The 144,179-nt window shown below is 44.7% G+C and overlaps 2 protein-coding genes and 1 non-coding gene across 4 annotated transcripts; 2 read left to right on the forward strand and 1 right to left on the reverse strand.

Annotated features, from left to right (window-relative positions):
• Positions 1-14,458: 14,458 nt before the first annotated feature.
• On the forward strand, positions 14,459-35,538 carry LOC121534179 (sodium/potassium-transporting ATPase subunit beta-233). The gene is made up of 6 exons (XM_041840719.2): positions 14,459-14,746; positions 18,450-18,578; positions 27,795-27,950; positions 29,399-29,589; positions 31,426-31,509; positions 33,439-35,538. Exons 1-6 carry the CDS (start codon positions 14,653-14,655, stop codon positions 33,697-33,699), a joined length of 915 nt encoding a protein of 304 aa, XP_041696653.2. The 5' UTR covers positions 14,459-14,652; the 3' UTR covers positions 33,700-35,538.
• trnae-uuc lies at positions 17,432-17,503 on the forward strand. The gene has a single exon. It is a non-coding gene; the product is annotated as a tRNA-Glu (tRNA).
• Positions 35,064-100,446, reverse strand: LOC121534180 (nucleoside diphosphate kinase 7-like). Of its 2 annotated transcripts, none has more exons than XM_041840720.2 (5): positions 100,310-100,446; positions 99,680-99,887; positions 98,235-98,340; positions 73,576-73,642; positions 35,064-35,651 (listed from the first exon to the last, which is right to left on the reverse strand). In XM_041840720.2, exons 2-5 carry the CDS (start codon positions 99,869-99,871, stop codon positions 35,570-35,572), a joined length of 447 nt encoding a protein of 148 aa, XP_041696654.2. In that variant the 5' UTR covers positions 99,872-99,887; positions 100,310-100,446; the 3' UTR covers positions 35,064-35,569. The 2 variants fall into 2 exon arrangements, with proteins under 2 accessions (XP_041696654.2, XP_041696655.2); XM_041840721.2 differs by having other exon boundaries at positions 73,576-73,676.
• Positions 100,447-144,179: the final 43,733 nt, after the last annotated feature.

Raw genomic sequence — 144,179 nt, forward strand, 5'->3', positions numbered from 1 at the left:
CTGACACTGCCTGGCATATACAGTGAGGGAAAAAAGTATTTGATCCCCTGCTGATTTTGTACGTTTGCCCACTGACAAAGAAATGATCAGTCTATAATTGTAATGGTAGGTTTATTTGAACAGTGAGAGACAGAATAACAACAAAAAAATCCAGAAAAACGCATGTAAAAAATGTTATAAATTGATTTGCATTTTAATGAGGGAAATAAGTATTTGACCCCTCTCAATCAGAAAGATTTCTGGCTCCCAGGTGTCTTTTATACAGGTAACGAGCTGAGATTAGGAGCACACTCTTAAAGGGAGTGCTCCTAATCTCAGCTTGTTACCTGTATAAAAGACACCAGTCCACAGAAGCAATCAATCAATCAGATTCCAATCTCTCCACCATGGCCAAGACCAAGGAGCTCTCCAAGGATGTCAGGGACAAGATTGTAGACCTACACAAGGCTGGAATGGGCTACAAGACCATCGCCAAGCAGCTTGGTGAGAAGGTGACAACAGTTGGTGCGATTATTCGCAAATGGAAGAAACACAAAAGAACTGTCAATCTCCCTCGGCCTGGGGCTCCATGCAAGATCTCACCTCGTGGAGTTGCAATGATCATGAGAACTGTGAGGAATCAGCCCAGAACTACACGGGAGGATCTTGTCAATGATCTCAAGGCAGCTGGGACCATAGTCACCAAGAAAACAATTGGTAACACACTACGCCGTGAAGAACTGAAATCCTGCAGCGCCCGCAAGGTCCCCCTGCTCAAGAAAGCACATATACATGCCCGTCTGAAGTTTGCCAATGAACATCGGAATGATTCAGAGGAGAACTGGGTGAAAGTGTTGTGGTCAGATGAGACCAAAATCGAGCTCTTTGGCATCAACTCATCTCGCCATGTTTGGTGGAGGAGGAATGCTGCCTATGACCCCAAGAACACCATCCCCACCGTCAAACATGGAGGTGGAAACATTATGCTTTGGGGGTGTTTTTCTGCTAAGGGGACAGGACAACTTCACTGCATCAAAGGGACGATGGATGGGGCCATGTACAGTCAAATCTTGGGTGAGAACCTCCTTCCCTCAGCCAGGGCATTGAAAATGGGTCGTGGATGGGTATTCCAGCATGACAATGACCCAAAACACACGGCCAATTCAACAAAGGAGTGGCTCAACAAGAAGCACATTAAGGTCCTGGAGTGGCCTAGTCAGTCTCCAGACCTTAATCCCATAGAAAATCTGTGGAGGGATCTGAAGGTTTGAGTTGCCAAACGTCAGCCTCGAAACCTTAATGACTTGGAGAAGATCTGCAAAGAGGAGTGGGACAAAATCCCTCCTGAGATGTGTGCAAACCTGGTGGCCAACTACAGGAAACATCTGACCTCTGTGATTGCCAACAAGGGTTTTGCCACCAAGTACTAAGTCATGTTTTGCAGAGGGGTCAAATACTTATTTCCCTCATTAAAATGCAAATCAATTTATAACATTTCTGACATGTGTTTTTCTGGATTTTTTTGTTGTTATTCTGTCTCTCACTGTTCAAATAAACCTACCATTAAAATCATAGACTGATCATTTCTTTGTCAGTGGGCAAACATACAAAATCAGCAGGGGATCAAATACTTTTTTCCCTCACTGTAGGTCCTGGATGACAGGGAGCTCAGCCCCAGTGATGTACTGGTCATATGCACTACCCTATGTAGTGCCTTGCAGTAGGATGCCGAGCAGTTGCCAAACCAAGCGGTGATGCAGCCAGTCAAGATGCTCTCAATGATGTACCTGCATATATTGTTTTGTTATTATTTATTTTAATTGTATTTTTACCCCTTTTTCTCCCCAATTTTGTGATATCCAATTGGTAGTCCCATCGCTGCAACTCCCGTACGGACTCGGGAGAGGCGAAGGTTGAGAGCCAATGCGTCCTCCGAAACATGACCCTGCCAAGCCACACTGCTTCTTGACACACGGCTCGCTTAACCCGGAAACCAGCCGCACTAGAATAACACAATTGTCACTGGCCTTGAAAGGTTTCACGACTCTGTTACACATGAAGCTGTGAATAAGCTATAGGCCTATAGGATGTGGTTCTAATGTACTGGATAACCTACTATAGGATGTGGTTCTAATGTACTGGATAACCTACTATAGGATGTGGTTCTAATGTACTGGATAACCTACTATAGGATGTGGTTCTAATGTACTAGATAACCTACTATAGGATGTGGTTCTAATGTACTAGATAACCTACTATAGGATGTGGTTCTAATGTACTGGATAACCTACTATAGGATGTGGTTCTAATGTACTGGATAACCTACTATAGGATGTGGTTCTAATGTACTGAATAACCTACTATAGGATGTGGTTCTAATGTACTGGATAACCTACTATAGGATGTGGTTCTAATGTACTGGATAACCTACTATAGGATGTGGTTCTAATGTACTGGATAACCTACTATAGGATGTGGTTCTAATGTACTGAATAACCTACTATAGGATGTGGTTCAAATGTACTGGATAACCTACTATAGGATGTGGTTCTAATGTACTGGATAACCTACTATAGGATGTGGTTCTAATGTACTGGATAACCTACTATAGGATGTGGTTCTAATGTACTGGATAACCTACTATAGGATGTGGTTCTGATGTACTGGATAACCTACTATATGATGTGGTTCTAATGTACTGGATAACCTACTATATGATGTGGTTCTAATGTACTGGATAACCTACTATAGGATGTGGTTCTAATGTACTGGATAACCTACTATAGGATGTGGTTCTAATGTACTGAATAACCTACTATAGGATGTGGTTCTAATGTACTGGATAACCTACTATAGGATGTGGTTCTAATGTACTGGATAACCTACTATAGGATGTGGTTCTAATGTACTGGATAACCTACTATAGGATGTGGTTCTAATGTACTGGATAACCTACTATAGGATGTGGTTCTAATGTACTGGATAACCTACTATATGATGTGGTTCTAATGTACTGGATAACCTACTATATGATGTGGTTCTAATGTACTGGATAACCTACTATAGGATGTGGTTCTAATGTACTAGATAACCTACTATAGGATGTGGCTCTAATGTACTGGATAACCTACAATAGGATGTGGTTCTAATGTACTGGATAACCTACTATAGGATGTGGTTCTAATGTACTGGATAACCTACTATAGGATGTGGCTCTAATGTACTGGATAACCTACTTTAGGATGTGGCTCTAATGTACTGGATAACCTACTATAGGATGTGGTTCTAATGTACTGGATAACCTACTATAGGATGTGGTTCTAATGTACTGGATAACCTACTATAGGATGTGGTTATAATGTACTGGATAACCTACTATAGGATGTGGCTCTAATGTACTGGATAACCTACTATAGGATGTGGTTCTAATGTACTGGATAACCTACTATAGGATGTGGTTCTAATGTACTGGATAACCTACTATAGGATGTGGTTATAATGTACTGGATAACCTACTATAGGATGTGGCTCTAATGTACTGGATAACCTACTATAGGATGTGGCTCTAATGTACTGGATAACCTACTTTAGGATGTGGCTCTAATGTACTGGATAACCTACTATAGGATGTGGTTCTAATGTACTGGATAACCTACTATAGGATGTGGTTCTAATGTACTGGATAACCTACTATAGGATGTGGTTCTAATGTACTGGATAACCTACTATAGGATGTGGTTCTAATGTACTAGATAACCTACTATAGGATGTGGATCTAATGTACTGGATAACCTACTATAGGATGTGGTTCTAATGTACTGGATAACCTACTATAGGATGTGGTTCTAATGTACTGGATAACCTACTTTAGGATGTGGCTCTAATGTACTGGATAACCTACTATAGGATGTGGCTCTAATGTACTGGATAACCTACTTTAGGATGTGGCTCTAATGTACTGGATAACCTACTATAGGATGTGGTTCTAATGTACTGGATAACCTACTATAGGATGTGGTTCTAATGTACTGGATAACCTACTATAGGATGTGGTTCTAATGTACTGGATAACCTACTATAGGATGTGGTTCTAATGTACTGGATAACCTACTATAGGATGTGGTTCTAATGTACTGGATAACCTACTATAGGATGTGGTTCTAATGTACTGGATAACCTACTATATGATGTGGTTCTAATGTACTGGATAACCTACTATATGATGTGGTTCTAATGTACTGGATAACCTACTATAGGATGTGGTTCTAATGTACTAGATAACCTACTATAGGATGTGTCTCTAATGTACTGGATAACCTACAATAGGATGTGGTTCTAATGTACTGGATAACCTACTATAGGATGTGGTTCTAATGTACTGGATAACCTACTATAGGATGTGGCTCTAATGTACTGGATAACCTACTTTAGGATGTGGCTCTAATGTACTGGATAACCTACTATAGGATGTGGTTCTAATGTACTGGATAACCTACTATAGGATGTGGTTCTATTGTACTGGATAACCTACTATAGGATGTGGTTATAATGTACTGGATAACCTACTATAGGATGTGGCTCTAATGTACTGGATAACCTACTATAGGATGTGGTTCTAATGTACTGGATAACCTACTATAGGATGTGGTTCTAATGTACTGGATAACCTACTATAGGATGTGGTTATAATGTACTGGATAACCTACTATAGGATGTGGCTCTAATGTACTGGATAACCTACTATAGGATGTGGCTCTAATGTACTGGATAACCTACTTTAGGATGTGGCTCTAATGTACTGGATAACCTACTATAGGATGTGGTTCTAATGTACTGGATAACCTACTATAGGATGTGGTTCTAATGTACTGGATAACCTACTATAGGATGTGGTTATAATGTACTGGATAACCTACTATAGGATGTGGTTCTAATGTACTGGATAACCTACTTTAGGATGTGGTTCTAATGTACTAGATAACCTACTATATGATGTGGTTCTAATGTACTAGATAACCTACTATAGGATGTGGTTCTAATGTACTGGATAACCTACTATAGGATGTGGTTCTAATGTACTAGATAACCTACTATAGGATTTGGTTCTAATGTACTGGATAACCTACTATAGGATGTGGCTCTAATGTACTGGATAACCTACTATAGGATGTGGTTCTAATGTACTGGATAACCTACTATAGGATTTGGTTCTAATGTACTGGATAACCTACTATAGGATGTGGCTCTAATGTACTGGATAACCTACTATAGGATGTGGCTCTAATGTACTGGATAACCTAGGAGTGGTTCTAATGTACTGGATAACCTACTTTAGGATGTGGTTCTAATGTACTGGATAACCTACTATAGGATGTGGTTCTAATGTACTGGATAACCTACTATAGGATGTGGCTCTAATGTACTGGATAACCTACTATAGGATGTGGTTCTAATGTACTGGATAACCTACTATAGGATTTGGTTCTAATGTACTGGATAACCTACTATAGGATGTGGCTCTAATGTACTGGATAACCTACTATATGATGTGGTTCTAATGTACTGGATAACCTACTATAGGATGTGGTTCTAATGTACTAGATAACCTACTATAGGATGTGGCTCTAATGTACTGGATAACCTACAATAGGATGTGGTTCTAATGTACTGGATAACCTACTATAGGATGTGGTTCTAATGTACTGGATAACCTACTATAGGATGTGGCTCTAATGTACTGGATAACCTACTATAGGATGTGGCTCTAATGTACTGGATAACCTACTATAGGATGTGGTTCTAATGTACTGGATAACCTACTATAGGATGTGGTTCTAATGTACTGGATAACCTACTATATGATGTGGTTATAATGTACTGGATAACCTACTATAGGATGTGGCTCTAATGTACTGGATAACCTACTATAGGATGTGGTTCTAATGTACTGGATAACCTACTATAGGATGTGGTTCTAATGTACTGGATAACCTACTATAGGATGTGGTTATAATGTACTGGATAACCTACTATAGGATGTGGCTCTAATGTACTGGATAACCTACTATAGGATGTGGCTCTAATGTACTGGATAACCTACTTTAGGATGTGGCTCTAATGTACTGGATAACCTACTATAGGATGTGGTTCTAATGTACTGGATAACCTACTATAGGATGTGGTTCTAATGTACTGGATAACCTACTATAGGATGTGGTTCTAATGTACTGGATAACCTACTTTAGGATGTGGTTCTAATGTACTAGATAACCTACTATATGATGTGGTTCTAATGTACTAGATAACCTACTATAGGATGTGGTTCTAATGTACTGGATAACCTACTATAGGATGTGGTTCTAATGTACTAGATAACCTACTATAGGATTTGGTTCTAATGTACTGGATAACCTACTATAGGATGTGGCTCTAATGTACTGGATAACCTACTATAGGATGTGGTTCTAATGTACTGGATAACCTACTATAGGATTTGGTTCTAATGTACTGGATAACCTACTATAGGATGTGGCTCTAATGTACTGGATAACCTACTATAGGATGTGGCTCTAATGTACTGGATAACCTACTATAGGATGTGGCTCTAATGTACTGGATAACCTACTATAGGATGTGGCTCTAATGTACTGGATAACCTACTTTAGGATGTGGTTCTAATGTACTGGATAACCTACTATAGGATGTGGCTCTAATGTACTGGATAACCTACTTTAGGATGTGGTTCTAATGTACTGGATAACCTACTATAGGATGTGGTTCTAATGTACTGGATAACCTACTATAGGATGTGGTTCTAATGTACTGGATAACCTACTATAGGATGTGGTTCTAATGTACTGGATAACCTACTATAGGATGTGGTTCTAATGTACTGGATAACCTACTATAGCAGGGGTGTCAAACTCATTTTAGCTCAGGGACCACATGGAGGAAAATCTATTCCCAAGTGGGCCGGACCGGAAAAATCATGGTATATATAACTTAAAAACAACAACTTCAGATTGTTTTCTTTGTTTTAATACGATCAACATACAACATAAAGCTGGAGCCTGAGGACAGTGTGTCCAAAATAGTACAAGCACAACATCACTATTAATCATAAAACACGTCAAGTTTATTTGAAAATTCTAAAGAAAAAGAACACACAAACACACAATGCCTCAGTGATTAACAGAACTGTTTCACAGATCACAGAACTATATCAGGGTGTCATTTCTCAGGCAGAAATGTAGATAAAAATAATGAAATCCTGTTCCCCAAACAAGTGCAAGAACCACAGAGTCAAGAATAGGTTAAATATACAAATAAAATAAAATCAATTAAAAACAATAGCACATCAACATAAAAACATATAAACATAAATCTGAAAGCGTTGCTCAAACTCCCGTAACAGTCCCGTTATTTTATCTTTGAACCGCTTCATGTCTGCCACATGTGTGGTCGCGCACACATTTTTCAGACAGGGGAAGTGAGCTGCATCACCACCGGCAAGTTGCGTCTCCCACACTGACAGCTTCAACTTGAAAGAACGTATGCTGTCATAATACTGCGTGACAACTTTGTTGCGCCCTTGCAGCTGTTTGTTCAAGTTATTCAGGTGCTCTGTAACATCCACCATAAATGCAAGGTCCGGCATCCATTCTGCGGAATGAAATTCTAACACTGGTTTGCCCTTTTCTTCCATGAACTGTTCAATTTCTTCTCGTAAATCAAAGAAACGCCTCAGCACAGCACCTCGGCTTAACCATCTTACCTCAGTGTGGTATGGCAGGCCATAGATGTGGTCTTTCTCTCTGAGAAGGCTGTCAAACTGACGGTGATTCAGGCTTCTGGATCGGATTAAATTAACAGTTTGGATGACCACCTTCATGACGTTATCCATCTTTAATGACTTGCAACACAAAGCCTCCTGGTGCAAAAATACAGTGAAAAGTCAAAAATCACGTCCTCCATTTGCAGATTGCACTTTCTCTCTGAACTTTGTCACAACGCCTGCTTTTTTCCTGATCATTGAGGGCGCACCATCTGTAGCCAGGCTGACAGCGCGGGACCAGTCCACTCCGACCCTGTCCAGCGCGCCGACGAGTGCGGTAAAAATATCAGCTGCTGTCGTTGTATCTGTCATCGGCACCAACTCCACGAACTCCTCGGTGACGGTCAATGTGTCATCAACTCCGCGGATGAAAAAATGGCCAGTTGTGCAACATCTGTAATGTCCGTGCTTTCATCAATTGCAACCGAAAACGCAATAAATGACTTTACTTTTTGCTTCAACTGGCTGTCCAAATCCACCGAAAGATCGGAAATCCGGTCTGCAACTGTGTTTCTTGTCAGGCTGATATTTGCAAAAGCCTGCCGCTTTTCAGGGCACACAATCTCCGCTGCCTTCATCATGCATGTTTTTACAAATTCACCCTCACTAAATGGTTTTGAAGCCACTGCGATTTCATTAGCAATGAGGTAGCTAGCTTTCACTGCAGCGTCACTGATGTCTCGGCTGTGAGTAAACACAGACTGCTGTTTCTTCAGACCCGCCAACAGTTCATTCACCTTCTCTCATCTCCGCTGTCCTTGAAAGTTGTCATATTTGTCGGCATGAAGACTCACATAGTGGCGACGAAGGTTATATTCTTTCAGCACTGCAACATGCTCTGAACACACCAAACATACAGCTTTCCCATTCCGTGATTCCGTGATTAAATAGGATGACCATTTTTCTTGGAACACTCTGCACTCTGCTTCCACTTTTCTCTTTTTTGACAGAGACATATTGGGGCAATGAGGGTGCCAAAGCACATAATGTTAAAAGTAGAAGCCGTAATAAATATCGCGGGCAAAACAAAGTAGCTCATTGGCTGCACGTGCTTGACCTACTTGCTCTGCCCCGGTATAAACAGTTTGCTTGCTTAACACAATTGCTATTGCGCCATCCAGCAATTGGAACAGCAGTTTATTTTATTGAAAAATTGCAGCGCATTTTTATACTTTACAATTATTATTATTATTATTATAATAAAATTTTTTTTATCATCTCGCGGGCCAGATTAAACCCGTTTGCGGGCCTGATCCGGCCCGCGGGCCGTACGTTTGACACCCCTGTACTATAGGATGTGGTTCTAATGTACTGGATAACCTACTTGTTTCATGCCAGTGATCAGTCATCAGAAATTATTTTTCATAATGGCCATGGCAGTTGTAATGCCCTGTTCGAATGGGGTGATATATTAAGCAATATTGTACAGGCTGAAGGACAATTGATTGGTTACATATATAGTGTTTAGCATAGGCCACAAGTGAAAAACCCTTTACCCATTATGTCTAAAACGTTGCTCCATGCCTTAATGATATATCCCTAGAGGCTGAGTTTCTACTAAGCTAACATATGGAATTGTTTTAAGATGGTCATACCAAGGGTCATTTAGCTATTTGATTTGGAATTTTAGAACCTCTGTAGGTATCAAGAAAATACACTGCTCAAAAAAATAAAGGGAACACTTAAACAACACAATGTAACTCCAAGTCAATCACACTTCTGTGAAATCAAACTGTCCACTTAGGAAGCAACACTGATTGACAATAAATGTCACATGCTGTTGTGCAAATGGAATAGACAACAGGTGGAAATTATAGGCAATTAGCAAGACACCCCCAATAAAGGACTGGTTCTGCAGGTGGTGACCACAGACCACTTCTCAGTTCCTATGCTTCCTGGCTGATGTTTTGGTCACTTTTGAATGCTGGCGGTGCTTTCACTCTAGTGGTAGCATGAGACGGAGTCTACAACCCACACAAGTGGCTCAGGTAGTGCAGCTCATCCAGGATGGCACATCAATGCGAGCTGTGGCAAGAAGGTTTGCTGTGTCTGTCAGCATAGTGTCCAGAGCATGGAGGCGCTACCAGGAGACAGGCCAGTACATCAGGAGACGTGGAGGAGGCCGTAGGAGGGCAACAACCCAGCAGCAGGACCGCTACCTCTGCCTTTGTGCAAGGAGGAGCAGGGGGAGCACTGCCAGAGCCCTGCAAAATGACCTCCAGCAGGCCACAAATGTGCATGTGTCTGCTCAAACGGTCAGAAACAGACTCCATGAGGGTGGTATGAGGGCCCGACGTCCACAGGTGGGGGTTGTGTTTACAGCCCAACACTGTGCAGGACGTTTGGCATTTGCCAGAGAACACCAAGATTGGCAAATTCGCCACTGGCGCCCTGTGCTCTTCACAGATGAAAGCAGGTTCACACTGAGCACATGTGACAGACGTGACAGAGTCTGGAGACGCCATGGAGAACGTTCTGCTGCCTGCAACATCCTCCAGCATGACCGGTTTGGCGGTGGGTCAGTCATGGTGTGGGGTGGCATTTCTTTGGGGGGCCGCACAGCCCTCCATGTGCTCGCCAGAGGTAGCCTGACTGCCATTAGGTACCGAGATGAGATCCTTAGACCCCTTGTGAGACCATATACTGGTGCGGTTGGCCCTGGGTTCCTCCTAATGCAAGACAATGCTAGACCTCATGTGGCTGGAGTGTGTCAGCAGTTCCTGCAAGAGGAAGGCATTGATGCTATGGACTGGCCCGCCCGTTCCCCAGACCTGAATCCAATTGAGCACATCTGGGACATCATGTCTCGCTCCATCCACCAACGCCACGTTGCACCACAGACTGTCCAGGAGTTGGCGGATGCTTTAGTCCAGGTCTGGGAGGAGATTCCTCAGGAGACCATCCGCCACCTCATCAGGAGCATGCCCAGGCGTTGTAGGGAGGTCATACAGGCACGTGGAGGCCACACACACTACTGAGCCTCATTTTGACTTGTTTTAAGGACATTACATCAAAGTTGGATCAGCCTGTAGTGTGGTTTTCCACTTTAATTTTGAGGGTGACTCCAAATCCAGACCTCCATGGGTTGATACATTTGATTTCCATTGATCATTTTTGTGTGATTTTGTTGTCAGCACAATCAACTATGTAAAGAAAAAAGTATTTAATAAGATTATTTCATTCATTCAGATCTAGGATGTGTTATTTTAGTGTTCCCTTTATTTTTTTGAGCAGTTTATATTAATTTTTTTTGATGAAACATTGAATTTGGCCATTGAAATTAACCCATAGAAGCACATTGAATAACAGATTCATACATGGAAAAACAGATAGTCCAAAAAAAAATATCAAAAGGAAGTGTCTGTCCTACCCTATACAGGGGGGGAAAGTATTTAGTCAGCCACCAATGGTCCAAGTTCTCCCACTTAAAAAGATGAGAGAGGCCTGTAATTTTCATCATAGGTACACGTCAACTATGACAGACAAATTGAGGAAAGAAAATCCAGAAAATCACATTGTAGGATTTTTAATGAATTTATTTGCAAATTATGGTGGAAAATAAGTATTTGGTCACCTACAAACAAGCAAGATTTCTGGCTCTCACAGACCTGTAACTTCTTCTTTAAGAGGCTCCTCTGTCCTCCACTCGTTACCTGTATTAATGGCACCTGTTTGAACTTGTTATCAGTATAAAATCATAAACTTGTTATCAGTATGTCTCCTGAGTGGCGCAGTGGTCTAAGGCACTGCATCGCAGTGCTAACTGTGCCACTAGTGATCCTGGTTCGAATCCAGGCTCTGTCGCAGCCGGCCGCGACCGGGAGACTCATGAGCGGCGCACAATTGGCCCAGTGTCGTCCAGGGTAGGGGAATCTGCAATAGGTAAGCAGCTTGGTTTGAAGAAATCAACTGTGGGAGCAATTATTAGGAAATGGAAGACATACAAGACCACTGATAATCTCCCTCGATCTGGGGCTCCACGCAAGATCTCACCCCGTGGGGTCAAAATGATCACAAGAACAGTGAGCAAAAATCTAGTGAATGACCTGCAGAGAGCTGGGACCAAAGTAACAAAGCCTACCATCAGTAACACACTACGCCGCCAGGGACTCAAATCCTGCAGTGCCAGACGTGTCCCCCTGCTTAAGCCAGTACATGTCCAGGCCCATCTGAAGTTTGCTAGAGTGCATTTGGATGATCCAGAAGATGATTGGGAGAATGTCATATGGTCAGATGAAACCAAAATAGAACTTTTTTGGTAAAAACTCAACTCGTCGTGTTTGGAGGACAAAGAATGCTGAGTTGCATCCAAAGAACACCATACCTACTGTGAAGCATGGGGGTGGAAACATCATGCTTTGGGGCTGTTTTTTCTGCAAAGGGACCAGGACGACTGATCCGTGTAAAGGAAAAAAATGAATGGGGCCATGTATCGTGAGATTTTGAGTGAAAACCTCCTTCCATCAGCAAGGGCATTGAAGATGAAACGTGGCTGGGTCTTTCAGCATGACAATGATCCCAAACACACCGCCCGGGCAACGAAGGAGTGGCTTCGTAAGAAGCATTTCAAGGTCCTGGAGTGGCCTAGCCAGTCTCCAGATCTCAACCCCATAGAAAATCTTTGGAGGGAGTTGAAAGTCTGTGTTGCCCAGCGACAGCCCCAAAACATCACTGCTCTAGAGGAGATCTGCATGGAGGAATGGGCCAAAATACCAGCAACAGTGTGTGAAAACCTTGTGAAGACTTACAGAAAACGTTTGACTTGTGTCATTGCCAACAAAGGATATACAACAAAGTATTGAGAAACTTTTGTTATTGACCAAATACTTATTTTCCACCATAATTTGCAAATAAATTCATTAAAAATCCTACAATGTGATTTTCTCGATTATTTTTTCTCATTTTGTCTGTCATAGTTGACGTGTACCTATGATGAAAATTACAGGCCTCTCTCATCTTTTTAAGTGGGAGAACTTGCACAATTGGTGGCTGACTAAATACTTTTTTCCCCCACTGTATATACAAAAGTATGTGGACACCCCTTCAAATTACTGGATTCGGCTATTTCAGCCACACCCGCTGCTGACAGGTGGATAAAATTGAGCACACAGCCATGGAATTTCCATAGACAGACATTGGTAGTAGAATGTGTAGCACTTTGTGACATCTGCTGATGTAAAAAGGGGCTTTATATATAAATACATTTGATTGATTGAATGGCCTTACTGAAGAGCTCAGTGACTTTCAACGTGGCACCCGTCATAGGATGCCAACAAGTCCGTTCGTCAAATTTCTGCCCTGCTAGAGCGGCTGTAAGTAGCTGTAACTGTAAGTGCTGTTATTGTGAAGTGGAAACGTCTAGGAGCAACAACGGCTCAGCCGCGAAGTGGTAGGCCACACATGCTCACAGAACGGGACCGCCGACTGCTGAAGCACGTAGCGCGTAGAAATCATCTGTCCTCGGTTGCAACACTCCCTACCGAGTTCCAAACTGCCTCTGGAGCTTAATGAAATGGGTTTCCATGGCCAAGCCTAAGATCACCACGCACACACTGGGAGACAAATTCACCTTTCAGCAGGACAATAATCTAAAACACAAGGCCAAATATACACTGGAGTTGGTTACCAAGGCGACATTGACTGTTTGTGAGGGGAGTAGTTACAGTTTTGACTTAAATCGGCTTGAAAATATTTGGCAAGACTTGAAAAGGGCTGAATAGCAATGAACAACCAACTTAACAGAGCTTGGAGAATTCTTTAAATAATGGGCAAATATTGTTCAATCCAGTTGTACCTAGAAAGACTCACAGCTATAATCGCTGCCAAAGGTGATTCTAACATGTATTGACTGAGGGGTGTGAATACTGTATTTCATTTTCAATACATTTGCTAACATTTCTAAACACATGTTTTCACTTTGTTATTTTTGAGTATTGTGTATAGATAGATGGGTGATATTTTTTTTTAAACAAATATTTAATCCATTTTGAATTAAGGCTGTAACACAACAACATTTTGAATAAGTCGAGGGGTATGAATACTTTCTGAAAGCACTATGTCAGCCCATTTCCCAGGATTTCTAAAGCCATTCCTGACCAGTGCTCTGACCAGGAGACACTCCATGGGGTGCCCAGAGAATTTCCTGACCAGGAGACACTGCATAGAGCCCAGAGTTTTTCCACAAAGCTATGCCACAGTTACTTAATTTAGCTAAATAAATAAGTTATTACCTTATTATATAAGACCTTACCGTTTTGAATCTTTCTCTCATATGTCGTGACCTGTTCAATAATAAGGGTAGGGGCTGCCATATCTTTATGAACAGCTTTGTTGAGAATTAACCCAAGAAAAAAGTACCAAAGTACAAAGTTAACTCCTGAAATAAAAGCACTTTTAACACGTGATGCCAAAATAGAACTCCAAGAATGATCATAGAATGCTGCGGTGCTTTTGACATCGACATAGAATCAGAATTGTATTGTAGTTTTAGAATTCTACCATTTGTGTACTCACGATTTCGTTTTGAACCGCCTGCCTACCGTATTTTCATGGGGCAGTGGGCATAGCGGTCGCCCCCCCTGCATACGATTCTTACGCAAAAGGATGACTGTTTGTGATTTGCCAGAGTTAGCCCTCCCCGCCTTCTCTTTGTAGGTAACTTATTACAAGAGTTTGCGGGCGGAGTCGGTTACGGTGAGAGATCAATTGTGTGGGGTACAATAGGGAGAGCCGGGTACGACGCTGTCCTTTACTATTCTGTACAGGGGACAGTTTGGGAATCTGGTACCTAAGCCCATTAGAGCACATTAATTGAAAAGGGAAATTAAAAAGCAAAAAATATGTCGGCAAATAAAGATGGAGACGGAGGATGGAAGAGCTTTCTGTGGAATTCGGAGAGGAAGGAATTTCTAGGACGCACGGGTGGCAGTTGGTGTAAGTACATAAATCCGTAATAAGCTACTTTTGGGGGGATATTAACTCGAGGATAAGAATGGTAAGAGCCTGTTGTTTCCAGAAGTCCGTGTATCCCTCTGAATATTGTCAAGGCACGGAGGGCTCCAGACTCGTTCCCCATTTCCTGATCGGCGAAATACAGCACCAGTTAGATTTGACTTGTAGCATGTGTCGTGACTTTCACTTTCAACGGAAAAGCACACGAAAAACACATTCAATTCATTAACTGTGAAATAGACTATAAACAACTCATCTGTAAAATAACCTTACTAACCTATCGATGGGATAATATTACAATAAACGTAACGAAAATCCGGACCGTCTAAAGGGCGTTTTCATATTTTCAAAGTTTTCGGGCCAGTGAACGTTAATTATGTCCCTATTCGTTATTAGACTAAACCGGATCGATCATGTATACATTAGTGAAAGCAAGAGGCTCTCTCTGTGTCATTTGCCAAAGAGGTCATTTTGAAGGACATAGCTAGCTAATTGACATTCTATGGTGGGATTCCGGAGTGTTGGATTGCAACTAACATGGGCTTGTCTTGCCAAAATGGCATACTTGTTTCTGGTGTCACATAGTTAGCCTAGATTGGATCAAATTTATAAAGTTGATAAATATGAATTGCTTTCTTTCTCTGAACAAAATAATGTGCCAAATGACAGAGGAACATCCATAATCTCGGTAATGAGCTGTTTAATCCCAATACTAAATGTTTCATAGGCATCCCAGTTCAAGGTTAGTCAAGGTGATCAGTCCTTTTAGCCTGAAACTGCTCTCATTGTTTTGAACCGAGAGAATCTAATGTAAATGTAGCCAACTATGAGCATTGATTTACCAATAAGCGATTTATCTTCTCTCCCGGGAGCTTGTAACGTCGTAACGCAGTGGCATCGAGGTTACACCGTTTGCTTTTCGCTCGGCATTGGAGCCGGAGACCTGTTGCGGTTGGTAGTTATCAACATTTGGTTTTATCTCTACATAGGAAGAGGAAGCTCACGACTCACATCCTCCGTCTCTACGGCCCGGTAGAAACCGTTTTTCTTTTAGCAGGCAGCTACTGCTAACAATTTGTTGCTTAGCTAATTCAATTCCTCGAGTTCACATAGGCTACCGTTTGGCGATTATTACAACTCTGTACCGGTACCCCCTGTATATAGCCTCGCTACTGTTATTTTACTGCTGCTCTTTAATTATTTTTTATTTTTTACTCATCTATTTTTTACTTAACACTTATTTTTCTTAAAACTGCATTGTTGGTTAAGGGCTTGTAATTTGCATTTCACGGTAAGGTCTACACCTGTTGTATTCAGCGCATGTGACGAATAACATTTGATTTGATTTCTCCCATATTTTTATTTTATTTTAGCACAAGTAGTTTCAGTAGTTATCTACACCTCTACATGGCTAAACAGTTATTAACTACTGAAAACATGACCTAGATTTTGAATTTAGTTCAACTAACACCAAACGACTGCAAAATGTAGTTGAATTACTAGTTGAACTACATGTAGTTCACTACTACCCAACACCGGTTGTTTTGACCCAAGGTTAATGGCAGAAGGGTTGATTTACTATAGGCCAGGGGGTCACCTTCACAAGCAGGGAGAGAAAGTAACTTCTCTGGCCACACCTTTCTCTGCTTGTCTGTCCGCCTAGCCACATGGCCCACACCTGTCTCTGCCTGCCTGCTTGTTTAGCCACGCCTGTCTCTGCCTGCAGGCTGTGGTGGTGGTGGTGGTGGTGGGGGAGGGGAGGTGTGAGTTTGGGGATGTTTGTGGGCTAAATGAGGCTGACAGAGGAAAGGGACTGGTGACCGTCGACAATGACCCCGACTGATCCATCCTGCTAGACTGGAAGTGTTGTTGCCTGTATGTATAGTTAGAGTAGAGAAGTGTAGTTAGAGTTAACTCCTGAGTGGCGCAGTGGTCTAAGGCGCTGCATCGCAGTGCTAACTGTGCCATTAGAGATCCTGGTTCAAATCCAGGCTCTGTCGTAGCCGGCCGCGACCGGGAGACCCATGGGGCGGCGCACAATTGGCCCAGCGTCGTCCAGGGTAAGGGAGGGAATGGCCGGCAGGGATGTAGCTCAGTTGATAGAGCATGGCGTTTGCAACGCCAGGGTTGTGGGTTTGTTTCCCACGGGGGGCCAGTATAAAAAAAATATGTATTCACTAACTGTAAGTCGCTCTGGATAAGAGCGTCTGCTAAATGACTAAAATGTAAATTTAGAGGAGAAGTGTAGAGTTAGAGGAGAGAAGTGGAGAGTTAGAGTAGAGAAGTGTAGCTTTAGAGTAGAGTAGAGAAGTGTAGAGGTAGAGTTTAGAGTTAGAGTAGAGAAGTGTAGAAGAAAAGACAAGTAGTGAAGTATGCTTTAGTAGTATATGTGTGGGGAAGTGTGCTTTAGTAGGGTAGTCAAGTCTGGTGCGGCACGTCGCCTAGCGGTTAAGATGGTTTGGGCAGTAACCGAAAGGTTTCTGGTTCGAATCTCTGAGCTGACTAGGTGAAAAATCTGTCAATGTGCCCTTGAGCAAGGAAGTTAACCCTAATTGCTCATGTAAGTCACTCTGGGTAAGAGTGTCTGCTAAATGACTAACATGTAAATAAAATGTAAATGGTCTAGTAGTGTAGTGTGTTCTGGTAGGGTAGTATGTTACACTAGCTTCCCATATGGTCTAGTGGTTAGGATACCTGGTTTTCACCCAGGTGGCCCGGGTTCAACTCCTGGTATGGGAACTCACATCTTGTGGTCCTCTGTAGCTCAATTGGTAGAGCATGGCGCTTGTAACGCAAGGGTAGTGGGTTCAATCCCCGGGACCACCCATACGTAGAAATATATGCACACATGACTGTAAGTTGCTTTGGATAAAAGTGTCTGCTAAATGGCATATTATTATATAGTAGGGTAGTGTATTCTAGTAGGGTATTCTAGTAGGGTAGGGTAGTGTATTCTAGTAGGGTAGGGTAGGGTATTCTAGTAGGGTAGGGTATTCTAGTAGGGTAGGGTAGTCTAATGAATGTGCTTCAACAGGTTCTGTTTCTGCCCTGGCATTAACAGCAGAGGAAGGATTAAATACACGGTGGAGGGTGCACTAAAGGTGACAGTCAGTTCAGAGAAAGTAAAACCGTAGAGAGGTTTAGTTCCAGGAAGATTAACGCTCTTATGTCTCATCTTACAGGGATTTAGACTGTTTTTTTGCAATTAAATAAATAAATAATTGAATTATTTCTCGTATTGGATCATAAGCATTTGTAATGACAGCATAAATTTTGTTTAGATAAGCAGACGTTTGGTTTGTTTTTTAGCCATTTGGAAAGTGATTTTGTTAGACATGTCCATTAGTTACTGAGCTGGGAGGCAAAGGAGGACACACTGAATTAGATTTAACAGATATCCCTCTAACCCTATAATAATGCAAAATCTATGGTTAAAGGACATAACATCAAACTTCCTTTTCTGTATTTTGTTGGTTATTTGAATTATAGCTAGCTAGCCCTGGTAGGATGAATCTATATGATGATGATGGGGAACGCTGGAGTATTATTGTCAGTCACCTCAAGGTCCACTTCACCCAGTCATAGAGATCTGCTAATAAACTATATGCATATCAGTACACCATCTACTACTAATATAAAGCATATGTCCATTTGTAATGAAACCCTTCTCTCTTTCTCTCCCCAGTTAAAATCTTGTTGTTCTACCTGATCTTCTATGGATGCTTGGCTGGGATTTTCATTGGGACCATCCAGGCCCTGCTGCTAACCCTTAGTAACTATAAACCCACCTACCAGGACAGAGTCGCCCCACCAGGTAAAGACTGCTCCACTCCCCTTATACTGCTTTACGCTGCTTTACGCTGCTTTACGTTACGTTATACTGCGTTATAATGCTTTATGTTGCTCTATACTGCTTTATACTGCCTTATGCTGCTTTATGTTACATTATACTGCTTTATACTGCTTTAAGTTACTTTATACTGCTCTATACTGCGTTACGCTGCTTTATACTGCTTTAGGCTGCTTTATACTGCTTTAGGCAATATCCTTTTGTCATTTTGTTAAGTGGGAATTCCATCAGAAGCTACTAAAGTGTCAAGGTATGAGGTGGCAGTGATTGAGGAATTAAATAAAAGTGGGTCTCCAGTCTCCAGATGTCCTCTTTTATTCTCTATTGTTCCTCAATCGGGGGGGAGGCCGATGACATCACGGATTCCCATCGGACCAACTCCTTGAAGTTTGCAGTTGTCTAAAAACACTATTTAGCTGAAAACATTTATTTATTTTTTTACCCTTTAGTATGTGTACTTTCATGTATTTATACATGGGATATCACTTTTCAACAGTACATGTAAAAAATAATCGCTGGAGGAAGTCTTTCAATCTTCAAGTCATAACACTGTTTGCTATATTGAGTTAGCTCAGTGGAACAGATTTAAACCAATTGTAATTAAAGGATTATAGCTGTGTAGTAAATGGGTTTTACAGAGAACATTTCTACTAGTGTACATAAATGGAACTAGAACAATGATTGAAACATATATGCCTAGCAAGTAGCTAAAGTTAATAATAATCATCTTGAAGGCCTAGATAACCTCATATCATTAAGAGCATATTTGAATAGGCTTTTATCAGGATCAACCATAATGCTTTGGGCTTCAGTTAAGGGCTTCTATCATGTTGTTATTTTGGCTCGGTCGGTGAAGCATTGTGGCTACTGGGCCGCTTTATGTGGTTGACTGTTTATTTCCAAGGTTTCTGTCAAAACCTGCTCTTGAACGCCTCCTCCTCCCCACTGAAGGTCCCTCTGACCTCCGACAGCTTCAGACATTTTGTCCTTCACTCTTCCTCCTCCCCTCTTCCTCCTCCACTCTTCCTCCTCCCTGCCTGCCTGTCTGTCAGCTTCCCTCCGCAGGCTTCAGCTCTGGGAAACACAGCACTTCACTATTTTTACTGGGACTCAACTGCCTGTCTGTTCATGAATACATCTTTGGGAATTAATTTTAACATCGTGTGCAGGGCGGCTCATATGAGCCTGGAAATGGCAGTGGTGTTTTATTTTATTTCATAAGGTGGAGTCAGAGAATCAACCCTGTAAGCGTGTTTGGAGAAACCCTTTCTGTAATCTTTTGAAGGCACGTTTAAAGAGACGCAACAGTGCAGCCTGTTGTATTATAAGTTACAGCTGCTGTTGCTTCCTTAATATGACTGGGAGTACATTTTTAATATCTCTCTCTCTCTCGCTTTCTCTCTCTCTCTCTCTCAGCCCTGCCTCCTGAGCCAAGGCCCATTTGCACAGCACACACTGTTGCCCAGGTGGTATTTTTAGCAGCCATTTTAAAGACTGGCACCATCACATGGGCCTGTTTGCCCTGTTGGCCATTTAGTTGTGGAGTGTCATGAGCTGAAGTGAGTTTCCATTGGTGGCCAGATAAAGGAAGGAGAAAGTCCCACCTCTCATTCTGAGGCTAAAAGTTTCCATTGTGACTGAAGAGCACGTGAGGCTGACGGGTGGGGGGAGGGGCAGGGAGACTTTCACGAGCCGGGGCTGGAAGTAAAACAGCTATATTGAACATTTGACTCCCCATAACATGTGCTAGGAAAAATATTTTGAGTAGCATTAAGCTTTAAGACGTGAACGGTTGGTTTTCATTGAGATCTTATGCAATAGACACTGGATGAGGATTCATATTTGGATGTTGAAGAAAGAGCGTGGCGTTTCCTCTCTCGTCTCCTCCTCCCCTCTCTCTCTCTGTCTCTCTCTCTCTCTCTGTCTCTCTCTCTCTGCTCTCTCTCTCTCTCTCTCTCTCTCTCTCTCTGTCTGTCTGTCTGTCTCTCTCTCTCTCTCTCTCTCTCTCTCTCTCTGGCTGTGTTTTTGTTCTACCGTAAGTTATTTTTAGTGCTACATTGACATTGATTACTGCATTGTTGGGTTTGGGTTTGCAAGAAAGGCATTTCACTGTACTTGCGCACGTGACTTTAAAACTTGAAACTTGCCACACCTAGCTGGGACCCTGTGTGTGCACCAGGGCTGTATGTCTGTGGAAAGTTACTGCCACGGTTTACCCAGAACCCAGCTGAAGAGCGCTATTATCATTTTATGAACCCTAACCCTAACAAAAATGCATTAATGGGTAACCATCATTTATAGCAAAACATCTTTTTTTTTTTTTATTTTTTTTTTATTTAGTGTCAAAGAAAGTCACTTAATTCAGGATTATATATGCCTATGTTGGTATATATACAGATATTTTTTGGGTGTTGGTAGATATATTTTATATATATTATATATGTTGAAAAAAATAAAAGGAACCCACTTTCATTTTCCAGATTATACCCCCCCCCCCCATTCATTTAGTTGGACTGTGAAGCTAAAACGTTTAATTTGGCTCTATACTCCAGCATTTTGGATTTGAGATCAAATGTTTTATATGAAGCGACACTGCAGGATGCCACCTTTTTATTTTCATATGAATCTGTTTCATCATTTAGAAATGAAAGCACTTTATGTATCTGGTCCCCCCAGGTTAAGGCCATTGCACCAATAACCGAAAGGTCGCAGGTTTGAATCCCAGAGCTGGCAAGGTAGAAAAATCTGCTGTTCTGCCCTTGAGCAAGGTAGTTAACAACAACTGCTCACCGGACGCCGATGACGTGGATTAAAGCAGCCCCCCGCACCTCTCTGATTCGGAGGGGTTGGGTAACTGACTAGGTATCCCCTTACCACTTATAGTGTATAACATATAGTCCAAAGTTAAATATTGGTCCTATATTCCTGGCAGGCAATGGCTTTATCAAGCACAAGAGAAGCATTAATTGTGTACATATCTACCTCAAATACCTCATAACTCTGCACATTGATCTGGTATTGGTACTCCCTGTATATAGCTCCACATTGATCTGGTACTGGTACTTCCTGTATATAGCTCCACATTGATCTGGTACTGGTACTCCCTGTATATACCTCCACATTGATCTGGTACTGGTACTCCCTGTATATAGCTCCACATTGATCTGGTACTGGTACTTCCTGTATATAGCTCCACATTGATCTGGTACTGGTACTCCCTGTATATAGCTCCACATTGATCTGGTACTGGTACTCCCTGTATATAGCTCCACATTGATCTGGTACTGGTACTCCCTGTATATAGCTCCACATTGATCTGGTACTGGTACTTCCTGTATATAGCTCCACATTCATCTGGTACTGGTACTCCCTGTATATAGCTCCACATTGATCTGGTACTGGTACTTCCTGTATATAGCTCCACATTGATCTGGTACTGGTACTCCCTGTATATAGCTCCACATTGATCTGGTACTGGTACTCCCTGTATATAGCTCCACATTGATCTGGTACTGGTACTTCCTGTATATAGCTCCACATTGATCTGGTACTGGTACTTCCTGTATAGAGCTCCACATTGATCTGGTACTTCCTGTATATAGCTCCACATTGATCTGGTACTGGTACTTCCTGTATATAGCTCCACATTGATCTGGTACTGGTACTCCCTGTATATAGCTCCACATTGATCTGGTACTGATACTCCCTGTATATAGCTCCACATTGATCTGGTACTTCCTGTATATAGCTCCACATTGATCTGGTACTTCCTGTATATAGCTCCACATTGATCTGGTACTGGTACTCCCTGTATATAGCTCCACATTGATCTGGTACTCCCTGTATATAGCTCCACATTGATCTGGTACTGGTACTTCCTGTATATAGCTCCACATTGATCTGGTACTGGTACTCCCTGTATATAGCTCCACATTGATCTGGTACTGGTACTCCTGTATATAGCTCCACATTGATCTGGTATTGGTACTCCCTGTATATAGCTCCACATTGATCTGGTACTGGTACTCCCTGTATATAGCTCCACATTGATCTGGTACTGGTACTCCCTGTATATAGCTCCACATTGATCTGGTACTGGTACTCCCTGTATATAGCTCCACATTGATCTGGTACTGGTACTCCCTGTATATAGCTCCACATTGATCTGGTACTGGTACTCCCTGTATATAGCTCCATTCTTGTTTATTTTAATTTATTCCTGTTTTGTTACTATTTTTACTCTGCGTCGTTGGGAAGGGCTCGTAAGCAAAGCATTTCACAGGAAAGTCTAACCAGTTATATTCTGCGCATTTCACAGGAAAGTCTAACCAGTTGTATTCTGCGCATTTCACAGGAAAGTCTAACCAGTTGTATTCTGCGCATTTCACAGTGAAGTCTAACCAGTTGTATTCTGCGCATTTCACACTAAAGTCTAACCAGTTGTATTCTGCGCATGTCACAAATAACAATTTGATCTGATTTGATTACAAAGTTGTTGAATGCATGTGCAGTTTGTTTTGGTTGTGTTTCAGATCATTTTGTGGCCAATAGAAATTAATGTTAAAATAATGTTTAGTGTCATTTTGGAGTCATTTTTTAAAATTGTAAATAAGAATAGAATATGTTTCTGAACACTTCTACATTCATGTGGATGCTACCATGGTTACAGATAATCATAAATGAATCGTGAATAATGATGAGTGAGAATGTTACAGAGGCATAAATATCATACCCCCCCCTCCCCTGTTATTGGTAATGGTGAGAGCATGTTTTGGTGGCATGATATCTGTAACCAGGTTTCCATCCAATCTTTGTATGCGAGTAAAGTACATGTCGGATATAAAATGTCAAAATGTTTTTTCTATCTTCCAAATGTCGACAAAACAAATATGCTAGACAAGGTGGGATATTTCTGTGTCGGTAAAATTTATTTTGCTTGAAATGCCGGTGGAAACGCTTTTATGCGCAAATTTCAATATAATAACCATCATATCCGAAATATACTTGGAGTCACGCAATGACATGTGGCCCCTCCCACTAGGACTCAGGAAAGCATCAGTTTATTAGGCTACATATTAAATAAGTTATGAAGAACTTCACAGGGTGGCGAAAGTGCACGGTGATGAGCTTGATGCTCATTTTCAATAAATATCGAGGGTCTTATTCTGGTGACATGATGTTCGATGCTTGGCTGCCGTTTGACAAATAAAAATAATCTCTCTTTTGTCCATAATAATCTCATCATGTAGGCTGTACCCGCACCGTATCTGCCAGCGGTTGGCTACAGCGCAGTAGGCTGACCCTAACCCCGCACCGTATCTGCCAGCGGTTGGCTACAGCGCAGTAGGCTAACCCTAACCCCACACCGTATCTGCCAGCGGTTGGCTACAGCGCAGTAGGCTAACCCTAACCCCGCACCGTATCTGCCAGCGGTTGGCTACAGCGCAGTAGGCTAACCCTAACCCCACACCGTATCTGCCAGCGGTTGGCTACAGCGCAGTAGGCTAACCCTAACCCCACACCGTATCTGCCAGCGGTTGGCTACAGCGCAGTAGGCTAACCCTAACCCCACACCGTATCTGCCAGCGGTTGGCTACAGCGCAGTAGGCTAACCCTAACCCCACACCGTATCTGCCAGCGGTTGGCTACAGCGCAGTAGGCTAACCCTAACCCCACACCGTATCTGCCAGCGGTTGGCTACAGCGCATGTGCCTATACCAGAGAGGGCACATTCGCTATATAAAAATAAAAAAAACGGTGACATAAAGTGCTTTTATTTCTAAACGGTAAAACAGATATGTATGAAAATACCCTAAAATAAAAGGTGACATTTTGTGCTGTCGTTTCAGATTTTTAAAAATGTGATCTCAAATCCAAAATGCTGGCGTAAGAGCCAAATTAAAGGTTTTAGCTTCACTGTCAAAATAAATACATAGTGGAGTGTATGACCCTATTTAATACCGTCTCAACCTGGCAGTACTTCCTCTATGACCCTATTTAATACCGTCTCCACCTGGCAGTACTTCCTCTATAACCCTATTTAAAACCCTCTCAACCTGGCAGTACTTCCTATTTAAAACCCTCTCGACCTGGCAGTACTTCCTCTACAACCCTATTTAAAACCCTCTCAACCTGGCAGTACTTCCTATTTAAAACCCTCTCGACCTGGCAGTAATTCCTCTATAACCCTATTTAAAACCCTCTCAACCTGGCAGTACTTCCTGTATAACCCTAATTACAACCCTCTCAACCTGGCAGTACTTCCTATTTAAAACACTCTCGACCTGGCAGTACTTCCTCTATAACCCTATTTAAAACCCTCTCAACCTGGCAGTACTTCCTCTATGACCCTATTTAATACCCTTTCGACCTGGCAGTACTTCCTCTATAACCCTATTTAATACCGTCTCCACCTGGCAGTACTTCCTCTATAACCCTATTTAAAACCCTCTCCACCTGGCAGTACTTCCTCTATGACCCTATTTAATACCCTCTCGACCCGGCAGTACTTCCTCTATGACCCTATTTAATACCCTCTCGACCCGGCAGTACTTCCTCTATGACCCTATTTAAAACCCTCTCGACCCGGCAGTACTTCCTCTATGACCCTATTTAATACCGTCTCCACCTGGCAGTACTTCCTCTATAACCCTATTTAAAACCCTCTCCACCTGGCAGTACTTCCTCTATGACCCTATTTAAAACCCTCTCAACCTGGCAGTACTTCCTCTATGACCCTATTTAATACCCTCTCGACCTGGCAGTACTTCCTCTATAACCCTATTTAAAACCCTCTCAACCTGGCAGTACTTCCTCTATAACCCTAATTAAAACCCTCTCAACCTGGCAGTACTTCCTATTTAAAACCCTCTCGACCTGGCAGTACTTCCTCTATAACCCTATTTAAAACCCTCTCAACCTGGCAGTACTTCCTCTATGACCCTATTTAATACCCTTTCGACCTGACAGTACTTCCTCTATAACCCTATTTAATACAGTCTCCACCTGGCAGTACTTCCTCTATAACCCTATTTAATACCGTCTCCACCTGGCAGTACTTCCTCTATAACCCTATTTAATACCGTCTCCACCTGGCAGTACTTCCTCTATGACCCTATTTAATACCCTCTCGACCCGGCAGTACTTCCTCTATGACCCTATTTAAAACCCTCTCGACCCGGCAGTACTTCCTCTATGACCCTATTTAATACCGTCTCCACCTGGCAGTACTTCCTCTATAACCCTATTTAAAACCCTCTCCACCTGGCAGTACTTCCTCTATGACCCTATTTAAAACCCTCTCAACCTGGCAGTACTTCCTCTATGACCCTATTTAATACCCTCTCGACCTGGCAGTACTTCCTCTATAACCCTATTTAAAACCCTCTCGACCTGGCAGTACTTCCTCTATGACCCTATTTAATACCCTCTCGACCCGGCAGTACTTCCTCTATAACCCTATTTAAAACCCTCTCAACCTGGCAGTACTTCCTCAATGACTCTATTTAATACCGTCTCCACCTGGCAGTACTTCCTCTATGACCCTATTTAAAACCCTCTCGACCCGGCAGTACTTCCTCAATGACTCTATTTAATACCGTCTCCACCTGGCAGTACTTCCTCTATGACCCTATTTAAAACCCTCTCGACCCGGCAGTACTTCCTCTATGACCCTATTTAATACCGTCTCCACCTGGCAGTACTTCCTCTATAACCCTATTTAAAACCCTCTCCACCTGGCAGTACTTCCTCTATGACCCTATTTAAAACCCTCTCAACCTGGCAGTACTTCCTCTATGACCCTATTTAATACCCTCTCGACCTGGCAGTACTTCCTCTATAACCCTATTTAAAACCCTCTCAACCTGGCAGTACTTCCTCTATAACCCTAATTAAAACCCTCTCAACCTGGCAGTACTTCCTATTTAAAACCCTCTCGACCTGGCAGTACTTCCTCTATAACCCTATTTAAAACCCTCTCAACCTGGCAGTACTTCCTCTATGACCCTATTTAATACCCTTTCGACCTGACAGTACTTCCTCTATAACCCTATTTAATACAGTCTCCACCTGGCAGTACTTCCTCTATAACCCTATTTAATACCGTCTCCACCTGGCAGTACTTCCTCTATAACCCTATTTAATACCGTCTCCACCTGGCAGTACTTCCTCTATGACCCTATTTAATACCCTCTCGACCCGGCAGTACTTCCTCTATGACCCTATTTAAAACCCTCTCGACCCGGCAGTACTTCCTCTATGACCCTATTTAATACCGTCTCCACCTGGCAGTACTTCCTCTATAACCCTATTTAAAACCCTCTCCACCTGGCAGTACTTCCTCTATGACCCTATTTAAAACCCTCTCAACCTGGCAGTACTTCCTCTATGACCCTATTTAATACCCTCTCGACCTGGCAGTACTTCCTCTATAACCCTATTTAAAACCCTCTCGACCTGGCAGTACTTCCTCTATGACCCTATTTAATACCCTCTCGACCCGGCAGTACTTCCTCTATAACCCTATTTAAAACCCTCTCAACCTGGCAGTACTTCCTCAATGACTCTATTTAATACCGTCTCCACCTGGCAGTACTTCCTCTATGACCCTATTTAAAACCCTCTCGACCCGGCAGTACTTCCTCTATAACCCTATTTAATACCCTCTCGACCCGGCAGTACTTCCTCTATGACCCTATTTAAAACCCTCTCGACCCGGCAGTACTTCCTCTATGACCCTATTTAATACCCTCTCGACCCGGCAGTACTTCCTCTATGACCCTATTTAATACCCTCTCGACCCGGCAGTACTTCCTCTATGACCCTATTTAAAACCCTCTCGACCTGGCAGTACTTCCTCTATGACCCTATTTAATACCCTCTCGACCCGGCAGTACTTCCTCTATGACCCTATTTAATACCCTCTCGACCCGGCAGTACTTCCTCTATGACCCTATTTAAAACCCTCTCGACCCGGCAGTACTTCCTCTATGACCCTATTTAATACCCTCTCGACCCGGCAGTACTTCCTCTATGACCCTATTTAAAACCCTCTCGACCTGGCAGTACTTCCTCTATGACCCTATTTAAAACCCTCTCGACCCGGCAGTACTTCCTCTATGACCCTATTTAATACCCTCTCTGTCATCCATACTAACCCAGTGTGCTGTCTTCCTACAGGTCTGTCACACACCCCACGCTCTGAAAAGTTTGAGATCTCTTACGATATCAACAATGTGGAGACGTATCTGAAGTACACCAAGAGCATCAAGGAGTTCCTGGAGATGTACAATGAGGAGAAGCAGAGTGACCAGATGAAGTACGAAAACTGTGGAGGCAAGTACAGACTAGTAGAAACTAGTAGACACTAGTACAGACTAGTACAGACTAGTAGAAACTAGTAGACACTAGTATAGACTAGTACAGACTAGTAGAAACTAGTATACACTAGTATAGACTAGTAGAAACTAGTAGACACTAGTACATCCTGGTTCGAATCCAGGCTCTGTCGCGACCGGGAGACTCATGGGTGGCGCTCAATTTGTCCAGGGTAGGGGAGGGAATGGCCGGCAGGGTTGTAGCTCAGTTGATATGGCATTTGCAACGCCAGGGTTGTGGGTTCACTTCCCACGGGGGGCCAGTATAAAAAAAATTATGTATTCACTAACTGTAAGTCGCTCTGGATAAGAGCGTCTGCTAAATGACTAAAATGTATAGACTAGTAGACACTATCAGTACCTGCACTGTGTCCCAAATACCACCCTATTCCCTTTATAGTGCACTACTTAGGACTAGGGCACTAAATAGGGAATAGGGTGCCATTTGGGATGCAGATCTGGAATAGTAGTGAATGGGTATGTATGGCTTGGGAATGTCAATATGCCACGCAATATAATGTCTGATTTTATAATTGGGTGATTGATTGAATTTATGTTGGGTGTTTAATATTGTAAAAGGTTAATTGTTGAGGCGGCAGGTAGCCTAGTGGTTAACAGTGTTGTGCCAGTAACCGAAAGGTTGCAGGTTCTAATCCCCGAGCCGACTAGGTGGAAAATCTGTCGCTGTGCCCTTGAGCAAGGCACTTAACCCTAATTGCTCATGTAAGTCGCTCTGGATAAGAGTGTCTGCTAAATGACTAAAATGTTAAACATTATTGTTTAACTTCTGGTACATCGACGTGGGGTTATTTTAAAACCAACTGAAACTGGTGTTGTCGTGTAGGTTACTTTATGAAGACGCAGACTACTGACTGTTTAATATAAAAGAACGAAAGGCTTTTACAGAACACACATGCTGGCTTAAACATTCCTAGGCTTCCGCCTGCCAGCCACCGTGCTCAACTCTGACCTCATACGTCACTGCCCAACATTAACATTACACTACATTTTACGTAGACACTCTTATCCAGAGCGACTTACAGTTAGTGAGTGCATACATTATTTTATTTTTTCATACTGGCCCCCCGTGGGAATCGAACCCACAACCCTGGCGTTGCAAACGCCATGCTCTACCAACTGAGCTACATCCCTGCCAGCCATTCCACCCTACCCTGGACCAATTGTGCGCCACCCCATGGGTCCCTCGGTCGCGACAGAGCCTGGATTTGAACCAGGAAGTCTAGTGGCAGAGCTAGCACTGCGATGCAGTGCCTTAGACCACTGCGCCACTCGGGAGACTACAGGCGGAGTAAGGTACCCTGTTGGGGTTTAGCTATGCTGTGTCCGGTGTCCTGTATATTGTCTGCTCAGGTGACTGATTTAATAGGTGTCTCTCTGTGCTTGTAGAATTACCTGCTACGTACCTGAACCGTGGCGAGCTGGAGAGCGACGTTGGAGTGAGGAAGGCCTGCAGGTTCCACCGGACCTGGCTGGGACCCTGCTCTGGTCTGGATGGTCAGGATGAAACCTTCGGCTTCAAGGACGGGAAACCCTGCCTGATCGCCAAGCTCAACAGGATCGTCAACTTCAGACCAAGGGTACGCACACCTGCCCCACGCTAAACCAGTTTATAGCATTGATTAACTAAACTCAAAATATTTATTTTATTTTAGGTTTGTTAAACTCCCTGTGCTACACGCAATTCAGCTTTTAGCTGCCATGTATACTGAACTGAAACTAAACCATCCTGTGATCTTATGGTATCTTATGTGTCAGAACACAGACCCTCCAGACCTGAAACATAGCCTATATTCAAGATCCTCCAAACCTGAAACATAGCCTATATTCAAGATCCTCCAAACCTGAAACATAGCCTATATTCAAGACTCTCCAGACCTGAAACATAGCCTATATTCAAGACTCTCTCAACTTGAAACGTAGCCTATATTCAAGACTCTCCAGACCTGAAACATAGCCTATATTCAAGACTCTCCAGACCTGAAACATAACCTATATTCAAGACGCTCCAGACCTGAAACATAGCCTATATTCAAGACTCTCCAGACCTGAAACATAGCCTATATTCAAGACCCCCCAGACCTGAAACATAGCCTATATTCAAGACCCCCCAGACCTGAAACATAGCCTATATTCAAGACTCTCCAGACCTGAAACATAGCCTATATTCAAGACCCTCCAGACCTGAAACATAGCCTATATTCAAGACTCTCCAGACCTGAAACATAGCCTATATTCAAGACCCCCCAGACCTGAAACATAGCCTATATTCAAGACTCTCCAGACCTGAAACATAGCCTATATTCAAGACTCTCCAGACCTGAAACATAGCCTATATTCAAGACTCTCCAGACCTGAAACATAGCCTATATTCAAGACTCTCCAGACCTGAAACATAGCCTATATTCAAGACCCCCCAGACCTGAAACATAGCCTATATTCAAGACTCTCCAGACCTGAAACATAGCCTATATTCAAGACTCTCCAGACCTGAAACATAGCCTATATTCAAGACTCTCCAGACCTGAAACATAGCCTATATTCAAGACTCTCCAGACCTGAAACATAGCCTATATTCAAGACTCTCCAGACCTGAAACATAGCCTATATTCAAGACCCCCCAGACCTGAAACATAGCCTATATTCAAGACTCTCCAGACCTGAAACATAGCCTATATTCAAGACTCTCCAGACCTGAAACATAGCCTATATTCAAGACTCTCCAGACCTGAAACATAGCCTATATTCAAGACTCTCCAGACCCGAAACATAGCCTATATTCAAGACTCTCCAGACCTGAAACATAGCCTTTATTCAAGACCCCCCAGACCTGAGAGCTAGTGTGAATATATTAAAGTGAAGGACCAGTTTCTCCATGATTCTACTTCCTCTAGTTCTGTCTGTGTGGTGATAGATGTTACCACTGAGGGACACTTTACAGAAACAGTTTCAGGATGAAAAAGTGATAATGACAACAAGGTGATAATGCGTATTGGTCTGTCTGGATTAGGTTAAGGTGATAATGCTTATTGGTCTGTCTGGGTTAGGTTAAGGTGATAATGCGTTTTGGTCTGTCGGTTAGGTTAAGGTGATAATGCTTATTGGTCTGTCTGGGTTAGGTTAAGGTGATAATGCATATTGGTCTGTCTGGGTTAGGTTAAGGTGATAATGCTTATTGGTCTGTCTGGGTTAGGTTAAGGTGATAATGCGTTTTGGTCTGTCGGTTAGGTTAAGGTGATAATGCTTATTGGTCTGTCTGGGTTAGGTTAAGGTGATAATGCGTATTGGTCTGTCTGGATTAGGTTAAGGTGATAATGCTTATTGGTCTGTCTGGGTTAGGTTAAGGGGATAATGCTTATTGGTCTGCCTGGGTCAGGTTAAGGTGATAATGCATATTGGTCTGGGTTTTGTTTCAGCCTCCAACCAACAATGCCTCCGTCCCTGAAGCCGGCCAGATCAGAGTCCAGCCCAACGTAATCCCCATCCACTGTCAGAACAAGGTACGCCTCACATGGCACTGGGAAGCATATCGCGAACATATAGACTGCATCCAAAAATTGCACCCTATTCCCTATATAGTGCACTACTTTTGACCAGGGTCAATAGGGTTCTGGTCTAAAGTAGTGCACTATGTAGGGAATAGGGTGCCATTTCTGATGCAACCATAACATGAACCTGTAGTTACAGTGAGGGAAAAAAGTATTTGGTCCCCTGCTGATTTTGTATGTTTGCCCACTGACAAAGAAATGATCAGTCTATAATTTTTATGGTAAGTTTATTTGAACAGTGAGAGACAGAATAACAACAAAAAAATCCAGAAAAACACATGCCAAAATGTTATAAATTGATTTGCATTTTTATGAGGGAAATAAGTATTTGACCCCCTCTCAATCAGAAAGAGTTCTGGCTCCCAGATGTCTTTTATACAGGTAACGAGCTGAGATTAGGAGCACACTCTTAAAGGGAGTGCTCCTAATCTCAGTTTGTTACCTGTATAAAAGACACCTGTCCACAGAAGCAATCAATCAATCAGATTCCAAACTCTCCACCATGGCCAAGACCAAAGAGCTCTCCAGGGATGTCAGGGACAAGATTGTAGACCTACACAAGGCTGGAATGGGCTACAAGACTATCGCCAAGCAGCTTGGTGAGAAGGTGACAACAGTTGGTGCGATTATTCGCAAATGGAAGAAACACAAAAGAACTGTCAATCTCCCTCGGTCTGGGGCTCCATGCAAGATCTCACCTCGTGGAGTTGCAATGATCATGAGAACGGTGAGGAATCAGCCCAGAACTACACGGGAGGATCTTGTCAATGATCTCAAGGCAGCTGGGACCATAGTCACCAAGAAAACAATTGGTAACACACTACGCTGTGAAGAACTGAAATCCTGCAGCGCCCGCAAGGTCCCCCTGCTCAAGAAAGCACATATACATGCCCATCTGAAGTTTGCCAATGAACATCTGAATGATTCAGAGGAGAACTGGGTGAAAGTGTTGTGGTCAGATGAGACCAAAATTGAGCTCTTTGGCATCAACTCAACTCGCCGTGTTTGGAGGAGGAGGAATGCTGCCTATGACCACAAGAACACCATCCCCTCCGTCAAACATGGAGGTGGAAACATTATGCTTTGGGGGTGTTTTCTGCTAAGGGGACAGGACAACTTCACTGCATCAAAGGGACGATGGACGGGGCCATGTACCGTCAAATCTTGGGTGAGAACCTCCTTCCCTCAGCCAGGGCATTGAAAATGGGTCGTGGATGGGTATTCCAGCATGACAATGACCCAAAACACACGGCCAAGGCAACAAAGGAGTGGCTCAAGAAGAAGCACATTAAGGTCCTGGAGTGGCCTAGCCAGTCTCCAGAAAGTCTGTGGAGGGAGCTGAAGGTTTGAGTTGCCAAACGTCAGCCTCAAAACCTTAATGACTTGGAGAAGATCTGCAAAGAGGAGTGGAACAAAATCCCTCCTGAGATGTGTGCAAACCTGGTGGCCAACTACAAGAAACGTCTGACCTCTGTGATTGCCAACAAGGGTTTTGCCACCAAGTACTAAGTCATGTTTTGCAGAGGGGGTTAAATACTTATTTCCCTCATTAAAATGCAAATCAATTTATACAATTTTTGACATGCGTTTTTCTGGATTTTTTTGTTGTTATTCTGTCTCTCACTGTTCAAAATAAACCTACCATTAAAATTATAGACTGATCATGTCTTTGTCAGTGGGCAAACGTACAAAATCAGCAGGGGATCAAATACTTTTTTCGCCCTCACTGTATCTCACAAGCAAGCTGTCAGGGGATAAATGCTGTACTTGGTCTCTGTGTGTGGTTTATAGATGGACGTTTTGACCTTAGGAAAAAGATCCAACACTGTTCTGTTATGGCAGCCTACTAACTGTGATGTCATCCTGTCATTCTCTCTACAGAGAGAGGAGGACGCTAGCATGATTGGTGAGATCAAGTACTATGGCATGGGCATGGGGTTCCCCCTCCAGTACTACCCCTACTACGGCAAGCTGCTGCACCCCCAGTACCTGCAGCCCCTGGTGGCCATCCAGTTCACCAACCTCACCTTCAACCAGGAGCTGCGTCTCGAGTGCAAAGTATACGGAGCCAACATCGACTACAGCGAGAAAGATCGCTACCAAGGACGCTTTGACGTTAAGTTCACTATCACCAATTTATGACCTCAGCTATGAAAAAATAGCACTTTTCTCTGCCCCCCCTATTTCAAAACAAGTTGATTTGGAGAAATAAAGGAGAAGAAGAAGAAAGAAAAAAAAGAGTTCAATTGAAACACGACTAGTCTTGGAACAAACTTTCATAATATACGGGACCTACACTTAATCTGTGTGCTTTAAACTGGCTTTTCTGCATCATGTCTAGGGTTAAAATGTACATTACACTGGCTTTTCTGCATCATGTCTAGGGTTAGAATGTACATTACACTGGCTTTTCTGCATCATGTCTAGGGTTAGAATGTACATTACACTGGCTTTTCTGCATCATGTCTAGGGTTAGAATGTACATTACAGGAAGAGTAGCAATAGCAAAATATTTATTCTACTGTAAATGAGAATAGTCCTTGAGCCATGGGGACATGTTCATCTATTACTGTAAATAGCAATTCCACTACTGAGATGTAGCGAGCGGTGTTTCAGTGTGTCCCCTAAGTATTCTGCCTAATGTGGTTTTCTAGATATTTTTGGAATGTCCAGTGCAGTAGCGGCATAGCGGTCCTTTCCAAGCCATGTTTGTAATTTCCGTTGTCTTATGTCAGTAAGCTTTAGTGGTCCAAGGTGTGCGTATTTAAGTGTTGTGTTTCTGTGTTGTGTGTTTTTTGTGTTAATGTGAGCGTGTTAATGTACTCTTACTAACTGAAAATACTGGCATGGTATGCTCTGATCTCTCTCTAGGTCTGATCTCTCTCTAGGTCTGTGTGTGTGACTGATCTCTCTCTAGGACTGAGTGATCGCTCTCTAGGTCTGATCTCTCTCTAGGTCCGTGTGTGAGTGATCTCTCTCTCTAGGTCTGATCTCTCTCTAGGTCTGTGTGAGTGATCGCTCTCTAGGTCTGATCTCTCTCTAGGTCTGTGTGTGAGTGATCTCTCTCTCTAGGTCTGATCTCTCTCTAGGTCTGTGTGTGAGTGATCTCGCTCTCTAGGTCTGATCTCTCTCTAGGTCCGTGTGTGAGTGATCTCTCTCTCTAGGTCTGATCTCTCTCTAGGTCCGTGTGTGAGTGATCTCTCTCTCTAGGTCTGATCTCTCTCTAGGTCCGTGTGTGAGTGATCTCTCTCTCTAGGTCTGATCTCTCTCTAGGTCCGTGTGTGAGTGATCTCTCTCTCTAGGTCTGATCTCTCTCTAGGTCCGTGTGTGAGTGATCTCTCTCTCTAGGTCCGTGTGTGAGTGATCTCTCTCTCTAGGTCTGATCTCTCTCTAGGTCTGTGTGAGTGATCTCTCTCTAGGAATGTCAGTAAATGGCTGCACACCCTGGAATGCTTTCCCTTCATGTATTTTTCAGTTGATTGTGAGAATATTTCTTCTACATTTCAATCACCTTTAATATGGGACAGAGGGTTTAATGACATTTCTGTTTGATGCTTCTCGTCCTCCTCTCTCTGTAGTCTAGAGCTAGCTGTGCTCTGTGTCCAGCGGCAGGCAGGGGAGACTAGCTGCCTTCCTCCTTCATGGAAACACTGACAGCAACTCAGTGCTTTTAAAACAAACTATTTTGATTTTTTTTGCTGGAGACGTCACATGTGGTGTAACTTTCTAATGAATGTTTTAGCCATTTTCATGGTGGAAGAATTTTATATTTATGCAAGTTGTAAAAAAATAAATACAGGAAAAGGTCTAATGTATGAATCCAATGCCAAAGTCGCTGGTCAAAGGTTAGAATATCAGAAGCAATGCAGTACCCCATGTAATAGGATGTTTTGTTGGTGTAAAAGTGATTAAATGTTGAACATCCAAACACATTTTATTGAATCAAGGTAAGACCTAAAGACAAATAAATTGAGAAATGTATCCTGCAGTCAAATGTATTTTATTTACATACTCATAGAAATGGAATGTGCATATTAGTATTTGTGGTGTAAAAAAAGACTTCATCCATCCAAAATCTGGAAGAAATATTGGACCTGTTGAAAGGGAAAATTAACAATGATTAACTATTAACGATCTCTCAAAAATGCTTCTGAAATCCTAGTTTATATTTAATGTAGCTAAACTATTTAATTGATAAATAGATAGGCTACATAATATTACATTGATAGATCGATAGGAGTTAAGACAGGGCTGTTACAGAGGGAGTTAAGACAGGGCTGTTACAGAGGGAGTTAGACAGGGCTGTTACAGAGGGAGTTAGACAGGGCTGTTACAGAGGGAGTTAGACAGGGCTGTTACAGAGAAGAGTTAGACAGGTTTGTTACAGAGGGAGTTAAGACAGGGCTGTTACAGAGGGAGTTAGACAGGGCTGTTACAGAGGGAGTTAAGACAGGGCTGTTACAGAGGGAGTTAGACAGGGCTGTTACAGAGGGAGTTAAGACAGGGCTGTTACAGAGGGAGTTAGACAGGGCTGTTACAGAGGGAGTTAGACAGGGCTGTTACAGAGGGAGTTAGACAGGGCTGTTACAGAGGGAGTTAGACAGGGCTGTTACAGAGGGGAGTTAGACAGGGCTGTTACAGAGGGAGTTAGACAGGGCTGTTACAGAGGGAGTTAGACAGGGCTGTTACAGAGGGAGTTAGACAGGGCTGTTACAGAGGGAGTTAGACAGGGCTGTTACAGAGGGAGTTAGACAGGGCTGTTACAGAGGGAGTTAAGACAGGGCTGTTACAGAGGGAGTTAGACAGGGCTGTTACAGAGGGAGTTAAGACAGGGCTGTTACAGAGGGAGTTAGACAGGGCTGTTACAGAGAGCAGAGCAGTGTGGACTGTTTCCAGTCCAGTGTAGTGGTCCAATCTGCTCCGTGCTGGGCCACAGTGGTTGGTCTGGGCCCTGGAATGTATTAGGCAGCTCAGCTCAGCCAGTCACCAGGCTAATAATTAACAAGGAGCCATTTGTCCACAGCCAGGCTGCTTCGCTCACTGCTCCACAGATCAGAAGCTCTGCGCTCTCTCTCTCTCTCTCGGCCCCAACAATGTTGTCCAACAGGTCAGACCCCCTCCCTCCCTCTCCCTCCCCTACCAAACAATAGGTTTGTTTCTAACTGCCCAGCTATTCTTTCCCAGCAGGATCTGTAGCGTAGCATCTCGGCCCACACACTGGAGTCATGAGACACCGCCGCCGTGTTGCCGGTTTAGAATGCGTCCCAAATGGCACCCCTATTCCCTATATAGTGCACTGTATTTGACCAGAGCCCTATGGGAAGTAGTGCACTATATAGTGAATAGGTTGTTCCATTGTGTTCATGGCCTGGCCACCGTGAGACATAAGCAGCACTCTGGATGGACATCAACGCTAGAGCTGGTCAAAAATCATATATCACGATAAACGTACTGAATTAATCAGATAACATTAATATGCACCACACTTTCTATTTATTTACTCTTTAAACTACTACTACTACTAGTTTGATTGTTGTAGCCATCAATTGTCCCATTAACAATGACCCATATTAGCAAACGTATTTCATTTCAACCTTTACGTTTCTCTAGTAATAGGCTACTTATCGTAATGAACGATATCAGCAAAATGCCTGCGATAAGTGATATGGTATGGTCGGTGTGGATCATTTTCGGTTTATCGTCCAAGCTGTAATCAAATGCTACTCCTCTTCCTGTGAGCTCCAGTGCTAAACAGATGAATGAGATGCCAGTATGCATCTACCTCCAGGACCCAGTCCTCAGGAAGGTCAGTGCAGTGGACAGCATTCTGCACTTTGGTTTTACCATACAGAGCTCTTAACGAGGTGGGACGAAGATGACGAGCAATCTCCGGGGAAAGAGAAAATACACGGAGGGGGTTCGTTCCTACAGGCCTATACAGTGCTTTCAGAAAGTATTCACACCCCTCGACTTTCTTCATATGTTGATGTGTCACAGCCTGAATTTAAAATGAATTACATTGAGATTCTGTGTCACTGGCCTACACACAATACCACATCATGTCAAAGTGGAATCATGTTTTTGGACATTTTTGACAAATTCATTAAAAATGAAAAGCTGAAATGTCTTGAGTCAATAATTATTCAACCCCTTTGTTATGGCAAGACTAAATAAGTTCAGGAGTAAACATTTGCTTAACATGTCACATAATAAGTTGCATGGACTCACGCTGTGTGCAATAATAGAGGGACGGTATTTGGCGTTCAGGCCGAAGAGTTGAGTCTTGGTTTCATCAGACCAGAGAATCTTGTTTCTCATGGTCTGAGAGTCCTTTAGGTGCCTTTTGGCAAACTCCAAGCGGGCTGTCACGTGCTTTTTAATGAGGAGTGGCTTTCGTCTGGCAACTCTACCATAAAGGCCTGATTGGTGGAGTGCTGCAGAGATGGTTGTCCTTCTGGAAGGAACTCTGGAGCTCTGTCAGAGTGATCATCAGGTTCTTGGTCACCTCCCTGACCAAGGCCCTTCTCCCCCGATTGCTCAGTTTGGCCGGGCGGCCAGCTCAAGGAAGAGTCTTGGTGGTTTCAAACTTCTTCCATTTAAGTATGATGGAGGCCACTGTGTTCTTGGGGACCTTCAATGCTGCAGAAATGTTTTGGTACCCTTGCCGAGATCTGTGCCTCGACACAATCCTGTCTCTGAGCTCTACGGACAATTCCTTCGACCTCGTGGCTTGGTTTTTGCTCTGACATGCACTGTCAACTGTGGGGCCTTATATAGACAGGTGTGTGCCTTTCCAAATCATGTCCAATCAATTTAATTTACCACAGGTGGTCTCCAATCAAGTTGTAAAAACATCTCAAGGATGATCAATGGAAAACAGGATGCACATGAGCTAAATTTCGAGTCTCATAGCAAAGGGTCTGAATACTTATGTAAATAAGGTATTTCTGTTTTTTATTTGTAATACATTTGCAAAAAGTTCAAAAAACCTGTTTTCGCTTTGTCATTATGGGGTATTGTGTGTAGATTTATGAGGAAAATGTTTTATTTTATCCATTTTAGAATAAGGCTGTAACGTAACAAAATGTGGAAAAAGTCAAGGGGTCTGAATACTTTCCGAAGGCACTGTAGATCAGAGGGTATCATTACATTTTACATTTACATTTTAGTCATTTAGCAGACGCTCTTATCCAGAGCGACTTACAGTTAGTGAGTGCATACATTAGTCTGCCTGCCTGCCTCTATGTCTCACTGTCTGTCTGCCTGTCTGTCTCTCTGTCTGTATGTATGCCTGTCTGTCTCTCTGCCTGTCTGTCTGCCTGCCTGCCTCTATGTCTCACTGTCTGTCTGCCTGTCTGTCTCTCTCTCTGTCTGTCTGCATGTCTGTCTGTCTCTCTGTCTGTCTCTCTGTCTGTCTGTCTGTCTGTCTCTCTGTCTGTCTCTCTGTCTGCCTCTCTGTCTCTCTGTCTGTCTGTCTCTCTGTCTGTCTTTCTGTCTGTCTGTCTGTCTCTCTGTCTCTCTGTCTGCCTCTCTGTCTGTCTGTCTCTCTGTCTGTATGTATGCCTGTCTGTCTCTCTGCCTGTCTGTCTGCCTGCCTGCCTCTATGTCTCACTGTCTGTCTATCTGTCTGTCTGTCTGTCTCTCTGTCTGCCTGTCTGTCTCTCTGTCTGCCTGTCTGTCTGCCTGTCTGTCTGCCTGTGAAGAAATGTGATACTCCCCCTGTAAATAAGCAGTAGGGAGATAGGGAGACAGGGAACAGCAAGCATCAACTGAACCTCCGTATCACTGTAAAGTTATCATTTTCAGCTGAACCTCCGTATCAAAGCACTTGACAGAAGTTACGGGGTGATAGTAATTTAGTTCCGTTACCTTCACTTTATTGGGTACAGGAATAATGGTGGACATCTTGAAGCAAATGGTGACAACAGACTGGGATAGGGAGAGATTGAATATGTTGGTAAACACTCCAGCCAGCTGGTCTGCACATGCTCTGAGGACGCGGCTTGGGCCGGAAGCTTAGCGAGGGTTAACACGCCTAAATGTCTTACTCACGTCGACCACGGAGAACGAGAACTCACAGTCCTCGTGAGTGGAAGTGGCCCACGTCGGCGGCACTGTGTTTTCCTCGGAAGTGGGCGAAGAAGGTGTTTAGCTTGTCCGAGAGCGAGGCGTTGGTGTACGTGACGCATTCCTTTTATAATCCATGATTATGTGGAGTCCCTGCCACATACAGTACGTCTCGTGTCTGAGCCGTTGAATTTGTCCCTGTACTGACGTTTTGCCAGTTTGATTGACTTACGGAGGGCCAAACAATCAAAACAATCTTGAAGCATAGATTCCAATTGGTCAGACCAATGTTGAACAGTCCTTCAGACAGCATTGAGGAGTACACCACATCAGTCACTGGCTTCATCAATAAGTGCATCGATGATGTCGTCCCCACAGTGACCGTACGTACATACCCCAACCAGAAGCCATGGATTACAGGAAACATCCGCACTGAGCTAAAGGGTAGAGCTGCCGCTTTCAAGGAACGGGACTCTAACCCGGACGCTTATAAGAAATCCCGCTATGCCCTCCGACAAACCATCAAACAGGCAAAGAGTCAATACAGGACTAAGATTGAATCGTACTACACTGGCTCTGACGCTCGTCGGATGTGGAAGGGCTTGAAAACTATTACAGACTACAAAGGGAAGCACAGCCGCGAGCTGCCCAGTGACACAAGCCTACCAGACGAGCTAAACCACTTCTATGCTCGCTTCGAGGCAAGCAACACTGAAGCATGCACGAGAGCACCAGCTGTTCCGGATGACTATGTGATCACGCTCTCCGTAGCCGATGTGAGTAAGACTTTTAAGCAGGTCAACATTCACAAGGCCGTAGGGCCAGACGGATTACCAGGACGTGTACTCCGAGCATGTGCTGACCAACTGGCAAGTGTCTTCACTGACATTTTCAACATGTCCCTGACTGAGTCTGTAATACCAACATGTTTCAAGCAGACCACCATAGTCCCCGTGCCCAAGGACTCTAAGATAACCTGCCTAAATGACTACCGACCCGTAGCACTGACGTCTGTAGCCATGAAGTGCTTTGAAAGGCTGGTCATGGCTCACATCAACAGCATTATCCCAGAAACCCTAGACCCACTCCAATTTGCATACCGCCCCAACAGATCCACAGATGATGCAATCTCTATTGCACTCCACACTGCCCTTTCCCACCTGGACAAGAGGAACACATACGTGAGAATGCTATTCATTGACTACAGCTCAGCATTCAACACCATAGTGCTCTCTAAGCTCATCACTAAGCTAAGGATCCTGGGACTAAACACCTCCCTCTGCAACTGGATCCTGGACTTCCTGACGGGCCGCCCCCAGGTGGTAAGGGTAGGTAACAACACATCTGCCACACTGATCCTCAACACGGGGGCCCCTCAGGGGTGCGTGCTCAGTCCCCTCCTGTACTCTCTGTTCACCCATGACTGCATGGCCAGGCACGACTCCAACACCATCATTAAGTTTGCCGACGACACAACAGTGGTAGGCCTGATCACCGACAACGATGAGACAGCCTATAGGGGAGGAGGTCAGAGACCTGGCCGTGTGGTGCCAGGACAACAACCTCTCCCTCAACGTGACCAAGACAAAGGAGATGATTGTGGACTACAGGAAAAAAAAGAGGACTGAGCACGCCCCCATTCTCATCGACGGGGCTGTAGTGGAACAGGTTGAGTGCTTCAAGTTCCTTGGTGTCCACATCACCAACGAACTATCATGGTCCAAACACACCAAGACAGTCGTGAAGAGGGCACGGCAAAGCCTATTCCCCCTCAGGAGACTGAAAAGATTTGGCATGGGTCCTCAGATCCTCAAAAAATTCTACAGCTGCACCATCGAGAGCATCCTGACTGGTTGCATCACCGCCTGGTATGGCAACTGCTTGGCCTCCAACCGCAAGGCACTACAGAGGGTAGTGCGTACGGCCCAGTACATCACTGGGGCCAAGCTTCCTGCCATCCAGGACCTCTATACCAGGCGGTGTCAGAGGAAGGCCCTCAAAATTGTCAAAGACTCCAGCCACCCTAGTGTCACACCCTGGCCTTAGTTATCTTTGTTTTCATTAATGTTTTAGTTAGGTCAGGGTGTGACATGGTGAAGTATGTGTTTTGGTTTGTCTAGGTGTTTGTAGGTTTAATGGGGTAATGTCTTGTCTAGGTGTTTGTATGTTGATGGCTGCCTGGATTGGTTCTCAATTGGAGACAGCTGTGGTTTATTGTCTCTAATTGGGAGCCATATTTAAGGCAGCCATGGGCATCATGTGTTTGTGGGTAATTGTCTATGTTGAACGTTTGTTGCTTGTCTGTGCACTTACGTTATTTAGCTTCACGGTCGTTTGTTGTTTTGTTAGTTTTGGATAGTGTTCGGTTTCGTGTTTTTCTCTCTTCCTTAATAAAGAGATGTATTTTGCACACGCTGCGCCTTGGTCCAATATCTCACAAGAAGACGATCGTGACAGAATTACCCACCATACCAGGACCAAGCAGCGTGTCCAGGAGCCAAGGGTCTGGACATGGGAGGAGATTGTGGACGGTAAAGGGTCTTGGACTTGGGAGGAGATCCTGGATGGGATGGATCGCCGGCCATGGAGTGAAACAGTGGAGAGGCGACTGAGAGAGGAGCAACGGCGTCAGCAGGGCCATCGTCGGAAGGACGAGAGGCAACCCCAAAAAGTTTTTTGGGGGGGGCACATGGCTTGGGCGGCTGGGCAGCAGGAGGCTGCCACAGAGAGACGTGGAGAGAAGGCTACCGGATTACGGGAGCCATTGGCGAGTAGAGGGAGGGAAGCAGTGGAGGCACGGCGTAAGAGACTGAGGTGTGTTACCAGTCCGGTCCGGCCCGTTCCTGATCCCCGGTTAAGGCCAGTGGTGTGTGTTCCCAGTACGGACCGGCCTGTTCCTACTCCACGCATCAAGCCCACGGTGTGCGTCGCCAGTCCAGCCCGGTCGGTTCCTGTTCCACGTACAAAGCCTACGGTGTGCGGGGCCAGCCCAGCCCGACCTGTTCCTACTCCACGCATCAAGCCCACGGTGTGCGTCGCCAGTCCAGCCCGGCCGGTTCCTGCTCCACGTACTAAGCCTAAGGTGTGCGTCGCCAGCCCAGCCCGGCCTGTTCCTGCTTCTCGCATCAAGCCTACGGTGCGCGTCGCCAGCCCAGCCCGGCTTGTTCCTGCTCCCCGCACTAGCCCTGAGATGCGTGTCCTCAGCCCGGGACCACCAGTTCCGGCACCACGCACTAGGCCTTATGTGCGTCCCCAGGGTCCAGCATGCCCTGTTCCTTCTCCCCGCACTAGCCCTGAGATGCGTGTCCTCAGCCCGGTACCTCCAGTTCCGGCACCACGCACCAGGCCTATAGTGCGTCTCGGCCGGCCAGAGTCTGCCGTCTGCCCAACGGCGCCTGAACTGCCCGTCTGCCCAACGCCGTCTGAACTGTCCGTCTGCCAAGCGCTGCATGAACTGCCCGTCTGTACTGAGCCTGCTAAGCCGCCCGTCTGCCATGAGCCTTCAGAGCCGTCCGCCAGACCGGAGCCGCTAAAGCTTTCCGCCAGACAGGAGCCGCTAGAGCCTTCCGCCAGACAGGATCAGCCAGAGCCTTCCGCCAGACAGGATCAGCCAGAGCCTTCCGCCAGCCAGGAGCAGCCAGATCCGTCAGCCAGCCATGAGCAGCCAGATCCGTCAGCCAGCCATGAGCCGTCCAGCCAGGATCCGCCAGAGCCGTCCAGCCAGGATCGGCCAGAGCCGTCCAGCCGGGATCCGCCAGAGCCGTCCAGCCAGGATCCGCCAGCCAGCCAGGATCCGCCAGAGCCAGCCAGCCAGGATCCGCCATTCAGTCCGGTGCTGCCCCTTAGTCCGGTGCTGCCCCTTAGCCCGGTGCTGCCCCTTATCCTGGTGCTGCCCCTTATCCTGGTGCTGCTCCTTATCCTGGTGCTGCCCCTTATCCTGGTGCTGCCCCTTAGTCCGGTGCTGCCCCTTAGTCCTGTGCTGCCTCTTAGTCCGGTGCTGCCCCTTAATCCAGTGGGGTTAAGTTGGAGGGTGGTCATTTGGAGGAGGCTACGAAAGCGGGTAGTGACTATGGTGGGGTGGGGACCACGACCAGTGCCAGAGCCGCCACCGTGGACAGACGCCCACCCAGACCCTCCCCTAGACTTTATGCTGGTGCGCCCGGAGTTCGCACCTTAAGGGGGGGGTTATGTCACACCCTGGCCTTAGTTATCTTTGTTTTCATTAATGTTTTAGTTAGGTCAGGGTGTGACATGGTGAAGTATGTGTTTTGGTTTGTCTAGGTGTTTGTAGGTTTAATGGGGTAATTTCTTGTCTAGGTGTTTGTATGTTGATGGCTGCCTGGATTGGTTCTCAATTGGAGACAGCTGTGGTTTATTGTCTCTAATTGGGAGCCATATTTAAGGCAGCCATGGGCATCATGTGTTTGTGGGTAATTGTCTATGTTGAACGTTTGTTGCTTGTCTGTGCACTTACGTTATTTAGCTTCACGGTCGTTTGTTGTTTTGTTAGTTTTGGATAGTGTTCGGTTTCGTGTTTTTCTCTCTTCCTTAATAAAGAGATGTATTTTGCACACGCTGCGCCTTGGTCCAATATCTCACAAGAAGACGATCGTGACACCTAGTCATAGACTGTTCTCTCTGCTACCGCACGGCAAGCGGTACCGGAGTGCCAAGTCTAGGTCCAAAAGACTTCTCAACAGCTTCTACCCCCAAGCCATAAGACTCCTGAACAGCTAATCATGGCTACCCAGACTATTTGCACTGCCCCCCCACCCCATCCTTTTTACGCTGCTGCTACTCTGTTAATTATTTATGCATAGTCACTTTAACTCTACCCACATTTACATATTACTTCAACTACCTCAACTAGCCGGGACCCCCGCACATTGACTCTGCACCGGTACCCCCCTGTATATATAGCCTCCCTACTGTTATTCTATTTTACTTCTGCTCTTTTTTTTCTCAACACTTTTTTTGTTGCTGTAAGTAAGCATTTCACTGTAATGTCTGCACCTGTTGTATTCGGCGCATGTGACCAATAAAATTTGATTTGATTTGATTTGACCACGGGTGCGTTCTGTTACATTTTCTGCCTATAGGAGGGGAGGAGCAAAATGGAGATGTGATCTGATTTGCCGAAGGGAGGGCAGGAGAGGGCCTTGTAGACGTCCCGGAAGGGGATTAGCTATGTTCCAGAGTGCTTGATGAGGTAGCGTTTTCTTCAGATTTCCTTTATAGTCCCCAGCTACAATAAATGCGGCCTCAGGATATGCGGTTTCCTGTTTGCACAAAGTCCAGTGCAGTTCCTTGAGAGCCTTCATGGTGTCGGCTTGGGGGAATATACACGGCTGTGATGATGACCAGAGAGAATTCTCTGCGGTTGGCATTTGATGGTGAGGTATTCCAGATCAGGAGAACAAAAGGACTTGAGTTCCTGGACGTTACCACAATCACACCATGAGTAGTTAAGGATGTAGAACCCCGCTGGCTGAATGGACGGGGACTTCTAGTGGTTGAAGAATTGTATTACAATCAAATATTGTTATGTGGGGGGAAATTGAGGTGTTTGACGCACAGGAATTATAATTATGGTAGACTAGTAAAAACATTAAAACATAGACTAATGATAAAACAGATGCATTTGACGTATAGTATGGCTCTGATTTATCAATGAAAACATGCGTATATGTTGCATGCGACAGTTTGATAAAATCCCAATAATTTGTGGCGCACACAAATCCTAGAATGTCCACGTACGCCATCATTTAGTAAGACATTTTTGATAAAGGAAAGGAAAGGAGAGCGAGGGAGAACAAGGAGAGTGGGAGAGAGCGAGAGAAAGAGAGAGAGAGAGCGAAAGAGAGGGAGAGATGGAAATTAAGGGGAGATTTGCTCAGTGTTGAAAGAATTTCTGGCCAAAGCGGGCTCTCTGTAATTGCATTAGTTACCCACAAGCTTCATTTAATTTTAATGAGCCCTACAGGGCGCTAGAACCCCCAGAAGATTTTGTTGAGAATAATCAGGCTGGACAAAGAGAAAGTTTCTTCAGAGCTAGCAAATGCTATCTCACAATACTGCTGGGTGCTATGGAGCACATACCAGACACGGTTGGATCCTCTGTAGCTCAATTGGTAGAGCATGGCGCTTGTAACGCCAGGGTAGTGGGTTCAATCCCCGGGACCACCCATACCTAAAAAATGTATGCACACATGACTGTAAGTTGCTTTGGATAAAAGCGTCTGCTAAATGGCATATTATTATTATTACTTTACCTTTAGATTTTAGCCTAGTCTGTGTTTTGGACAGATTCAGGATGTTTCAAAGTTTTTTGACTCAGGATAAATGAAGCGGAAAAAGAGGGATATTTCCCAGGCTTGTTGGGGGATTTAGATGGACTGTGTTGCTGTATCATGATATGTTGCTGCCAGTGTTGCCAAATCATTTTCAGGGGAAGTTGCTAGAGGCAGGTCGATGTGTTGCTAAAAGTTGCTAAAAGACGTTGTGGTGTCATTGCGTGGTGCCATCATTACGTAATAACGTGAAACTCAATAACGTTACTGAAATTGACCGGCCATCTCGGCGACAAATATGATTTGACATTTGTTAGTTTAGATTTATTTGTTTATTATCACATATTTTTATTTGTAAAAGTAATATACATTTACGTCATTTAGCTGACGCTCTTTTCCAGAGCGACTTACAGTTAGTGCATACATTATTATTTTCATACTGGCCCCCCGTGGGAAACGAACCCACAACCCTGGCGTTGCAAACACCATGCTCTATCAACTGAGCTACCTCCCTGCCTGCCATTCCCTCCCCTACCCTGGACGACGCTGGGCCAATTGTGCGCCGCCCCATTGGTCTCCCGGTTGCGGCCGGCTACAGCAGAGCCTGGATTCGAACCAGGATCTCTAGTGGCACAGCTAGCACTGCGATGCAGTGCCTTAGACCACTGCGCCACTCGGGAGACCTTATATATATATAAACACAACACATTTTATATGATCAGATATTTTTATTTTTACACATTGAATTATTGAACAATTACACATGACACATTATTGAACAATTACATTTGATTTATTTTCTTATTAACTAGAAACCTACACATTTTGAACAATTATAGTTTTAAGCGGTGTATTGGTAGTTAGTTAATATGCTACCTAACTGATCAACAATTATAGGTACAAGCTAATAACAAGGTATACAGTGGGGGAAAAAAGTATTTAGTCAGCCACCAATTGTGCAAGTTCTCCCACTTAAAAAGATGAGAGAGGCCTGTAATTTTCATCATAGGTACACGTCAACTATGACAGACAAAATGAGAAGAAAAAAAATCCAGAAAATCACATTGTAGGATTTTTAATGAATTTATTTGCTAATTATGGTGGAAAATAAGTATTTGGTCAATAACAAAAGTTTCTCAATACTTTGTTATATACCCTTTGTTGGCAATGACACAGGTCAAACGTTTTCTGTAAGTCTTCACAAGGTTTTCACACACTGTTGCTGGTATTTTGGCCCATTCCTCCATGCAGATCTCCTCTAGAGCAGTGATGTTTTGGGGCTGTCGCTGGGCAACACAGACTTTCAACTCCCTCCAAAGATTTTCTATGGGGTTGAGATCTGGAGACTGGCTAGGCCACTCCAGGACCTTGAAATGCTTCTTACGAAGCCACTCCTTCGTTGCCCGGGCGGTGTGTTTGGGATCATTGTCATGCTGAAAGACCCAGCCACGTTTCATCTTCAATGCCCTTGCTGATGGAAGGAGGTTTTCACTCAAAATCTCACGATACATGGCCCCATTCATTCTTTCCTTTACACGGATCAGTCGTCCTGGTCCCTTTGCAGAAAAACAGCCCCAAAGCATGATGTTTCCACCCCCATGCTTCACAGTAGGTATGGTGTTCTTTGGATGCAACTCAGCATTCTTTGTCCTCCAAACACGACGAGTTGAGTTTTTACCAAAAAGTTCTATTTTGGTTTCATCTGACCATATGACATTCTCCCAATCCTCTTCTGGATCATCCAAATGCACTCTAGCAAACTTCAGATGGGCCTGGACATGTACTGACTTAAGCAGGGGGACACGTCTTGCACTGCAGGATTTGAGTCCCTGGCGGCGTAGTGTGTTACTGATGGTAGGCTTTGTTACTTTGGTCCCAGCTCTCTGCAGGTCATTCACTAGGTCCCCCCGTGTGGTTCTGGGATTTTTGCTCACTGTTCTTGTGATCATTTTGACCCCACGGGGTGAGATCTTGCGTGGAGCCCCAGATCGAGGGAGATTATCAGTGGCCTTGTATGTCTTCCATTTTCTAATAATTGCTCCCACAGTTGATTTCTTCAAACCAAGCTGCTTACCTATTGCAGATTCAGTCTTCCCAGCCTGGTGCAGGTCTACAATTTTGTTTCTGGTGTCCTTTGACAGCTCTTTGGTCTTGGCCATAGTGGAGTTTGGAGTGTGACTGTTTGAGGTTGTGGACAGGTGTCTTTTATACTGATAACAAGTTCAAACAGGTGCCATTAATACAGGTAACGAGTGGAGGACAGAGGAGCCTCTTAAAGAAGAAGTTACAGGTCTGTGAGAGCCAGACATCTTGCTTGTTTGTAGGTGACCAAATACTTATTTTCCACCATAATTTGCAAATAAATTCATTAAAAGTCCTACAATGTGATTTTCTGGATTTTTTTTCTCAATTTGTCTGTCATAGTTGACGTGTACCTATGATGAAAATTACAGGCCTCTCTCATCTTTTTAAGTGGGAGAACGTGCACAATTGGTGGTTGACTAAATACTTTTTTTCCCCACTGTATTTGCTATCTTATTGAGCAAGCAACTTAACTCAAATAATGATGTGTGCGCTAGGCATCTCTCTCCACCAAAAAAAGTTGCCAGGGTAGTCTGAAAAGTTGCTAAATCTAGCAACAAAATTGCTAAGTTGGCATCACTGGTTGCTACTAGGTTTCTGTGCCTGTTTCCTGACATCACACTCAGAACTCACTGTAACACTTTAAAGGCCTGTCAGTATGCTTCAGTTCGGCTGGAGCCTAGCCGAACTCGGCTAGCCGGACCGAACGAGTGCGCTCGCATACTCCTTTGCTTGAGAAATTAGAAAAAGACGCAATAGTATTGTTTGTCCATTTTAACCGTAGCTGTATACTGTACACTTCCTCAAAGTAGTCAGAATTTATCTAAGATAACTCAAGAAATCTGTCATTCATTTTGACGTTTTTGCCGAAGAGATCTTAGTCGCGCAATTTTACATCTAACTAAGATGTTTGTTGAAGTATTTCTCAATGAAAACATGTGCATGAAAATGAGTCGTCTATCGTTGAATGTGTGCCTGAACAGCCGAAAAACCCTCACCGAAGTCCAAAACGAACAAAAACGTCACAAAATGTCATCATAATATATGCACAAACTCTACCGAACAGTTTTGGCTGGGCGCCTCAACCCTTCCCCCCAAACCCTGCCCTGCCCTGCCCCCAAACCCAAACCCTGCCCTTCCCCCCAAACCCTGCCCTGCCCCCAAACCGTGCCCTGCCTCCAAACCCTGCCCTGCCCCCAAACCCTGCCCTGCCCTTCCCCCCAAACCCTGCCCTGCCCCCAAACCCTGCCCTGCCCCCAAACCGTGCCCTGCCCCCAAACCCTGCCCTGCCCCCAAACCGTGCCCTGCCCCCAAACCCTGCCCCCTTCAAATAATGGCTCACAAAACGTCAATACTGATGACACTGTCACTGACGTCACCCAGCGGGTCTATATGGAGGGACAGGGACAAATAAACAATTTACCTTGCGGCAGGCACCCCTCTGCTCTCTCTGTGTGTGTGTGTGTGTGTGTGTGTGTGTGTGTGTGTGTGTGTGTGTGTGTCTGTATTGACAAGATGAGGCTTGTTGTACCCATGCCATCTCTCTCTGTCCCACCAATAGATCAGTAGGCGGCTGGGCTGTGTGTCTCTTCTACAGACACGCTTCAGATACTAGACAACAGTTCATCTGTCGCTCTACTCTAATCAATTAAAACTTATTAAAGTTGAACTGACATTAAATCTTATTAAAATCTGTTCATATACACCCCCATGAAGAATATGGCACCTTTTTTGTTTTACTATTTCTCACAAGCATGCGCTTTGGGAATTACGTATACTAAGGCATTTGTGAAAACTCTACAGCAATATTGAGTGGGAAAGCGGCCGTGCGTTTGGACAATTAATAGACACTGCAGTAAATAAAACTGAATGAAAAACATCTGTCCTGTCCAGGACCAGATCTATGCAGACCGGTTTTACAGGCAGTAGCAACAGCGCGACTTTAGATCATTAGAACGCATTCATCAAAAGCCACAAAATACACCTGAATGGATTTCTGCAAATATGTAAATACCACGGGAGTCCTCTTACATTTGGGAATTTTACAATCCTATTGATCAAACAACCATGAAAAGGTAGGCTCTCTCTCTCCCTCAGTTGCACATCATCAACAAGATCAACAGCTAGTGCTAGCAGGAGCGAGATGAGCTAAAACCTAACGAGGGAACAGTAGATAAACCCTCTCAAACTGTTTCAGCTAATTGGCGGTCAAAATTGCACTGATAAACGATGGGGAATAGTAGCCTGGTCGTCCTTCTGCAGCTTGTCCCGACCCACGTATTGACAACTGAATGGGCACTTGCCTGCCTGCCCACCCATTTGATCGATGCCAAATACAGAAGATAGCCCTATTTGGTAAAATACCCATATTTATGGTAAGAACAGCTCAAATAAGCAAAGAGAAACGACAGTCCATCATTACTTTAAGACATGAAGGTCAGTCAATACGGAACATTTCAAGAACTTTGAAAAGTTTTGTCAAGTGCAGTCGCAAAAACCATCAAAAGCTATGATGAAACTGGCTCTCATGAGGACCGCCACAGGAATGGAAGACCCTGAGATACCTCTGCTGCAGAGGATAAGTTACCAGCCTCAGAAATTGCAGCCCAAATAAATGCTTCACAGAGTTCAAGTAACAGACATCTCAACATCAACTGTTCAGAGGGGACTGTGTGAATCAGGCCTTCATGGTCGAATTGCTGCAAATAAAACACTACTAAAGGACACCAATAAAAAGAAGAGACTTGCTTGGGCCAAAAAACACGAGCAATGGACATTAGACCGATGGAAATTTGTCCTTTGGTCTGGATTCCAAATTTGAGATTTTGGGTTCCAACCGCCGTGTCTTTGTGAGATGTGGTGTGGGTGAACGGATGATCTCCATATGTGTAAAGCATATGTGGGAACTCCTTCAAGACTGTTGGAAAAGCATTCCAGGATAAGCTGGTTGAGAGAATGCCAAGAGTGTGCAAAGATGTCATCAAGGCAAAGGGTGTCTATTTGAAGATTCTCAAATATAAAATATACTTTGATTTGTTTAACACTTTTTTTTTGTTTACTACATGATTCCAAATGTCTGTAGTTGAGTAGCCAGCCTAGGCTACCGCTCAAATGTTGCTGTAGTAGGCCTACATGTTTCTCCTTTGCATGATGTTTTGATGCAGGTTTTGTTTTTTGGTTATTCATTGTCCCGCGGGCCTTGTGTTTGACAAATGTGCGCTAGCCTATTACCCATGTTATGACTGACTTGTGATCACTGCCCTTTGCTAGTTTGATTGTATTGACATTCCCAGCCTTAGTTACAGTCGTCCGTTTTTCTTCAAAATATTGAGTCGCTGAAACTGAAAACGGTGCATCCCGAATGGGTTGTGGCAGCAAACAATGTACCAGGCCAGCTGTTATTTACAACCAGCAATATTTGTTGGACAACCAAGAAATGTATCGGTGAATTATATTAATCATGCATTGAACTGCATCCATCTATTCTGCCAACAGAATTTACTGTGCGTCATGGATTTGTTTTGTTGTCAAATAGAACCTATTTTTAAAACCTCTTATAAAATTGAGTTTGAAGCATAAACTGATAATTTGATAGTCGACTGATATGATCGTCTGTTTGTTTCATAACTGCAAAAGTAGTTAAAACGCTGTCAGTTCCACTTTAAGCCAATCATTCATTCCTTTCCATATTCATCCATGAATGGTGATGTAAATGGTGCTTCCCTTCAGAACCCAGGGACAGTTAGACACAGCAGCAGGTGGGAGGACTGCCAGCACTGACTCGTGCTTCCCTTCAGAACCCAGGGACACTTAGACACAGCAACAGGTGGGAGGACTGCCAGCACTGACTCGTGCTTCCCTTCAGAACCCAGGGACACTTAGACACAGCAACAGGTGGGAGGACTGCCAGCACTGACTCGTGCTTCCCTTCAGAACCCAGGGACAGTTAGACACAGCAGCAGGTGGGAGGACTGCCAGCACTGACTCGTGCTTCCCTTCAGAACCCAGGGACAGTTAGACACAGCAACAGGTGGGAGGACTGCCAGCACTGACTCGTGCTTCCCTTCAGAACCCAGGGACAGTTAGACACAGCAACAGGTGGGAGGACTGCCAGCACTGACTCGTGCTTCCCTTCAGAACCCAGGGACACTTAGACACAGCAACAGGTGGGAGGACTGCCAGCACTGACTCGTGCTTCCCTTCAGAACCCAGGGACAGTTAGACACAGCAGCAGGTGGGAGGACTGCCAGCACTGACTCGTGCTTCCCTTCAGAACCCAGGGACAGTTAGACACAGCAGCAGGTGGGAGGACTGCCAGCACTGACTCGTGCTTCCCTTCAGAACCCAGGGACAGTTAGACACAGCAACAGGTGGGAGGACTGCCAGCACTGACTCGTGCTTCCCTTCAGAACCCAGGGACAGTTAGACACAGCAACAGGTGGGAGGACTGCCAGCACTGACTCGTGCTTCCCTTCAGAACCCAGGGACAGTTAGACACAGCAACAGGTGGGAGGACTGCCAGCACTGACTCGTGCTTCCCTTCAGAACCCAGGGACAGTTAGACACAGCAACAGGTGGGAGGACTGCCAGCACTGACTCGTGCTTCCCTTCAGAACCCAGGGACACTTAGACACAGCAACAGGTGGGAGGACTGCCAGCACTGACTCGTGCTTCCCTTCAGAACCCAGGGACAGTTAGACACAGCAGCAGGTGGGAGGACTGCCAGCACTGACTCGATGTAACTGTACCAACCGACTTAGGATTCGGTGGACCTTTACGATTCAAACAACATTACTTCTGGTGAAAGTGAGGTTGATACATGTATTTTCGTTGTACAGTACTAACACTCATTGGCCCTTGAAATGACCATGCAAAACACAAATTCAAAAAAAAAAATCTGAAAAAATCTCCTAAACAATGCCATCTGCGAAATGCTATGTAAGTAGCAGAGTCAGTGTTTTGCCGTTCCCTCCCTGCCAGGGACCTGTTCTCATGGACTCTGGTCAAAAGTAGTGCACTGACTATATAGGGAATAGGGTGCCATTTGGACCTGGACAATGGATGTTCTGATGATGTAAGAGCCATTTAATTAAACAACGATCAAAGCCTGAGGACATGACAGGAATCTCCCCAGAGCTCAATGCCATGGTTACCACCACCGCTAATCTCCACTGGTCCTCTCTCGCTCTCTCTCTCTCCCTCCCTCTCTCTTCTCTCCCTCCCTCTTTCTCTGCGCGCTCTCTCTCTCCCCCTTCTCTCTCTCTCCCCCCTCCCCCCAGCCTTTTTTGAATCGACAACAAGAGTCCTTCTCCAATAAATAGAATTTACTTCCGACGACCAAATTATGTTAAACCTGATTTGTAAACCTCATTGTTAGTCTCAGATTTCTGTTTTTAGCAGATCAACAAATGATCTCTTCATAATGTTTGTAATGGTCAAGGCGTGGTGGGGTATTAGATAGCTACTAAACCCAGTTAGAGCAGGCATTAAGGAGAACTGACATCGTTTTGATGGAAACAGCAAACTACATTACAGTTATGAAAGTAAATTACCTGGAACTCATCTGGAGCCTACTGCTGCTGGTCAGAAAACACTTAGCTTCTCAAATAGTCTAATTTCAGATTGCCATAACCTGTCCAGTTTCTATTGTTAAAGGGGAAATCCCACTCAAAAAACGAACTTTTGGTATTTTTTTTTTATTAGTCAACTGTTGATAAAGTCCCAAAATGTTTTGCATGTCAGCAGTGAAGTTTTCAAGATATTGGACTTTCAAGAAGCAAAGTGTCACCGGCCGCATCATCATGATGATGCAAAATGCGTGGATCTTCCCTTTTATTTTTAAGAATTGTTAATTGCTCTATTTTCTAATGTAACATTGTACTTTGGCAATATGTATCAATACGTCATACCAGTAAAGCAAACAGAAATGTAAATATACAGTGAGCTCCTAACGTATTGGGACAGTGCTGTTGTCGTTTTGACTCTGTACTCCAGCACCTTGTCCAATGACTACGAGGTTAAAGTGCAGACTGTCAGCATTCATTTGAGGGTATTTTCATCCATATCGGGTGAACCATTTAGAAAATTACAGCACTTTTTGTACATAGTCCCCCCATATTAGGGGACCAAAAGTATTGGGACAAATTCACTTATATGTGTATTAATGTAGTAAAAAGTGAAGTATTTGGTCCCATATTCACAGCACACAATTACTATAATAATAATAATAATATGCCATTTAGCAGACGCTTTTATCCAAAGCAACTTACAGTCATGCTACATTAAGATTGTGACTCTACAACTTTGTTGGATGTATTTGCTGTTTATTTTGGTTGTGTTTCAGATAATTTTGTGCCCAACAGAAATGAATGTTAAATAATGTATTGTGTCATTTTTGGAGTCACTTTTATTGTAAATAAGAATATAATATGTTTCTAAGCACTTCTACATTAATGTGGATGTTACCATGATTACAGATAATCCTGAATGAATCGTGAATAATAATGAGTGAGAAAGTTAGATGCACATCGATAGGGCTGTAGTGGAGCGGGTCGAGAGCTTCAAGTTCCTCGGTGGCCACATCACTAAGGAATTAACACGGACACCCACACAGTTTTGAAGAGGGCACGACAGCGCCCCTTCACCCTCAGGAGACTGAAAAGATTTGGCATTGGCCCTCAGATCCTCAAAAAGTTATACAGCTGCACCATCGAGAGCATCTTGACTGGCTGCATCACCGCTTGGTACGACAACTGCAAGGCAACCGCAAGGTGCTACAGAGGGTGCGATACGGCAACTACAAACCACCCGACCGCAAGGTAGTGGTGAGTATGGCTCAGTAAACCTGTATATATACACTACCGGTCAAAAGTTTTAAAACACCTACTCATTCAAGGGTTTCTCTTTATTTTTACTATTTTCTACATTGTAGAATAATAGTGAAGACATAAAAACTGTGAAATAACACATATGGAATCATGTAGTAATCAAAAAAGTGTTAAACAAATCAAAATATATTTCATAGTTGAGATTCTTCAAATAGCCACCCTTTGCCTTGATGACAGCTTTGCACACTCTTGCCATTCTCTCAACAAGCTTCACCTGGAATGCTTTTCCAACAGTCTTGAAGGAGTTCCCACATATGCTGAGCACTTGTTGGCTGCTTTTCCTTCACTCTGCGGTCCAACTCATCCCAATCCATCTCAATTGGGTTGAGGTCGGGGGATTGTGGAGGCCAGGTCATCTGATGCAGCACTCCATCACTCTCCTTCTTGGTAAAATAGCCCTTACACAGCCTGGAGGTGTGTTGGGTCATTGTCCTGTTGAAAAACAAATGATAGTCCCACTAAGCCCAAACCAGATGAGATGGCGTATCGCTGCAGAATGCTGTGGTAGCCATGCTGGTTAAGTGTGCCTTGAATACTAATAAATCACAGACAGTGTCACCAGCAAAGCACCCCCACACCATCACACCTCCTCCTCCATGCTTTACGGTGGGAAATACACATGCAGAGATCATCCGTTCACCTACATGGTGTCTCACAAAGACACGGCGGTTGGAACCCAAAATCTCAAATTTGGACTCCAGACCAAAGGACACATTTCCATCGGTCTAATGTCCATTGCTCGTGTTTCTTGGCCCAAGCAGGTCTCTTCTTATTATTGGTGTCCTTTAGTAGTGTTTTCTTTGCAACAATTCGACCATGAAGGCCTGATTCACGCAGTCTCCTCTGAACAGTTGATGTTGAGATGTGTCTGTTACTTGAACTCTGTGAAGCATTTATTTGGGCTGCAATTTCTGAGGCTGGTAACTCTAATGAACTTATCCTCTGCAGCAGAGATAACTCAGGGTTTTCCATTCCTGTGGCGGTCCTCATGACAGCCAGTTTCATCATAGCGCTTGATGGTTTTTCTGACTGACCTTCATGTCTTAAAGTAATGATGGACTGTCGTTTCTCTTCGCTTATTTGAGCTGTTCTTGTCATAATATTGACTTGGTCTTTTACCAAATAGAGCTATCTTCTGTATACCCCCCCACCTTGTAACGACACAACTGATTGGCTCAAACGCATTAAGAAGGAAAGAAATTTCACCAATTAACTTTTAAGAAGGCACACCTGTTAATTGAAATGCATTCCAGGTGACTACCTCATGAAGCTGGTTGAGAGAATGCCAAGAGTGTGCAAAGCTGTCATCAAGGCAAAGTGTGGCTATTTGAAGAATCTCAAATATAAAATATATTTTGATTTGTTTAACACTTTTTTGGTTACTACATGATTCCATATGTGTTATCTCATTGTTTTGATGTCATCAGTATTATTCTACAATGTTGAAAATAGTTAAAATAAAGAAAACCCCCAATGAGTAGGTGTTCTAAAACTTTTGACCGATAGTGTAGATATACTGAACAAAAATATAAATGCAACACGCTACAATTTCTAAGATTTAACTGAGTTACAGTTGGCGTTTCACCGAAATCAGTCAATTGAAATAAATTCCGAATCTATTAGACCCTCCTCCCCCTTACTGTTAATTATCTATCCTGGAGTTTCAGTTTCATTACAGACAGAAATACTCCTCAGTTTCATCAGCTGTCTGGGTGGCTGATCTCAGACGATCCTGCAGGTGAAGAAGCCGGTTGTGGAGGTCCTGGGCTGGCGTGGTTACACGTGGTCTGCGGTTGTGAGGCCGGTTGGATGTACTGCCAAATTCTCTAAAACGACGTTGGAGGCAGCTTATGGTAGAGAAATGAACATTCAATTCAATGGCAACAGCTCTGGTGCACATTCCTGCAGTCAGCATGCCAATTGCACACTCCCGCAAAACTTGAGACATCTGTGGCATTGTGTTGTGACAAAACTGCACATTTTAAAGTTGCCTTTTATTGTCCCCAGCACAAGGTGCACCTGTGTAATGATCATGCTGTTTAATCAGCTTCTTGATATGCCACACCTGTCAGGTGGATGGATTATCTCGGCAAACTTGAAAAATGCTCACTAACAGGGATGTAAACAAATTTGTGCACAACATTTGAGAGAAATAAGCTTTTTGTGCGTATGTAACATTTTGGGGATTTTTTTATTTCAATTTATGGAACATGGGACCAACACTTTACATGTTGAGTTTATATTTTTGTTCAGTGTATATACCAGTATAGCAGGCGATGTCAGAGGAAGGCCCGCATTCTTTTTTAAAGACTCCAGCCCAAGCCATAGACTGTTCTCTCTGCTACCGCACGGCAATCGCTACCAGTGCACCAACGTAACAAAATGTGGAAAATGTCAAGGGGTCAGAATACTTTTCAAATAACACTGTATCGTTATATTAGCAGAACACTGCTTCTCCAGAGAAAATGTATGTGGCTGTTTGCCCAAGTTTTCATGTTTTCTAACAATCAGAGCTTTGAGCTCTTGAGCTAAGCAGATCTTCTCCACGTTACACAAGCCTGAGTTAATGTGAAATAGATGTACAGATAATAGGTGACACATGATGTAACTGCGAATGAGCGCGTTTCTGATTTGAAAGGAGGATTGTTGTAGCTTAGTGCTGAAATGAAAGGTAAACACACCTGCAGTCAGTCGGCCTATCACAGTGTGCGTCCCAAACGGTACCCTATTTCCTATATAGTGCACTACTTTTGACCATACGTTATAAAGGGAATAGGGTGCCGTTTGGAAGTCAACAGCGATGAGCCACACAGCCCAGACCTCATCGTCACTAAACAGGATTACAGAAGATACCTCTATTTCCAAAAACACTCATTCTCACACTTGAAGGTTCCAACGCAGCTATTTCTATCTCAATATCAAATTATTTCTGGGTGAAAATTAAGTACCTTACAGTGATTGTTGTAAAATGGTCAAAAATAAACAAAAATAACGTCTTAGCAAAGAGCAATTTCTCAAGAAAGAATTTTGTCTGGGAGTGGTCTGAGTGGGGGAGGAGGAAAACTGAAAACTAGCTGTTATTGGCAGAGAGATTTGGAACTCTCTTTCTTATTGGTCTATTAACTAATTTATCACCTGGTGATGTCACCAGGCAGGCCAAAACTCCATCCCACCAAAACAGGCTGACATTGCAGGCGGTCTTTTCAAACAGCTCTTACACTAAAAGGGAATTATCATCATTTTCACAATTTCACAGTATTATTCCAACCTCATAGTGTGGAAAAATACACAGTGCACAAAACATTAAGAACATTCTTCCTGATATTGAGTTAAAAGCGTTCCACAGGGTTGCTGGCCCATGTTGACTCCAATGCTTCCCACTGGGTTGCTGGCCCATGTTGACTCCAATGCTTCCCACAGGGTTGCTGGCCCATGTTGACTCCAATGCTTCCCACAGGGTTGCTGGCCCATGTTGACTCCAATGCTTCCCACTGGGTTGCTGGCCCATGTTGACTCCAATGCTTCCCACTGGGTTGCTGGCCCATGTTGACTCCAATGCTTCCCACAGGGTTGCTGGCCCATGTTGACTCCAATGCTTCCCACAGGGTTGCTGGCCCATGTTGACTCCAATGCTTCCCACAGGGTTGCTGGCCCATGTTGACTCCAATGCTTCCCACTGGGTTGCTGGCCCATGTTGACTCCAATGCTTCCCACAGGGTTGCTGGCCCATGTTGACTCCAATGCTTCCCACTGGGTTGCTGGCCCATGTTGACTCCAATGCTTCCCACAGGGTTGCTGGCCCATGTTGACTCCAATGCTTCCCACAGTTGTGTTAAAGGGATAGTTCAGGATTTGGACAATGAGGCCCTTTATCTACTTTCACAGAGTCAGATTAACTGGTGGATACCAGATTTGTATTTGTATTTATTATGGATCCCCGTTAGCTGCTGCCAAGGCAACAGCTACTATTCCTGGGGTCCAGCAAAATTAAGGCAATTATACATTTTAAAAACATTACAATACATTCATAACAGATTTCACAACATATTGAGTTGATGAACCTGTGGAAACCATTTTTATGTCTCTGTGTCCAGTATGAAGGAAGAGGTAGTGTCAAGAGCCAATGCTAACTAGTGTTAGCACAATGACTGGAAGTCTACGCTAGCAGATACCCATAGACTTCCAGTCATTGTGCTAAAGCTAGTTAGCAATTGCGCTAGCGCTAGTTAGCAACTTCCTTCAAACCGTTTCGGAGAGACATAAAAATTATATCCACGAGTTAATCTGACTCTGGGGAAGTAGATAAAGCGCCTCGTTGCCAAAATCCTTTGGGTGGTGGACCATTGTTGATACACACGGGAAACCGTTGAGCGTGAAAAACCCAGCAGCGTTGCAGTTCTTGACACAAACCTGTGTGCCTGGCACCTACTACCATACCCCGTTCAAAGGCACTGAAATATTCACCCTCTGAATGGCACACATACACAATCCATGTCTCAACTGTCTCAAGGCTTAAAAATCCTTCTTTAACCTGTCTCCTCCCCTTCATCTACACTGGTTGAAGTGGATTTAACAAGTTACATCAATAAGGGATCATAGTTTTCACCTGGATTCACCTGGTCAGTGTATATTATGGAAATAGCAGGTGTTCATAATGTTTTGTACACTCAGTGTATATAAAACACAGGAAAATCACGTTTTTGACTGCACTGAGCCTTTAAGAGTCCACTTAAGCAATATATGTATTTTTTAAATTTAACCAAAAATGTTAGTTGTGGAATCCCCTTCAGAGGTCTTTATCCACACCAGTGAAAATTGTTCCGAGGTCTCGATCCACACCAGTGAAAACTGTTCAGAGGTCTCGATCCACACCAGTGAAAACTGTTCAGAGGTCTCGATCCACACCAGTGAAAACTATTCAGAGGTCTCGATCCACACCAGTGAAAACTCTTCAAAGGTCTCGATCCACACCAGTGAAAACTCTGCAGAGGTCTCGATCCACACCAGTAAAAACTCTTCAGAGGTCTCGATCCACACCAGTGAAAACTCTGCAGAGGTCTTGATCCACACCAGTGAAAACTCTTCAAAGGTCTCTATCCATACCAGTGAAAACTCTTGACATTGCAAACAAATGAAGATACTATCAAACAAACAATACAATCACTGGCAACTATTTGAAAACAAGGCACATCAATCTGATTGCATGCATCTGCTGTCTATCCAAAACAACGTCTCATTAGATTTGCAGAATATACAGGATTTGAACGGCATGAGCTGATCATTGGGCAGTATTATTGAGTACTTTCCTCCTCTATCAACCATTTTACATTATAGTCATTTAGCAGATGCTCTTATCCAGAGCGACTTACAGGAGCAATTAGGGTTAAGTGCCTTGCTCAAGGGCAGATCTTTCACCTAGTCGGCTCGGGATTAGAACCAGCGACCTTTACGGTTACTGGCACAACGCTCATAACCACTAAGCTAAACTGCCGCCCCAAACCGAGTGGCCTGCAGTACCCAGGACCTGCCTACAGTACATTTGATTAACTAACTACTATTGCAGATCAAACCAACAGGATACTTGGGGGGGAAGGAAGGAAAAGGTGATTGTGAGTTCATTGGGCAGCAGGAATAACACTAACATGCGGCCTAACTACTATCACCTAACTACTATCACCTAACTACTATCACCTAACTACTATCACCTAACTACGGTTGCAAACAGGATACTCAGGAGCCAGGAAAGACAAAAAACAACAGTCAACAGGGAGCAGAACAGATTTGGTTAGATTGCAAACATTAACACTGGAGTTTCCTCCTGCTGCGCGGTCAACCGAGTGGCCTGCAGGACTAAAACATGCTGCACAGCCTAACTACTGAATCGGATCAAACCAAGCTGTGAAATCAAATCACATTTTATTTGTCACAAGCTTCGTAAACAACGGGTGAAGACTAAGAGTGAAATGCTTACTTACGGGCCCTTCCCAACGACGCAGAGAGAAAGAAAATAGAGAAATAATAAAAATAAAAAATAACACGTAATAATAAAAGTAATAATAAATACACAATGAGTAACGATAACTTGGCTATATACACGGGGTACCAGTACCGAGTCAATGTGCAGGGGTACGAGGTAATCGACGTAGATATGTACATATAACTGGGAATAAAGTGACTAGGCAACAGGATAGATAATAAACAGTAGCAGCAGCGTATGTGATGAGTCAAAGAAATTGAGTGCAAAAAGGGTCAATGCAGATAGTTAACCAAATATCTACCCGGACTAACTACAGTGGCTTGCTAAAGTATTCACCCCCCTTGGTATTTTTCCTATTTTGTTGCCTTACAACCCGGAATTCAAATGGATTTTGGGGGGTTTGTATCATTTGATTTGCACAACATGCCTATCACTTTGAAGATGAAAAAATATTTTTATTTGTGAAACAAACAAGAAATAAGTAAAAACTGAAAACTTGAGCGTGCATAACTATTCACCCCCCAAAAAAAAATCTATACTTTGTATAGCAACATTTTGCAGCAATTACAGCTGTAAGTCTCTTGGGAGCCACTGGGATCTTTGCCCATTCTTCAAGGCAAAACTGCTCCAGCTCCTTCAAGTTGGATGGGTTCCTCTGGTGTACAGCAATCTTTAAGTCATACCACAGATTCTCAATTGGGTTGAGGTCTGGGCTTTGACTAGGCCATTCCAAGACATTTAAATGTTTCCCCTTAAACCACTCGAGTGTTGCTTTAGCAGTATGCTTAGGGTCATTGTCCTGCTGGAAGGTGAACCTCCGTCCCAGTCTCAAATCTCTGGAAGACTGAAACAGGTTTCCCTCAAGAATTTCTGTGTATTAAGCGCCATCCATCATTCCTTCAATTCTGACCAGTTTCCCAGTCCCTGCTGATGAAAAACATCCCCACAGCATGATGCTGCCACACCATGCTTCACTGTGGGGATGGTGTTCTCGGGGTGATGAGAGGTGTTGGGTTTGCGCCAGACATAGCGTTTTCCTTGATGGCCAAAAAGCTCAATTTTAGTCTCATCTGACCAGAGTACCTTCTTCCATATGTTTGGGGAGTCTCCCACATTGCTTTTGGTAAACACCAAACGTGTTTGCTTATTTTTTTCTTTAAGCAATGGCTTTTTTCTGGCCACTCTTCCGTAAAGCCCAGCGCTGTGGAGTGTACGGCTTAAAGTTGTCCTATGGACAGATACTCCAATCTCTGCTGTGGAGCTTTGCAGCTCCTTCAGGGTTATCTTTGGTCTCTTTGTTGCCTCTCTGATTAATGCCCTCCTTGCCTGGGCCGTGAGTTTTGGTGGGTGGCCTCTCTTGGCAGGTTTGTTGTGGTGCCATATTCTTTCCATTTTTTAATAATGGATTTAACGGTGCTCCGTGGGATGTTCAAAGTTTCGGATATTTTTTTATAACCCAACCCTGATCTGTACTTCTCCACAACTTTGTCCCTGACCTGTTTGGAGAGCTCCTTGGTCTTCATGGTGCCGCTTGCTTGGTGGTGCCCCTTGCTTAGTGGTGTTGCAGACTCTGGGGCCTTTCAGAACAGGTGTATATATACTGAGATCATGTGACAGATCATGTGACACTTAGATTGCACACAGGTGGACTTTATTTAACTAATTATGTGACTTCTAAAGGTAATTGGTTGCACCAGAACTTATTTAGGGGCTTCATAGCAAAGGGGGTGAATACATATGCACGCATCACTTTTCCGTTATTTATTTTTTAGAATTTTTTGAAACAAGTTATTTTTTCATTTCACTTCACCAATTTGGACTATTTTGTGTAGGTCCATTACATGAAATCCAAATAAAAATCCATTTAAATTACAGGTTGTAATGCAACAAAATAGGAAAAATGCAAAGGGAGATGAATACTTTTGCAAGGCACTGTATTTAGCAGTCTTATGGCTTGGGGGTAGAAGCTGTTCAGGGTCCTGTTGGTTCCAGACTTGGTACATCGATACCGCTTGCTGTGCAGTAGCAGAGAGAACAGTCTATGAATTGGGTGGCTGGAGTCTGACAATTTTTTGGGCCTTCCTCTGACACCGCCTGGTATAGAGGTCCTGGATGGTAGAGAGCTCGGCCCGGTGATATACTGGGCCATACGCATTACCCTTTGTAGCGCCTTGTGGTCGGATGCCAAGCGGTTCCCATACCAAGTGGTGATGCAGCCAGTCAAGATGCTCTCAATGGTGCAGCTATACAACTTTTTGAGGATCTGAGGGGCCCATGGCAAATCTTTTCAGCCTCCTGAGGGGGAAGAGGAGTTGTCGTGCTCTCTTCACGACTGCGTTGGTGTGTGTGGACCATGATACATCCTTAGTGAAGTGGACACCGAGGAACTTGAAGCTCTCAACCTGCTCCACAACAGCCTAACTACCAAATCAGACCAAACCAATAGGATACTACGGGGGATACTAGGGGGAAGGCAAGACAAAGGGATTGTGAGTTTATTGGTCAGCTCAACTAGCCTCCAACTCAACAGGCAGAAGAATAGTGTGGTTGGGTGTGTTCTGTAGGGGCCTGAATGGTGTTGAGAACTGTAACCCTCATTCTCATGGTAACAGAGGAGTGATCGGCCACAGCACAGCGTCATGTCATTAGGTTTCACATCACACACACACACACAGGCACAGCCCTGCAGCACTGGTTCCACAGCAACACACACACACACACACACACACAAAGGCACAGCCCTGAGAGAGCCATGGAGTGGCAGGTAGTCTAGCGGTTAAGAGCAGGTAGCCTAGCGGTTAAGAGCAGGTAGCCTAGCGGTTAACAGCAGGTAGCCTAGCGGTTAAGAGCAGGTAGCCTAGCGGTTAACAGCAGGTAGCCTAGCGGTTAAGAGCAGCAGGTAGCCTAGCGGTTAAGAGCAGCAGGCAGCATAGCGGTTAAGAGTAGGTAGCCTAGCGGTTAAGAGCAGGTAGCCTAGCGGTTAAGAGCAGGTAGCCTAGCGGTTAAGAGCAGGTAGCCTAGCGGTTAAGAGCAGGTAGCCTAGCGGTTAAGAGCAGGTAGCCTAGCGGTTAAGAGCAGGCAGCCTAGCGGTTAAGAGCAGCAGGCAGCCTAGCGGTTAAGAGCATTGGGCTACTACCTGAAAGGTCGCTGGTTCAAATCTCCAAGCCGACTAGGTGAAAAATCTGTCTGTGCCCTTGAGCAAGGCACTTAACCCTAATTAGTCCTGTAAATGGAAAACTGCACCGCCCGCAACAGCAGGGCTCTCCAGAGGGTGGTGCGGTCTGCCTAACGCATCACCGGGGGCAAACTACCTGCCCTCCAGGACACCTACAGCACTCGATGTCACAGGAAGGCCAAAAAGATCATCAAGGACATCAACCACCCGAGCCACGGCCTGTTCACCCCGCTATCATCCAGAAGGTGAGGTCAGTACAGGTGCATCAAAGCTGGGACCGAGAGAATGAAAAACAGCTTCTATCTCAAGGCCATCAGACTGTTAAATAGCCATCACTAGCCGGCTACCACCCGGTTACTCAACCCTGCACCTTAGAGGCTGCTGCCCTATATACATAGACATGGAATCACTGGTCACTTTAAATGGAACACTAGTCACTTTAATAATGTTTACGTACTGTTTTACTCACTTCATTTGTATATACTGTATCCTACTGTATTTTAGTCAATGCCACTCCGACATTGCTCGTCCTAATATTTATATATTTCTTAATTCCATTCTTTTACTTTTAGAGCTATGTGTATTGTTGTGAATTGTTAGATACTACTGCACTGTTGGAGCTAGGAACACAAGCATTTCGCTACAACCGCAATAACATCTGCTAAATATGTGTATGTGACCAATATAATGTGATTTAAGTTGCTCTGGTTAAGAGCGTCTGCCAAATGACTAAATTGTAAAATGTGAGAAAGAGAGAGAATGAGATGGCCAGAGGGAAAGACCATGAAGCATTTATGACTGATAATTATCAGGCTAATACTGAACCGAATGAACTGCGATAAGAATACATACACAACGGCTAATGTATATTAGAGGTCAAATATTATATTGAGTAGCCGGCAGGCGCGCGTGAGATTCGGTTATGGGGTTCCAACTCTCCGAGATTAAACGTTTGGTACCTCATCCTGCCTTTTATGGAGTAACCAATCACTCCAGACAGTCAGACAGAACCAGGGCAGGAATAAGTCAAGGATCTTCTATCTCCCGAATACAGAGGTTATAGCCGTAGGGTCACTATAGACAAACTGTCATAACCTGAGGGACAAAAATATAGGCTTTAGCGTTGCCAAATAACTTTGTGACATTGCTGTCATTTGTACCAAATGCATCGATAATCATGCCAATACATTTCAGATACGAGAGCGTGAGTGTGTGTGAGAGAGAGAGAGAGATTCATCAATGCTAGTATACAGCCTCTATCTCAGCACGAAGTTTGTTTGTGGGTGAAGGGGTGGCGGTCGCCTACTTCAAGTACTACTTGACTTGTAGCTACCCCAGCTAGCTGTATTATTTAGTCTGGCTTTTTGAGAGGTTTCAGAGATGGACTGATTAGCATCCTCTCGAGTCAACAGTGTGCTTACTGTACTGCAGGAAGACATTGATCTGTTTGCTGTTACCCTCTGGACAGCCGATCATTAGTATAGATAGTAAGCATGGTTATGTAACCATATTTAGTCCTACCTGCTATGGTGACTTTTAAATTAATTGAGATTCACACGTTCATTTTTTTGGTAGAATTACTGTCATGGTATTGATGCCAAATTGCAAGCCTTATCTGCACCTTCTCTATTCCATAACCAATGGGTGTGCCTGAGATGTATCACCTCTCAACTAGGTCAGCTGTTTCAACCTGGAACACAATTCTGAGTCTCATCACCTCTCAACTAGGTCAGCTGTTTCAACCTGGAACACAATTCTGAGTCTTATCACCTCTCAACTAGGTCAGCTGTTTCAACCTGGAACACTATTCTGAGTCTCATCACCTCTCAACTAGGTCAGCTGTTTCAACCTGGAACACTATTCTGAGTCTCATCACCTCTCAACTAGGTCAGCTGTTTCAACCTGGAACACTATTCTGAGTCTCATCACCTCTCAACTAGGTCAGCTGTTTCAACCTGGAACACTATTCTGAGTCTCATCACCTCTCCACTAGGTCAGCTGTTTCAACCTGGAACACTATTCTGAGTCTCATCACCTCTCAACTAGGTCAGCTGTTTCAACCTGGAACACAATTCTGAGTCTCATCACCTCTCAACTAGGTCAGCTGTTTCAACCTGGAACACTATTCTGAGTCTCATCACCTCTCAACTAGGTCAGCTGTTTCAACCTGGAACACTATTCTGAGTCTCATCACCTCTCAACTAGGTCAGCTGTTTCAACCTGGAACACTATTCTGAGTCTCATCACCTCTCAACTAGGTCAGCTGTTTCAACCTGGAACACTGTTCTGAGTCTCCTCACCTCTCAACTAGGTCAGCTGTTTCAACCTGGAACACTATTCTGAGTCTCATCACCTCTCAACTAGGTCAGCTGTTTCAACCTGGAACACTATTCTGAGTCTCATCACCTCTCAACTAGGTCAGCTGTTTCAACCTGGAACACTATTCTGAGTCTCATCACCTCTCAACTAGGTCAGCTGTTTCAACCTGGAACACTATTCTGAGTCTCATCACCTCTCAACTAGGTCAGCTGTTTCAACCTGGAACACTGTTCTGAGTCTCATCACCTCTCCACTAGGTCAGCTGTTTCAACCTGGAACACTATTCTGAGTCTCATCACCTCTCAACTAGGTCAGCTGTTTCAACCTGGAACACTATTCTGAGTCTCATCACCTCTCAACTAGGTCAGCTGTTTCAACCTGGAACACTATTCTGAGTCTCATCACCTCTCAACTAGGTCAGCTGTTTCAACCTGGAAAACTATTCTGAGTCTCATCACCTCTCAACTAGGTCAGCTGTTTCAACCTGGAACACTGTTCTGAGTCTCATCACCTCTCCACTAGGTCAGCTGTTTCAACCTGGAACACAATTCTGAGTCTCATCACCTCTCAACTAGGTCAGCTGTTTCAACCTGGAACACTATTCTGAGTCTCATCACCTCTCAACTAGGTCAGCTGTTTCAACCTGGAACACTATTCTGAGTCTCATCACCTCTCAACTAGGTCAGCTGTTTCAACCTGGAACACTATTCTGAGTCTCATCACCTCTCAACTAGGTCAGCTGTTTCAACCTGGAACACTGTTCTGAGTCTCATCACCTCTCAACTAGGTCAGCTGTTTCAACCTGGAACACTATTCTGAGTCTCATCACCTCTCAACTAGGTCAGCTGTTTCAACCTGGAACACTGTTCTGAGTCTCATCACCTCTCCACTAGGTCAGCTGTTTCAACCTGGAACACTGTTCTGAGTCTCATCACCTCTCCACTAGGTCAGCTGTTTCAACCTGGAACACTATTCTGAGTCTCATCACCTCTCAACTAGGTCAGCTGTTTCAACCTGGAACACTATTCCGAGTCTCATCACCTCTCAACTAGGTCAGCTGTTTCAACCTGGAACACTATTCCGAGTCTCATCACCTCTCAACTAGGTCAGCTGTTTCAACCTGGAACACTGTTCTGAGTCTCATCACCTCTCCACTAGGTCAGCTGTTTCAACCTGGAACACTATTCTGAGTCTCATCACCTCTCAACTAGGTCAGCTGTTTCAACCTGGAACACTATTCTGAGTCTCATCACCTCTCAACTAGGTCAGCTGTTTCAACCTGGAACACTATTCTGAGTCTCATCACCTCTCAACTAGGTCAGCTGTTTCAACCTGGAACACTATTCTGAGTCTCATCACCTCAACTAGGTCAGCTGTTTCAACCTGGAACACTGTTCTGAGTCTCATCACCTCTCCACTAGGTCAGCTGTTTCAACCTGGAACACTATTCTGAGTCTCATCACCTCTCAACTAGGTCAGCTGTTTCAACCTGGAACACTATTCTGAGTCTCATCACCTCTCAACTAGGTCAGCTGTTTCAACCTGGAACACTATTCTGAGTCTCATCACCTCTCAACTAGGTCAGCTGTTTCAACCTGGAACACTATTCTGAGTCTCATCACCTCTCCACTAGGTCAGCTGTTTCAACCTGGAACACTATTCTGAGTCTCATCACCTCTCAACTAGGTCAGCTGTTTCAACCTGGAACACTGTTCTGAGTCTCATCACCTCTCAACTAGGTCAGCTGTTTCAACCTGGAACACTATTCTGAGTCTCATCACCTCTCAACTAGGTCAGCTGTTTCAACCTGGAACACTATTCTGAGTCTCATCACCTCTCAACTAGGTCAGCTGTTTCAACCTGGAACACTGTTCTGAGTCTCATCACCTCTCAACTAGGTCAGCTGTTTCAACCTGGAACACTGTTCTGAGTCTCATCACCTCTCCACCAGGTCAGCTGTTTCAACCTGGAACACTATTCTGAGTCTCATCACCTCTCAACTAGGTCAGCTGTTTCAACCTGGAACACTGTTCTGAGTCTCATCACCTCTCCACCAGGTCAGCTGTTTCAACCTGGAACACTATTCTGAGTCTCATCACCTCTCAACTAGGTCAGCTGTTTCAACCTGGAACACTATTCTGAGTCTCATCACCTCTCCACTAGGTCAGCTGTTTCAACCTGGAACACTATTCTGAGTCTCATCACCTCTCCACTAGGTCAGCTGTTTCAACCTGGAACACTATTCTGAGTCTCATCACCTCTCCACTAGGTCAGCTGTTTCAACCTGGAACACTATTCTGAGTCTCATCACCTCTCAACTAGGTCAGCTGTTTCAACCTGGAACACTATTCTGAGTCTCATCACCTCTCCACTAGGTCAGCTGTTTCAACCTGGAACACTATTCTGAGTCTCATCACCTCTCAACTAGGTCAGCTGTTTCAACCTGGAACACTATTCCGAGTCTCATCACCTCTCCACTAGGTCAGCTGTTTCAACCTGGAACACTATTCCGAGTCTCATCACCTCTCCACTAGGTCAGCTGTTTCAACCTGGAACACTATTCTGAGTCTCATCACCTCTCAACTAGGTCAGCTGTTTCAACCTGGAACACTATTCTGAGTCTCATCACCTCTCCACTAGGTCAGCTGTTTCAACCTGGAACACTATTCTGAGTCTCATCACCTCTCCACCAGGTCAGCTGTTTCAACCTGGAACACTATTCTGAGTCTCATCACCTCTCAACTAGGTCAGCTGTTTCAACCTGGAACACTATTCTGAGTCTCATCACCTCTCAACTAGGTCAGCTGTTTCAACCTGGAACACTATTCTGAGTCTCATCACCTCTCAACTAGGTCAGCTGTTTCAACCTGGAACACTGTTCTGAGTCTCATCACCTCTCCACTAGGTCAGCTGTTTCAACCTGGAACACTGTTCTGAGTCTCATCACCTCTCAACTAGGTCAGCTGTTTCAACCTGGAACACTATTCTGAGTCTCATCACCTCTCAACTAGGTCAGCCGTTTCAACCTGGAACACTATTCTGAGTCTCATCACCTCTCAACTAGGTCAGCTGTTTCAACCTGGAACACTATTCTGAGTCTCATCACCTCTCAACTAGGTCAGCTGTTTCAACCTGAAACACTGTTCTGAGTCTCATCACCTCTCCACCAGGTCAGCTGTTTCAACCTGGAACACTATTCTGAGTCTCATCACCTCTCAACTAGGTCAGCTGTTTCAACCTGGAACACTGTTCTGAGTCTCATCACCTCTCCACTAGGTCAGCTGTTTCAACCTGGAACACTATTCTGAGTCTCATCACCTCTCAACTAGGTCAGCTGTTTCAACCTGGAACACTATTCTGAGTCTCATCACCTCTCAACTAGGTCAGCTGTTTCAACCTGGAACACTATTCTGAGTCTCATCACCTCTCAACTAGGTCAGCTGTTTCAACCTGGAACACTATTCTGAGTCTCATCACCTCTCAACTAGGTCAGCTGTTTCAACCTGGAACACTATTCTGAGTCTCATCACCTCTCAACTAGGTCAGCTGTTTCAACCTGGAACACTATTCTGAGTCTCATCACCTCTCAACTAGGTCAGCTGTTTCAACCTGGAACACTATTCTGAGTCTCATCACCTCTCAACTAGGTCAGCTGTTTCAACCTGGAACACTATTCTGAGTCTCATCACCTCTCAACTAGGTCAGCTGTTTCAACCTGGAACACTATTCTGAGTCTCATCACCTCTCAACTAGGTCAGCTGTTTCAACCTGGAACACTATTCTGAGTCTCATCACCTCTCAACTAGGTCAGCTGTTTCAACCTGGAACACTATTCTGAGTCTCATCACCTCTCAACTATGTCAGCTGTTTCAACCTGGAACACTATTCTGAGTCTCATCACCTCTCAACTAGGTCAGCTGTTTCAACCTGGAACACTATTCTGAGTCTCATCACCTCTCAACTAGGTCAGCTGTTTCAACCTGGAACACTATTCTGAGTCTCATCACCTCTCAACTATGTCAGCTGTTTCAACCTGGAACACTGTTCTGAGTCTCATCACCTCTCCACCAGGTCAGCTGTTTCAACCTGGAACACTATTCTGAGTCTCATCACCTCTCAACTAGGTCAGCTGTTTCAACCTGGAACACTGTTCTGAGTCTCATCACCTCTCCACCAGGTCAGCTGTTTCAACCTGGAACACTATTCTGAGTCTCATCACCTCTCCACTAGGTCAGCTGTTTCAACCTGGAACACTATTCTGAGTCTCATCACCTCTCCACTAGGTCAGCTGTTTCAACCTGGAACACTATTCTGAGTCTCATCACCTCTCCACCAGGTCAGCTGTTTCAACCTGGAACACTATTCTGAGTCTCATCACCTCTCCACTAGGTCAGCTGTTTCAACCTGGAACACTATTCTGAGTCTCATCACCTCTCAACTAGGTCAGCTGTTTCAACCTGGAACACTATTCTGAGTCTCATCACCTCTCCACTAGGTCAGCTGTTTCAACCTGGAACACTATTCTGAGTCTCATCACCTCTCAACTAGGTCAGCTGTTTCAACCTGGAACACTATTCTGAGTCTCATCACCTCTCAACTAGGTCAGCTGTTTCAACCTGGAACACTATTCTGAGTCTCATCACCTCTCCACTAGGTCAGCTGTTTCAACCTGGAACACTGTTCTGAGTCTCATCACCTCTCAACTAGGTCAGCTGTTTCAACCTGGAACACTATTCTGAGTCTCATCACCTCTCAACTAGGTCAGCTGTTTCAACCTGGAACACTGTTCTGAGTCTCATCACCTCTCAACTAGGTCAGCTGTTTCAACCTGGAACACTATTCTGAGTCTCATCACCTCTCCACTAGGTCAGCTGTTTCAACCTGGAACACTATTCTGAGTCTCATCACCTCTCAACTAGGTCAGCTGTTTCAACCTGGAACACTATTCTGAGTCTCATCACCTCTCCACCAGGTCAGCTGTTTCAACCTGGAACACTATTCTGAGTCTCATCACCTCTCAACTAGGTCAGCTGTTTCAACCTGGAACACTATTCTGAGTCTCATCACCTCTCCACTAGGTCAGCTGTTTCAACCTGTTTCAACCAATGCTAGGTGTCTTTTTGTAGCTTTTTTAAAATTATTTTTTAATTTCACCTTTATTTAACCAGGTAAGCCAGTTGAGAACAAGTTCTCATTTACAACTGCGACCTGGCCAAGATAAAGTAAAGCAGTGCGATAAAAACAACAACAACACAGAGTTACATATGGGGTAAAACAAAACGTACAGTCAATAACACAATAGAAAATCTATATTCAATGTGTGCAAATGTAGTAAGTTATGGAGGTAAGGCAATAAATAGGCCATAGTGCAAAATAGTGCTTTCTTTTAGCAGACTATCAACAGTAGCCAGCATATTGCTAGGATGTTCACTATTGAAGGTTTACTTTTGTAAATCACTTTCCCTAAAATAAATAAGCTCAGCAAGTAGATTGATGGGCGCTTCTTTTTGCTTGTGTGTGTTTTGTGAAGGCATCAACTCATGTACTGCTCGAGTAGTTGCCACTGGGGCACACACTGGTTGAATCAACGTTGTTTCCACACCCACCATTTTGGTGTGGAAACAACGTTGATTCAACCAGTGTGTGCTCAATAAATGTTGAATTGACATCTGTACACAGTGGGTTGTGACTCGCGGGAGCGTGGTGGTTCGTGAATGAACGGCCAATCATATTGCTCAAATACAATTAGCATGACATTTACGTGTGTGGTCTTCAATGGTAGACTGCGACAGAGCAGATAAATATTGAACTGGAATGTAAAAATGCGCTTAAAAGTGACTGACGAGATCTACTGGCCCAAAACATGTTTTTACTGGCCCTGGGCCAGCGGGCCATCGTTAATGTCGGACCCTGCACATAGATGGCTAGAAGATGCATATCGTTCACTCTAGTGGGAGAGGGCTTTTTTTGACTAGCTAATTGAAAAGTAACTGAGTTAATTTAAAAGGGAAAAAGCAGCTAGCTGAAATGAGTCTGTATTGATAGTGGAAAACACTTAACGCCTAATGACAGCCGGGAGGAATTAACATGTCCATGCTATTATCAGAAGTCCTTTGTACCTTTTTGTGAGGGCAACCAGCCCTTAAGGACTTGCTTTATTGTTATCTGATGGAATTGGCCACATATAATAATTAGGAATAATTAGGCCCAACCATCTCCTTGGTCCATCCTAATATCATAATAACTGATACGACGTTTGAAAAACAAAGCCCATGCTGTTACATGTTATATTGCATTGAATCAAGTTATTCATTTCCAGTGATTTACCAGTCATGAGGGTGGGGTACCACAAGTATGTTATTTTAACATCTCCAAATACTTGTTTAGTTTCCCCTGTTGAGTTATAGGTGTAAAGCACAGGGAGAAGATGGGTCAGAACATGTGATGTGGATGATGAGCCAGAACATGGGTATAATGGGCCAGAACATGGGGATGATGGGCCAGAACATGGGGATGATGGGCCAGAACATGTGGATGATGGGGATAATGGGCCAGAACATGTGGATGATGGGCCAGAACATGTGGATGATGGGCCAGAATATGTGGATGATGGGCCAGAACATGTGGATGATGGGCCAGAACATGTGGATGATGGGCCAGAACATGTGGATGATGGGCCAGAACATGTGGATGATGGGCCAGAACATTTGGATAATGGGCCAGAACATGTGGATGATGGGCCAGAACATGTGGATGATGGGCCAGAACATGTGGATGATGGGGTTGATGGGCCAGAACATGTGGATGATGGACCAGAACATGTGGATGATGGGCCAGAACATGTGGATGATGTGGATAATGGGCCAGAACATGTGGATGATGGGCCAGAACATGTGGATGATGGGCCAGAACATGTGCATAATGGGTCAGAACATGTGGATGATGGGCCAGAACATGTGGATGATGGGCCAGAACATGTGGATGATGGGCCAGAACATGTGGATGATGGACCAGAACATGTGGACGATGGGTCAGAACATGTGGATGATGGGGATAATGGGCCAGAACATGTGGATGATGGGTCAGAACATGTGGATGATGGGCCAGAACCTGTGGATGATGGACCAGAACATGTGGATGATGGACCAGAACATGTGGATGATGGACCAGAACATGTGGATGATGGGCCAGAACATGTGGATGATGGGGATAATAACTCACCGGATCAGCCGGTCCACAGAAGTCCCGGAAGGTCTTAGGTGCGTCAATCCCTCGGATCTCCAGGGCCCTGCAGGTGCAGAACACAGATCTTCCACCGTATTCTGAAAGAGGTCCTTTAGATCTCAGCTGTTTTAGGCATGACATTTCAAACATCCTACTTTTATTTAGGATATATTGACTTGACTAGGGTTGGGCGATATTTGGGAAGACCTCTTCTCTGATTAAATTGTTTTGCGATGTTAATGACTAGATCATTCAAATGTGTTATTTTATTCATGATATTGTCGCATTCTCATTAAATAACTTTAGTATGGCAAAAAAAAAAAGGTTTAGCTAATTCATTTACAAATATAACATATTGATACAGCCTAACTGAAAATACTGCACAGTTTTGATTTATAAAGTTCAAATAGAGTATCGTCTTATGAGATGTAATAATATATCGGCCCAACCCTAGACTTGACCATTGGTTTTTGGATGGAAAATGCTTATATGAGCAGTTGGTTGCAGTGACTAGGCTAGGTAAACAAACCCAATGCATGGATTGCAGTCTCACCTAGACTGAGTCCATAGACTGCTTTCAAGGTAAGGGTGGAAAATAAAACATTTTGTAATTTGGCTGAACTATCCCTTTAATGCATCAATTTTAATATTGAGAAACCAACTGAACCATATCAAAGCCTGCATCTTTAATGGTTGAATTGGGTGGCTTGATGAAGGTCATACCTCCTGAATAATAAAATTTCCTCTCAGCCCCTCAAGGCACATTTTGTGTGAGTGAGTAAGTGAGAGAGAGGTTCCCCAGACGCAGCAGCCTGTTAACCAGATCACATGTCTACTCTGGTCTATGTAGGGAAGGCTCTCACAGAGCTCTCAGATGACCTGGCCTCCACAATCACCTGACCTCAACCCAATTGAGATGGTTTGGGATGAGTTGGACCGCAGAGTGAAGGAAAAGCAGCCAACAAGTGCTCAGCATGTGTTATTTCATAGTTTTGATATCTTCACTATTATTCCACAATGTAGAAAATAGTAAAAATAAAGAAAAACCCTTGAATGCGTAGGTGTGTCCAAACTTTTGACTGGAACTGTATGTAAATGTGAATTGTTTTTGCTTTGTCATAATGGGGTATTGTGTGTAGATTGATCAGGAAAAAAAACAATTGTATCCAATTAAGAATAAGGCTAAAGTAACAAAATGTGGAAAAAGTCAAGGGGTCTGAATCATTTCCGAATGCACTGTACATGTACACTCATATGTGCATTAAGGATAATCTCATTAACGTTCCTATGAGAGAGAGAGAGAGAGAGAGAGAGAGAGAGAGAGAGAGAGAGAGAGAGAGAGAGAGAGAGAGAGAGAGAGAGAGAGAGAGAGAGAGAGAGAGAGAGAGAGAGAGCTGTTGTTTTTTCATGGACTCCATGCACACTCTCTGGACTTTACCCACACACTAACAGACTTGACACACTCACACTCCAACATACACACACACTCTTTAGCACTCTTTCAGACTCTTCAAATACGCTACTGCTACTCTGTTTATTATCTAGCCTGATTGCCTAGTCACTTTTACCCCTACCTACATGTACATATTACCTTAATTACCTCAACTACCCCGTACCCCTGCACAGTGACTCGGTCTCAACTACCTCGTACCCCTTCACATTGACTCGGTCTCAACTACCTCGTACCCCTACATATTGACTCGGTCTCAACTACCTCGTACCCCTAAACAGTGACTCGGTCTTAACTACCTCGTACCCCTACACAGTGACTCGGTCTCAACTACCTCGTACCCCTTCACATTGACTCGGTCTCAACTACCTCGTACCCCTACACAGTGACTTGGTACCGGTACCCCTTGTACATTATTATTATTATTACTGTTATTTATTGTTACTATTTTCTATTTTTATTTGCTAATTCTCTTACTTTTTACCTCAGCATTGTTGGGAAAGGGCTCGTAAATAAGCATTTCTACAACTGCTGTATTCGGCGCATGTGACAAATAATTTTGTGTGCTGCAAGGAGGGGAAACATGCTGATGAAGTCATCAGGCGTCTCTTTGTGAACCAGGCAGTACAGGCAGGTACCATTACCCAGCAGAGCAGAGCCTGGCTGTCTGTACTGCCCCATGGGGTCAGGGATTGGTGTACCAATCTACGGTCGTGTCCCAAATGGCACCCTATTCCCTATGGGCACTGGTCAAAAGTAGTGCACTAAATAGGGAATAGGGTGCTATTTGGGACGCAATCTACTTATAGCAACGGAGAGCACAGCAGAGCGATCTAAATGGTCATGTGTTTTGGTTTTCATGGCAACGGACAAGGTTCCCTACTCTCACCACCTCTTGCTACAGACAGAGTTCCTGGGGTGAGAACGGCTCTTTTTGACCAGTTTGAGAAGGAGGAGAGGATACATACGATACAAGGACAAATCTATATATATCCTGTACATAACAGGCTTATCATAGTGGAAAACAAATAGTTTCTAAGAACAGAATAAACATTGCCTCAGAGCAATGTGTATATTCAAATACGAATATCTGTGTGCTTGTGCAATGGTATGAGTGAGTGACTCAATGCAGTGGTATGAATATTTTCAAACCTCACACATTTACAGTGCCTTCAGAAAGTATTCATACCCCTTGACTTTATTCCACATTTTGTTGTTACAGCCTGAATTCAAAATGGATTAAATATATTATTTTTTTCACACGCAATACCCCATAATGACAAAGTGAAAACATGTTTTTAGAAATGTTAGCAAATGTATTGAAAATGAAATACAGAAAGTATTCACACCCCAGAGTCAATACATTGTTAGGTTCTGAACAAACAGAGTAAAAACTCAAACCAGGTTCATACAATCCACTGGGTGCCTCAGCTGCAAGCACAACATACAAGCCACACAAGCACATATTTATATCTTACGACTTGGGCGGAGTCACCTCCTTGCACGTCTAAGATAAACACTCCTTCTCTGCTTCTAGGCAGGAACTCAAGTCTGTTCCCTTTACTGGTGTTGTCGTGTCTCTGCCTCCCAGAGGTTTCTTCAACTGTTGACATTTACATTTTAGTCATTTAGCAGACGCTCTTATCCAGAGCGACTTACATACTGGGCCCCCGTGGGAATCGAACCCACAACCCTGGCGTTGCAAACGCCACGCTCTACCAACTGAGCTACCTCCCCTGCCGGCCATTCCCTCCCCTGGACGACGCTGGGCCGATTGTGCGCCGCCCCATGGGTCTCCCGGTCGCGGCCGGCTACGACAGAGCCTGGATTCGAACCAGGATCTCTAGTGGCACAGCTAGCACTGCGACCTTATCTTGAGTTGAGTTCCACATCCCTCCTTGTCCTAGTTCTACAGCAACTGGCCTACCTTATCAGCAACTGGCCTACCTTATCAGCAACTGGCCTACCTTATCAGCAACTGAGACTAGACTGTTAGTCTTTGCCTCTTTCCATAGAAATATTAATAGACTAGCTGTCGCCACTGGGGATCCTAATAAAATAAATATATAACGTGTTTGAACAGCTGTTCACTTTCTGCACTTCCCCTTATCTCACTCAGTAACTTTCCATACACAAGGTTCGTATTCACCCTTCATTGACCCCTAACATATACATTTCTTATACATGTAAAGTAATCAATAAGTTCTAATATGGTGACATAAGTATATTTCAAGCCAGAATCCAACAACATGTTAGAATCACCTTTGGCAGCGATTACAGCTGTGAGTCTTTGTGGGTATGTCTCTAAGAGCTTTGCACACCTGGATTGAACAATATTTGCACATTAATCTTAAAAAAATTATTCAAGCTCTGTCAAGTTGGTTGTTGATCATTGCTAGACAGTCTTTTTTTTTTTCAAGTCTTGCCATAGATTTTCAAGTCGATTTAACTCAAAACTGTAACCACGCCACTCAGAAACATTCAATGTCATCTTGGTAAGCAACTCCAGTGTATATTTGGCCTTGTGTTTTAGGGTATTGTCCTGCTGAAAGGTGAATTTGTCTCCCAGTGTGGCCTGGTGAGGTTGGAACCAGGAGCAGAGAAGAGACTAGACGAGGAATCAGTGGTTAAGGATAAACATAATCTGGCCTTAAATGGCCATGTACTCTTATAATCTCCACCCGGCACAGCCAGACGAGGACTAGCCACCCCTCAGAGCCTGGTTCCTCTCCCCTCAGCACAGCCAGAAGAGGACTGGCCACCCCTCAGAGCCTGGTTCCTCTCTAGCTTTCTTCCTAGGTTCCTCCCTTTCTAGGGAGTTTTTCCTAGCCACTGTGCTTCCACATCTGCATTGCTTGCTGTTTGGGGGTTTTAGGCTGGTGATATTAGGTTTTTTTATAGTGTTATGATGTCATGGCATAGTATCATGGGGACCAGGTCAGAGTTACTAGATAATTGGCTTGGGGCCACGGAGTCTACACTCCATTATGTCAAAGGAGATTACTGATGTTGATCTTAGAATGATTGATGGACAGGATATACTGACTTGGGGGTAAAGAGTAATAACATCAAAGAGAATGGGAGTGCCCATGGAGGGTTACCAGATGTTCGTGGAGAGGCTTGTAACAGAGTGTATATATAGAGAGAGTGGATCTTTGTTCTGGAGAAAGAAGATGGCAGAGGCAGGGCCATGTCCCTAGTCTGTTATAACTAACCATGGTACCATATTAAATATATTATATGAACTCCCCATCAAAAGTGACTAAGTACATCCTCACATTCGTAATCACTTGATACCCTAGAAACTCATCATAACAGCTGGGTTTCTGTATAGCACTTTTGTGACATCTGCTGATGTAAAAAGGGCTTTATAAATACATTTCATTGATAGAATGGCATAATACTTTACTGAGAAACAGTAACCGAAGGATCGCAGTAACACTGGGAAAAACAACAAACACTAAGTCTTGAAAACTCACTCAGGAGACAACAAAACGCACACGGCAAACAATTCAAGCTTCTGCAAAGAAAACTAGAAAACACACCTCTCTTAACAGGGACATCATAATGAGGAAATAGGACACGCCTGAGTGTGGTTAATGTCTCTAGGACGGTCTCTATCGCCCTGGGAGCGGCTCCAGCCGCGGAGCCAGGGCGACCACCACGTAGTTGGTTGAAGTCCCGAACAAGTCCCGGATCCAGGATATCCCAGGCAGGCACCCCCGCCCGCACACACACGTCTGTATAACGCCCCACAGTTGACAGTGCATGTCAGAGCAAAAACCAAGCCATGAGGTTGAAGGAATTGTCCGTAGCGCTCAGAGACAGGATTGTGTTCAGGCACAGATCTGGGGAAGGGTACCAAAAAATGTCTGCAGCATTGAAGGTCCCCAAGAACACAGTGGCCTCCATCATTCTTAAATGGAAGAAGTTTGGAACCACCAAGACTCTTCCTAGAGCTGGCCGCCCGGCCAAACTGAGCAATCGGGGGAGAAGGGCATTGGTCAGGAAGGTGACCAAGAACCCAATGGTTCCTCTGTGGAGATGGGAGAACCTTCCAGAAGGACAACTATCTCTGCAGAACTCCACAAATCAGGCGTTTAGGGTAGAGTGGCCAGACGGAAGCCACTCCTCAGTAAAAGGCACATGACAGCCCGCTTGGAGTTTGCCAAAAGGCACCTAAAGACTCTCAGACCATGAGAAACAAGATTATCTGGTCTGATGAAACCAAGATTCAACTCTTTGGCCTGAATGCCAAGTGTCACATCTGGAGGAAACCTGGCACCATCCCTATGGTGAAGCAAGGTGGTGGCAGCATCATGCTGTGGGGATGTTTTTCAGCGGCAGGGACTGGGAGACTAGTCAGGATCGACGCACAGATGAACGGAGCAAAGTACTGAGAGAGCCTTGATGAAAACCTGCTCCAGAGCGCTCAGGACCTCAGACTGGGGCAAAGTTTCTCCTTCCAACAGGACAACGACTCTAAGCACACAGCCAAGACAATGCAGGAGTGGCTTAGGGAGAAGTTTCTGAATGTGTTTGAGTGCCTGATATAGAAATTAAAATATATACAGGTTAAAAGTAATGACTAAATGTTCCACCCTTAAATATAGTTGTGAAATGTTCTTGTTTTAAGTATGATTAGTACTTTCTTAGTAGTGACTAATTATTACACTCCGAAACTGTGTGAGATGTGTTAGAATCTACTACCTGGTAATGTGTGAGTGTAGGACCAGTAAAGATTATGACATTGTGTTACTATTTAGCAATGTGAGTAGGAGTTAGACCGGACGGCGAAGAAGAAGGAGAACTATTAAACATGGTGCAGAATATTGTGAGAACGGCGATAACTGAGGAATGCAGGGAGTAGACTATGATAAGAAAATGTATGTGTGTATATGTGTGTGTATATGTGTGTATGTATGTGTGTGTGTATGTATGTGTGTGTGTGTGTGTGTGTGTATGTGTGTGTGTGTGTGAACTGATGGTCAGGAGAGACGTTTTAAAGTGGAAAACTACAGCCCGCCTACAGAGGGGTGGGATTTCCATATGACTTGTGCGTATAAAAATATTGTACGACCATTTTGTGGCAGAATTCTCAATGAATAAAGGCCTGACCATGCAGACCGGGACTCTGTCCGTTTCTTGATCCAAAAGCCTTACAACCTTTTGGGAGACGCACAGAGACACTGAAATAGTTTGTTAAATAATTATCATAACAGCTTGGTCCTTCTGAGCCGGAATCCAATACCTGCCTCTGTCATTCCAGGTAACTCTGAAAACCGTCGACGGGTGAATGATACATTCGTAAATAGAAAGACCTGCCCTTTGACATTAAGGGTTAAGACAGGCCAGGGGACAACGCAGGAGTGGCTTTGGGACAAGTCTCTGAATGTCCTTGAGTGGCCCAGCCAGAGCCTGGACTTGAACCCGATCGAACATCTCTGGAGAGACCTGACAATAGCTGTGCAGCGACGCTCCCCATCCAACCTGACAGAGCTTGAGAGGATATGCAGAGAAGAATGGGAGAAACTCCCCAAATACAGGTGTGCCAAGCTTGTAGTGTCATACCCAAGAAAACTTGAGGCTGTAATCGCTGCCAAAGGTGCTTCAACAAAGTACTGAGTAAAGGGTCTGAATACTTATGTAAATGTAATATTTCAGTTTTTTATTTTAAAAACATTTGCAAAAAAATATACAAACCTGTTTTTGCTTTGTCATTATGGGGTATTACGTGTAGATTGATGAGGGGAAAAAAACAATTTAATAAAATTTTTAATAAGGCTGTAGCGTAACAAAATGTGGAAAAAGTCAAGTGGTCTGCATACTTTCCGAATGCACTGTAATGTATGTGGTGTATAGAGATGAGGTAGTCGTTCAAAAATCATGTTAAACACTATTATTGAGTCCATGAAACGTATTATGTGACTTGGTAAACAAACGTGTACTCCTGAACTTATTTAGGCTTGCCATAACAAAGGGGTTGAATACTTACTGACTCAAGACATTTCAGCTTTTCATTTTGTATTAAGTTGTAAAAATGTCTGAAAACATATTTCCACTTTGACATTATGTGGTATGGTGTGTTGGCCAGTGACACAAAATCTCAATGTAATTGATTATAAATTCAGGCTGTAATACATCAAAATGTGGAAAAAGTCAAGGGGTGTGAATACTTTCTGAAGGCACTAACATAGCTAACATGTCGAAATGTCAAACCGATCATACTCACAGGGTAATCTGTCACAACCCCTTTGTAAACTTCCAAGAACTCCTCAGCATTGGCTCTGTCCATGTTACAATGTGGGAAGAGAAGGCAAACTAGCACAATCAGAAACTGTCATCTGACTGCAACTCAAAGATATACAAAACTAAACAAATAACAAAACTGGCTCAAATCAATGACTTCATTGGTGTTGAAGTGAAACGTGGAAATGCGTGGCTCGAGACCCTTTGTGAATGTGGAGTGTGAATACGATACGTGGTGGTTAAAATAGTTCAACTAGGGGAGGCAGTGACCTTAAAAACAGTAAAGGACATGGAGGACATTTTGTCTTAGCGTTTCTGGAGTTTCACCGATTGCTACTCTACGTTTCCAAAACTCCCGTCTCTCTGTCTGTTACATGAATACATGCTATTACATACACCAGACCAAATGGTTGAGAAAGGATCATCTTTATTAAGGCTGTGATGCTGCGGGTTCAGTTGAGAACATTCATTATGCATCAGATCAGATCGATGTGGGATTGTGTTCATAGTACCGTTACCATACAGTCAGACACAATGGTTCAGCATCAGCTCCATACGTAATTAGACTTACAAACCCATCATTGATCCACCGTGCTGCCCAAAGGCCAACGCTGTGCATCACCAGATGAGTGGCTGAATCATAGATATAAAATCCCTAGAATGGGATTTTCCCCATTCAAAATCAATGGGTTCATAATGGACGGACCGGCAGCCATTTCAAAAGTGTACCCATACTAGTAAAGCAGGATTATTTTTCTATGGGCTGGATGCACTGGGCCAGCTCTGTGAAAGCTCACTCATCTAGGCAATGTGGATTGAACAGGACAGCCCAGGGTGGGTCACTCTAGATCTCACTAAAGCAGTAGAGAATGCCCTGAGGTCCTAAGGAGTAGAGCTGCAGAGACAAAATGGAGTAGAGCTGCAGAGACTAAATGGAGTAGAGCTGCAGAGACTAAATGGAGTAGAGCTGCAGAGACTAAATGGAGTAGAGCTGCAGAGACTAAATGGAGTAGAGCTGCAGAGACTAAATGGAGTATAGCTGCAGAGACTAAATGGAGTAGAGCTGCAGAGACTAAATGGAGTAGAGCTGCAGAGACAAAATGGGTGCTGAGAGGAGGATGGGAAAGGTCCATGTTGTCCCTCCACTACAATCCATTATCTAAACAGGTTAACACCATCATCATCACCCCTGGTCATGTTGATCCTGGGACTAAACACCTCCCTCTGCAACTGGATCCTGGACTTCCTGACGGGCCGCCCCCAGGTGGTAAGGGTAGGTAACAACACATCTGCCACACTGATCCTCAACACGGGGGCCCCTCAGGGGTGCGTGCTCAGTCCCCTCCTGTACTCCCTGTTCACCCATGACTGCATGGCCAGGCACGACTCCAACACCATCATTAAGTTTGCCGACGACACAACAGTGGTAGGCCTGATCACCGACAACGATGAGACAGCCTATAGGGAGGAGGTCAGAGACCTGGCCGTGTGGTGCCAGGATAACAACCTCTCCCTCAACGTGACCAAGACAAAGGAGATGATTGTGGACTACAGGAAAAAAAAGAGGACTGAGCACGCCCCCATTCTCATCGACGGGGCTGTAGTGGAACAGGTTGAGAGCTTCAAGTTCCTTGGTGTCCACATCACTAACGAACTATCATGGTCCAAACACACCAAGACAGTCGTGAAGAGGGCACGACAAAGCCTATTCCCCCTCAGGAGACTGAAAAGATTTTGCATGGGTCCTCAGATCCTCAAAAAGTTCTATAGCTGCACCATCGAGAGCATCCTGACTGGTTGCATCACCGTCTGGTATGGCAACTGCTTGGCCTCCGACCGCAAGGCACTACAGAGGGTAGTGCGTACGGCCCAGTACATCACTGGGGCCAAGTTTCCTGCCATCCAGGACCTCTATACCAGGCGGTGTCAGAGGAAGGCCCTCAAAATTGTCAAAGACTCCAGCCACCCTAGTCATAGACTGTTCTCTCTGCTACCGCACGGCAAGCGGTACCGGAGTGCCAAGTCTAGGTCCAAAAGACTTCTCAACAGCTTCTACCCCCAAGCCATAAGACTCCTGAACAGCTAATCATGGATACCCGGACTATTTGCACTGCCCCCCCACCCCATCTTTTTACGCTGCTGCTACTCTGTTAATTATTTATGCATAGTCACTTTAACTCTACCCACATGTACATATTACTTCAACTACCTCAACTAGCCGGTGCCCCCGCACATTGACTCTGCACCGGTACCCCCCTGTATATATAGCCTCCCTACTGTTATTTTATTTTACTTCTGCTCTTTTTTTTTCTCAACACTTTTTTGTTGTTGTTTTATTTTACTTTTTTATTAAAAAATAAATGCACTGTTGGTTAAGGGCTGTAAGTAAGCATTTCACTGTAATGTCTGCACCTGTTGTATGTGGCCAATAAAATTTTATTTTATTTTATTTGATGTTGTCCACTACAATCCATTATCTAAACAGGTTAACACCATCATCATCACCCGTGGGTCCCAGTGGCATGGCACAGATTTTACAGCTATGATGACTGACTATGTAGGCTACTTACCATCTGCAGGGCTGAGATCTCAAAACCTGCTGCTGAGATGGAGTTGAGGATATTTCCTGTCATGGCTGTGGGGAGGGAGGGAGGATCTTTCCTGTCATGGCTGTGGGGAGGGAGGGAGGATCTTTCCTGTCATGGCTGTGGGGAGGGAGGGAGGATCTTTCCTGTCATGGCTGTGGGGAGGGAGGGAGGATCTTTCCTGTCATGGCTGTGGGGAGGGAGGGAGGATCTTTCCTGTCATGGCTGTGGGGAGGGGGTGAGGGAGAGAGATATTCATGACAGGCTCAGCATGTCTAACAGAGATAAGCGTGGATGTGTTCAGGTATACTCTACAGTCAGACTAACAGAGATAAGCGTGGATGTGTTCAGGTGATACTCTACAGTCAGACTAACAGAGATAAGCGTGGATGTGTTCAGGTGATACTCTACAGTCAGACTAACAGAGATAAGCGTGGATGTGTTCAGGTGATACTCTACAGTCAGACTAACAGAGATAAGCGTGGATGTGTTCAGGTGATACTCTACAGTCAGACTAACAGAGATAAGCGTGGATGTGTTCAGGTGATACTCTACAGTCAGACAGTGGACCGAGCCTGCGTCCCAAATGCACCCTTTTCTATTTATAGTGCACTACATTTTTCCTTGGCCCATAGGGCTCTGGTCAAAAGTAGTACACTATATAGGGAATAGGGTGTCATTTGACACGCAAACTGACAGTATGCTATGGACAGACCCTCACTATTACCCAGGATAGCTCCAGTTATCAAACACCCTCCACAGACTGGCCCCCAGACTGGCCCCCAGACTGGCCCACAGATTGGCCCCCAGACTGGCCCACAGACTGGCCCACAGACTGGCCCCCAGACTGGCCCACAGACTGGCCCACAGACTAAACCCCAGACTAGCCCACAGACTGGCCCCCAGACTAGCCCACAGACTGGCCCCCAGACTGGCCCACAGACTGGCCCCCAGACTGGCCCCCAGACTGGCCCACAGACTGGCCCACAGACTGGCCCCCAGACTGGCCCACAGACTGGCCCCCAGACTGGCCCACAGACTGGCCTACAGACTGGCCCACAGACTGGCCCACAGACTGGCCCACAGACTGGCCCCCAGACTAAACCCCAGACTAGCCCACAGACTGGCCCCCAGACTAGCCCACAGACTGGCCCCCAGACTGGCCCACAGACTGGCCCCCAGTCCGGCCCCCAGTTGAGCTCATCCCTGTTCTCAAGTCAGCTTACTTCATCGCCCATCCATCCACTCTCTTTATAATGAAGGTGATGCAATCTAATGAGACTCCGATCTTCATGCAGAGAGAAGACAAAAGGCTGGACATTGGAGAGTTGCAGGCAGCAAGATGAACCCTTGACAGTGCTGCTAGCTCCTACAGAACGGAGACTATGGAGATTCTGCAAAAAACAAATTAATAATTACATCAAACTGTAACGATCCCGGCAGTCTGAGTCGGGTCCTGTCTGTGGACTAGTTTTTTCTGCTTGTGATCTCCAGTTTCCCGAGGGTTCTGGAACGCTCCGGGGAGCTCTCTTGATTTCCGCACCTGCATCCCATCAGCAATCTGCACACCTGGTCCTGATCATCACCCTTCTTAGGCTCTGGCCTAACATCCATTCCCTGCCGGATCGTTAGCCATGAACAGTAGGTTTACCAGAGTATCAGTCTTAGAGCCTAGCGTTAGTTTTGTTGTTTTTGCACCTTGTTGTTTACTTACCTCCGTTTTGTTCCATCTGCAGTCACCCGTCCGGAACCTTCATCCAACCTCTGCCTGGTGGTCGGCGGCTGCCGACCCATGATGGGATCAACCACTGCACCCCCAACAACTAATCAACGCCGCCCGCTCTGTTCCCTGGATTATTCAGCATCACTCTTGAATTGTAAATAAACACTCACCTTCGTTTCAACTTACCTTGTCCTGGTCTGCTTCTGGGTTCTGGCTTTGCAACTCGTGACAGAAACGATCCGGCCAGTAATGAACCCAGCGGACCTGGACTCTGTTCGCCATGCCATTACCCAGCAGGAGAAGATGTTGGGCCATCATAGCACGGTACTACAGGAGATCGCGTTGTCAGTTCGGAACCTTTCTACCGGTCTGACGGAGGTCCAGAACCAACGCCAGTTTCCGGTGGAGGATCCACTACCGGTTTCACCCATCTCGCCTGCCGCTTCTGGAGCTGTGTCCTTCCGTGAGCCCAAGGTTCCGACGCCGGATAAATATGAGGGGAGCTGGGAAGATGCCGTTCCTTCCTTATGCAGTGTGGATTAGTGTTCGATCTACAGCCCTACTCTTATGCCACAGACAAGGCTAGGATAGCCTTTGTGATTGAGTTGCTGCGTGGTCGAGCGCTGGAGTGGGCTTCAGCCGTTTGGGAACGACAGGATCCCTGCATGGCTTCATACCAGGGGTTCACGGCCGAGATGAGGAAGCTCTTCGACCATTCCGTCCGAGGGAGGGACGCAGCTAGGCGCCTGTTTTCGCTTCGCCAAGGAACTCGCAGCGTGGCCGACTTCGTGATCGAGTTCAAGACGTTGGCTGTGGAGAGTGGGTGGAATGAGGAGTCTCTGCAAGCGGCCTTTTACCAGGGTCTGTCGGAGCAGCTCAAGGATGAGTTGATCTCCTATCCGGAGCCTAGTGACCTGGACAGCTTGGTAGCCTTGTCTATTCGGGTGGATAATCGAGTCCGAGAGCGAAGGAGGGAGAAGCAATGGGTTCCGTCCAACCGATCAGCTTCTCAGGTTCCAGTCGGGTCGTCAAACTGCGCGGCTCGCTAAAGTTGGGAGGACTTTTAGCGAGCCAGTTTCGACCTCTCAATACCTCTGTCAGACCCCGTTTCCCGGCTACCCTTATGAACAGGAATCAGAGCTTAGCGATTAACGCTTTATCGATTCAGGTGCCGATGGAAGCTTTCTAGATGCCGAGTTGGTGGAACAGCTGGGGCTTTCCAAGGAGCAATTGCCGGAAGCCATTGAAGCTACCACTCTGGACGGCAGTAGTCTGGCACGTATCACGATGAGGACTGAACCGGTTAAGATGCTGTTGTCGGGGAATCATTCTGAGATGATTTCATTCTTCATTCTGCCGTCTTCCCATGTTCCTCTGGTCCTTGGATACCCCTGGCTGAAGGAACACAATCCCACGTTCGATTGGGTGACGGGCAAGGTAACGAGTTGGAGCCTTGATTGTCATGCTAACTGTCTCAAGACTGCCTGTCCCCATTCGGTTCCCAGTCAGGTGATTGAGGCTAAACCCCCAGATTTGTCCCTGGTCACCGAGACATATCACGATTTGGGGGAAGTTTTCAGTAAGCAGAAGGCTCTGTCACTCCCTCCCCACCGACCATATGATTGTGCCATCAACCTGTTCCCTGGAGCTGTCTACCCCAAGGGAAGGTTATACAGTATCTCCCGACCTGAACGTGAGGCTTTGGAGACCTACATCAAGGAGTCCCTAGCTGCTGGTCTCGTTCGTCCCTCGTCATCACCCCCTGGGGCAGGATTCTTCTTTGTGGGTAAGAAGGATGGCTCTCTTCGACCGTGCATTGATTATCGGGGGTTGAATGACATCACGGTCAAGAACAAGTATCCCCTGCCCTTGATGAGTTCTGCCTTCGACTCCTTACAGGGTGCTACGGTGTTCACCAAGCTAGACCTACGCAATGCGTATCACATGGTCCGGATCAGAGAGGGGGACGAGTGGTTGACGGGTTTCAATACACCGATGGGTCGCTTCGAGTATCAGGTGATGCCGTTTGGACTGACCAATGCTCCAGCGGTATTCCAGAGTATGGTGAACGGCGTCCTGAGAGATATGATCGGTCTCTTTGTGTTTGTTTACCTGGATGACATTCTGATCTTCTCGAAGGAACCTTCCCGACCACGTCCAGCATGTCCGGCAGGTTCTGCAGCGATTGTTGGAGAATCGCCTGTTCGTGAAGGCCGAGAAGTGCGAGTTTCACGCCCACACGACATCCTTTCTCGGGTACATCATCTCCAGGGGAGAGATTAGGATGGACCAGGAGAAGGTTAGAGCGGTTCTGGAATGGGCCCAGCCCGGTGCGAGATTGCAGCTCCAGAGATTTTTGGGGTTTGCGAATTTCTACCGCAGATTCATCCGGGATTACAGCCGTGTGGCCGCTCCGTTAACTGCCTTGACTTCCAGTATCAGGACCTTCAAGTGGAATCCGGAGGCGGATCGAGCGTTTCTGGATTTGAAGAGGCGATTCACCAACGCACCGATTCTCTCTCAACCGGACACGGCCCGTCAGTTCGTCGTTGAAGTGGACGCGTCTGATGTGGGAGTTGGCGCCATCCTGTCGCAGCGATGCTCCACGGACAGTAAACTCCATCCCTGCGCCTACTACTCTCGTCGCCTTTCGCCTGCGGAGAGGAATTACGATGTGGGTAACCGGGGAGCTTCTCGCGGTGAAACTTGCCCTTGGAGGAGTGGCGCCACTGGTTGGAGGGGGCGGAGCAACCGTTTATTGTCTGGACTGACCACAAGAATCTTGCTTACGTGCAATCGGCTAAACGTCTCAACTCCCGTCAGGCCAGGTGGGCGTTGTTTTTCGGACGATTCAAGTTTTCCCTGACGTTCGACCTGGATCTAAGAACGGCAAGGCGGACGCCTTGTCCCGGATGTTCTCCAAGACGGAGGAGAGTGGGTCCAAGACCGAGACAATTCTCCCCCGGAACTGCGTCGTGGGAGCAGTTATGTGGAAGATTGAGGAGGAGGTGCTGGCGGCCCTTCGGACTCAGCCCGGTCCCGGTAACGGTCCACCCGGTCGGTTGTTTGTGCCTGAGTCGGTTCGTCCTGCTGTCCTCAAATGGTCCCACGCCAGCAAGATGGCTTGTCACCCTGGCGTGGCTCGGACAATGGCGTTTCTTCGCAGACGTTTTTGGTGGCCTGCCATGGCCGAGGATACTCGGGGGTTTTGTTGCTGCCTGTCCAGTGTGTGCGCAGAATAAGAGTACCAATCGGCCCAGCTCTGGACTACTTCACCCCCTTCCTATTCCCCGGCGACCATGGTCGCATCTGGCCCTGGACTTCGTCACTGGGTTGCCCGCTTCTGAGGGAACACGGTCGTTCTGACTATCGTGGACAGATTCAGCAAGTTCGCCCACTTTGTGCCAATTGCCAAGCTTCCCTCTGCCTCGGAGACGTCCGAGATCCTGGTTAGGGAGGTTTTCAGGGTCCACGGGTTGCCCAGTGATATCGTTTCCGACCGTGGCCCTCAGTTTACCTCTGCTGTCTGGAAGTCCTTCTGTTTGGCCATTGGAGCTACAGTCAGTCTCACATCTGGTTTTCACCCCCAATCCAATGGTCAGGCGGAGAGAGCCAACCAGAAGAGGGAAACCACGCTACGCTGCCTGGTCTCTTCCAACCCCACCTCCTGGGTCTCTCAGTTGCCTTGGGTTGAGTATGCCCACAATACTCTCCCCTACATCTGCCACTGGGATGTCTCCCTTCCAGTGCCTGTATGGCTACCAACCTCCCTTGTTCCCTTCTCAGGAGAAGGAGCTCTCAGTGCCCTCTGTTCAGGCCCATATTCGTCGTTGCCACCGGACCTGGCATCGGGCCAGAAAGGCACTCCTTAGAGTTTCGGACCGGTATCAGCTCCAGGCGAATCGTCGCCGGATCCCCGCTCCCACCTATACCATCGGAGATAGGGTCTGGTTGGCCACACGGGATCTTCCGTTACGGACTGAGTCTAGGAAGTTGTTACCGAAGTTCATTGGTCCGTTTGTGGTGGAGAAGGTGATCAATCCAGTGGCAGTTCGACTCAAACTACCGAGGACGCTCAGAGTCCATCCCACCTTTCATGTCTCCTGCCTCAAGCCGGTTTTCCTCAGTCCTCTGTTGCCTCCTCCGCCTCCTCCTCCTCCTCCTCGGATGATCGGAGGTGGTCCTGCCTACACGGTGCGACGAATCATGGATTCCAGACGGCGGGGCCGGGGTTTCCAGTATCTCGTGGACTGGGAGGGGTATGGTCCTGAAGAGAGGAGTTGGATTCCGCGGCGACAGATCCTAGATGCTGACCTCATCCGTGACTTCTACCGCCTCCATCCTGGCGCTCCGGGAGTCCGCCCGGTGGCGTTCGTCGGAGGGGGGTACTGTAACGATCCCGGCAGTCTGAGTCGGGTCCTGTCTGTGGACTAGTTTTTTCTGCTCGTGATCTCCAGTTTCCCGAGGGTTCTGGAACGCTCCGGGGAGCTCTCTTGATTTCCGCACCTGCATCCCATCAGCAATCTGCACACCTGGTCCTGATCATCACCCTTCTTAGGCTCTGGCCTAACATCCATTCCCTGCCGGATCGTTAGCCATGAACAGTAGGTTTACCAGAGTATCAGTCTTAGAGCCTAGCGTTAGTTTTGTTGTTTTTGCACCTTGTTGTTTACTTACCTCCGTTTTGTTCCATCTGCAGTCACCCGTCCGGAACCTTCATCCAACCTCTGCCTGGTGGTCGGCGGCTGCCGACCCATGATGGGATCAACCACTGCACCCCCAACAACTAATCAACGCCGCCCGCTCTGTTCCCTGGATTATTCAGCATCACTCTTGAATTGTAAATAAACACTCACCTTCGTTTCAACTTACCTTGTCCTGGTCTGCTTCTGGGTTCTGGCTTTGCAACTCGTGACACAAACATGCTCTCTCGCTGCACCAGAGAAATATGTATTTTTACTACCCAGGAAGAACTGGTTATTGCTTGAAGTTCATGTCACAGTAGCAATTATCCTTATCACAGAGACCTTGATCTGCATCACCATGGTGATAACACACCCAGTCCCAACCTGTACTGTCAGAAGTGGACAAAGTACAATGAGATTACACTTCCCAATTACTGTACTGGAAGACCGTGGTTGCGTCCAAAATGGCACCGTATTCACCTCAGGATCAAAAGTAGCACACTATATAGGGAATAGGGTGTCATTTCGGATATAGCCAGTGTTCCTGTCCAGAGTGCCAAGGTTAAACTCTGAGACGGTGAGAGAAGAGGACAAACACAACACTGGAGAAGAGCGACACCACAGACACCTCACAGGAAGCTCTCAGAATGACTCAAATGGAATGCTTGTTCTCAATGACATGCACTGATGCTATTTCTTTATACATTTTGGATATACCTATTTATAGGAGATTCAGCAATTCATTTTGCCTCTTAATATCTAATCTAAGGATTTTAAGACAACACATAATTCACTCATCTAAATAACAGCAGCATATGCAATGGCATTTTCGGAATACGATTTCTTCATAATCCTATATGCATAATCCATAATCATAGGTTGTTTGGTGTTACAACGTATTACTAACAACTTGAAAAGAAACAGCAATTGCTGAGCACACCGTGACAACAGACAGGTGCCATTTCAAAAGCTATTTCTCTGTTCCTTTGGCGGTAATAGATCACTACACATGGCTAGCAGTTTGGTCATGCCTGGGTTATCAGTGTAATAACGGGGCGGCAGGTAGCTTAGTGGTTAAGAGCGTTGTGCCAGTAACCGAAAGGTCACTGGTTCTAATCCCTAAGCCGACTAGGTGAAAAATCTGCCGATGTGCCCTTGAGCATGGCACTTAACCCTAATTGCTCCTGTAAGTCTGCTAAATGACTTAAAGGTATTACAATGCTCTCTCTCCCCAAGCAGCAGCACCTCTCAGCCTGCTTGCCTCCAACAGGCCCCAGCCCGTCTCCCTCCCTCCAGGTCATCACTAGTTAACACAGCCACAAAGTCAGAAGACCCGCCTACCCGACCAATCAGATGGAAGGGAGTGTATTCCGGTTCGCAGGAAATGCCTCGTATTCTAAATGGCATATCTCCAAGTTACGAAATTGTAACTTATTTATTGCCTTACCTCCATAATTTACTACATTCGCACACACTGTATATATCTTTTCTGTTGTATTTTTGACTTTATGTTTGGTTTACCCCATATGTAACTCTGTGTTGTTGTTTTTATCGCACTGCTTTGCTTTATCTTGGCCAGGTCGCAGTTGTAAATGAGAACTTGTTCTCAACTGGCTTACCTGGTTAAATAAAGGTAAAAATAAATGTAAAATAAATATAAGAAAAATCTAAATGACATATCTCCAGTTCAATGCCTCATATTCTAAATGACATATCTCCAGTTCAATGCCTCATTCTAAATGACATATCTCCACTTCAATGCCTCATTCTAAATGACATATCTACACTTCAATGCCTCATTCTAAATGACATATCTCCACTTCAATGCCTCATTCTAAATGACATATCTCCACTTCAATGCCTCATTCTAAATGACATATCTCCAGTTCAATGCCTCATTCTAAATGACATATCTCCAGCTCAATGCCTCATTCTAAATGATATATCTCCACTTCAATGCCTCATTCTAAATGACATATCTCCACTTCAATGCCTCATTCTAAATGACATATCTCCACTTCAATGCCTCATTCTCCTCGTAAAACGGACTAACTGACTATCCTACCGATCCTTGACTTCGGCGATGTCATTTACAAAATAGCCTCCAACACTCTACTCAGCAAATTGGATGTAGTCTATCACAGTGCCATCCGTTTTGTCTCCAAAGCCCCATATACTACCCACCACTGTGACCTGTACGCTCTTGTTGGCTGGTCCTCACTACATGTTCGTCGTCAAACCCACTGGCTCCAGGCCATCTATAAATCACTGCTAGGCAAATCCCCGCCTTATCTTAGCTCATTGGTCACCATAGCAGTACGCACCCGTAGTCTGCGCTCCAGCAGGTATATCTCACTGGTCATTCCCAAAGCCAACACCTCCTTTGGCCGCCATTCCTTCCAGTTCTCTGCTGCCAATGACTGGAACGAATTGCAAAAATCTCTGAAGCTGGAGACTCTTATCTCCCTCACTAACTTTAAGCATCAGTTGTCAGAGCACCTTACCGATCACTGCACCTGTACACAGCCCATCTGAAATTAGCCCACCCAACTACCTCATCCCTATATTGTTATTTATTTTGCTCTTTTGCACCCCAGTATCTCTATTTGCACATAATCTCTTGCACATCTAGCATTCCAGTGTTAATACTATTGTAATTATTTTGCACTATAGCCTATTTATTGCCTTACCTCCATAACTTACTACATTTGCACACACTGTATATATATTTTCTGTTGTATTTTTTACTTTATGTTGTTTTACCCCATATGTAACTCTGTGTTGTTGTTGTTTTTATCGCACTGCTTTGCTTTATCTTGGCCAGGTCGCAGTTGTAAATGAGAACCTGTTCTCAACTGGCTTACCTGGTTAAATAAAGGTTAAATAAAAAATAAAATAAAAATTCTAAATGACATATCTCCAGTTTAATGCCTCATTCTAAATGACATATCTCCACTTCAATGCCTCATTCTAAATGACATATCTCCACTTCAATGCCTCATTCTAAATGATATATCTCCACTTCAATGCCTCATTCTAAATGACATATCTTCAGTTCAATGCCTCATTCTAAATGGCATATCTCCACTTCAATGCCACATATTCTAAATGGCATATCTCCAGTTCAAGTTTGAGGACCAAATAACTAAATACATTCGGGAACAGGAACTGGCAATGTCACTAAAATGTATAACATTGAGAAAGGACAAGAGTTTTGGCCTGAAGTGTAAGATGTATTTTCTGTATTATATAACTAGTAGCTAACTTTTGCTACTTTCATCTAAAATGAGCTAACTAGCTAGCTAGCATAAGGGATTCCATTTCAAGCACAGAGCAGTTATTCTACTTGATACAGCAACGTTGTTAGTTTCCCTACAAGCCTTTCATTCTAATAGTAGTATATCATATTCTTGACCTTCAACAGATGCAACTCCGCTGGGAGAGTAAAAGCCTCCCATTTAATGGTGTTCCCTTTCAAGTTGTGGGCATGAAGACGTCTGAATGCCACCAGGGGAAAAGACAAACAAAAGCCAAAGAGAAAGAGAAATATGCTGCTGAAATGAACAAGAAGGCAGTAAGTTCAAAGACACGTCACTGTAGTTTACACACTTTTAATGTTGAATTACTAACTACATTTGACAATTACATTTTTAGTCATTTAGCGGACGCTCTTATCCAGAGCGACTTACAGTTAGTGAGTGCATACGTTTTTTATTTTTTCATACTGGCCCCCCGTGGCAATCGAACCCACAACCCTGGCGTTGCAAACGCCATGCTCTACCAACTGAGCTACATCCCTGCTGGCCATTCCCTCCCCTACCCTGGACGACGCTGGGCCAATTGTGCGCCGCCCCATGGGTCTCCCGGTCACGGCCAGCTACGACAGAGTCTGGATTTTACTAACAATGAAATGTTCATCAAGAAAATGTAAGAAGATGGGACTTTTGGGAACTCATGATCATGATGTCAGTGTAAGTCAGAGCTCTGGAAAGATGCCAGAGATTTCCAACATGGATGACCGTTAAAACTGATCTTTCCCAGTCAGAGCTCGTTTTAGTTCACAGTTGTCTTAAACGCACTGAAGTCGGAAGCCGAGATTTCTGAGTTCTCAGTTGTTTTGAAAGCGGCATTTAAAACGGGTGTCCCAACTCTGTGGTCACTAAAGATATTGTCCAGGCTTGTTATCAGTATAAAAGACACCTGTCCACAACCTCAAACAGTCACACTCCAAACTCCACTATGGCCAAGACCAAAGAGCTGTCAAAGGACACCAGAAACAAAATTGTAGACCTGCACCAGGCTGGGAAGACTGAATCTGCAATAGGTAAGCAGCTTGGTTTGAAGAAATTAACTGTGGGAGCAATTATTAGGAAATGGAAGACATACAAGACCACTGATAATCTCCCTCGATCTGGGGCTCCACGTAAGATCTCACCCCGTGGGGTCAAAATGATCACAAGAACGGTGAGCAAAAATCCCAGAACCACACGGGGGACCTAGTGAATGACCTGCAGAGAGCTGGGACCAAAGTAACAAAGCCTACCATCAGTAACACACTACGCCGCCAGGGACTCAAATCCTGCAGTGCCAGACGTGTCCCCCTGCTTAAGCCAGTACATGTCCAGGCCCGTCTGAAGTTTGCTAGAGTGCATTTGGATGATCCAGAATAGGATTGGGAGAATGTCATATGGTCAGATGAAACCAAAATATAACTTTTTGGTAAAAACTCAACTCGTCGTGTTTGGAGGACAAAGAATGCTGAGTTGCATCCAAAGAACACCATACCTACTGTGAAGCATGGGGGTGGTAACATCATGCTTTGGGGATGTTTTTCTGCAAAGGGACCAGGACGACTGATCCGTGTAAAGGAAAGAATGAATGGGGCCATGTATCGTGAGATTTTGAGTGAAAACCTCCTTCCATCAGCAAGGGCATTGAATATGAAACATGGCTGGGTCTTTCAGCATGACAATGATCCCAAACACACCACCCGGGCAACGAAGGAGTGGCTTCGTAAGAAGCATTTCAAGGTCCTGGAGTGGCCTAGCCAGTCTCCAGATCTCAACCCCATAGAAAATCTTTGGAGGGAGTTGAAAGTCCGTGTTGCCCAGCGACAGCCCCAAAACATCACTGCTCTAGAGAAGATCTGCATGGAGGAATGGGCCAAAATACCAGCAACAGTGTGTGAAAACCTTGTGAAGACTTACAGAAAACGTTTGACCTGTGTCATTGCCAACAAAAGCTATATAACAAAGTATTGAGAAACTTTTGTTATTGACCAAATACTTATTTTCCACCATAATTTGCAAATAAATTCATAAAAAATCCTACAATGTGATTTCCTGGATTTTATTTTCTCATTTTGTCTGTCATAGTTGACGTGTACCTATGATGAAAATTACAGGCCTCTCTCATCTTTTTAAGTGGGAGAACTTGCACAATTGGTGGCTGACTAAATACTTTTTTTCCCCACTGTACACTATCAAATAAAATCAACGTTTATTTGTCACATGCACAAGATACAGAAGGTGTAAATGGTGCATGTCGCTAGCTAGCTAAACAATGAACCATAATATCAACTTATAACGTTACTACCCTTGCATGAATCTACAGGTAGCTAAAGCTTGTCACACTCTGGCTCCAGGACTTGGGTATTTGAGCCAGGGTGTATGTTGTTTTGTTGGGTTTTGGGTGATTGTTTATGTTTGCATGTCTGTCACGTTTATTTCTAGGTTGGGAGTTCTGTGTGTCTATTTCTAGGTCGTTGATTGGTGTCGTGTGACTCCCAATCGGAGGTAACGAGTGTCAGCTGTCGGCTCGTTATCTCTGATTGGGAGCCATATTTATTCGGTCTGTGTTTGCATATGGGTTGTGGGTTTTTGTTCCAAGTTCAGGCTTTGTCTCTGTTGGACTTCACTTTCGTCTTTTGTTTTGTATTGACGTGCTTTTCTAATTAAAAGTCATCATGTTCACTCGCAACGCTGCGCATTGGTCTGCTCATTTTCAAGACGATCGTGACAAAGCTATCCAAATAGCTAGGTTCAATGTTAGCTAGCTAGCTAACATTAGGCTATAACTAGCAATGCAAATGGCTCTGAGATACAAATATTATTACTACACAGATCATACACGTAACGTTAGCTAGCGAGCCAGCCAGCCAACGTTAGCTAGTTAGCTAACAGTCAGCTTTAACTTGCAATGAAAACAACTTTCTGACAAAATTAGAAACTTATAATATCTGAAAATGTAGCTAGCTAGACTCTCTTACCCGTATACATGGATGAACGCTTATCCCTCTGTCACAGTTGCCCTTAGTTTGAAGATGTAATCCGGAGACAGATGTTTTATACAACAGCCTTCTGTGTTCTCTTTTCGACTCCCTCCGCATTTGCAATCCAACGGCTGAATTTTCTCCATCTCCTTATCCATCATACTCTGCTTCCAGAAGCGTGTTACATGGCAGACCAATCCAAACTCATCTCTCGGCATGTCCAGCCCATCCATTATCTCAGCCAATCATGGCTAGCGGGAAGGTTCCTGTCTTTTTCCGTGGCTAAACCAACTAGGCTTGTAATTTCACAATTTTATTCGTATTTACAGATGGCATACAACTTTGTTATTAAGGCATATGAAAGTTCACATGTTCCAGAAGGCCTTTCTGCCCAAAAACACATTGTGCAAAAAAAAAAGTTTTAAATTCAAATGCATCTCCTGTGAAGCAGTGACGCGCGACATATGCCTAGTTTCCTGAAATGAGTCGCATATCATAATGTTTCTTTAGACCTGCCTAAAATAAATAATGGATTTATTGTAATGGTGTATATTAAATTGATTAATTATACTTTTAAAAATATAGATGTTCCAAAGGGACCTGGAGGCCTGGAGATGCTAAACGTGTTTATGCTAATGAACTCTGATCACATGACTAACCCTCAGCATTGCTGGGATGGATGCTGCCAGAGCGGAAGAGGCGAAGCCAGAGGGTTTACGCCACCAAAATCTTTCTACGAAAATAAGTATGGAGGTCGATGAGAGAGTGTTGAATTTGGTCAACCAAAAATTGAATTGCTAATTTGCTACGTGAGGCTTATTTGATCTAATAAACGTTTCGTAATGGTTAGGTTGTTACAAATATACTGACATAAGTGGATGCACGTGGCAAAAAATAAATAAAAAAGACGACATTTATCGGAGTTGTGCTGGTTGTTTACACGTGTATCTGCCATCTCATTGACTAGAGTGGTCCCACTTGATCTCACCTGCCTTCCATCTCTGAGGACATGCATTTCCATTGTTAGAGCGATCACTCGACCATCTTGCCAATATAACAGATAATCTTTGATGCTGCTTAATTACTTGTTTTATTTATTTAACTCTTATTTTACCAGGTAAGTTGACTGAGAACACATTACTTCTATATTGCGGCTCTCTCCCCTCTCCTCTCTCTTTCACCACCTTCTCATTTAACTTCTCAAAGTATTGCCCTCCCTACAGGACTCTTTTCTCTGCCATTTGTCCGACTGTTAACGACAGTGACGTAGTGGTGGGGAGGTCAACTCCAAAATAATCATTTCCTTTCACCTGGATTCACCTGGTCAGTCTATGTCACGGAAAGAGCAGGTGTTCCTAATGTTTTGTACACTCCGTGTATACGAAGAAGAGTTTAGTGGCAGGAAAGGGTGTAAAAGCGAAAACCAAGTGGCTTCTCTGGATAACAGGCAGTTAAATAAAGTTACTGTAAGGTACATACTTTGAGCCAAGTCCTATTTTAGGGCTTTATCTTAACGGGTATTGAAAGTGAGGCTTTTATATCTTAGGAACTCGAAAGTCCTACAGAAAATAGCCATAATGTAAGGGGTATGGTATACAAGAGAACTTCTCATAGAGTTGAGAAAAGCATAACAGGTGCTGTATGTGTGGAGAGCAAGGCTACGTTCCATGTGAAAGAAAGCAGTCTTCCTTACCTTCTGACACAACGTGAGGTTTGATGACGCAACAGGCACAGTCTGTGTAGTTGGCCGTGTTAGCGGGACCATGGCCCGCAGTGGATGGGAAGAAAAACTCCAGTTCCTGAACAGAAGAACAAAGCATTACTCACTACTGGTGTCCCCCAAGGCTCTGTACTAGGTCCTCTTTAATGTCTCACTACTGGTGTCCCCCAGGGATCGGTACTAGGTCCTCTTTAATGTCTCACTACTGGTGTCCCCCAGGGATCGGTACTAGGTCCTCTTTAATGTCTCACTACTGGTGTCCCCCAGGGCTCAGTACTAGGTCCTCTTTAATGTCTCACTACTGGTGTCCCCCAAGGCTCTGTACTAGGTCCTCTTTAATGTCTCACTACTGGTGTCCCCCAGGGATCGGTACTAGGTCCTCTTTAATGTCTCACTACTGGTGTCCCCCAAGGCTCTGTACTAGGTCCTCTTTAATGTCTCACTACTGGTGTCCCCCAGGGATCGGTACTAGGTCCTCTTTAATGTCTCACTACTGGTGTCCCACAGGGCTCAGTACTAGGTCCTCTTTAATGTCTCACTACTGGTGTCCCCCAAGGCTCTGTACTAGGTCCTCTTTAATGTCTCACTACTGGTGTCCCCCAGGGATCGGTACTAGGTCCTCTTTAATGTCTCACTACTGGTGTCCCCCTGGGCTCTGTACTAGGTCCTCTTTAATGTCTCACTACTGGTGTCCCCCAGGGATCGGTACTAGGTCCTCTTTAATGTCTCACTACTGGTGTCCCCCAGGGCTCAGTACTAGGTCCTCTTTAATGTCTCACTACTGGTGTCCCCCAGGGCTCAGTACTAGGTCCTCTTTAATGTCTCACTACTGGTGTCCCCCAAGGCTCTGTACTAGGTCCTCTTTAATGTCTCACTACTGGTGTCCCCCAGGGATCAGTACTAGGTCCTCTTTAATGTCTCACTACTGGTGTCCCCCAAGGCTCTGTACTAGGTCCTCTTTAATGTCTCACTACTAGTGTCACCCAGGGCTCTGTACTAGGTCCTCTTTAATGTCTCACTACTGGTGTCCCCCAGGGCTCAGTACTAGGTCCTCTTTAATGTCTCACTACTGGTGTCCCCCAGGACTCTGTACTAGGTCCTCTTTAATGTCTCACTACTGGTGTCCCCCAGGGCTCAGTACTAGGTCCTCTTTAATGTCTCACTACTGGTGTCCCCCAGGGCTCAGTACTAGGTCCTCTTTAATGTCTCACTACTGGTGTCCCCCAGGACTCTGTACTAGGTCCTCTTTAATGTCTCGCTACTGGTGTCCCCCAGGGCTCTGTACTAGGTCCTCTTTAATGTCTCACTACTGGTGTCCCCCAGGACTCTGTACTAGGTCCTCTTTAATGTCTCACTACTGGTGTCCCCCAGGGCTCTGTACTAGGTCCTCTCCTGGTCTCTCTACAAGAATGAATTACTCTTTCTGCTGAGGCCAGCGAGTCAGACCCATGTCCCGCGTTTCTGGTGCCATCTGTGCCAAACTGGGCTCGGAGGCTTGGCGGGGCCTCTTTCCGTGCCACGCCCGAGTCAGTGGGGTTTAGAATCCTTCTCCACACCGACACCGCCTCGTCACCCATCAGCTCCATGGCAACCCCAGGCCCAGAGGTCATAAACTGCACCAGGTTGCTGAAAAACACAGCATGAAAAACCTCCAATAAACTGTCAGCTCTCGATGTGAGCGAATAACACTTTTAGCAACATAACCTTTACCGGAATCTCCACTGTAGTGCAAATAAACTACTTATGAACTGCTCAGATGGTGAGGAATATGAAGGTCACATTTTTAAAGGGTAAGAATATCCCACAGAGATTTGGACGACCACATTCAGAGATAATGTGTGGATTAACTGAAACTACTTCTAATTCTCTTGATTTAAGAGGTCCCCTGTCAGGACCGTTCAAATGTCACCACAATGTCAGTGCAATCAATGTCACAGAGAATGCTAATAATGGTGGTTACTGGCCCTTGGAGCCTCCTTGAAACCTGCCCCTGGCCGCTCTGCTCACACAAAGACACAGGCTAATCATTTACACAGGTAAGGACTCACCTGAAGAAAGACTTTGTCTGATGTTCTGTGTAAAAGTCTGCTGCCTCCCTCCTGTAAGGGTTCCGTAAACACACAGGGTTAATGAGTGATCAGGTGAAGTCAGGCGTTGACTCCACAGTCCACAGTGCTGCTGGATCATTCCCAGGACAAACCCAGCCTGCGTCCCAAATAACACCCTATTCTCTACATAGTGCACTACTTTAGACCAGAGCCCTCTGGGCACTATGTAGGGAATAGAGTGCCGTTTGGGACGCAGGCCTAACAACATCACACCACAGAGGACACAAGACGCCCGGGGATTCCACAAGTCAGTGAAACTATTTTGCTGTTTTATTCTGCACACTTCATGGAAAATACTTTGGAGAGGCAATGTGCTCGTGTTACAGATGGCAGACCAGGCGGCAGACCAGACCAGACCAGACCAGACCAGACCAGGTGGCAGACCAGACCAGACCAGGCGGCAGACCAGACCAGACCAGGTGGCAGACCAGACCAGGCGGCAGACCAGACCAGACCAGACCAGACCAGACCAGGTGGCAGACCAGACCAGACCAGGCGGCAGACCAGACCAGACCAGGTGGCAGACCAGACCAGGTGGCAGACTAGACCAGACCAGGTGGCAGACCAGACCAGGTGGCAGACTAGACCAGACCAGGTGGCAGACTAGACCAGACCAGATGGCAGACCAGACCAGGTGGCAGACTAGACCAGACCAGGTGGCAGACTAGACCAGACCAGGTGGCAGACTAGACCAGACCAGGTGGCAGACCAGACCAGACCAGGTGGTAGACTAGACCAGAAGAAATGGCAGACCAGACCAGGTGGCAGACCAGACCAGGTGGCAGACCAGACCAGACCAGGTGGCAGACCAGACCAGGTGGCAGACCAGACCAGGTGTCAGACTAGACCAGACCAGACAGCAGACCAGACCAGGTGGTAGACTAGACCAGACCAGGTGGCAGACCAGACCAGATGGCAGACTAGACCAGACCAGGTGGCAGACCAGACCAGGTGGCAGACTAGACCAGACCAGGTGGCAGACTAGACCAGACCAGACGGCAGACCAGATCAGGTGGCAGACTAGACCAGACCAGGTGGCAGACTAGACCTGACCAGGTGGCAGACCAGACCAGGTGGCAGACTAGACCAGACCAAGTGGCAGACCAGACCAGGTGGCAGACTAGACCAGACCAGGTGGCAGACCAGACCAGACCAGGTGGCAGACTAGACCAGAAGAAATGGCAGACCAGACCAGACCAGGTGGCAGACCAGACCAGGTGGCAGACCAGACCAGGTGGCAGACCAGACCAGACCAGGTGGCAGACCAGACCAGGTGGCAGACCAGACCAGGTGGCAGACTAGATCAGACCAAGTGGCAGACCAGACCAGGTGGCAGACTAGACCAGACCAGGTGGCAGACCAGACCAGACGGCAGACCAGACCAGGTGGCAGACTAGACCAGACCAAGTGGCAGACCAGACCAGGTGGCAGACTAGACCAGACCAGACGGCAGACCAGACCAGGTGGCAGACCAGACCAGGTGGCATTGTGTTGCTCTCCAGAAGCTGACTGCTCCAGAATTATGAAGGTGACCTTGGCTTATTCAGCTGTCTGTCCAGTCCGCATAAGCTACAACTCAGATGTTCCAGCTGTGCAAATGAGGGATCCTCCTCCTTAACATTTAGAATAACACAGGAAAAGCTGGTCCTGTAAAACAAACTATTTGTAATTGAAATGGCCCACCCTGTAGCCTACATAATTAAAGTTCGAGCCATGAAACAGAAGGCGAGTACTTTCTGTGTTCTCTAGAACGTTTCAGACAAAAAGGGACATCAGATCAGAATCAGAATCAGGACAATAGCAGGGGCGGCAGGTAGCTTAGTGGTTAAGAGCGTTGTGCCAGTAACCGAAAGGTTGCTGGTTCTAATCCCTGAGCCGACTAGGTGAAAAATCTGTCGATGTGCCCTTGAGCAAGGCACTTAACCCTAATTACTCCTGTAAGTCGCTCTGGATAAGAATGACTAAAATGTAAATGTGGGTAACATATGAAATACATCTGTAAACCTTCTCTGTCAGCCATTTCAAAATGAGAGGAAAGGTAAGCGATCAGCCTTCTTTTTCTCTTTTTTTTTTTGCATGAGTGGGTTGATGCCTATCATCACACCAAATTAGATGTGTGATCAATCTGTTGTATGTTGGAACAGTTTGTGAGTCAAGGCTGGTCATAGCCTAATCCTCTCAGGCATTGAAGAGGGACTCAAAGAAATGGAGGAATCCTCTTTACTCTCGTAGGAGGCCCACTGTGGACAGGTCGTCAACTACTACTAATTTAAATGGGAGTTCAATAAATATGGACTGTTTTCAAATTGCACATAGGGTTTGGGCTGCTACATATAACATTTACATTAAACATTTAGCAGACGCTCTTATCCAGAGCGACTTACAGGAGCAATTTGGGTTAAGTGCCTTGCTCAAGGGCACATCGACAGATTTTCACCTAGTTGGCTTGGAACCAGCAACCTTTCGGTTACTGGCACAACGCTCTTAACCACTAAGCTACCTGCCGCCATATAACCATGCAAAGTTTTATGTCAAAGATGGACCTTCTTGATATCTGGTTCTTACAGAGACCTGGCTTTATGGTTCGATCATGGATAAGGACATTAAAATGGCTGATTACAACTTCTTCCGGTGTGGCGATATACACTGAATAAAAATATAAACGCAACACGTGAAGTGTTGATCCCATGTTTCATGAACTGAAATAAAATATCCCCGAAATGTTCCATACGCACAAAAAATATGATTTCTCTAAAATATTGTGTACAAATTTGTTTACATCCCTGTTAGTGAGCATTTCTCCTTTGCCAAGATAATCCATCCACCTGACAGGTGTGGCATATCAAGAAGCTGATTAAACAGCATGATCATTACACAGGTGCACCTTGTGCTGGGGACAATAGAATGGCACTCTAAAATGTGCAGTTTTGTTACACAACACAATGCCACAGATGTCTCAAGTTTTGAGGGAGTGTGCATTTGGCATGCTGACTGCAGGAATGTCCACCAGAGCTGTTGCCAGAGAATTGAATGTTAATTTCTCTACCATTGGAGGTCAATGTCGTTTTAGAAAGATTTGGCAGTACGTGTATGGCGTTGTGTGGGCGAGCGGTTCGCTGATGTCAATGTTGTGACATGGTGGTGGTAGGGTTATGGTATGGGCAGGCATAAGCCACAGACAAGGAACACAATTGCATTTTATCAATGGCAATTTGAATGCACAGAGATACCGTGACGAGATCCTGAGGCCCCATTGTCGTGCCATTCATCCGCTGCCATCACCTCATGTTTCAGCATGATAACGCAAGGCCCCATGTCGCAAAGATCTGTACACAATTCCTGGAAGCTGAAAATGTCCCAGTCCTTCCATGGCCTGCATACTCACCAGACATGTCACCCATTGAGCGTGTTTGGGATGCTCTGGATCGACGTGTACGACAGTGTGTTCCAGTACCCGCCAATATCCATCAACTTTCACACAGCCATTGAAGAGGAGTGGGACAACATTCCACAGGCCACAATCAACAGCCTGATCAACTATGTGATGTATTGCGGGCCTCTACTATTCTTTAAGGTATCTGTGACCAACAGATGCATATCTGTGTTCCCAGTCATGTGAAATCCATAGATTAGGGCCTAATGCATTTATTTCAATTGACTGATTTCCTTATATGAACTGTAACTCAGTGTCACGGATTCTGCCGAGGCTGCTCCTCCTCCTTGCTCGGGCAGGCTTCGGCGTTCGTCATCCCCGGAGTACTAGCTACTGCCGATCGATGTTTTCGGTGTTTGTCTTGTGTTGTCTAGTTTATACACCTGTTGATTGTGTAACATATAAGTTCCTTGTTTTACGTTTGGCCTTTGTGTGTTATTGTCATTTTGTCTCGTTGATGTTCGGCATATCTATTTCGCCTTTTTACGCACAGAGTGTTTTTCTCCTCCAGTGTTGTGGAGACTTTTGTTTGTGCGTTTTGCATTAAGTAAAGTAGTCATCCTGATTCTCTGTGTCCTGTGCCTGACTTCACTGCCGCGTACACATCACCCCTTTTGACAGAATAACACACCACCATGGAGTCAGCAGGACCAGCGGTGGTAACGGAGTCTCTGGAGGATCGTGTCAGCAGCCAGGACGCCATGATCCGTAGACTCGGCACCGCCATGCAGGATGTGATGGACACGCTGAGCCGATGGGAAAGAGGAGGCTTGCCCACACCTCCTCCTACAATACCACCACCATCGGCCAGACCCATCGTTCCATCTCCGGAGTCCAGTGGGATTCGGCTCTCGCTCCCGAGGGCATATGATGGCACCGCAGTCGGGTGTCAGGGTTTCCTACTTCAAGTAGAACTCTGCCTGGCAACCATTCACCAGGCGCCCTCGGGATACGAGAGCATTTCCGCCCTCATCTCCTGTCTATCCGGCAAGGCATTGGAGTGGGCCAATGCCGAATGGAGGGGAATAGACGCCGCCACCATCAGCTATGCGGAGTTCTCCCGCCGCTTCAGGGCGGTTTTCGATCATCCCCCAGAGGGTAAAGCGGTGGGGGAGTGTCTGTTCCACCTCCGACAGGGGAAGAGGAGCGCGCAAGAGTTCGCCCTGGTTTGCCGGACTCTGGCGGCCAATGCAGGGTGGAATGAGAGGGCCCTCATCGACCACTATCGGTGCAGCCTACGAGAGGACGTTCTCCGAGAGTTGGCCTGCAGGGACACCAACCTAAGCTTCGATTAGTTGGTGGACATGTCGATCCGTCTGGATACCCTGCTGGCTACCCGCGGACGTCCGGAGTTGGGGCCGTCCATTCCATCCCCCAGCACCTCCGAGCCGAGCCCTATGGAGTGCTGGTGCTAGAGAGAGGAGGAGAGAGACCCGGAGAGAGGCCGTCCCCTGCACCAACTGTGGCCGTAGAGGACACACTGCGGCTCGGTGCTGGGGAGGGTCTCCTGGGGATCGAGGCAACAGGTCACGCACTGATGAGTCATTTCAGGTGAGTAGGCGCCCAACTCACCCAGAGCTCTCTGTTGTCCACTTGTGTATTCAAGTTGAATTTCCCCAGGTTTCATCTCATTCCCAGCATAAGGCGCTAGTCGATTCAGGCGCAGCTGGGAGTTTTATTGATCGTAATTTCTGTGTTAAGTTAGGGATTCCCCTCCTACCAGTAGATGTGCCTTTCCCTATCCATGCCCTAGACAGCCGTCCTTTGGGGTCAGGTTTAATTAGGGAGGTCACGGCGCCACTAAAGATGAAGACGTAGGGGGGTCATGAGGAAATCATACAGTTGTATCTGATCGACTCTCCTGCGTTTCCCGTGGTGCTGGGGCTTCCTTGGTTAATCTCTCATGACCCCACCATTTCGTGGCAACAGAGGGCTCTCAGGGAGTGGTCTGATCAGTGTGTCGGGCGGTGTATAGGTGTTTCCGTAGGGGCGACCACAGTGGAAAGTCCGAACCAAATGCCCGCACTGCACATTCCTCCTGAGTATGATGATTTGGCACTCGTGTTCAGTAAGAAGAGGGCGACACAATTACCACCTCATAGACAGGGGGATTGTGCGATAGACCTCCAGGCAGGTGCTGCACTTCCGCATAGTCATGTGTATCCTCTGTCTCAAGAGGAGACGGCGGCTATGGAGACATACATCGCCGAGTCTCTGGGACAGGGATACATACGGCCCTCCACTTCTCCTGCGTCCTCAAGTTTCTTTTTTGTGAAGAAGAAGGATGGAGGTTTGCGCCCGTGTATTGATTACCGTAGTCTCAATCAGATCACTGTTAAATACAGTTATCCTCTCCCTCTGATTGCGAGTATGACGGAGTCATTACACGGAGCGCGCTTCTTCACAAAATTGGATCTCAGGAGCGCCTACAACCTGGTGCGCATTAGGGAGGGAGATGAATGGAAAACAGCATTTAGTACCACCTCGGGTCACTATGAGTATCTCGTCATGCCATACGGGTTAATGAATGCTCCTTCAGTCTTCCAATCATTTGTGGACGAGATTTTCCGGGATTTGCATGGGCAGGGTGTAGTGGTGTATATTGACGACATTCTAGTATACTCTGCTACACGCGCCAAGCATGTGGCCCTGGTGCGTCGAGTGTTGGGTAGGCTGTTGGAGCATGACTTGTATGTGAAGGCGGAGAAATGCCTGTTTTTCCAGGAGTCCATCTCCTTCCTGGGCCATCGGTTGTCCACGTCAGGGGTGGAGATGGAGATTGACCGCGTTTCAGCCGTGCGTAATTGGCAGACTCCTACCACGGTTAAGGAGGTGCAGCGGTTTTTGGGTTTTGCCAATTACTACCGGAGGTTTATCTGGGGTTTTGAATAGGTAGCAGCTCCCATCACCTCCCTGCTAAAGGGGGGCCCGGTGCGTTTGCAGTGGTCGGCTGAGGCGGACAGGGCGTTTAGACAACTGAAGGACCTGTTCACCTCGGTTCCGGTGCTGGCACATCCGGACCCCTCTTTGGCGTTCCAAGTGGAGGTGGACGCGTCAGAGGCGGGTATTGGGGCTGTCCTGTCTCAACGCTCGGGCACGCCTCCTAAACTCCGTCCCTGTGCCTTTTACTCTAAGAAGCTCAGCCCGGCGGAACGTAATTACGACGTGGGGGACAGGGAGCTGCTAGCTGTGGTCCAAGCCCTAAAGGTGTGGAGGCATTGGCTTGAGGGGGCTCAACACCCTTTTCTCATTCTGACTGACCATCGTAACCTGGAGTACATCCGGGCAGCTAGGAGACTGAACCCTCGTCAGGCTAGGTGGGCCATGTTTCTGGCCCGGTTTGTTTTTAAGCTCACATATATTCCAGGGTCACAGAACGTTAAGGCAGACGCCCTGTCCCGGCTATGTGACACAGAGGAGAGGTCCATTGAGCCCACTCCCATACTTCCGGAGTCTTGTCTGGTGGCACAGGTGGTGTGGAAGGTCGATGCGGAGATCGAGCGGGCGTTACGTACCGACCCTACTCCTCCAGAGTGTCCGGAGGGGCGGAAGTACGTGCCGCTCGAGATTCGTGATCGACTAATTTATTGGGCTCACACGTCACCCTCCTCTGGACATCCTGGTATTGGCCGGACAGTGCACTGCCTTAGTGAAAAGTACTGGTGGCCAACATTGGCAAAGGGACGTGAGGGTTTATGTCTCCTCCTGCTCGGTGTGCGCTCAGAGTAAGGCGCCTAGACACCTGCCCAGGGGGAAGTTACAACCCCTACCCGTTCCACAACGGCCGTGGTCTCACCTATTGGTAGACTTTGTCACGGACCTTCCCCCCTCCCAGGGGAATACCACTATTTTGGTCATTGTGGATCGGTTTTCTAAGGCCTCTCGTCTCATTCCAATGCCGGGTCTCCCTACTGCCCTACAAACTGCTGAGGCCCTGTTTACTCACGTCTTCCGGCACTACGGGGTTCCCGAGGATATAGTGTCTGATCGGGGTCCCTAGTTCACCTCTAGAGTCTGGAGGGCGTTTATGGAACGCTTGGAGGTCTCGGTTAGCCTTACCTCGGGTTTCCATCCTGAGAGTAATGGGCAGGTGGAGAGAGTAAACCAGGATGTGGGTAGGTTTCTGAGGTCCTATTGCCAGGACCGGCAGGAGGAGTGGTCTGGGTATATCCCCTGGGCAGAGATTGCCCAGAACTCACTTCGCCACTCCTCTACGAATCTGACTCCTTTTCAGTCTGTGTTGGGGTATCAGCCGGTTCTGGCACCCTGGCATCAGAGCCAGATCGAGGCTCCTGCGGTGGATGAATGGTTTCGCCGCTCGGAGGAAACATGGAACGCTGCGCATGTCCATCTGCAGCGGGCTATCCGTAGGCATAAGACGAGCGCCGATCGCCACCGCAGTGAGGGTCCAGCGTATGCACCTGGAGATCGAGTCTGGCTCTCGACTCGAAACCTGCCCCTTCGCCTGCCCTGCCGGAAGCTGAGTCGGCGGTTTGTGGGGCCATTTAAAGTCCTGAGGAGATTGAACGAGGTATGTTACAGGTTACAACTGCCAAATGATTATCGCATTAACCCCTCATTCCATGTGTCTCTCCTCAGGCCGGTGGTAGCTGGTCCACTCCAGGACAATGAGATACGGGAGGCTCCTCCGCCCCCACTGGACATCGAGGGGGCTCCGGCGTACTCAGTCCGGTCCATCGTGGATTCGAGACGTCGGATGGGGGGTCTGCAGTATCTCGTGGAGTGGGAGGGGTACGGTCCGGAGGAACGGTGCTGGGTGCCTAGGAGGGACATCTTAGATCCCTCCCTCCTGACGGAGTTCCACCGGAGTCATCCCACTCGCCCTGTTCCGCGTCCTCCTGGCCGTCCCCGAGGCCGGGGTCGGCGCACGGCTGGAGCCGCGCGTCAACGGGGGGGTACTGTCACGGATTCTGCCGAGGCTGCTCCTCCTCCTTGCTCGGGCAGGCTTCGGTGTTCGTCGTCCCCGGAGTCCTAGCTACTGCCGATCGATGTTTTCTGTGTTTGTCTTGTGTTGTCTAGTTTATACACCTGTTGCTTATTTTGTGTTGATTGTGTAACATATAAGTTCCTTGTTTTACGTTTGGCCTTTGTGTGTTATTGTCATTTTGTCTCGTTGATGTTCGGCATATCTATTTCGCCTTTTTACGCACAGAGTGTTTTTCTCCTCCAGTGTTGTGGAGACTTTTGTTTGTGCGTTTTGCATTAAGTAAAGTAGTCATCCTGATTCTCTGTGTCCTGTGCCTGACTTCACTACACATCACCCCTTTTGACACTCAGTAAAATATTTGAAATTGTTACATGTTGCGTTTATATTTTCAAGTTCTTGTCCAGTGATGCCTTTAATAATGCTGATCGCTGCCCTAATGTAATGTAATGTAAACTGTCACGCCCTGGCTCTAAGGACTCTTTTATGTTGAGCCAGGGTGTGTAGAGTCTATGTTTTGTGTTCTTTGTTTCAGTTTCTAGTTCATGTGTATCTATGTTGGCCGGGGTGGTTCTCAATCAGAGGCAACGAGAATCAGCTGTTGCTTGTTGTCTCTGATTGGGTAAATACTTAGGCAGCCTGTTTGGCACAGTGTATTGTGGGATCTTGTTCCGTGTTGGTTTGTTTATGTTACCAAGGACTTCACGTATCGTTTTGTTTGTGTGGTTAATATATATTAAAGTATGTTCGCATTCCACGCTGCGCATTGGCCCGTTTCTTCAAATGACGATCGTGACACAAACAGAAAAAAACACTGATCCTCGAATAATTAGGAAGTTATATTTTAAAAACACTTCTCCCCAAAGGTTACTTCATGATATGTATTGCTCTGAGCTTTCCTCCATCAGCTGCATGCCTGAACCTGAACTGCCTCGAAAACTTTTCCAATCTATTTTTATTTCTCAAACACACTTAAACAGTTAAAAATATAACTTTTTTTATTTTTATTCTATAGGACTTTCAGATCTCATTATGATGATAAATCAGGCCTGGATGAAGGCTAGAAAAAACGGACTCGGTAGCTGATTGGCAGATTTTCAGGCAATTGAGAAATAGATGCACTTCCTCAATCAAGAAAACTAAACGTAGCTTTTTTTCTCAGTTCTGTCTCAGACTCCGCTGGTGATCCGTCTACATTTTGAAAAACAGTTAACGCCCTGAAGTGTGGAAATTCTTCCTCCTTCCCTGCCTAAGCAAGTCAGACTCTGGCATCATTTCTGAGAAAAATGTGATATGTGACGCTTTAAATCCACATTTTATCATCTCAGCAGGCTTTTTATTTGAAAGAAATGGCGGTTGAATTGACCCTGGTCAGCCAGTCGACTGCTTGCCCCTCTCCCAGCCTCTAGTTGCCTCATTATTTTCCATAGAATGCATAGCCCCTTTGTTGATTGTCCCTTGCGTATTTTGGATGGTGCCCTAATTGATTGTGTCCCTGCCTATAAATATCTGGGCATCTGGATTGATGAAAAGCTATCTTTTAAAAAAGCATGTTGATGAGTTAGTTAAGAAATTAAGAATTAATATAGGCTTCTTCTATAGGAATAGCTCCTGTCTTTCATTAAATAGCAGAAAACTAATCATTCAGTCAACATTAATTCCGGTTATTGACTATGACGACATCGTCTATGTGAATGCAGCTGCCACTGTATTGAAGCCAATGGACGCAGTTTATCATAGCGCACTGCGCTTTATTACGGGTGATAGGTTCAGTACACATCATTGCATTTTGTATCAGAAAGTCGGCTGGCCCTCCTTGAAGTCTCATAGACACTTATGTGTTATGGCTTTACACCCCCTGCTATATTGTGGATAAAGAGTTACCTGTCTAACAGAACACAGAGGGTGTTCTTTAATGGAAGCCTCTCCAACAAAATCCAGGTAGAATCAGGAATTCCCCAGGGCAGCTGTCTAGGCCCCTTACTTTTTTTCAATCTTCACTAACGACATGCCACTGGCTATGTATGCGGATGACTCAACACTATACATGTCAGCTACTACAGCGACTGAAATGACAGCAACACTTAACAAAGAGCTGCAGTTAGTTTCAGAATGGGTGGCAAGGAATAATTTAGTCCTAAACATTTCAAAAACTAAAAGCATTGTATTTGGGACAAATCATTTACTAAACCTCAACTAAATCTTGTAATGAATAATGTGGAAATTGAGCAAGTTGAGGAGACTAAACTGCTTGGAGTAACCCTGGATTGTAAACTGTCATGGTCAAAACATATTGATACAACAGTAGCTAAGATGGGGAGAAGTCTGTCCATAATAAAGCGCTGCTCTGCCTTCTTAACAGCACTATCAACAAGGCAGGTCCTACAGGCCCTAGTTTTGTCGCACCTGGACTACTGTTCAGTCGTGTGGTCATGTGCAACAAAGAGGGACTTAGGAAAATTGCAGTTTGCTCAGAACAGGGCAGCACGGCTGGCCCTTGGATGTACACAGAGAGCTAACATTAATAATATGCATGTCAATCTCTCCTGGCTCAAAGTGGAGGAGAGATTGACTTCATCAGTACTTGTATTTATGAGAGGTATTGACATGTTGAATGCACCGAGCTGTCTGTTTGAACTACTGGCACACAGCTCGGACACCCATGCATACCCCACAAGACATGCCACCAGAGGTCTCTTCACAGTCCCCAAGTCCAGAACAGACTATGGGAGGCGCACAGTACTACATAGAGCCATGACTACATGGAACTGTATTCCACATCAAGTAACTCATGCCAGCAGTAAAATCAGAATTTAAAAACAGATAAAAATACACCTTATGGAACAGCGGGGACTGTGAAGCAACACAAACACAGGCACATGCACACACACACGATAACATACACACAAGTACACATGGATATTGTGTTATAGATATGTGTTAGTAGAGTAGAGGCCTGAGGGCACACACTTAATATGTTGTGAAATCTGTTATTAATGTATTGTAATGTTTTTATAATGTAGAACTGCCTTCATTTAGCTGGACCACAGGAAGAGTAGGCAGCAGCTAATGGGGATCCATAATAAATACAACAACAAAAAAATATGTAAATACGAATAGATCGATGCATTGTGCTCTTTTTGTCTATAAAGCCCTCTTGCATAAACTTCGGCCATACCTTACCTCATTGTATACGTTACCAGACCCGGACTCAGGGATGGCTAACCCTGGACATCCCTTCAATCTCCACCAAGTTAGGAAAATCTGGTTTTAGTATTTTTACACCTCTCATGTGGAATGATCTCCAAACTCCTTAAAGCTGGTGGAGTCGGTGCCTCTAGGGCAGGGCTCTCCAACCCTGTTCCTGGAGAGATACCCTCCTGTAGGTTTTACCTCCATCCCTGTTCCTGGAGAGATACCGTCCTGTAGGTTTTAACTCCAACCCTGTTTCTGGAGAGATACCGTCCTGTAGGTTTTAACTCCAACCCTGTTTCTGGAGAGATACCGTCCTGTAGGTTTTAACTCCAACCCTGCTCCTGGAGAGCTACCCTCCTGTAGGTTTTAACTCCAACCCTGTTCCTGGAGAGATACCGTCCTGTAGGTTTTAACTCCAACCCTGTTCCTGGAGAGATACCGTCCTGTAGGTTTTAACTCCAACCCTGTTCCTGGAGAGATACCGTCCTGTAGGTTTTAACTCCAACCCTGTTCCTGGAGAGATACCCTCCTGTAGGTTTTAACTCCAACCCTGTTCCTGGAGAGATACCATCCTGTAGGTTTTACCTCCAACCCTGTTCCTGGAGAGATACCGTCCTGTAGGTTTTAACTCCAACCCCGTTCCTGGAGAGATACCGTCCTGTAGGTTTTTGCTCCAACCCTAATCTAGCACACCTGATTCTAATCATTAGCTGGTTGATAAGCTGAATCAGGTTAGTTACAACGGCTGTTTTTACTGAAGAATTTGTTTCATTAAATGTGTTTTCCTTTTCGTGTTTTGTGTTTGCTTTTCGTGTATTGTGTAATTGACGTGTATAGATATGTATTGTGTAATTGATGTGTATAGATATGTATTGTGTAATTGATGTGTATAGATATGTATAGTGTAATTGTTGATTATTGGTGTATATATATTCTATAATTCACTGGTAATGATATTTATGGCATGGTTTGAGTTTTGTTAAAATAACTCATGTGGTTGTGATGAGTGTGATGGAAGGAGGCAGGCGCAGGAGGCTAATCACCGAATACAGAGTTTATTCCGTCTTTACACACAAACGCGCTGGAATAGCGAAAAACGAAACAGGCACAGGGGAAGCTATAATCCCTGGCAATACACTGTAACGGTAGATCCAACAATACATAGGCACAGGGGAAATATCTACCCTGGCAACAAAATGGTACGAGTAGCTCCACCGAGCTACACTACTCTCACAATTAAACAATCACCCACAAGGACAAGGGGGGCAGAGGGAACACTTATACACGGACTAACGAGGGGATAAGAACCAGGTGTGTGTAATGACAAGACAAGACAAATGGAATGATGAATATATGGAGTGGCAGTGGTTAGTAAGCCGGTGACGATGAGCGCCGAAGCCTGCCCGAACAAGGAGGGGAGGCAGCCTCGGAGGAAGTCGTGACAGTGGTTTATGTCTGATTAATGAACATTCAAATGAGGGCATCTTTGATGTTGAGAACAGTCACACAATCTGCCTTTATGCTTGAAAACATTCTTGAAATCCTACCAGAGGCTATATCAATCACAAAATAAAACAAATTCACTGGTAATGATATTTATGGCATGGTTTGAGTTTTCTTAAAATAACTCATGTCGTTTATGTCTGATTAATTAACATTCAAATGAGGGCATCTTTGATGCGTGTTGGTTCTGACACCGTCTGAGGGCGTGTTGGTTCTGACACCGTCTGAGGGCGTGTTGGTTCTGACACCGTCTGAGGGCGTGTTGGTTCTGACACCGTCTGAGGGCGTGTTGGTTCTGACACCGTCTGAGGGTGTGTTGGTTCTGACACCGTCTGAGGGCGTGTTGGTTCTGACACTGTCTGAGGGCGTGTTGGTTCTGACACCATTGGTGCTGCCACCGTCTGATCTCATATGAAACAGTCTGCCTCCAGGCATTGACAAACTTCATTCTCCGTCCTTCAAATAGTATAACACCAAATTGTCAAGTGAGCTATACTCAGGGGAGAAAGTAGATTAATTAATTACGAGACCTCCTATCTGTGTGCACGCGCAACGTTTGTTTGGGTCTAATCATAGAATGACATCAAATCCCTATTAACGCAGTATGATGTCCGTGGGCCTAGTAAAGATTGGGCATATCACTTTTATCATGTATTACCTCTTTATTATATGGCATAAACACAACCAGTCATGATGTTTTCATCTGATTGTCAAAAAATCCCTTCAAAAAGGCGCTCCTGTGTGTTGGCTATACCCGCGCACGTTTAACCACTTACTAAATAATACCAGCATTCAAACAGTGCACTGTGCAATAAGACATATTTTACTTTTAAATAATGTTACAAAACTCTATTCAAGAGACTGCATTCACTGCATATGTTGGCTCAAATTGGAAATTACTTGTACATTCCTATTGCGCAATCTGTAACACTTCAGTGATACAGATTGAATAGAGCCCCAAGTGCAATGGCATTCAGTGATAGTCATTATGCCCACTACACCTCTAGCCTGAGTTGATGCGTCCACTGCTGCACGTCTCGGTTGTCTCGGCCTCTTATCTCCACCTTCGCATAAAGTTGTGTTCTTGTCTAACCACAATGCAATGTGGAGGGTATACCGTCCGTTTTCAAGCCGATTCGCTCAATTTCATGCAGCTGACATTAGGGTCACGTTAAATAATGGTTTAAATGCCTATAGTTTTCTTTTGCATTTCGTTTTAATTATTGCGATAGGCTCATCTTTTACCCGGTACGGTGTACCCCCACTATTTATTTTACTGGGACGGCATACCGGACCGGTTTACTTTCACCCCTGGCTATATTGAAATGGAATCAGGGCTGTGGGTTAATATCCCCACAGATATAAACCCCTGGCTATACTGAAATGGAATCAGGGCTGTGGGTTAATATCTCCACAGATATAAACCCCTGGCTATACTGAAATGGAATCAGGGCTGTGGGTTAATATCTCCACAGATATAAACCCCTGGCTATACTGAAATGGAATCAGGGCTGTGGGTTAATATCTCCACAGATATAAACCCCTGGCTATACTGAAATGGAATCAGGGCTGTGGGTTAATATCTCCACAGATATAAACCCCTGGCTATACTGAAATGGAATCAGGGCTGTGGGTTAATATCTCCACAGATATAAACCCCTGGCTATAGTGAAATGGAATCAGGGCTGTGGGTTAATATCTCCACAGATATAAACCCCTGGCTATACTGAAATGGAATCAGGGCTGTGGGTTAATATCTCCACAGATATAAACCCCTGGCTATACTGAAATGGAATCAGGGCTGTGGGTTAATATCTCCACAGATATAAACCCCTGGCTATAGTGAAATGGAATCAGGGCTGTGGGTTAATATCTCCACAGATATAAACCCCTGGCTATAGTGAAATGGAATCAGGGCTGTGGGTTAATATCTCCACAGATATAAATATACTTTCTGACTGTACAGTTAGCTATTTTCAAAAAGCTGGACATGTCCTTGCAGGTAACCTTAGGCAAGGCAAAATACAGATCTATCATCATTTCTGGTGAAAAAGCAATGAGCCAGACATGCCTGTGTACAGTAGTTGGTGTCCTCATGAGTTCAGAAAGGGCGTCTGAGGAGTGACAATGGAATATTATTGTCATCCACATTACGCGTCACATTGTACGACACTGTTTTACAAACCCATCTCTGGCTGGAAAGAACACAGAGGTCAACTACTCCAACCCACAGACACAAAGACAACCTTGCTGCCTCACTGCTTTGCTTACAATCTCACACTATGATAGTTCTTGAGGGATGTAAACAGTAGCAGTACTGGGTTGATGACCAGGCTTTTGCTGCCTGCTACCATTAGCTAACCTCACTGCAGGTAATAACACAGCACTGTCCCTCTGGCACACCATATGTTCCTGACATGAGAGATCTCTCACAAGTAGACACATCTGGGTGGGTGCAGCTTTAGAAATACCAGTCTAGCAGTCTACCGGTCTAGCGGTCTACCAGTCTAGCAGTCTACCGGTCTAGCGGTCTAGCGGTCTACCGGTCTAGCGGTCTACCAGTCTACCGGTCTAGCGGTCTAGCGGTCTAGCGGTCTAGCGGTCTAGCGGTCTACCGGTCTAGCGGTCTAGCGGTCTACCGGTCTAGCGGTCTAGCGGTCTAGCGGTCTACCGGTCTACCGGTCTAGCGGTCTACCGGTCTAGCGGTCTAGCGGTCTACCAGTCTACCAGTCTAGCAGTCTACCAGTTTAGCAGTCTACCAGTCTACCAGTCTAGCAGTCTACCAGTCTACCAGTCTACCAGTTTAGCAGTCTACCAGTCTAGCAGTCTACCAGTCTACCAGTCTAGCAGTCTAGCAGTCTAGCAGTCTACCAGTCTACCAGTTTAGCAGTCTACCAGTCTAGCAGTCTACCAGTCTACCAGTCTAGCAGTCTAGCAGTCTAGCAGTCTACCAGTCTAGCAGTTTAGCGGTCTACCGGTCTACCAGTCTACCAGTCTAGCAGTCTACCAGTTTAGCAGTCTACCAGTCTACCAGTCTAGCAGTCTACCAGTCTACCAGTCTAGCAGTCTAGCAGTCTACCAGTCTACCAGTCTACCAGTCTAGCATTCTACCAGTCTACCAGTCTAGCAGTCTAGCAGTCTAGCATTCTACCAGTCTAGCAGTCTACCAGTCTAGCATTCTACCAGTCTACCAGTCTACCAGTTTAGCAGTCTACCAGTCTAGCAGTCTACCAGTCTACCAGTCTAGCAGTCTAGCAGTCTAGCAGTCTACCAGTCTACCAGTTTAGCAGTCTACCAGTCTAGCAGTCTACCAGTCTACCAGTCTAGCAGTCTAGCAGTCTAGCAGTCTACCAGTCTAGCAGTTTAGCGGTCTACCGGTCTACCAGTCTACCAGTCTAGCAGTCTACCAGTTTAGCAGTCTACCAGTCTACCAGTCTAGCAGTCTACCAGTCTACCAGTCTAGCAGTCTAGCAGTCTACCAGTCTACCAGTCTACCAGTCTAGCATTCTACCAGTCTACCAGTCTAGCAGTCTAGCAGTCTAGCATTCTACCAGTCTAGCAGTCTACCAGTCTAGCATTCTACCAGTCTACCAGTCTACCAGTCTAGCAGTCTACCAGTCTACCAGTCTACCAGTCTAGCAGTCTAGCAGTCTAGCATTCTACCAGTCTAGCAGTCTACCAGTCTAGCATTCTACCAGTCTACCAGTCTACCAGTCTACCAGTCTACCAGTCTACCAGTCTAGCATTCTACCAGTCTAGCAGTCTACCAGTCTAGCATTCTACCAGTCTACCAGTCTACCAGTCTACCAGTCTACCAGTCTACCAGTCTAGCAGTCTAGCAGTCTAGCATTCTACCAGTCTAGCAGTCTACCAGTCTAGCATTCTACCAGTCTACCAGTCTACCAGTCTACCAGTCTACCAGTCTACCAGTCTACCAGTCTAGCATTCTACCAGTCTACCAGTCTAGCAGTTTAGCGGTCTACCAGTCTACCAGTCTACCAGTCTAGCAGTCTAGCATTCTACCAGTCTAGCAGTCTACCAGTCTAGCATTCTACCAGTCTACCAGTCTACCAGTCTACCAGTCTACCAGTCTACCAGTCTACCAGTCTACCAGTCTAGCAGTCTAGCATTCTACCAGTCTAGCAGTCTACCAGTCTAGCATTCTACCAGTCTACCAGTCTACCAGTCTACCAGTCTAGCAGTCTACCAGTCTAGCAGTCTAGCATTCTACCAGTCTAGCAGTCTACCAGTCTAGCATTCTACCAGTCTACCAGTCTACCAGTCTACCAGTCTACCAGTCTACCAGTCTAGCAGTCTACCAGTCTAGCAGTCTAGCATTCTACCAGTCTAGCAGTCTACCAGTCTAGCATTCTACCAGTCTACCAGTCTAGCAGTCTACCAGTCTAGCATTCTACCAGTCTACCAGTCTACCAGTCTACCAGTCTACCAGTCTACCAGTCTAGCAGTCTACCAGTCTAGCAGTCTAGCATTCTACCAGTCTAGCAGTCTACCAGTCTAGCATTCTACCAGTCTACCAGTCTAGCAGTCTACCAGTCTAGCATTCTACCAGTCTACCAGTCTACCAGTCTACCAGTCTACCAGTCTAGCAGTCTACCAGTCTAGCAGTCTAGCAGTCTAGCAGTCTAGCAGTCTACCAGTCTACCAGTCTACCAGTCTACCAGTCTAGCAGTCTAGCAGTCTAGCATTCTACCAGTCTACCAGTCTAGCAGTCTACCAGTCTACCAGTCTACCAGTCTAGCAGTCTACCAGTCTACCAGTCTACCAGTCTAGCAGTCTACCAGTCTACCAGTCTACCAGTCTACCAGTCTACCAGTCTACCAGTCTAGCAGTCTAGCATTCTACCAGTCTACCAGTCTACCAGTCTACCAGTCTACCAGTCTACCAGTCTAGCAGTCTAGCAGTCTAGCAGTCTAGCAGTCTAGCATTCTACCAGTCCACCAGTCTACCAGTCTACCAGTCTACCAGTCTAGCAGTCTAGCAGTCTACCAGTCTACCAGTCTACCAGTCTAGCAGTCTACCAGTCTACCAGTCCACCAGTCCACCAGTCTACCAGTCTACCAGTCTACCAGTCTACCAGTCTACCAGTCTAGCAGTCTACCAGTCTACCAGTCTACCAGTCTACCAGTCTAGCAGTCTAGCAGTCTACCAGTCTAGCATTCTACCAGTCTAGCAGTCTACCAGTCTACCAGTCTAGCAGTCTAGCAGTCTACCAGTCTACCAGTCCACCAGTCTACCAGTCTACCAGTCTAGCAGTCTACCAGTCTACCAGTCTACCAGTCTACCAGTCTACCAGTCTACCAGTCTAGCATTCTACCAGTCTAGCAGTCTAGCAGTCTAGCAGTCTACCAGTCTACCAGTCTAGCAGTCTACCAGTCTAGCAGTCTACCAGTCTAGCAGTCTACCAGTCTACCAGTCTAGCAGTCTACCAGTCTAGCAGTCTAGCAGTCTAGCAGTCTAGCAGTCTACCAGTCTAGCAGTCTACCAGTCTAGCAGTCTACCAGTCTACCAGTCTACCAGTCTACCAGTCTAGCAGTCTACCAGTCTACCAGTCTAGCAGTCTACCAGTCTAGCAGTCTACCAGTCTAGCAGTCTACCAGTCTACCAGTCTAGCAGTCTACCAGTCTAGCAGTCTAGCAGTCTACCAGTCTACCAGTCTAGCAGTCTACCAGTCTAGCAGTCTACCAGTCTAGCAGTCTACCAGTCTAGCAGTCTACCAGTCTACCAGTCTAGCAGTCTACCAGTCTAGCAGTCTAGCAGTCTAGCAGTCTACCAGTCTACCAGTCTAGCAGTCTACCAGTCTAGCAGTCTACCAGTCTAGCAGTCTAGCAGTCTAGCAGTCTACCAGTCTACCAGTCTAGCAGTCTAGCAGTCTACCAGTCTAGCAGTCTACCAGTCTACCAGTCTACCAGTCTAGCAGTCTAGCAGTCTACCAGTCTACCAGTCTACCAGTCTACCAGTCCACCAGTCTACCAGTCTACCAGTCTACCAGTCTACCAGTCTACCAGTCTAGCAGTCTACCAGTCTACCAGTCTACCAGTCTACCAGTCTAGCAGTCTAGCAGTCTACCAGTCTAGCATTCTACCAGTCTAGCAGTCTACCAGTCTAGCAGTCTAGCAGTCTACCAGTCTACCAGTCTACCAGTCCACCAGTCTACCAGTCTACCAGTCTAGCAGTCTACCAGTCTACCAGTCTACCAGTCTACCAGTCTACCAGTCTACCAGTCTACCAGTCTACCAGTCTAGCATTCTACCAGTCTAGCAGTCTAGCAGTCTAGCAGTCTACCAGTCTACCAGTGTAGCATTCTACCAGTCTAGCAGTCTACCAGTCTAGCAGTCTACCAGTCTACCAGTCTACCAGTCTACCAGTCTACCAGTCTACCAGTCTACCAGTCTACCAGTCTAGCAGTCTACCAGTCTACCAGTCTAGCATTCTACCAGTCTAGCAGTCTACCAGTCTAGCAGTCTACCAGTCTACCAGTCTAGCAGTCTACCAGTCTACCAGTCTACCAGTCTAGCAGTCTACCAGTCTACCAGTCTACCAGTCTAGCAGTCTACCAGTCTAATTTTGTATTTTTCTCTCAAAATCATTGTAATTTGGTTAACCTTAACAATCGAAATGAAAATGACTCAAATATAAAAGTTAAAATTCAACCTGAGAGCGCCCTTAGGTCGTGGGAAAAGTCTGCACTTGACCACTGCACTTGACCACTGCACTTCCCAGGGTGAATGGCTAAGCCTGCTTATGAAACCACACACTATTGCAGAGACCATGATATTACCGGCCTCAACTGATATGGTGAAAACAATGTGTGGGGAGGCAGAGGCACAGAAACTCACATCAATACCTTTGTCAGATAACACTGTTAAACAAAGAATTGATGCTATAGCTAGCGATCAAGAGGAAACTGACTGAACGACTCAAACTCCCCACCTTATGCTCTCCAGATGGACGTTAGCTGTGAGGGCAGAGATGCCCATGCATTGACTTTTGTTTGCTATACATGTCGGGGGATGCTATTCACGAGGACATATTGTTCTGTCTCACGATTCCCGAGCATGAAACGGCACAGGGGATGTTCAGTGTGCTACGTGGCTATATTGATGAAAAACAGATTCCAAATGGGATAGAGTGGTGGGCCTTTGTACAAATTGGGCTCCATCTATCACGGGACGGCGGGCAGGCCTCTGCACTCTAGTTATGAATGTGTCTTCCTCTGCCATGTGGACGCATTTTATACCATATGGACGCATTGTATACACCGAGAGCAACTGGCGGCAAAAGAGCTGAGCGCAGAACTCTGAGATATACAGCAGGTTACTTCGATTGTAAACTACATCACGCACGCCTGTTCGTAAAAAACTAAGTGGAGATATGGGATCAGAGCATGACAATGTTCTATTTCACACCGAGGCTTGGTGGTTATCGAGGGGGCGCGTTGGAAATATTTTTTAAATTGAGATAGGAACTGTTGTCATTCAGAATGGATGTAAAAAACTAACTTTTGTTGACTTTCCGTGGTAATGAAGAGAGCAAGAAAAATACATATTTGGGAAACTGAATCAAGCATCCAGGGGAAACACACACACATTCTACAGATGAGTGACTGAATCAGCTAAATCCGTTTGACTGTGATCCCGGCCCAGTTGACGTGCCGGTAAATGATTTGAACAGCTGATCGAGCTGTCATGTGACCGAATACTAGACAACGCATTCACGGGTCACTACTACGGAGGAGCTTTGGTTCTAGACTCAAAGGGAATACCGTGCCGTCTCCCCTCCGAGCATTAAAACTCATGGTACGCTGATTCAGTGCTCTCGTCTGCATTAAACACAAATATCGATCCAGGTTGGATGTGACAGGAGAGATGAGGTGAGCACTGTTGACCACGCCCCCCTCCCTCCGACGCGTCACGCATCAAGCACATCCATAGCCCCAGTTAATAAAGTAAACGTTGGCTGTTGATTACACCATTATTCTTGGTGCATTATTCAACCTTTCATGGTTGGGGGTCGCGAGAATGTTCAGATATCAAAATGGGGTCGCGGGCCATAAAAGAGGTTTGGGAGCCCCTGCACTAGCGACACACCCAGACCTGGGAGGTCATCTGACACCAACCCCGTCATTTCCACAGAGACACAGACAACGGCGCAGACTGCAACAATCAGTAACTGAGCTCATTGTCTAGGTGATGATTTGCCGACATAATAACTTGGACCTTACCACGTCAGCTTTGTCATTTTGGGCTTTGGGTTAGGATCGGGTTGGCGTCGCGTACATCATCTGCAGAATGTCTCCCGTCTTTGTTGACTGCATCTGGTTTTTATCATAGCAAGAGTTCTGCAGGAAACAAGGGAAGACAGAGACATGCTCTGCACACTGTGTACCATGTGGATCAGAACCTGGGTTTAGGGAAAGGAGAAGATTAGTTTAGTCTGGAGCGTTTCAGTACATAACTATTACACCATTATCCACATCTCTCCAACCGGCCAAATGTATATATCTAATGCCTTCGGAAAGTATTCACACCCCTTCACTTTTTCCACATTCTGTTACGTTACAGCATTATTCTAAAATTGATTAAATTGTATTTTTTCCTCATCAAGCTACACACAGTACCCCATAATGACAAAGCAAAAACAGGTTTTTTAGATTTTTTCTCAAATGTATTAAAAATAAGTATTCAGACCCTTTACTCAGTACTTTGTTGAAGCACCTTTGGCAACGATTACAGCCTCGAGTCCTCTTGGGTATCTCCAGACGTGACGCTTGGCATTCAGGCCCAATAGTTCAATCTTGGTTTCATCAGACCAGAGAATCTTGTTTCTCATGGTCTGAGAGTCTTTAGATGCCTTTTGGCAAACTCCAAGCCGTCTGTTTTGTGCCTTTTACTGAGGAGTGGCTTCCGTCTGGCCACAACCATAAAGGCCTGATTGGTGGAGTGCTGCAGAGATGTTTTGTCCTTCTGGAAGGTTCTCCCATCTCCACAGAGGAGCTCTACAGCTCTGTCGGAGTGACCATTGGGTTCTTGGTCACCTCCGTGACCAAGGCCCTTCTCCCCCGATTGCTCAGATTGGCTGGGCGGCCAGCTCTAGGAAGAGTCTTGGTGGTTCCAAACTTCTTCCATTTAAGAATGATGGAGGCCACTGTATTCTTGTGGACCTTCAATGCTGCAGACATTTTTTGGTACCCTTCCCCAGATCTGTGCCTCGACACAATCCTGTCTCGGAGCGCTACAGACAATTCCTTCGACCTCATGGCTTGGTTTTTGCTCTGACATGCACTGTCAACTGTGGGACCTTATATAAACAGGTGTGTGTCTTTCCAAATCATGTCCAATCAATTGAATTTACCTCAGGTGGACTCCAAGTTGTAGAAACATCTCAAGGATGATCAATGGAAACAGGAAGCACCTGAGCTCAATTTCGAGTATCATAGCAAAGGGTCTGAATGTTTATGTAAATAATGTATTTCTGTTTTTTTTATCCATTTTAGAATAAGGCTGTAACGTAAGAAAGAGTGGAAAGCCAAGGGGTGTGAATACTTTCCGAAGACACTGTAAAGTGGGGTCCGGAATTATTGGATCCCTTGATGAAGACGAGCAAAAAAAAAAACGTTCTAAAATAATACAAATACTGAGCTGTACTGTTTAGAATATTGTTTTATACTAATAAAATTGCTCAGAAATACATTTTGTTTAACAAGTAATACAAAAATATCTAATGTTCACTCAAATATATGTTTTCCACATGTTAAATTACATTTTTATTGTGTAAATATTTAGTGAATATTGTAGAAAAGTCCTCTCTGAATATAGCTACCACGTTAGCTATGCTCCAACGCCAGTCTATCAGGTTTTCTGACATGGTTTTCCTGCCTGTATTGTTACTGTACTAAGGTAGTTAGCTAGCTAGATTACAGAATGTACTGTTACTGCACTAAGGTAGCTAGCTAGCTAGATTACATAATGTACTGTTAATGTACTAAGGTAGTTAACTAGCTAGATTACAGAATGTACTGTTACTGTACTAAGGTAGTTAGCTAGCTAGATTACAGAATGTACTGTTACTGCACTAAGGTAGCTAGCTAGCTAGATTACATAATGTACTGTTAATGTACTAAGGTAGTTAGCTAGCTAGATTACAGAATGTACTGTTACTGTACTAAGGTAGTTAGCTAGCTAGATTACAGAATGTACTGTTACTGCACTAAGGTAGCTAGCTAGCTAGATTACAGAATGTACTGTTAATGTACTAAGGTAGTTAGCTAGCTAGATTACAGAATGTACTGTTAATGTACTAAGGTAGTTAGCTAGCTAGATTACATAATGTACTGTTAATGTACTAAGGTAGTTAGCTAGCTAGATTACAGAATGTACTGTTAATGTACTAAGGTAGCTAGCTAGCTAGATTACAGAATGTACTGTTAATGCACTAAGGTAGTTAGCTAGCTAGATTACAGAATGTACTGTTAATGTACTAAGGTAGTTAGCTAGCTAGATTACAGAATGTACTGTTACTGTACTAAGGTAGCTAGCTAGCTAGATTACAGAATGTACTGTTAATGTACTAAGGTAGCTAGCTAGCTAGATTACAGAATGTACTGTTAATGTACTAAGGTAGTTAGCTAGCTAGATTACAGAATGTACTGTTAATGTACTAAGGTAGCTAGCTAGCTAGATTACAGAATGTACTGTTAATGTACTAAGGTAGCTAGCTAGCTAGATTACAGAATGTACTGTTAATGTACTAAGGTAGCTAGCTAGCTAGATTACAGAATGTACTGTTACTGTACTAAGGTAGTTAGCTAGCTAGATTACAGAATGTACTGTTACTGTACTAAGGTAGTTAGCTAGCTAGATTACAGAATGTACTGTTACTGTACTAAGGTAGTTAGCTAGCTAGATTACAGAATGTACTGTTAATGTACTAAGGTAGTTAGCTAGCTAGATTACAGAATGTACTGTTAATGTACTAAGGTAGCTAGCTAGCTAGATTACAGAATGTACTGTTACTGCACTAAGGTAGTTAGCTAGCTAGATTACAGAATGTACTGTTAATGTACTAAGGTAGTTAGCTAGCTAGATTACAGAATGTACTGTTACTGCACTAAGGTAGTTAGCTAGCTAGATTACAGAATGTACTGTTAATGTACTAAGGTAGTTAGCTAGCTAGATTACAGAATGTACTGTTAATGTACTAAGGTAGTTAGCTAGCTAGATTACAGAATGTACTGTTAATGTACTAAGGTAGTTAGCTAGCTAGATTACAGAATGTACTGTTAATGTACTAAGGTAGTTAGCTAGCTAGATTACAGAAATGACTAAATCCTAATTTAGCTAGATAGGATGGCATATTTTGTGTTTGGTCTACTATCAGAGAACACCGGAAGAAGAATTATCACTGATAATTATTGTAATGTTTGTATATGTGTCATTTAATCCCGTAAGGGATGGATTGGCGATTTGACACGAAAATAACATTTTATTCATTCATCACTGATCCATCATGATCATCCACCACACATCATTACATTTTAGTCATTTAGCAGACGCTCTTATCCAGAGCGACTTACAGTTAGTGAGTGCATACATAATTATTTTTCATACTGACCCCCCGTGGGAATCGAACCCACAACCCTGGCGTTGCAAACGTCAAACTCGACCAACTGAGCTACATCCCTGCCGGCCATTCCCTCCCCTACCCTGGGCCAATTGTGCACCGCCCCATGGGTCTCCCGGTTGCAGCCGGCTACGACAGAGCCTGGATTCGAACCAGGATCTCTAGTGGCACAGCTAGCACTGCGATGCAGTGCCTTAGACCACTGCGCCACTCATGTGATGGATGAACCTATCTAGACACAAGCAAAGTGTTTAAGTGTGTGCTGTAAGTCAGATAATGTTATTCTAGTTAGTCTACATTGGGGTGATTTTGTAGGGAACTGCATCTTCATGGAAAATAAAAATGAAAAAATGAAACTGAAAATGACTTTTTACCTTTTGACTTATTTTGGGTAGTTTAATTTATTATATTAATTAATACACTGTTTAATTCACCATGGTTCCATTGTATTCATGTAATACTCTTCTATTAATTCAGGCTATTCAAGTCAATGATCTAACATGTTATGATATTAATAATGCATGTTGCTTACCCTAAAATAAAGGGGCTCATTTGTGAATGAAGAGGTGTGGTGTCTAAACAGAGCATTCTCTATGGGATGAAGTTTCATCATCACAATAGGGAATTCATGTGAATGACAAAATCAAATCAAAAAGTCATTTAACATTTTATTTAATTACAAATTAAATTACAAACCTCCTTTTTGAAACATATATATTTTAATTTAAACCATTAGAAACATTAAAAAGAGCAGTTATACACCTATAGCTATACTCCTGAGTGGTTTACAAAGGTGTTAGCAGGTAGTTGTTTAATTCTGCTTCCACAGCATCCTTGTGGCTCAGAGAGGAATCACCCGTTGCTGCAGCTCCGCTCAGTTTAAAGGATCCTCCCAAGGACTTCTTGGCTTTCTCTGCCTGGTCAGGCTCCACTTCAGTGCTGCTGCTTGACGTCTCCTCCTGGCGTTCCATCATTTCTGACGCCACTCTGGCCTTGACTTGGGGCTTGTTGTCTTCACTGATGAAGTCCATCTTGAACCGGGGTTCCAAACAAGAAGTTAGCATCTAGCGGCTCCTGAGAGGCTTCATCTCTATATTTCTCGTTGATGTAGTGTAACATCTCCGTTTTCAAAGTCTTGGTCAAGTCTGTGTCTCCCTCTTGTATTAGCAGCATTGAAGTGTGGAAGAGGTGAAGAACTGGCTTCACATAACATAGTCTTCTCCTGAGAGCGCATCTGTGAAGTCCAGCAGTGGGCCCAGTGACTCAACTGAGAGATTCCAGGACATCCGTATCTTGCCAGGTTAGAATTAGATGCTGTGTCTTCCTGTCCTCAGTCTTCCTGTCCTCAGACAGGACCTGAGTTATAGCCTTCTGCTTCTCTGGTATCCTGTTAGATCATCTTCTGTCTGCAACCCCATCTTGTTTGGCATTCTGATCTGAGGGAAGGTAGATTGAGTTCCTTCCGGGCTCTTTCAAGAGTCGTTCTGGCCTTCCAGCTGAGAGAGACGTGACCCATCAGCTTCTTGCAGACACCTGCAGCACCGGTCAATGCTTCCATCCTTTTTCACTGCATTTTCTAAGGGAAAAAACAAAGACAAAATAAAGTACTTATTATTATACACATTTAATACATTTACTTTAATAAATGATTTATAAAAAATAAATTGTTCATAAAACTGTTTTGCAAATGATTACACAATTAGTTATTTACAGATACAATTTAGAGTTTCAGCATGCTTTCTTTATGTTTTAAAGACCTATAATAAAACACATTCATTCTCATATAACGTATATCTCATGAGTTTAGCACTAACTATTTTACTTAATGATAACCCAAAATATAGGGGCATTTAATTCCATTGTTTGTTATTGTAAACAAATGCAACATTTAAACATAATAATAATAATAATAATAATAATAATAATAATAAAAGATAGCAGAGATCTATAGATATGAAGTCTGTATCCTTCATTTTTCCCCAGCCCCATCCTCTACAATACAAATATATGAAACTTATGAAAATTGTTATATTTCAGAACAGGTTGCTAGGTAATAATATGTAACAGTAATAGCATAGCGATAGCAACAGTAGTAAAATAGAATGCGCAATTGGGCATAACTTAACAACTGCAAGATGCAGTCTGTGGCCAAAGCACTGCGATCTGGTCCACTTCGTTCAGGGCGGCAGCTTTCACCGTGTTCGCAGCATTGTCTGTCGTTATACAGACTAGACGACTCTCATCTAGGCCCCAATCAGCTACAGCTTCCCTCATCCCCTGTTGCGATGTTCTCACTCACGTATGATCCTCTGGGGGAAAATTGTAGTTCGCAAACGGCGACTTTTCAGGTGGAAGTCCTCATTAATAAAGTGTACGGTCAGACTTACGTAGGGCTCCGTTGTCCGGCTGGACCACAAGTCCGTCGTTTGCTGTGCAATATTCCACTTGTGACAGCTCTGTTTCAACTTGTGCCTTGCATTTCTCGTACAACTCTGGGATGGCAACTTGAGAAAAATAGTTGCGCGATGGCATTACACACCGCTTGTCAAGCGACCGGATCATGTTTTTAAAACCCCTCTTTGGTAACCGTGTTAAAAAATTGACATGCATTATATTGGTGTGCGTGGCCAAAGAACTCTATTTTCATGTCATCTGACCATTTCATACAGTCTTTTCCTCATCTTTATCAACAGATGCAATAATTCCAGACCCCCGCTGTAATCAATACTATAATTCCATCAATCTGTTGCCTTTTCCCTATAGCATCATCGTACAATGGTGGTTATAATAATCACTAATAACACAACCTTACTTATGGCAATGAGAGACACAGAGAGAGACCATAAAGACAGAGGCAGGGTTAGTGTGTGTTTTAGTCTAGTGGGTGAGAGTAATACTGAGGTGTTTGGTATTCATCACAGAGTAGAGAACAGAAACAGAACAGAGCAGAGAAAGGCCTGTGGAGCTATAGAAGCGTGAGTCATCCCAATGAGACAGAGACACGACTCTGAGCACATTGTGGCCGTCTCCACAATGTTACCCTATTCCCTTTACAGTGCACTACTGTTGATCAGGGCCCTGGTCAAAAGTAGTGCACTATAAATGTAGTAGGGTGACGTTTGGGGCACGCCCTGTGACACACAGCCCATTAATATTCAGCTGCAGGCCCTGCAGGGTTCATTAAAGGCTCATCGGACAATACTAGACAGATCCAGGAATAAACACACAATTCAATCCTAGCAGGAAGCAGCTCTGAATGTCATAGCAAAGCAGCGTCATGATGACAGATGGCTGGTTGAAAGCAGAATGAATAGCTGTAGCAGTGTGTATTTCTGCCTGTAAGCCGCCTTGCTTCCTCTCATCCAAATGAACCTCTAAAAGTCGAAGCCGTTGGGGGGTTTCTGCTAAGCTAACATGGATTTTTTAAAAGATGGTCATAACATGGATCATTTAGCTATTTGATTTTTAATTTTAGGAATCAAAAATAAATATCAAATAATTATTTGATAAAATATTGAATTTGGCCTTTACTACTAAATGGAAAAAAAGACAGTCAAAAAATTAATCATAAGGAATAAGGTTTTGAATTGTCTGTTCTATATCTAGGAAATATGTTTCATTTAACCCTTTATTTTTGTTGGCACAAAACTACCTCCAAACTTCCATTCATTAGTATGGGTTACCTTCAGACGTTTTCGTGAGAAGACAGATTTTCGGGATGTCTCATGGTCTGACAAACACCGCTGTAGCTCGGTCACCTTCCACCACAGATGCGGAAGGCTGACTTAGGCAGATGCGGCAGATTTGAGATATCTCTAGCTTAAATTGACAGATTTTGATGGGGATTTTTTTTTAAATTATGTTTCTTAGATTGACTCACGGGTGCGTCAATAGACTTAAGGATTTAAGCAATGAAGGAGATATTCAGCAGTTGAAGATGTGAGAATTTCCCTCAACAGGTGACTAACTGAATAATTGATTCTGATTATACAGTTAATTCGGAAAGTATTCAGACCCCTTGACCTTTTCCACATTTTGTTACGTTACAACCTTATTCTAAAATGGATTAAATTGTTCCCCCCGCCCCTCATCAATCTACACACAATACCCCATAATGACAAAGCAAAAACAGGTTTTTAGACATTTTTGGAACTATTATTATTATTAAAAATGAAAATATCACATTTACATAAGTATTCAGACCTTTTACTCAGTACTTTGTTGAAGCACCTTTGGCAGCGATTACAGCCTCGAGTCTTCTTGGGTATGACGCTACAAGCTTGGACAGGTAACGTTCGGGAGATACTGGTCAGATTTCACGGGAACCTGAGGCCGGACAAGTTGTAGTTGTGCAAACCCCAGCACTGAAAAAGAGAAAGCTGCACAAGACGGAACATAGGAGACCTCAGGAGAAGACTGAGAGGCCATCGTCCACTACAACTCTGCTGTGGCTGGTGTTGACATGAAGGTAGAAGGTGGAGGAAACGCTGATGATGGACCTCATCAAGAAGCCCACAGACAACATAGTACAGAAAAGTACGTTTGGGTTGTCCTTGAATATGAATTACATAGCTACAAAAAGAGGACCACTGGGATAATTCAAGTTGCTTTAGCAACGGCAAATATACTTCAAATGAGTAGGCAGCACTCACCAATAAGCCATCCATCCTCAACAGCTCTCTCCTGCAGGCGTTTAGGCTAACATCGCTGTTCTGCAAAATGAACGAGTCGTGCGTTCCACCTGGCCACCACATTCAGTAGTGTCTTTTGCGCATCACATAACCTTTCACCTGCACTTTAAGTGTGGAACCCTTTTCTTTTCATTTAGTTGAACTCATTTTGAGATGGTGCTTTTATGGCGATGTTGGTGCCATCTATTGCTCATTTTGTAGGCTATTTGTGAACCCATTGATGGCAAAGAAACCCCTCTTGACTTCAACCTGTGGTGCGATTGTATGTTACAGTTTGTTTTGCTGATGATTGGCTCATCTAGGGATGTGAGATGCCAATCGGCATGCTGCCGCTGAAAAGTGCCCATTGCCAAAAACCCGAGGGTGGATGGCACTTTGAATGGCCCATTGCCAAAAACCCAAGGGTGGATAGCACTCTGAATGGCACGTGTTTGCCTTTCTAAAGTAGATCTTTAAATTCTCACAAAGTTCCTTAAGATTGGTTTCACTTGTCTCTAAAAAACCTGCTCTCTGCGAAATGCAGCGTGCCAAATCTTCCAACAAGAGCAAAATCAGTCTCTCATTAAATTTCCCATTATCGCTGTCTGTTATTGTATTTCAACAATGGTTTCATTTTCACACTTGCCTGTAGTTTAACAAATGACTTTACATTATATTGATTATTATCGTAACAAATGCACTGATGTGGTCAAATTATATATAGCCTGTCAATATACTGTATGTTACAGGAATTCACAATGGAAATACAATTCAAATGAAAAATGATTAAATTATTAGGCCTACTCTAACCATTTCAACATACAGTATATTTTGCCCATTCTACGCTTGACAAGCAGTTTCCTTATTCCACCACTGGTCCTCTGTAGCTCAATTGGTAGAGCATGGCGCTTGTAACGCCAGGGTAGTGGGTTCGATCCCCGGGACCACCCACCTCCTATTCTCGCTATACACCAAGTCACTTGGCTCTGTCATGGCCTCTCCTATCATTGCTACGCAGACGACACACAACTAATCTTCTCCTTTCCCCCTTCTGATAACCAGGTGGCGAATCATGTCTGGCAGACATATCAGTATGGATGACGGATCACCACCTCAAGCTGAACCTTGGCAAGACGTAGCTGCTCTTCCTCCCGGGGAAGGACTGCCCGTTCCATGATCTTGCCATCACGGTTGACAACTCCGTTGTGTCCTCCTCCCAGAGTGCGAAGAGCCTTGGCGTGACCCTGGACAACACCCTGTCGTTCTCCGCTAACATCAAGGCGGTGACCCGATCCTGTAGGTTCATGCTCTACAACATTCGGAGAGTACGACCCTGCCTTACACAGGAAGCAGCACAGGTCCTAATCCAGACACTTGTCCTCTCCCGTCTGGATTACTGCAACTCGCTGTTGGCTGGGCTCCCTGCCTGTGCCATTAAACCCCTACAACTCATCCAGAATGCCGCAGCCCGTCTGGTGTTCAACCTTCCCAAGTTCTCTCACGTCACCCCGCTCCTCCGCACACTCCACTGGCTTCCAGTTGAAGCTCGCATCTGCTACAAGACCATGGTGCTTGCCTACGGAGCTGTGAGGGGAACGGCACCTCCGTACCTTCAGGCTCTGATCAGTCCCTCCACCCACCTCTGGCCTGCTGGCTCCCCTACCTCTGCGGAAGCACAGTTCCCGCTCAGCCCAGTCAAAACTGTTCGCTGCTCTGGCACCCCAATGGTGGAACAAGCTCCCTCACGACGCCAGGACAGCGGAGTCACTCACCACCTTCCGGAGACATTTGAAACCCCACCTCTTTAAGGAATACCTGGGATAGGATAAAGTAATCATTCTACCCCACCCTTACCCCACCCCACTGACCCCAATAAAAAAAAAAACATTGTAAAGTGGTTATCCCACTGGCTATAAGGTGAATGCACCAATTTGTAAGTCGCTCTGGATAAGAGCGTCTGCTAAATTACGTAAATGTAAATATGTAAAAATGTATAAGCACATGACTGTAAGTCGCTTTGGATAAAAGCGTCTGCTAAATGGCATATTATTATTATTATTATTATAAGCTTGGCACACCTGTATTTGGGGAGTTTCTCCCATTCTTCTCTGCAGATCCTCTCAAGCTCAGTCAGGTTGGATGGGGAGCATCGCTGCACAGCTATTTTCAGGTCTCTCCAGAGATGTTCGATTGGGTTCAAGTCCGGGCTCTGGCTGGGCCACTCAAGGTCATTCAGAGACTTGTCCCGAAGACACTCCTGCGTTGTCTTGGCTGTGTGCTTAGGGTCGTTGTCCTGTTGGAAGGTGAACCTTCGCCCCAGTCTGAGGTCCTGAACGCTCTGGAGCAGGTTTTCATCAAGGATCTCTCTGTACTTTGCTCCGTTCATCTTTCCCTTGATCCTGACTAGTCTCCCAGTTCCTGCCGCTGGAAACATCCCCAAAGCACGATGCTGCCACCACCATGCTTCACAGTGGGGATGGTGCCAGGTTTCATCCAGATGTGACGCTTGGCATTCAGGCCAAAGAGTTCAATCTTGGTTTCATCAGACCAGAGAATCTTGTTTCTCATGGTCTGTTAGTCTTTTAGGTGGCTTTTGGCAAACTCCAAGTGGGCTGTCATGTGCCTTTTACTGAGGAGTGGCTTCCGTCTGGCCACTCTACCATAAAGGCCTGATTGGTGGAGTGCTGTAGAGATGATTGTCCTTCTAGAAGGTTCTCCCATCTGGAGCTCTGTCAGAGTGACCATTGGGTTCTTGGTCAGCTCCCTGACCAAGGCCCTTCTCCCCCGATTGTTCAGTTTGGCCAGGCGGCCAGCTCTAGGAAGAGTCTTGGTGGTTTCAAACTTCTTCCATTTAAGAATGATGGAGGCCACTGTGTTCTTGGGGACCTTCAATGCTGCAGACGCTAGAGGCGTCACTACAGACCCAGGTTCGATCCAGGGCTGTATCACAACCGGCCGTGATTGGGAGTCCCATAGGGCGGCGCACAATTGGCCTTGCGTCATCTGGGTTAGGGGAGGGTTTGGCCTGGTGGGCTTTACTTGGCTCATCACTCTCTAGCAACTCCTTGTGGCGGGCCGGGCACCTGCAGGCTGACTTCGGTCGTCAGTTGAATGGTGTTTCCTCCGACATATTGGTGCAGCTGGCTTCCGGGTTAAGTGGGCGGGTGTTAAGAAGCGCGGTTTGGCGGGTAATGTTTCGGAGGACGCATGACTCGACCCTGTATTAATGGCACCTGTTTGAACTTGTTATCAGTATAAAAGACACCTGTTCACAACCTCGAACAGTCACACTCCAAACTCCACTATGGCCAAGACCAAAGAGCTGTCAAAGGACACCAGAAACAAAATTGTAGACCTGCACCAGGCTGGGAAGACTGAATCTGCAATAGGTAAGCAGCTTGGTTTGAAGAAATCAACTGTGGGAGCAATTATTAGGAAATGGAAGACATACAACACCACTAATAATCTCCCTCGATCTGGGGCTCCACGCAAGATCTCACCCCGTGGGGTCAAAATGATCACAAGAACTGTGAGCAAAAATCCCAGAACCACACGGGGGGACCTAGTGAATGACCTGCAGAGAGCTGGGACCAAAGTAACAAAGCCTACCATCAGTAACACACTACGCCGCCAGGGACTCAAATCCTGCAGTGCCAGACGTATCCCCCTGCTTAAGCCAGTACATGTCTAGGCCCATCTGAAGTTTGCTAGAGTGCATTTGGATGATCCAGAAGAGGATTGGGAGAATGTCATATGGTCAGATTAAACCAAAATATAACTTTTTGGTAAAAACTCAACTCGTCGTGTTTGGAGGACAAAGAATGCTGAGTTGCATCCAAAGAACACCATACCTACTGTGAAGCATGGGGGTGGAAACATCATGCTTTGGAGCTGTTTTTCTGCAAAGGGACCAGGACGACTGATCCGTGTAAAGGAAAGAATGAATGGGGCCATGTATCGTGAGATTTTGAGTGAAAACCTCCTTCCATCAGCAAGGGCATTGAAGATGAAACGTGGCTGGGTCTTTCAGCATGACAATGATCCCAAACACACCGCCCGGGCAACGAAGGAGTGGCTTCGTAAGAAGCATTTCAAGGTCCTGGAGTGGCCTAGCCAGTCTCCAGATCTCAACCCCATAGAAAATCTTTGGAGGGAGTTGAAAGTCCGTGTTGCCCAGCGACAGCCCCAAAACATCACTGCTCTAGAGGAGATCTGCATGGAGGAATGGGCCAAAATACCAGCAACAGTGTGTGAAAACCTTGTGAAGACTTACAGAAAACGTTTGACCTGTGTCATTGCCAACAAAGGGTATATAACAAAGTATTGAGAAACGTTTGTTATTGACCAAATACTTATTTTCCACCATAATTTGCAAATAAATTCATTAAAAATCCTACAATGTGATTTTCTGGATTTTTTTCCCTCATTTTGTCTGTCATAGTTGACGTGTACCTATGATGAAAATTACAGGCCTCTCTCATCTTTTTAAGTGGGAGAACTTGCACAATTGGTGGCTGACTAAATACTTTTTTTCCCCCACTGTACATATTGTTGGGATCATAAATAAGAGATGCTAGTGTAGTGAATTTAATCTGCTTTATGGTCCAGAGGTTACACAGTTCAAGGCATTCAATTAAAATTAGTAATTCATTGTGATTGGGTCAAAGTACCTGCTAACATAACACTGATAATAGCCTTTGCGTTCAAAACAGTGAATCATCACTGACTAATCATAACTAGAGCCGTTGAATTGACAGGATCAACGACTAACACCGACTTTACAGAACTGGTGGTTCTGTAGGCCTGGGTGTGTTCTCTCCCAACTGGATCACTGAACTGAACTAAACTAACAGCTGTGCTAGCTAGGCCAAGTTCTGATAACTAGATCCATGTGGGTCTCCGGCCACACAGAGCAGAGCAGAGACTTCATTCCAGCCAGTTCTGGGAAGAGAAAGATCTGCCATAGTTTCTCAGACACCTGCTGTCCCACAGTGATATCAATGGAGAGAAAAAATATCCTGCTGCTGCCTGCACTAAACTAAGGCAGATCAATATTCCTCACATAATGAATCACTTACAGTGAGCTATAGGCAAGAAGAAATTTTTACACAGTCAGTAATACAAAATAATGCTTATACCATGGCAGTGGAGCAAATAAACCTGTTTAGAAAAGTATACTGGTCAGTGTTCACAAAGCGTCTCAAAGTAGGAGTGCTGATCTAAATATCAGGTGCCCCAGTCTTATTCATTCTGATCTAAAACCCTGAAATGATCGCAGCTCAGCACTCCTACTCCAAGGGCGGCAGGTAGCTTAGTGGTTAAGAGCGTTGTGCCAGTAACCGAAAGGTTGCTGGTTCTAATCCCCTTTGCCGACTAGCTGAAAAATCTGTCGATGTGCCCTTGAGCAAGGCACTTGATCCTGTAAGTCGCTCCGGATAAGAGCGTCTGCTAAATTATTAATTATTAACACACTTTGTGAATATGGGCCACTGTGAGCATATTTACTAGTGTGCCGACGTGCTTCTGAGCTAGTCTACAGTGATGCTGGCATGCCTCCTCTCGTACTCCCTGTTCACCCACGACTCCAACTCCATCATCAGGTTTCCTGACTGTCAGAGACATGGCGTGTGGTGCCGGGACAACAACCTCTCCCTCAACGTCAGTAAGACCAAGGAGTGGACTACAGGAAACGGGGAGAGCCATGGGATGGGCTGTAGTGGAGAGCTTCGCGTTCACATCGCTAAGGACTTAACATGATCCACACCCCAGCAGTCGTGAAGAGAGCACGACAGCGCCTCTTCCCCCTCAGGAGGCTGAAAATATTTGCCATGGGCCCCTCAGATCCTCAAAAAGTTTCTACAGTTGCACCATTGAGAGAATCATGACTGGCTGCATCAACGCTTGGTGTGGTAACTGTACCGCCCTCGATCGCAAAGCGCATCAGAAGGTGGTGCCGTGCGGACGGCCCAGTACATCACTGGGGCCAAGCTCCCTGCCATCACTGGGGCCAAGCTCCCTGCCATCCAAGACCTCTATCTCAGGCACAGGGTCCTCCACAAGGAATGTAAGAGGGGCGCTCCACCACCTTGTGGATTGGCAGTAAAAAAAAATATCTAAAAAGGGAACTGTGTCAAGAACTGCAACGCTGCTGGGTTTTTCACACTCAACAGTTTCCTGTGCGTATCAAGAATGGCCACCCAAAATGGTCCACCACCCAGCCAACTTGACACAACTGTGGGAAGCATTGGAGTCAACATGGGCCACTATCCCTGTGGAACGCTTTCAACACCTTGTAGAGTCCACGACCCTATGACTTGAGTCTGTTCTGAGGGGTACACACACACACACACACACACACCACACACACACACACACACACAGTGGCAGGTAGTCTAGCAGTTAGAGCATTGGGCAAGTAACCGAAAGGTCGCCAGTTCGAAAAAAAACACATTTCCAATTCACACATGATATAATAATAATTATATAATACACACTCATGATACACACTTTATAACACTTTCACCCACCAAATGATTGTTATACACACACACTTTCAAACATGATATGCTGCTACTCTGTTTGTTACTCTTATATCCTGATGCCTAGTCACTTTACCCTGCCTTCATGTACATATCTACCTCAAATACCTTATTATTATCTATCCTGATGCCTAGTCACTTTACCCTGCCTTCATGTACATATCTACCTCAAATACCTTATTATTATCTATCCTGACGCCTAGTTACTTTACCCCTGCCTTCATGTACATATCTACCTCAAATACCTATTATTATCTATCCTGATGTCTAGTCACTTTACCCTGCCTTCATGTACATATCTACCTCAAATACCTTATTATGATCTATCCTGACGCCTAGTCACTTTACCCTGCCTTCATGTACATATCTACCTCAAATACCATTATGATCTATCCTGATGCCTAGTCACTTTACCCTGCCTTCATGTACATATCTACCTCAAATACCTTATTATGATCTATCCTGATGCCTAGTCACTTTACCCTGCCTTCATGTACATATCTACCTCAAATACCTTATTATTATCTATCCTGATGCCTAGTCACTTTACTCCTGCCTTCATGTACATATCTACTTCAAATACCTTATTATTATCTATCCTGATGCCTAGTCACTTTACCCCTGCCTTCATGTACATATCTACCTCAAATACCTTATTATTATCTATCCTGATGCCTAGTCACTTTACTCCTGCCTTCATGTACATATCTACCTCAAATACCTTATTATTATCTATCCTGATGCCTAGTCACTTTACCCTGCCTTCATGTACATATCTATCTCAAATACCTTATTATGATCTATCCTGATGCCTAGTCACTTTACCCTGCCTTCATGTACATATCTACCTCAAATACCTTATTATCTATCCTGATGCCTAGTCACTTTACCCTGCCTTCATGTACATATCTACCTCAAATACCTTATTATGATCTATCCTGACGCCTAGTCACTTTACCCTGCCTTCATGTACATATCTACCTCAAATACCTTATTATTATCTATCCTGATGCCTAGTCACTTTACCTGCCTTCATGTAGATATCTACCTCAAATACCTTATTATCTATCCTGATGTCTAGTCACTTTACCCCTGCCTTCATGTACATATCTACCTCAAATACCATTATTATCTATCCTGATGCCTAGTCACTTTACCCTGCCTTCATGTACATATCTACCTCAAATACCTTATTATTATCTATCCTGATGCCTAGTCACTTTACCCTGCCTTCATGTACATATCTACCTCAAATACCTTATTATTATCTATCCTGATGCCTAGTCACTTTACCCTGCCTTCATGTACATATCTACCTCAAATACCTTATAATGATCTATCCTGATGCCTAGTCACTTTACCCTGCCTTCATGTAAATATCTACCTCAAATACCTTATTATTATCTATCCTGATGTCTAGTCACTTTACCCTGCCTTCATGTAAATATCTACCTCAAATACCTTATTATTATCTATCCTGATGCCTAGTCACTTTACCCTGCCTTCATGTACATATCTACCTCAAATACCTTATTATTATCTATCCTGACGCCTAGTCACTTTACCCTGCCTTCATGTACATATCTACCTAAAATACCTTATTATTATCTATCCTGATGCCTAGTCACATACCCCTGCCTTCATGTACATATCTACCTCAAATACCTTATTATGATCTATCCTGATGCCTAGTCACTTTACCCCTGCCTTCATGTACATATCTACCTCAAATACCTTATTATTATCTATCCTGATGCCTAGTCACTTTACCCCTGCCTTCATGTACATATCTACCTCAAATACCTTATTATTATCTATCCTGACGCCTAGTCACTTTACCCTGCCTTCATGTACATATCTACCTCAAATACCTTATTATTATCTATCCTGATGCCTAGTCACTTTACCCTGCCTTCATGTACATATCTACCTCAAATACCTTATTATTATCTATCCTGATGCCTAGTCACTTTACCCTGCCTTCATGTACATATCTACCTCAAATACCTTATTATGATCTATCCTGATGCCTAGTAACTTTACCCTGCCTTCATGTACATATCTACCTCAAATACCTTATTATGATCTATCCTGACGCCTAGTCACTTTACCCTGCCTTCATGTACATATCTACCTCAAATACCTTATTATGATCTATCCTGACGCCTAGTCACTTTACCCTGCCTTCATGTACATATCTACCTCAAATACCTTATTATTATCTATCCTGATGCCTAGTCACTTTACCCTGCCTTCATGTACATATCTACCTCAAATACCTTATTATTATCTATCCTGATGCCTAGTCACTTTACCCTGCCTTCATGTACATATCTACCTCAAATACCTTATTATTATCTATCCTGATGCCTAGTCACTTTACCCTGCCTTCATGTACATATCTACCTCAAATACCTTATTATTATCTATCCTGATGCCTAGTCACTTTACCCTGCCTTCATGTACATATCTACCTCAAATACCTTATTATTATCTATCCTGATGCCTAGTCACTTTACCCTGCCTTCATGTACATATCTACCTGAAATACCTTATTATTATCTATCCTGATGCCTAGTCACTTTACTCCTGCCTTCATGTACATATCTACCTCAAATACCTTATTATGATCTATCCTGATGCCTAGTCACTTTACCCTGCCTTCATGTACATATCTACCTCAAATACCTTATTATGATCTATCCTGATGCCTAGTCACTTTACTCCTGCCTTCATGTACATATCTACCTCAAATACCTTATTATTATCTATCCTGGGATGCCTAGTCACTTTACCCTGCCTTCATGTACATATCTACCTCAAATACCTTATTATTATCTATCCTGATGCCTAGTCACTTTACCCTGCCTTCATGTACATATCTACCCCAAATACCTATTATTATCTATCCTGATGCCTAGTCACTTTATCCTGCCTTCATGTACATATCTACCTCAAATACCTTATTATTATCTATCCTGATGCCTAGTCACTTTACCCTGCCTTCATGTACATATCTACCTCAAATACCTTATTATGATCTATCCTGATGCCTAGTCACTTTACCCTGCCTTCATGTACATATCTACCTCAAATACCTTATTATGATCTATCCTGATGCCTAGTCACTTTACCCTGCCTTCATGTACATATCTACCTCAAATACCTTATAATTATCTATCCTGAGGCCTAGTCACTTTACCCTGCCTTCATGTACATATCTACCTCAAATACCTTATTATGATCTATCCTGATGCCTAGTCACTTTACCCTGCCTTCATGTACATATCTACCTCAAATACCTTATTACTATCTATCCAGATGCCTAGTCACTTTTACCCTGCCTTCATGTACATATCTACCTCAAATACCTTATTATTATCTATCCTGATGCCTAGTCACTTTACTCCTGCCTTCATGTACATATCTACCTCAAATACCTTATTATTATCTATCCTGATGCCTAGTCACTTTACTCCTGCCTTCATGTACATATCTACCTCTAAATACCTTATTATTATCTATCCTGATGCCTAGTCACTTTACTCCTGCCTTCATGTACATATCTACCTCAAATACCTTATTATTATCTATCCTGATGCCTAGTCACTTTACCCCTGCCTTTCATGTACATATCTACCTCAAATACCTTATAATGATCTATCCTGATGCCTAGTCACTTTACCCTGCCTTCAGTAAATATCCACCTCAAATACCTTATTATTATCTATCCTGATGCCTAGTCACTTTACCCTGCCTTCATGTAAATATCTACCTCAAATACCTCATTATTATCTATCCTGATGCCTAGTCACTTTACCCTGCCTTCATGTACATATCTACCTCAAATACCTTATTATTATCTATCCTGATGCCTAGTCACTTTACCCTGCCTTCATGTACATATCTACCTCAAATACCTTATTATTATCTATCCTGATGCCTAGTCACTTTACCCTGCCTTCATGTACATATCTACCTCAAATACCTTATTATTATCTATCCTGACGCCTAGTTACTTTACCCTGCCTTCATGTACATATCTACCTCAAATACCTTAGTATTATCTATCCTGATGTCTAGTCACTTTACCCTGCCTTCATGTACATATCTACCTCAAATACCTTATTATGATCTATCCTGACGCCTAGTCACTTTACCCTGCCTTCATGTACATATCTACCTCAAATACCTTATTATGATCTATCCTGATGCCTAGTCACTTTACCTGCCTTCATGTACATATCTACCTCAAATACCTTATTATGATCTATCCTGATGCCTAGTCACTTTACCCTGCCTTCATGTACATATCTACCTCAAATACCTTATTATTATCTATCCTGATGCCTAGTCACTTTACCCTGCCTTCATGTACATATCTACTTCAAATACCTTATTATTATCTATCCTGATGCCTAGTCACTTTACCCTGCCTTCATGTACATATCTACCTCAAATACCTTATTATTATCTATCCTGATGCCTAGTCACTTTACTTCTGCCTTCATGTACATATCTACCTCAAATACCTTATTATTATCTATCCTGATGCCTAGTCACTTTACCCTGCCTTCATGTACATATCTACCTCAAATACCTTATTATGATCTATCCCGATGCCTAGTCACTTTACCCTGCCTTCATGTACATATCTACCTCAAATACCTTATTATTATCTATCCTGATGCCTAGTCACTTTACCCTGCCTTCTATGTACATATCTACCTCAAATACCTTATTATGATCTATCCTGACGCCTAGTCACTTTACCCTGCCTTCATGTACATATCTACCTCAAATACCTTATTATCTATCCTGATGCCTAGTCACTTTACCCCCTGCCTTCATGTAGATATCTACCTCAAATACCTTATTATCTATCCTGATGTCTAGTCACTTTACCCTGCCTTCATGTACATATCTACCTCAAATACCTTATTATTATCTATCCTGATGCCTAGTCACTTTACCCTGCCTTCATGTACATATCTACCTCAAATACCTTATTATTATCTATCCTGATGCCTAGTCACTTTACCCTGCCTTCATGTGTACATATCTACCTCAAATACCTTATTATTATCTATCCTGATGCCTAGTCACTTTACCCTGCCTTCATGTACATATCTACCTCAAATACCTTATAATGATCTATCCTGATGCCTAGTCACTTTACCCTGCCTTCATGTAAATATCTACCTCAAATACCTTATTATTATCTATCCTGATGTCTAGTCACTTTACCCGCCTTCATGTAAATATATACCTCAAATACCTTATTATTATCTATCCTGATGCCTAGTCACTTTACCCTGCCTTCATGTACATATCTACCTCAAATACCTTATTATTATCTATCCTGACGCCCAGTCACTTTACCCTGCCTTCATGTACATATCTACCTAAAAACCTTATTATTATCTATCCTGATGCCTAGTCACATACCCGCCTTCATGTACATATCTACCTCAAATACCTTATTATGATCTATCCTGATGCTAGTCACTTTACTCTCTGCCTTCATGTACATATCTACCTCAAATACCTTATTATTATCTATCCTGATGCCTAGTCACTTTACTCCTGCCTTCATGTACATATCTACCTCAAATACCTTATTATTATCTATCCTGACGCCTAGTCACTTTACTCCGCCTTCATGTACATATCTACCTCAAATACCTTATTATTATCTATCCTGATGCCTAGTCACTTTATTCCTGCCTTCATGTACATATCTACCTCAAATACCATTATTATCTATCCTGATGCCTAGTCACTTTACCCTGCCTTCATGTACATATCTACCTCAAATACCTTATTAAGATCTACGATGCCTAGTAACTTTACCCCTGCCTTCATGTACATATCTACCTCAAATACCTTATTATGATCTATCCTGACGCCTAGTCACTTTACCCGCCTTCATGTACATATCTACCTCAAATACCTTATTATGATCTATCCTGGATGCCTAGTCACTTTTACCCTGCCTTCATGTACATATCTACCTCAAATACCTTATTATTATCTATCCTGATGCCTAGTCACTTTATTCCTTGCCTTCATGTACATATCTACCTCAAATACCTTATTATTATCTATCCTGAGTGCCTAGTCACTTTACTCCTGCCTTCATGTACATATCTACCTCAAATACCTTATTATTATCTATCCTGATGCCTAGTCACTTTACCCTGCCTTCATGTACATATCTACCTCAAATACCTTATTATTATCTATCCTGATGCCTAGTCACTTTACTCCTGCCTTCATGTACATATCTCCCTCAAATATCTTATTATTATCTATCCGATGCCTAGTCACTTTACCCTGCCTTCATGTACATATCTACCCTGAAATACCTTATTATTATCTATCCTGATGCCTAGTCACTTTAACCTGCCTTCATGTACATATCTACCTCAAATACCTTATTATGATCTATCCTGATGCCTAGTCACTTTACTCCTGCCTTCATGTACATATCTACCTCAAATACCTTATGTATATCTATCCTGATGCCTAGTCACTTTACCTGCATTCATGTACATATCTACCTCAAATACCTTATTATTATCTATCCTGATGCCTAGTCACTTTACCCTGCCTTCATGTACATATCTACCTCAAATACCTTATTATTATCTATCCTGATGCCTAGTCACTTTACCCTGCCTTCATGTACATATCTACCTCAAATACCTTATTATTATCTATCCTGATGCCTAGTCACTTTACTCCTGCCTTCATGTACATATCTACCTCAAATACCTTATTATGATCTATCCTGATGCCTAGTCACTTTACCCTGCCTTCATGTACATATCTACCTCAAATACCTTATTATGATCTATCCTGATGCCTAGTCACTTTACCCTGCCTTCATGTACATATCTACCTCAAATACCTTATTATTATCTATCCTGATGCCTAGTCACTTTACTCCTGCCTTCATGTACATATCTACCTCAAATACCTTATTATCTATCCTGATGCCTAGTCACTTTACCTGCCTTCATGTACATATCTACCTCAAATACCTTATTATTATCTATCCTGATGCCTAGTCACTTTACCCTGTCTTCATGTACATATCTACCTCAAATACCTTATTATTATCATCCTGATGCCTAGTCACTTTACCCTGCCTTCATGTACATATCTACCTCAAATACCTTATTATTATCTATCCTGACGCCTAGTCACTTTACCCTGCCTTCATGTACATATCTACCTCAAATACCTTATTATTATCTATCCTGATGCCTAGTCACTTTACCCTGCCTTCATGTACATATCTACCTCAAATACCTTATTATGATCTATCCTGATGCCTAGTCACTTTATCCTGCCTTCATGTACATATCTACCTCAAATACCTTATTATTATCTATCCCTGATGCCTAGTCACTTTACCCTGCCTTCATGTACATATCTACCTCAAATACCTTATTATTATCTATCCTGATGCCTAGTCACTTTACTCCTGCCTTCATGTACATATCTACTCTCAAATACCTTATTATTATCTATCCTGATGCCTAGTCACTTTACCCTGCCTTCATGTACATATCTACCTCAAATACCTTATTATTATCTATCCTGATGCCTAGTCACTTTACCCTGCCTTCATGTACATATCTACCTCAAATACCTTATTATGATCTATCCTGATGCCTAGTCACTTTACCCTGCCTTCATGTACATATCTACCTCAAATACCTTATTATTATCTATCCTGATGCCTAGTCACTTTACCCTGCCTTCATGTACATATCTACCTCAAATACCTTATTATTATCTATCCTGACGCCTAGTCACTTTACCCTGCCTTCATGTACATATCTACCTCAAATACCTTATTATTATCTATCCTGAT

The sequence above is a fragment of the Coregonus clupeaformis genome, unplaced genomic scaffold, assembly GCF_020615455.1.
Source record: "Coregonus clupeaformis isolate EN_2021a unplaced genomic scaffold, ASM2061545v1 scaf0008, whole genome shotgun sequence".
Lineage (NCBI taxonomy): Eukaryota > Metazoa > Chordata > Actinopteri > Salmoniformes > Salmonidae > Coregonus > Coregonus clupeaformis.

Coding starts and splice junctions, on each gene's coding strand:
- LOC121534179 (XM_041840719.2), top strand. CDS start 14,653: ATGTCGGCAAATAAAGATGGAGACGGAGGATGGAAGAGCTTTCTGTGG. Junction 27,951..29,398: donor GAAGTACGAAAACTGTGGAG/GCAAGTACAGAC, acceptor CTGTGCTTGTAG/AATTACCTGCTACGTACCTG. Junction 31,510..33,438: donor CCATCCACTGTCAGAACAAG/GTACGCCTCACA, acceptor TTCTCTCTACAG/AGAGAGGAGGACGCTAGCAT.
- LOC121534180 (XM_041840720.2), bottom strand. CDS start 99,871: ATGACCTCTGGGCCTGGGGTTGCCATGGAGCTGATGGGTGACGAGGCG. Junction 73,643..98,234: donor ACCTCACGTTGTGTCAGAAG/GTAAGGAAGACT, acceptor CTGCACCTGCAG/GGCCCTGGAGATCCGAGGGA. Junction 35,652..73,575: donor TCTGTGGACCGGCTGATCCG/GTGAGTTATTAT, acceptor CCCTTTCAACAG/GTCCAATATTTCTTCCAGAT.